This window comes from Anabrus simplex, chromosome X, assembly GCF_040414725.1.
Source record: "Anabrus simplex isolate iqAnaSimp1 chromosome X, ASM4041472v1, whole genome shotgun sequence".
Taxonomy (NCBI): domain Eukaryota; kingdom Metazoa; phylum Arthropoda; class Insecta; order Orthoptera; family Tettigoniidae; genus Anabrus; species Anabrus simplex.
Window position 1 is genome coordinate 105,622,471 of NC_090279.1, and position 144,179 is coordinate 105,766,649.

Below are 144,179 nucleotides of genomic sequence, written 5' to 3' on the forward strand. Positions count from 1 at the left end.
TGTTCTAAATAATCTACAAGATCCTAGTTACGTACTTCAATTATATTAAATTGTATATTACACACACACACACACACACACACACACACACACACACACACACACACACACACACACACACACACACACACACACACACACACACACACACACACACACACACACACACACACACACACACACACACACACACACACACACACACACACACACACACACACACACACACACACACACACACACACACACACACACAGATATTCATTTTCGCAACCGAAACAATTACAGACTGGTTCATCAAGCTATTCACCAAGTATTATAACTCAAGGGAGTTGCCTGTTTTACAGTACATATCTTAAGATTAATAAAATCTAGAACAATATTTGCTATCTTTCGTTTACCTGAATTGTTTAGATGGAGGCCATGTTTTGTATAACAGTATCTCTCAAAACTGCTGCATTCAATAACCTGAGTATTCCGAAAATGTTTACAAATTTTAACAATAGCTGTATTGACCTTGTCCACTTCAATGTTCACACACGAGTCTCTACTCAAATCATGCCTGTGGGGCACGTTCACTACAAAAATGTTAGTGTGGGTCAGCTTCCCTAGTGTATGTTTAAGTTGTGATCTTACATTCTTGGTGTCGTCGTGAGCTACGTCGTTCGTCCCACCGATGATAAGCACTGCATCGCCGCTCCCGAAGTTCCTAGTTGCTGCTTCTACGTTTTCCACAACACTGCTGATAGAAGCTCCTGGATATATTTCTCCGGTTGCTGCTATATTCTCGTCGTTAATCACTCCCGCAATTCCCCTTCCTTGGCTATCACCAAACACAGCTACCTTCGCTGATTTAGGCCTAACTGGGTCTTGAATCTGAATTCTAGGCCTAAATTTTAAACTCTGCACTGCAATGGCAGCGGATCGCGATGATTTGGTTTCACGCGTGCGATCACTTTCTTCCAGAATTAAATTATTTAGGGCAGAAAACCTATTTCTGATGGTTATTTCCGGAAATTCAGTTGTAGATTTCTTCTTAGCCGACCATCCACGAACTACTTGACACCACGTGCTCGAGTTTGTTACTTGTACCGGTATATCACTCAAAGAATTGTCAGTCCCAAATTCTAGCGATCGCAGACTTTCTTTTAATTCTTGATTTTCAACTCTAAGAGTCTCACTGTCCTTTTTTTAGAATGTTTATAATTTCTAATGCTCTTTTATATTCCTCATCGACAGTTTTCAGTGCTTCGTCAACGCCGTCCCCAACAACAACATTCCGAACACACTGCTCACAAATCCAGTCAATATTTTCATTAGTTTTTACGTCTCTAGGGCAATTTCCGCACTTATAATGCCACCATCGATCACATGAATCACACAACATTCCATTTTTCAATAATCTTCGACATTTTCCGCACTTTTCGTCACATTTTACAGTTAATTTACTCGGAGAATGAAACACTACGTTGTCATTACCGGGCGCCATTTTGAAAAAAAAAACTTAACTACGAAACACAAAACATACTGCATGACTTTTATGTGTGTTTTCATTGTGCAGGTTGGACAGACAAAACTATGCACTAATTTGCGTGATGTCATTGGAGCTGCTGTACAACCCGTACCACTACAAAGCGGAATCGTTGCTCTCCCCCGACGAATTGGGGGGGATCTTATATGCAAAGCTTCTTTTTCTAATAATTTTCTTTGTCTCAAAAAACCAGGGGTTTGTACGAGGGAATACGGTACCTATGGATTGTGCTATGCTGCAGAATACAATTGGTAAAGTTTCCAGAGCCTGTCTCCAAACAAGAGTGAGGATGTCTTATTCCTTTCTACCATGAGAGTGGTTAAAAGGACAGGATGCACTATCATTCCAATTTCGACTAAAAAAATGCAGAACTGTACTGCAAGGAAGGTTTTCACCCAAGTGATTGAATTCTTTTCTGTAAGTTTCGTAATATTTGAATTGCTTATACATGAAGCGACATGTAAAATCCAAAATACAAAGAAGCAAACACCAGTAGTATATTTTAATATCATCCCACAACTTTCCCAGAATTCCATGAACATTTAATGTTACGTAGTGGAAGTGATCTCTATACAGTAAAATATCACTATACAAAAAGTGAGAAATTAATATATGGGCCTAAAAATAAAGATTGCAAAATTGACCAAGGATATTCACTTTTTGAAACAATGCTTATTACACAATTTAACTCCAAATTTCCTTAAAACCAACTTGAAAAAACAACGTAAATCCCCTCAACACTTGAAAACCCAAATCAAAGTAAATAAAATTTGGCTTAAGAATGAAATAAGATTCCTACACAAGAAAAAATCTTTCTTGACCAACTTTGTACACAGTAATATAGTATGTATCCTGTCCATCTTGTAACTTCAAGCTGAAGATGCGTCAAAACTGATACTTTAAACTAATAAATAACATGTTGTAAACATCTTATACGACATACTTTTTGTATTGAATAGGTTGAACTTTTCCTCAATTCCAACTGCGAATCTCAGTTCAAAATGAAGTTTTTAACTTATAATGATCACAAACATACGTGAAAAAATCCAGTGACAAAAATTTACTGAAGAAACACATCACATAGTCACTGTTCTGCACGTCGATATTTAACCCATTGCCATGCAAATATTTTCCTTGGGAAATGTACATTGGAATGCGATTATTTTTCCTACATTTTACGTCATGGATGTTAAAATTGTTTCAAAAGCGTACTGGATCAAAAAACAACATTTTGGGTTAGAGTTAAACTTACTACATTTAACTGAAGTCTTTTAAGGTATGGTACACCTTCAAACATCCACACACGTGGAGGGCAACTTTGCATTTGTACCGGGCGAGTTGGCCGTGCGCGTAGAGGCGCGCGGTTGTGAGCTTGCATCCGGGAGATAGTAGGTTCGAATCCCACTATCGGCAGCCCTGAAGATGGTTTTCCGTGGTTTCCCATTTTCACACCAGGCAAATGCTGGGGCTGTACCTTAATTAAGGCCACGGCCGCTTCCTTCCAACTCCTAGGCCTTTCCTATCCCATCGTCGCCATAAGACCTATCTGTGTCGGTGCGAGGTAAAGCCCCTAGCAAAAAAAAAAAAAAAAAAAGCATTTGTTGCACTCGAAGCAAGATTCCTTCCAGATTCCATGCTCAAAACAGTCCTTGATGGGGCTGATATACTTGCTATAGGAGCAATCTTTTCAGGAAATTGACCCCAGTGCCTTCCCTGTAGTCTCATTAGTGTGCTACTTGAAATGGACCTCCTATAGTGGCGTAATCAGGAACAAGATGTCAAACTTTAGAAGCAAAAGAAACATTGACAAAATGGCCTTTGGATAATAACATTGCCATGTAAACACGCTAGAACTATCTAGGAACGTAATTCTAAAGTACAACATCACAATCGAAAGAAATTTTCCAGGATTTTATTTGTGAAGGCCATTGGTTTCCTTGCTAATTCCCTCCCAACAAGTGTCAGTAAGGAACTGACTCCCAAAGTCATATTCTGTAGCATTATCACCTCCTGACTACAGTATTTAGCTCCCCAACAACTGCACACGAATTGCCTTTAGGAACATAACTGGCCAAACTCCATTTTCAATTGTTCGATGTGGTGAGGTTATGTACAAAGTTATCTTCATCCACTACTATCAGATAATTCTGAGTTATCTTTATCACCACTCTCAAGCAGAAATTGCAGAATTCTTTCCTCTTCGTCCTCACGATGTTTACACAACATCTTGCTCCGTGATAGCATTCATTTCATGAACAAGATGACAAACATTAGAAACAAAAGAAACATTGACAAAATAGCCTTTGGATAATAACATTGGCATGTAAACACACTAGAACTATCTAGGAACGTCATTCTAAAGCACAACATCACAATCAAAAGAAATCGGTAGTCGGACGTATTTCCGACTTGACTACACGGCGACGGTTGTACCCGTCATTGCATGTTACTGAATGCGGAACTCTCGATGGCTGTACCCGTCATTGTAGCGGAATGGGTTAAACCTGCATTGGCCATGAACTTTGGTAAAGGGGGATGATAACTTGGCGACTCATTAGACACATTGGTATGTCATTGTCGGCACAAAATAAAGAAGTCTCTGTCCCCTCATTCTCACTATCACTAGAATCTAATTCCGGAATGAGATCATCTCCCGAATCTTCAGCTTGCAATAACTCGGTCACTTGCTCAAGAGATATAAATTCTTCACTTCCATATCTACTTGTTACATCACTCAGCACCACTTGATTTTCAATTGCGCAGATAAGAGAACTTGGCACTAGCACATGTTTACTTAGATCACAAAGCCCACAATGCCGGAAATTACCCGTAAGCTGTAGTAAAAATGTTCATCTGCCCACTATTTACTGGAAAACTGATATACTGCGTCATCTAACGAAATTTTGAATGTACAAAGTTGGCGCGAATTAAAATCCGACTAAGGTTGAATACGGTATTTACACACAAGAAACCTAATCCGACCATGGTCGGATATGGGAGCGAATGTGTTAAGAAACACAAATGATAAAATATCAGTCCCTGAGGACAACAAGCTGGAAGAGCTGAAAGAGCACGTTGATTTTACTGACAAACATTACACATTAACGAAAAACACAGCAATAGTCAAAATGGACTGCACACATCAGACACAACTCAACAGTTCCAGAGCACATTGCCTTTACTGACAAACATTACACATTCACAAAAGTCACAGAAATAGTCAATATGGACTGAACACGTCAGACACAAGTCAACAGTTCTAGAGCATGTTGTCTTTACTGACAAACATTACACATTCACAAAAGTCACAGAAATAATAAATATGGACTGTACACGTCAGACACAAGTCAACAGTTCTAGAGCACGTTGCCTTTACTGACAAACATTACACATTTACAAAAGTCACAGACAAGTTCTAGAGTGTGTCCAAGTCTACATTAGGGCCAATGTCCAACGCCACCTGGGTGGCCACCCATTGAGCTAGGAACATCTTGGGGGCTGCAGCAGCGATGATGCATACTCGGTCATCTGAAATGAAAAGCCTGCATGAGCAAGTTTAACACATGGAGTGGTTGTTCTAAAAAAGCCAAGACAATTTTTATTAAAATGTTCTCTCTTAGGCAAAATATTCTCCTACAGACTGAAGAGATGGCACCATACAAGTTTCATTTTTGCCATTGTGAAAACTATTTGAATTTAGATTTTTTTTGTGACTTCCACAGTTCACAATCATTTGTGAAAATATTCTGTAAACCTTGAATCAACATTTGAGATTGTATGCAACTGCTGGCAGTACTTTTTGAGAATTATGGGTTTTCAACAAATTAGAGGTTTCACACTCATGATCTGGAAAGCAAGAACTTACAATCTCTAAAATGCGTATTTCAAAAACTTCCAGTTACACTTTAAACAGATAAGCGATGCACTAATCTTACAGAATCTTCGCCAATATCTATATTACCAGAGAGCAACAGCTTTAATCTTACTCATACCGCCAGGTACAGGCAAAAGAAAAATATGGCTGACAGCATTTTTAGGAGCAGCTCCAGAACATCCGGCACTACAGTATAGATGGAGCCGTGCTGTGTCTCCGTTCTTAACTATGTAGAACCGCTGTTTAACGTTTTCACAGAGACCTGACATTTTAACCTTAAATCAGGGTTTACATTAAATCGAGGTTTCAGTAGAAAGCATACCTAACAAATTGTACCATTCTACATTATTTACACAGTGACAGCAATAAAACAAGGAGATATCTACCCTACACACTGTACTGTAGTTACAACTTTGTACAGTTTGTACAACTGCCCCTGCCATCTAAGGAAGAGACCTGTATTCTTTGGCTCAGGTTGTTTAAATACATTTAAATCAATAAATAATTAATGCATGCCTGCTTGGGTACAGCCTAAGAAATTGTTCCTTCACACTATCAGATTAACAGAACCCAACTGAATAACTCCAAGGCATATACACAAGGAAATGTGGTTGCTAGATGATGGGTCATTATTTCATACATGCACCTTCATCGTACACTGTTACGTCTTTTAGCATTCAGTCTGCAAGCCTCTGCGAATGGTGCTTCCTCTATTTGTAACCAGCTCCGGAGCTTCACCTCTTAAAACTTGGTAACCCTCTTACTTGGTTAAGAAATTGTTTTCAATGTTATTTAAGAATATGTTTGCTATTATTCCTGATAATGGTGAGGCCATGATTAACCCTTCCTTTTGACAGTAGATTTTTGTCGGTGAATGCAAAACCACTTCGGTTTAAGGTTGTTCTTATAAGGTTACACACGATTTGCCATAAAAGTCGGGAAAGATACCAAAATATAAATATAAATGGTCCGTTATTGGACATTATAAATTTTCAAGCTAACTCATTCCTGGCCTGCGTGCTCAGTTTTTCAGCCGACAGTAGGCGACGGAATACAAGAATGCTCACTTTTATGCACCCCGTATTTCATTGATACAATCATGGGAGAGATTAGGAGTTCCAAATAAAAATTATCACTGCATCTTTCTTTCTATAAACATAGATGTATTTAACAAAATAATATTGAATATGTAAAGCTATTCCCTGGGGCTCTGGTGCGGCTGTCAACATGGCGCGGTATATTCAGCTGCCGACAGCTACCGATAATTATGATTATGTACAGATCGGTTATGATCGGTACTGAGAGACGGTGAATTACATATTTCTAATGATTAACGGCTAACACTAAACAAGGAGTAACTGTAAAGAGAAATCCTTGTATACTTGAATACACGAAAGGCACAAACAGGGCATTCATACTACACAGTGCGTCGAAAGACTATTAAATGGAGCAACAAATGGTACTACTTTGAAAGGTATCACGCCATACAGACTACTAAACAATGTAGCGAGTACATGTTCCAAGTTTGAGGTCGATATATTTAATACTTTTCCAGTTACAGTAGTTTGAGTGCAGCAGTGTTAATTTCTTTCTTGAAGGCTTGAACTATCCGGTCTACATGGTGTAGCAGCCTCCATGTGTTAAGATCAGTCTACCTGGTATTTTGGTTTCTATCAGATAAAGCCTTTTCTAGTCAGAAGATACTCTTGTTTTCCAGAGACATACAATCAGGCCCTTCCTGCAGCCTCAGTCTCATAAGACCATACTTCACACATGCTCCTCATGGCTCTTTGCTTCCTCAACCATTAGAAACTTTCTCTTGCAACCTCTTGCACTCTTCCTCACAAAGTACCAAACAACATTTGTATGTCAATGGGATACCGTATCTGTTATTTTTTTCTTAACTGACTGTTCAAAACAAATAAAATTAAAATCATCCTAACATTAATAATTAATATTGTAAGCCCATTCTCCCACGAGATAATTGACAGTGAGCCACACCCACCCTAGCTAACCTACATGCAAGGTTAAACACGAGCATCATAAATAAAGAAATTAGGTGTGGATCCCGAACAGGAAGGGCGAAATAGACAGCCCTGAACTGAAAACGTTACTCTCCTCAAACAATTCAAGCTAGTAACTAACACTACTTCCAGTAAAAATCCATATTAAGAGAAATATCTAGTAATAATAACAAGTTAATACATACATACATACATACATACATACATACTCGGCGTCAGCCTGAATGACAATCGTACCAAGGTTTCGTAACCTCATCTTTTCTTACATACATCAGCACAGTTATTCTTGAGGTGTTAGCATTTATACAATCAGTGATCTCGTTACTCAGAACTGCGAGGTGAACACCATTTACAAGATCTTTATTCGACCTTTCCTTCGGTGAGGAATAAAAACTCAATTTCAAGCGTGGGGGTCATTTACCAATATCCTCCCTTTTTTTCCAACCCTTTTTTTTTTTCAAACAATACCTCTCTCATTTCGAATCTCACACACCAAGGAATAGATAAAATTATAGTGTCATTAAACCAGAGAAATGCTGGACCAAGGAAATTGTCCACGAGGGGGCAAGAGAAAGCTCCATGGAGCAATGAAAGCAAAACAAAACAATAAGAGTACAATGGACCTGCGCACGGCCATGAAATAAATAAACCAACGTGGCGAGCTCCAGGTCGCAAACGACCAGGGTGCATACCAAACTTCGCACCCAAGAGAAAATGAGGCGCCATAAGGAACAAATAAGCATTAATTCTACAGACCGATATGTCATCTTAGTACCCAGCTCATTCATCTACACATTCATTCAAACAAGCAATCTTTTTGCTCTCAAAGGCAAATAATTCCAGCAAATTGGTGCAAGTAAATAATACTAGGCAACACGTAGAGTGCAATACAACATTTCACCAATAAGGTCTCACGTCAATATTAGATATACAGCTCATCGAGAGCAAATGACAGCAGGACGTTTGTGACCCCACGGTCATGTGTAGGTCCACCAACCTCGCACTGCATACGGCTAGAATAGACCTTCCGGCCGACACACAGTCCATACCTCCAAACGATGGCAAAAAGTTCCATTGAGAAACTCATTAAAATAAACAGACCAGATTTTGACGCACCACAATCACCTTCTCAACTGACGCACATGCCATTCAAATTCAAGGCATTACATTACCGTCTATATCAATCATCGAAGCATGCTAATGATGCAGTGGTTTAGCACAGTTTTGAACTTATAAAACATCTGCTCCTGTGTGTGTGGGCTCCATGTCTTAATTAGCACAACATTTACTTCAAGGAGAAGATATTCAAAAGGTCTCGCCGAGAAAAGATCCTCATCGCTCGCGACAGAGCGAGCTGCCCTCTGTCGACAGAAAGTTGAAATACGTAAACTATTGGAACAGTCAGATACCTATTCTTGGAGACATTGTTAAAATCACATTAGAAATCATGCTACACTAGCATGTTTCATCAGTCACAAAATGACTTGCTACCTTCCTTCAGCAAGATAATCCAATGCAATGTTGGCAGAACGAAACCAGCCGATCTCGAGATCTAGAGACGTGTTACGACACGTTATGCTAAATATCATATACCAATGCACTCTATTACGCTTGTAATAAAACAATCCACTAAACTTTCGGGGCCCTTAAAATCCTGGTCCCCCATAATGTATGTCCCTCCTGCCCCCACTTGGCTAGCCCAATGAATGAAATGGAACAAGCCTAATTACAATGTGGAGGATTGAACTGTGTAGCCACTATACTTTCATTGCTCTAGCAGCGGAAATTCTGAAATACTTCCCAACACAACATCAATCACTACACAAAGAATAGCTCGTTCTCATCATGCCAACACACTCATCACAACAGGACTGTTCAGACACAAGGACACACATACTCTGTGTAGCTCATGTTTGTTCAGTTTGGAATTGACAGTTTTGCTAATCTACTACAGAAATGGGTTCATCCACTCTTGGTCCAAACGAGAACCCCGTTATAACCGTAATTTTTATCCGTCCCTTCAAAATTCCTATATGAAACTGTGTATTATTTTTCGGTTACAGCGAGAGCCCTATCGCATCCGTTATTACGAGCGATTATGCGCGCACGATTTTTTCCGTTACCAATATTTATGCACCCAGTCATTATACTGCATGCGGTCGATCATTTTCGGTATCGTTTTCTCGCTATGCCCACTAGCAAGCTTTCTTGTCAACATTCGAAGGCAATGTCGGAGTCGATTAGTAATATCCATCGACTGCTTCTCCGCAAAGAAAATGAAAGAGGAGAACATGTTTTCGTAATAAATGCGTAAATAACGTGCCCGATAACAGTTGTTAACTCGTTAAAGATAAAGGCTGAATACACGATCTCTTAATGGCAGAGTGCGTCAATGATTACGAGGTTAGTTTATATTTTCTCGCATCTGTTAAATTACAGAAAGGCTATTATCATGTAAATTTATAGCGAGAAGGTTATAATGTCTCTACTGGCGCTTGAAGTATCATACATCATAGTACAGTTAAGTTAGGGGCCGATGACCTCGATATTAGGCCCCTTTAAACAACAAGCATCATCATCATCAGTACAGTTAAGTTAGGATAGGTGACACTATTTGAATAGCTAAACTGAAACCTTTGCCACAAAATACGATCAATCATCTTTGGTATGGTATAGTTTTCGGACTATGTGCATTTGCAAGCTCTCTCCTAAACACTCGATGCCAATGTTGGAGTCGATTAGTAACACCCGTCGACTGCTGTTCTCTAAAGAAAATTCGAAAAGAAAGAAGATAAAACGTTTTCGTAATAAATGCGTAAAGAATGTGGCCGATAGAAGTTGTTAACCCGTTACAAATAAAGGCTGAAGTAAACGATCTCTTAATTTTAATGTTATACCGTATACTTAAATTAAGTAACAATGTGATACACCTCAAGATATGGCACGGTACATCACTGATTTCAGAAGATAGTTTATAGTATTTTCTCGCGTCTACTTAAATTCGGATCTCTACATGCGTTTCAAATATGTTTTCATGATACATATACGGTTAGGTGATGACGTTTGAAGAAGAAAACGGCAAGGTGTGCCATAGAAGCCTCTGGAGTGATGCCGTATTTCTCAGAATCCAAGAAGACGTTTTTCTTCAGAATCTCATGTGAAAAATCAAGGGTTGTTTTGCATTCGCGGCCTGATAGTAATGAACACCACTGGCAAGTACTGCAGTAACCACGCTGTTTATTTTCATCCCCCTGCGCACACACACAAAACAATAAATGACCACCTCTTTAACATACACTGCTAGCCGCGGCGACCAGCTGCACAGTGCCTATGTGTAACGTCACCAGATCTTGGGAAATAGTGAGGAGAGAATGACATTCTATTAGCCTCTACAAAAATTTCTCAACTCTGCAGAATGACATCAAAACATGCGAGTCTTCGAATTCTTAGAAAGGCAACGGCTACTCAGTACGCGTCTGCTGTACTTCAATTAAATTGAAATAAGAAATAATGTAGTTCAACCTATTCAATAGAAATAAATAAGAAATGTAGTATTACATTTCTATTTAATTATAAGCAGAAGCGGTATCGTTTTCGACCCCAATCTGGGTCATCATCCTCAGAATAAAATGCAAAAAGAATGCATAGGTAAATAAGAAATTAAAGAGCGAGTTTTTCACAGAAACAGTTCAAGGGGCAAAATATGTTAATGGGGATCGGCACTGTGCAATTTTAAATTGTAAAATCTAGAAGTAGAATGTCGGTCACTTATAAGAAGTAAGGCGCGATCTTCTGAATAGTAGCACAACACACGCAAAGTTCAGCACTGGCTCATAATTGACTCTAACATTAAATTCACCCTTGAATCAGAACCCAACAAAACTCTTAATTTTCTAGACTTAACTATAACTAGACATCCTTCAGCTTTAACTTACAAAATTTTCAGATAACCAACTCAAACAGCAACCACAATACGTCAAGATTCTTCACACCCTCAAGCACACAAATGTGCTACTTATAACAGCCTAATTTTTCATGCCTTCAACACCCCCATGTCTAAAAAAGATTTAAATAACGAATCGAACACCATCTGTACTATCGCTAAATTTAATGGCTTTAACAACTCTTTCATAAATCGTATCATCAACAAATTCAAACACCATCCTAAAACTACGTTATCAAAAGACAAAACCAAACCCACTGCATTTTCCACTTTTACTTTCACTCAAGATGCTTTTAAAATAACTAATGTTCTTAAAAAACACAACATGAAAATTTCTTTTAGAACCAATAACAGAAATCTTGATATATTACACAACTCTATATCAGTAAACAAATCTAATTCCGGAGTATACAGATTCAAATGTAAAAACTGCCGCTCCTCATACATTGGACAAACTGGCCGCAACTTTAACATCACATACTCCGAACACATCAACGCCATTAAATACAACAGATTCTCTGCTATAGGACAACACATACAAGACTCCAAGCATAATTTCACCAATATTGAAAAAGACATAAAAATACTTAAAATCATTAACAAAGGCCCCCTCGTAAACACTACTGAAAATTGCTTTATTCACCTTGACCAATACTTCAACCCTAATTTCAATTTAAATGACATTTCAGAAAAACCCAATATCCTATTTGACTTCCTAATTCTTCTTCTCAAAAATTCTGAATTTCAAAACCCAAATTCAATTTTCCATGCCTTACAAAGTTCCTACCCACGTTTTCTACCTCCAATAATCCACCCTAAGATACCCCTCCTTTATTTCCCAATCTTATCCTTTCCCATCCCCTTTTAACTTCCTATCCTTTTATCTTCTCTTATCTACTAATCCTCTTCCTTTATTAACTTATTCTATCTTTTCTTTTCACCTCTCCTCGCGGAAAAAAGAAAAAAAACTACTTTCCGAATTGAACTGTATATACTACAGTGCCACCTGCATTTTGGGTCTTTACATTCAAATTTAACCTCGTGCCTTGCGCTGCCTTGGACTTCCTCAATTACGACCTGAATTCTTATCTTCAAAAAGTAGCGCACTGTGCATATACACTTTTCAATTGTTTCCAGTATTGCGCTTTTTACCATTTTTCTCTTCACAATTGTTTTTTACGTCAACTGTTCTAAATAATCTACAAGATCCTAGTTACGTACTTCAATTATATTAAATTGTATCTCACACACACACACACACACACACACACACACACACACACACACACACACACACACACACACACACACACACACACACACACACACACACACACACACACACACACACACACACACACACACACACACACACACACACACACACACACACACACACACACACACACACACACACACACACACACACACACACACACACACACACACACACACACACACACACACACACACACACACACACACACACACACACACACACACACACACACACACACACACACACACACACACACACACACACACACACACACACACACACACACACACATTTTCGCAACCGAAACAATTACAGACTGGTTCATCAAGCTATTCACCAAGTTCTGTCGGCATTTGAAAGCACAGTGCCGGACAACGAGTGTGTTGTGCTGATCTTCAAGAGCTAGCAATTCGCTTCAATCAAGCGACTCGTCTTCGACTTCACACAATTTTGGGACTTCATATTCATTAAATTATGTTGTGACTTCGCGCCTGATAATATATGCATGCTGGGTCATATAACTTTTCACCTCTTCTTGTAAACATTATGAGACAGTGCTGAACTTTGCGTGTGTTGTGCTACTATTCAGAAGTATTCTTGTAAGTGACTGACTTTCTACTTCTTCTAGATTTTACAATTTAAAATCGCACAGTGCCTATCCCCATTAACATATTTTGCCCCTTGAACTGTTTCTGTGAAAAACTAACTGTTTAATTTCTTATTTACCTATGCATTGTTTTTGCATTTTATTCGGCTGATGATGACCCAGATTGGGGTAGAAACCAGTACCGCTTCCGCTTATAATTAAATAGAAATGTAATAATACATTTCTTATTTATTTGTATTGAATAGGTTGAACTACATTATTTCTTATTTCAATTTAATTGTGATACAGTTCAATACGGATCATCATGAAATTTTTATCTTTATCTGTTGTACCTGACGCTTAGTAAAATTTAAGTTTTATAGACAGCAGGAATATTTTCATGATGGATCATCGTATTGTAAAGATACGTGAAACAGGTACTGCCCGCAAATTTTCAACGGGTTCTTGTCCATGTTATGATGCCAGCTTTAAGTTAATGGCTAACAAGCACTCGGAAATGTATAATAACTGTGCAGCCACAAGAAAATACAGAATAGGCCTAACTAAAACCAATATTCGGCATTACCGTGAAAACAAAATGCGTACTCTACAAAAAATGCATTCAGTGGCCCGCAACAAAGAAGCTTTAAAGAAGTCGAAAATGAAATTGAGGTATGTGCAGTAAAATTCAAGGGCGGAATTGCCATACCGCGGCGCAATAAACTCGTTCGTTGACTTTCAAAGTCCGCGATTAAGGCCTATACATCGCTAGGCACTGAAGTTGGCCGAATTCGGCAAGCGAGACGTGCGTGTCGCGGCAGCGAGTTATATCTGACGTTGAGTGAAAGTAACAGTTTTATAGTAAGCAAGAATATTTTCCTGATGGATAGTCGTATTGTAGAGACGCGTAGAATGTGTATTGCCAGCAAATTTTTAACGAGTTCACTTCGATATTATAATGCCAATTTTAAGTTTATGGTTATTAAACTTGCTGAAAAAATATAATTGTACAGTCGCAAAAAATACGGCATAACTAAAGCCAATGTTTGGCGTCTAAAAATAGTCTAAAATGTGTACTGTATAAGAAAGACATTCATATGATTTTACAAAGCACTTTTTAAGCCTGATTAAAATTTTTTGAAGGAAAAATTGGGGGTCGTCTTGGATTCAGAGAAATACGGTAAACATACCCTTTCACGTAGTAACAAACAAATAAGCCTTAGTGTGAATATGCAAGTTTCATAATGTGTATGGGGGTTTTCCCGACTTGTACAAAAAATGGATATAAAGACAATCCGCTATAGTGAGTAAATTTTTTGCCGTTATGAATTCTCGCTATAACTGACTTCTACTGATCCTTGCTGACTTCAGCCCACAACGTACAATGTTTGTTGCTGGCGAACCCTTGTGGTCAACACCAAAGTGAAGGCACATGCAGACGAGAAACGCTGCCAGGGCACGTCGCCAAAACGTGAATGCTGCATCGGTAAATGGCAGTGACCATCAAAAAGAGAGCATCAATGGGCATCACAGATATCAAGAAAAGCAGATAGTGAACACTTAAAATGGAATTGTAAATAATGATGATGATTTTTACACGAACGACCTGAATAAGCAGAAACATATCTGGAAGAAGATGATTTTTACAAGAATCGTATGCTCTCAGTTACATTTCAATTTGACACCAACTAGGCAACGTGCTTTTCTTCTTCGACATCTTTTTTTATTTTTACAATTTTTGCTTTATGTCACACAGAGTTAGGTCTTATGGCGATGTTGGGATAGGAAAGGGCTAGGAGTGGGAGGGAAGCGGCCATGGCCTTAAGATACAGCTCCAGCATTAGCCTGGTGTGGAAATGGGAAACCACGGAAAAGCATCTTCAGGTCTGCCGACAGTGGGATTTGAACCCACTATTTCAGGATGCAAGCTCACAGCTGCGCACCCCTAACCACACGGCCAACTCACCTGGTAACCTGCTCTGTTTTACTCTAGCAGATCTCTGTCGGGTAATCTAGAGCCTAGTTTTAATTAATTACGACGGATAGAAGATGGATGGATGGACCAACTGAGGGAAGACGTGGACAGAAGAGGATGGAATTGGGAATCTGTCATGGACAACAAAATCTTTTTGAATACGCAACTTTGGAAGACGCTCGTTTTCAAACTGCGCTATCAATGTCATCATCAACCTTTCGTAAGACCAAGCAAAAGAATAAATTCCCATATAGCAACAATACACACACTGGTAAAATTTGTGTAATGGCTCGCTGCAAGGGCAAACCGATGATGATGATGTTGGATAGACACCAAACATGTCACCAGAGATATTTTAAATACCGACATTGTAGGACGTGGTGTCGGACTTCAAATATCTGACTGCCTCGGCACGATCTCAGAGTCCGATGCAAGCATGTTGCCGCCATTGAGCCTTGAGAACTTGTATTGTCAACCCCAAACTACAGCAAGGAGAGGAGATCGGTGCACATACCCTTGTTGAAGACTTCCTTGAGAGGAGTGTCTGATGGCAAGCTGCTCTTGAACAACATCACTGTGGAACGGTGGAACAGCACGCTCTCCCAACGGTTGTTCTTGATGGCAAGAAGAGCCAGGCCAAATTCGTCATCGATGATGCTCATCACCATGCCAGTGCCGCGGACGAAGAATGACTTGGGGTTAGCGGCTACCTGCAAAAAAACTTGGATTGGTTAATCAGAGGTAAATTCTTACAAATTCCAAACAACTTATGACTTGGTAGTTCATCTTGATATTTTGAATTATGTTTTGTGGTTTACATTGTGCCTTGTGTTGTTTTTTGCAGTTATGGTTGTTTTGTGGTATACTTCTAGGTAAGTGCATGTGTTGTTTCTTTACGTTATTCTTATATTATGCATACTTTAAACATTAAGGGCCTGTACTACGACAGCCAAATAAAAGTGCGGTATAAATTTATTTGGCAGTTTGGACATTTATCTGGAAGTTTGGTTGAAACCGCGTACTACGACTTTCGTTTATGTGCAATCTGGGAAAATATTCGAGTATAGCTATGCCGAAGTTGGAGAGGCTCTTAACGCTCTTATCTGGGACTTAGCTCTTATCGGGGACGCTACCGTAAAGAATCAAGATGGCTACTCATGAAGATGAATCTACATCTGCATGATGCTGTGCGAAATTAAGTTGTTACAATGTAATTTATGTATATATTTATGAAGTATGTCATGCTTCCTGTCCAGCTCTCACAGAATTCTAAAAGATTTCCCAAGCTAGCTAGTTGTTGGTACTGAGTATATCAGTAGTACACAAGCAGTCAACTGCAAGCTTCATGGGTAGCCGTGGTCATTAGGGCAGCAAAGTTTGCTGATAAGCAGTTTTTCGTGGGTTTGAGTCCCAATAGTCTAACATTTTTTTTATCTTGTAAATTGTAGTCGGTAGGGTACTAGAGGTGATAGCATACATTTCCTAATCATTAAAATGCGTGTCAAAACTGTGAGTTCTATTCCAAATCTATCCGCGACGCACATATGGAGTAAAGGTATACGACGTTCATGGCGATTCGTCCGTCGAATGAGGATGTTAAGGAGGTTATATTTCTTTTACTTCATAACAACTTGCTACAAAAGTATTTACGCTAAAGTGAGATAAATGCTTGCCGGTTACTATTCCCACGTATTGAAAAGAAAGAAACTAACTACTTATTCAATGAGCAAACAATTTTTGAATTAATAATAAAATTAATGATCCCACGCTGCATCAGTGGCATTAATTACGAATATAAACTTTACTTTCATCATAACGCGCAACCTCGTAAATAGTACTAGACATAAAAGATACATAACCTGAATCTTAACTTTTGCGTCCAGGTTACATTTTCAGTCTTTTTATTTTCTATAACAGTTTCAGTTTCGTTATACAGTTAATTAATTTTAACATTTCTTCGTATGTGTATATTTCAGTCCTAATTGGACTTCCACATTATAGCTTAATAAGAGTCTGATATTGGATTCTAGTAGTACAATTTCAAAAGGAATAGAGCTAAACAAACAAACAAACAAACAAACAAACAAACACGTATACCACCGCGCTAAATTTCACTATATTTTCAGTAACCTTATTACCAACCCAATAAAAATGTTACTACATCTTCCACATTACAATACAGTAGTTAAAATCCGTTGGTAGTATGCAAGAAAATATTTAACTTCTAGTTTGCAAAACTGCAGCCTACGTATCTGACAGTCGTTGTACAGGCCCTAACTGAGACAATCTCCGACCAGGACAATTAGGGCAGTATCTTGTCTTCGGTCTCTTATAAGTAAGAACTGTACCATCTTGTGATCATCTTATTTGTGGACAAACAGTTTAATCTACCATATACCTCTGAATCCAAGATGACATATTTTTCTCAGAATCTTGTGTGAAAAACCATGGGTCGTCTTGCATTCGCGACCTAACAGTAATGAACACCACCGGCAGCCACCAGAGTAACCACGCGCGCGCATAAAACTTGACCACAAAAGTAATCCACCTATTCAATACATACAAAAGTGTTGCACTTAAATTATACTACAACATTTTTAATATTATGAAGGTACTGGTTTCGACATGTTTTCAATGTTACCATCAGCCTTTCGTAAAACCAAGCAAAAGAATAAATTTACATATAGCACACACACACGCACGCACACACGCACGCACGCACGCACTGGTAAATTTTGTGTAACGACACACATTTAAAATAGTTTATGAGGACTGCTACGCGTTGGCAGCGTAATAGTCTTAAATTGTCGTGGTACATAAGTTGAGGCACTTGCTGTAAAGTTGAGCTTTGGTATGATAAAGCTTAATGAACACGTTAAAATCTTGATGGGTATCTCATTCATACTGAAATACGGCACTGAGGAATAATCTGAGTGCTGTTGGTGGCATAGTCTTCTTAAACCAAATAAAATTATAAGCGAGTTATTCCACCTTTTCAATACAAATTAACATTATGTATATATGCCCATTTCCACATCTCAAGACTGTGAATTTTGAAATGTATCTACGTTCTTGAACACAACGAAGAATATTTGAAGACTTCTTCTTCTAGTATATTCCTACAACTAAGGGAACTAATTTCTTACAACAAATGTGTTCTCAGGAAATTCTATAAACATTTCTTCATAGTCTCAAACTTAAATGTTTTAAGTCCTTTAAAACAACTGTCACGTGATATGGTTGAAGATGACCTTCAAATAGGTCGAAACCAGCCCCATTAAATGTTTATTTAATAAACACTATTTAATTTGTTTTGAAAAGGTGGAATAACTCACTTATTATTTTATTTGGTTTAATCAAAGTTCAATACGGACCCATAAAATGAAATCATTTCTCTAGATAGTCTTGTTAGCTTGAAATTGAACTAGCGTTGATATTTAGAAACTTCATAATCTGTACTGAAGTGGGATTACAATAATTGAAATTAATAGCAGTCCTCCTATTCAATAAAAAGACATTTATTAATGTGAATTAATCACATGTCGTTCACATGAGGTACTAGTTTTGGCACTAAACTTGCGCCATCATCAGCCAACGAGTCAAAGCAGGCAAACACAATACAACTTTAAAACACACTGTAAAACCTGCATTGATGAATATTGAATAAAATATGATACTGCACTAGAGTATAAAATCCTTTTAAAATGACAATGACTCTGTTGTTGTGGTTTGTCCAGCTTGTATATGTTTTTAGTTCTTCGATCTTGTTGAAATTACGCTGCAGAGTTTAATGCCATGTGAAGCTAACACTTTGTTTAATCTGTGGTTTGGTCCCGAAAAATAAAAGTGTGATGATGAACGTGGTTAGGCCCAAAGAATTAATTCTCACTTCAATATGATGTTTTGGAACCTTGAGAAGAAATTAAAAGCCGAATTAGGCGAAAGATAGGAAGGAAAGACTATAAGGAAATGTCTGGAAACGACTAGAAACGAACTCGCCTTCAGCAGCCTGTTTGATCAACGGACAGAGCTGGACTGATGGATGTAATCATGAGGTTAAGGGGCGAGGCGGAGGGGAGGGGTAGAGACGAAGCAACTGTCACGGAGCTAAGGTGGAACGGAAGGATGTGGTAGTGGGGGTAAATGATGACGATATACATTGCGTATGGCTTCAAAGATCGAGTTGTTTTTAGGCGGTCTAATATTTTTTAACCATTTAATTAAGAGATCAAAAAGAATACTGTGTTGTTTATTTTTGATATTCCAGAAAGTCGAAGTAAATGTCCGCTAGAATTCCCGATATTGGTGATCCCATGGCCAGTCCATTTTGTTGCTAGATGGTTTCATCAAACTAATTATTGTTAATAACCAGTTTCAGAAGAGAAATAAAATCTTGTATTTCTAATTTGCTGAGAGCTCTGTTTGTTTATTTTCAATAATGGAGGAGAGTTTGTTTGTGGGTATGCTTGGATACATATTTACTATGTCGAAAGAATGACTCCATTTTTTCGATTAGTTCGGTGGTGTTTTTGATGGATTTGTTTAGAGAGAAATTGATAGTTCTTAGTTAAAAAAAGTTGAACAAACTGAGAAACTTTATATAGAGGGCTGGGTTTGTAGTTAATAATGGGCAGGATAGGAACATTAACTTTATGTATTTTAGGGAGGGCTTTAACTGTGGGTAAACCTGGGTTCATATTTAATAGTTTAGATTTTTCCTGATCCATAAAAAGAAAGGATATATTCTTTAATGTTTGTTTTAATTGTCGCTGTATTTTCTGTGTATGATCTTTATTGATTATTGTAAACGTGCTGTTGTTAAAAAATTCTTTGGTTTTAGATAGTAATTAGTCTTGGCCATGATTACTGTAGCATTTCCTTTATCTGCTTTTGTGATAATTAGATTGTCATTTTTAATTTTATTTTTGATTTCTGCAATTTGTTTATGTTCAGAGGCAAAACTATTGACATTAGAATTGATAGGGGGGGATGTCTTTTATCTATATTATTAGAATTGAACATCTTATCCAATTTTCTTTTTACTTCAAATCTAATTTCATACTGATCTTCTAGCAGCATTTTACTGATTGTGGCTTACAACTCAATAATCAAGTTAGTGCCTCGCCCCTTAACCTCATGATTACATCCATCAGTCCAGCTCCGTCCGTTGATCAAACAGGCTGCTCAAGGTGAGTTCGTTTCTAGTTGTTTCCAGACATTTCTCTATAGTCTTTCCTTCCTATCTTTCGCCTAATTCGGCTTTTAATTTCTTCTCCAGGTTCCAAAACCCCATATTGAAGTGAGAATTAATTCTTTGGGTCTAACCATGTTCATCATCGCACTTTTATTTTTTGGGACCAAACCACAGATTAAACAAAGTGTTAACTTCACATGGCATTAAACTCTGCAGCGTAATTTCAACAAGATCAAAGAACTAAAAACATATACAAGCTGGACAAACCACAACAACAGAGTCATTGTCATTTTAAAAGGATTTTATACTCTACTACAATATCATATTTTATTCAATATTCATCAATGCAGGTGTTACAGTGTGTTTTAAAGTTGTATTGTGTTTGCCTGCTTTGACTCGTTGGCTGATGATGGCGCAAGTTTAGTGCCGAAACTAGTACCTCATGTGAACGACATGTGATTAATTCACATTAATAAATGTCTTTGTATTGAATAGGAGGACTGCTATTAATTTCAATTATTGTAATTGTACTAGCGTGGCGAAAGGCGGATTTCAGTGTATATGTAGGTCCTAGGATGATGTGTAGGACCGAGGTTCCTCAGTTCAAGCGGGCTGCAGCAAGGCTTCACGTTCCACTTGAACTGAGGAACCCTGGTCCTACACATCATCCTAGGACTTACATGTACACTGAAACACGCCTTTCGGAATGCTAGTACAATTTCAAGCTAAGAAGACTATGCCACCAACAGCGCTCAGATTATTCCTCAGTGCCGTATTTCAGTATGAATGAGATACCCATCAAGATTTTAACGTGTTCATTAAGCTTTACCATACCAAAGCTCAACTTTACAGCAAGTGTCTCAACTTATGTACCAGGACAATTTAAGACTATTCCGCCGCCAACACGTAGCAATCCTCATAAACTGTTGAAACAGGTACCTTCATAATAATAAAAAATGTTGTAGTATAATTTAAGTGCAACAGTTTTGTATGTATTGAATAGGTGGATTTCCTCACATTAAATTACTTTTGTGATTCTGAGTTCAATACCGAACAGCTATGAAGTTTTTAACGTTAGATAAAACTCTACGTATTTATCAGACTTATAGGCTACATTGCTAGTAGTGGCAACCAGTTGTACATCACTGGTTCTCAGGAAATAGTGAAGAGATAATGAGACCCTACTTGCCAGGAGACAGACTCACAACATAGGCGACCGACAATCCCTGGCATAGATTTTTTTTAACAACCGTCCCTGTATTAGCCTCTACAAAAAGTTTCTCAAATCCGCAGAATGGCACAAAAACAAAAAGCCTTCAAATTCTTAGAAAGACCATGGTTACTCAGTGGCAAAGTTATAAGGCGTCTACTGAACCTGACACTTTGTAAAATTAACAGTTATATAGACAGCACGAATATTTTCGTGATGGATATCGCGATATTATGATGCAAAATTTTTAAGTTAATGGTTATTAAACAGACGGAAATGAATAATTGTGCAGCCGCAAGACAATACGATATACAGTAGAACACCAATATAATGGTCCGTTATTGGACATTATAAATTTTTCCAGCTAACTCATTCTTGGTTGCCTGTGTTTCGCCGTCGTGTGCTAAGTTAGGCTCGTCAGTTGGGACTTAGCACACCACCCAAGACGCAAGGCTAGTGCATACCGTGGAGGCCACTGCATAGGCTACTTGAAGCCACCAGCAGTGCCAATGCACTATGAGAGCTATGTCTCATTTTCAAAAATTGATGCCTGCCTGGCCATCGAATGATGTAGATGTTGGCACTGCTGGTGGCTTCAAGTAGCCTATGCAGTGGCCTCCATGGTATGCACTAGCCTTGCGTCTTGGGTGGTGTGCTAAGTCCCAACTGACGAGCCTAACTTAGCACACGAGGGCGAAACGCAGGCAACCAAGAATGAGTTAGCTGGAAAAATTTATAATGTCCAATAACGGACCATTATATTGGTATTATAAATTTACTCATTCGGGACAAATATTTTAGGTTCCCTATGGGAATCAACATCTACATCATACAGTAGAACCTCAATTATACATTCCCGGAAGCTATGTTTTCCCGCATTATTTGTTCAAATTACGTGGTCCCACGAGCATCCTAATTACCGTATTTACGCGAATAATCCCCGCATATTTTTTAAAAAATTTTGAGGCACGAAATTGGGGTGCGGGTTTTATTTGCGTCAAGGTTGCCAACACGCTCCTGGCTCACCTAGTTTTCAATGCTGAGTGTACAGTTATGCTTTGTGCAACCGTAGATGGAAGAAAACTGTCCCTATATGTCATATTTAAACGGAAAACAATTCAGACTTTTAATTCTAAACTGACTTTACATTTTTTAAATAGTACCGTATTTTACAGAGTAATTTAAATTGAAAATTTCTCCGCGTCACGACAGAACGTGCCTTCCGGAACATGCAGGGTAGCTTTCCGCACTTTCACTTAGTTCGGTGTGTCTATAGTGTGTTTCATAGTTGAAAATAGAGTGAAATCGTAATTCTTTTGTATTTAGCGTTTTAAGGAACGCCACAATATCACGTAGCAGGCAGTACGCGGAAAAGCAGAATCCGCGAAAACTGGCGAGGGTTGGCATTTCGGAATTACAAGATGGCTGTTAATTCGAAATCACGTAATTGGAAGTCCGATTTCTGTAATACAAAGACTTCGAATTTACGAGGTTTTACTGTATCACAAAACTAACATCAGATTTCGCCGGTGTATCTATTTCAAGTGTTTACATTGCACGAGGGACCGCGTGGCAGAAGTGTTTTAGACGTGGAGCGTGACAAACTTGTAATTTAGGAGAGGATTCTATCGAGTAGAACGCAGCTGGGTAAGCGGTTCGAAGAGGGTTGCGCACTAACATTTGCGCACTTTGTAGTATGACGTGTATCCGCTGAGCCAATAAGAAGTGCCTGTTTGTGCGGGTCACGAGTGAATCTTTCGAGTTTTATTTGCAAATATCATAATCAACGAATTTAGGGAATTATTTGCGTGTGTATGATGGATCCAGGAAGAGCAAAAAGGCAAGTATTGCATCGATAGGCGAGGGAAATAGTACTTAGAGTGTATTTTGTAAGCATGCAGCAGCAGGCAATCAGCGGCGAGGGGAAGGTGAGGAACGCCATGTTGCCACCCCTCACCAAGACAGCACTCGCGTGTGGTATCGGCCTGCGAACAGTACAGAGGGTAAAACAAGCTACGGAAATAAAAATAATGCAGTGTTCCGTTCGCCAGGGAAGAACCCTAAGAGAAAGAAGCCAGTGACGGACCTTGATGATTTCAATAAAAATGTTCTGGGTACAACAATATTATTTTGATATGTATTAAAACTGCGAATATCCTACGGCATTGAAACTGGCCCGTCCATTTACCTTCCTTAATATCTCGAAAATTTCCCTCAACACATTCTCGGTGTTTGATGTTAAAAATTAATTTAGACTTTCAGGAAACATTTAAGCCCAGGAAAAATATAGGTCATCCCTTTCTAATTCAAGATATAACTGGATGAAAAAATGTCTACACTTTCGTGCTGTTATGCTCTTTGCAATTCGCCATTTCGCCTTTCATTTCTTTTATACTTCCATTAACTTTCTTTAATATCTCGAAAATTTCCCTCAACACTTTCTCGGGGTTTGATGTTAAAAATTAATTTGGACTTTCAGGAAACTTTTAAGCCGATGAAAAATATAGGTCATCGCTTTGGAATTAAAGATATAACTGGAAGAAAAAATGTTTAAACTTTCGTGATGTTACGAGTAGCCAAATTGGCACCACCACACGTCATACTTCTGTCTCTGTCTGGAAAATATATTTCATAGCAGTGATAATGTATTTTTATCACCTCCGGCAAAGCAGCTATATCAATAAATTTACATGTTCATATTTGCGTAAAGACAACGTGGACCTCGCGGAGTGATACGAAATGTTTGTTTATGCCTACGTTACTCTTTCGATGAAAGGAATTTTAGTTCATTTCAATTTTTTTTCAAAATGAGCCTTCCTAAAATGAGGGTGCGGGCATTATTCGACGGCGGAGATTATTCAGGTAAATACGGTAAATCATGTTGTAAATATCTTGCATTATCCGTTCCTCGAAGAAACAATTTTCCGGATCAACCGCCCAGAATTTCAGTCCTGTCAATGCTAAATCCTCGATCGCGCGTTTTTCAAGAAACTGTATCTCATGAAAGGACGGCTACGGGATACTTACGGATCATGATGTTAACGTCCCGTCATTGTGGTAATTTGAGGAAGTAGCCTACTGTACTGGAAAAGCGATCGGCGGTGAACTTGCATAAGGGACCATCTTAGCATTGCATTCGGATAGTATTTTTAGAGAATCCTTGGAAATCATAAAGCAGAGTGCGTCGATAACCATTGGAAGGAGACAGAGTGCATTCGGCAGCTCTACTTGAAGACGGTATGAGTTTCTTCAAATATTCGTACTTGCAAAACGTCGACATTATGACCAGGGTTAGGTGTTTATTTTTTTTATTTTTTCGAGTGTATCGCCGAACAGCTTTTCGACACTTACCTCAGGGCACCGTATAGTCACTGGGTTTTCAGGCAGGATTCGAAACTGCTCATTCGTAAGCAACACAAATTTAGTATTTCAATATTATCGTATACGATTATGTTTGATCAAAAATTAGATGTTGGCTTTTCCGGCGTTTGCTCTATTAACCAGCGTTTCGTCTTAGGTCTGACACTAGACTCGTCGGAGTGGGATGTGTCAGACCCTACCCACTGACGCTGGGTGTATGCAGTGGTGGAAAAATATCTAATTCCCTCCATGGGAACTTAGAATTTCCATTTACGTTTATGTTATCGAGACCAGACAAACGTTGCACCTTACATACATAAAGCCACGAGGAACGCATGGTTGATAGCTATAGTCATGGCGATCTGACGGACCGAAGCCTAGCACACCTATCACCACGGTCCCCACACCTATCGCACATCCATCAGTGAGCCGCACGTGATGGGCCGAGGGGAGAGACACCCAACAATTGGGTTGCAAGATCAGTCTCCGATGCCTTGCTCTCAGAAATATGTACGACGTTCTTTTTCTTATTGCTTGTCAGATGCTTAAATTATAATGTGCTGTAGATTTCCATAGTTCTCATTTGAGGTTTTGGGATTGCCTATTGCTGTTTTGGTCCTAATATAAAACTGGGAATTTCACGTTTTTCTGTTAAAATGTTATAAAAACTGCAGTCGTTTTATTTGCGCACATTACATTTAAAAGCTTTGTATCATTTTACACTTGTACCGACTTGTACAGCGAACGCGTTTTCCAGCTGAGCTCAAGGTCGCGAACTTGCGAATAACCGTAATTTTGGAAGTGTTAACAATGTTTTTTCCCTTTCCGATTTGATTGTGATTAGTGATGGGCAGAACTGAATAAAATGCATTCAAGAACTTGAGAATCGATACATTCGAAACACTGGTGTATGCTGGGATCAAGACGTGGGCTACCACTAGACTTAGGTTACCCCTTTTGGATGGTTGGTTTAGTGAACGTCAAGCCTTAAGCTTTTTCAGCTGCAGCCAATAGCCAACAGAGAAGCCTGCTGTGTTGTCAGTGCTATTTCACAAGCTACTGCTCTGACTTCTGCTACTGTCAATACTCAACACCTGATCAGTGGAGATGGTAGCCTAAGGTTTATGAGATTAAAGTCCTCAAGCAAATTTAAAGTCTGGCTTTGTGGCTAAATGGATAGAATGCTTGCCTTTGGTCGGATGGCCCCGGTTCATTTTTCAGAATCAGCCCCCTCGTACTCTTAATTCCCGTGGCTTGGGGAGTGAGTGTTTATGACGTCTTTGCCATTCATTTCGTCTTCATTAGGTCACCAGTAAGCCTATACAGAGGCCATGCACCATTATTATTATTATTATTATTATTATTATTATTATTATTATTATTATTATTATTATTATTATCATCATCATCATCATTATTATTATATTATTATTATTATTATTATTAAATACATTTTTTTGAAATTTACAATATTACCAGCAGTCGTACATATCGTTCACTGGCTTATTAACTTCCTCGGGAGATCTGTGGTGATGTCCAACCCATGATCACGGGTTCGCTTCCAACCAACAAAAGAGAACACTAGTGCTGAAAGATTGCTTTTCATTTTAGCAGATCTACCAATAAAAAGAAAACTACTGTATATTACTCCTGTAACAGCAGCCTTACAGTGTCTTCCTACAAGGATGTAGAAGTAAATGAGTATGAGGTGAAAAAGTATATACAACGAGGAACGCATGGTTGATAGCTATAGTCATGGCGATCTGACGGACCGAAGCCTAGCACACCTATCACCACGGTCCCCACACCTATCGCACATCCATCAGTGAGCCGCACGTGATGGGCCGAGGGGAGAGACACCCAACAATTGGGTTGCAAGATCAGTCTCCGATGCCTTGCTCTCAGAAATATGTACGACGTTCTTTTTCTTATTGCTTGTCAGATGCTTAAATTATAATGTGCTGTAGATTTCCATAGTTCTCATTTGAGGTTTGAGCTTCACCGATAGCCTTGGTAGCCCTCAGTATACACCACTGATTCGAAAACATCTTCTTGAGTTCAACATAACTAAAAGTCGATGTATGCCTAATTTACATGGTACAAGATTTCCATCAACTGACTACGAACATAATACCAGTGACAAATTACAATGGAAGATAAGCGAAAAAAAAAAAAAGGGATTTCGCCATCATGTTGGGCGCTTTTGTATCTAATGTGCTTTATTTTATTAGATTCGAGAATTAAAAACTACTTGTGGTCGATTGTTGTTTGGCTTGGCGTTACGGGTATTAGATTTTTCGAAGAGTTTGGCTGATTAAAGTTAGGAACTGAAAGAAGTTTTCAGAGGAAACTGATGAAGTTTCCGCGGTAAAACTGATTGTAAAATTTCGAGATTTTTAAGTCGTGTTCCGTTAATTAAATTTTGAAGCCAGCCCCGGGGTCTAACTTGCCTGCCTCTCACTCGGAGGGCCCGGGTTCGATTCCCGGCCAGATCGGGCCTTTTTACCTGGATATGAGGGCTGGTTCCAGGTTCACTTGGTTCTACGATTACCTTTAATTAAGGAGCTATTTAATAGTGAGATGGCGACCCCGGTCTAGAGAGCCAAAAATAACGGCCGAGAGGATTCGTCACACTGACCGGTCACCTCTTATTCTGCATGCCTTTGGACCGAGCATCAGTCGCTTGGTAGGCGGAAGGCCCATTGGGGCTGCAGTTTTGCTTGGTTTAGAGGTGTTTGTAAGATTATTATACATATTTCATTTTTGTGATTTTTAAGCAAATTGGTGATGGTTCATTCGTTCCCAGATTTTTCGTTTTCCCATGGTCCCTCCAAAAATGGAGAATCGAGATTCCACTGTATCTAGCCAATGTTCCGCGTTAGCGTGAAGACAAAGATAGTTTAAAAATGCATGCAAGGACGGAATGGACATACCACGGCACAATAAACTCGTTATACATCGCTAGCTCCTGAAGTCCGCCGTGCTGTACCTGACACTTAGTAAAAGTAACGGTTTTATAGACAGCAGGAATATCGTCGTATTCTAGACACATGGAACAGATGTTGCTGGCAAATTTTCAACGGGTTCTCTTTGATATTATGATACGAATTTTAATTTAATGGTTATTAAACTTGCAGAAATAAAGAATAATATTGTGCAGCCGCAATAAAATATGGCATGTGATGTCACTGTGAGGTAATGACGGTTTTGATGGTCGACTTCTGTGGCACCGCCGTTGACCAAATAACATCACCTGTTTACCTTTATGTCGGCAGTGTAAAGAACCATCTGACTCGGTAAAAACATTATTACAGATTCGCTACACACATCAGAGCATGGCCGATTCTCGGAAAGTGCTGTGCCTGTCACAGAAATTTTACAATGAGGGGCATTAACACCACATATAGCAAGAGCTCACAAGTCACTATCTCAAGACACATCATTTGTAGATAATAAACATGTTAATTTAGTAATTCCTCAGGCATCACAAATTCTTTATTCTAGTTTACCAGCTAGTCACACTGTGAATTCTTCCAATCAGGCAAATGACAATATAAAATCTCAGTGCCTACACTGCAGATATCATTACTCCAGTTCCCGTCGGGTCAAAATACGCTCAAATCACCGTCAAATTTTAATTTCTAGAAATAGATCTCTCTCAAGACGTAGAAAACGACCCTCATCATAACACGAAAATGAAAGGTGTCAACACTTTACCGTATGAATTTAAGCAGTGGTAAAGCAGATAGTTCAATTAATAGTCTAAATAATCTGACAGATGAGCGATATAACAATGAAATAAACACTTCAGCGATAGATTTACTCCCTGGCCTTAATCATCCGTCATGGAAATACTACCAACACACGGTAAAATAAACAAACAACAGATAACTAAAGGAGATACAGACAGACAACCAGTCCTAAACAGGCAACAAAACAAGACTGAATAAAACAAATACGGGGTGTCTGTGTTCAGCGCGGCACACCACGAGCTGTAATGATTGTAGGAGTCCAATTGCGACTTTTCACAGAAAATTGTGTAGATACACACCAGAACAGTACTGACTCACAAGCTTCAAAATTTAATGTAGTATGAAAAGCTCTGAAATATGAGGCTAATATTCCGAATGCATTTTCAACAACTCTTCTAGCAGGAGATAGTCTGTAGTTAAACATTGTTTGTTCATAGGTTAAATTTTTCACTGGCATTTAAATTGTCAACTTTCCCTTGTCTGTCTGGTACATTCATTGTCCATGGTAAAATGCAGTCTCCTCAATAACGTCACCCTCGGACACTCGTCCACTGCAACCAACATCAGCCATAATTCATTCTAAACTGGCATTTATCAAATCAAATCAAATCAAAATCTCTTTATTTGCAAATGAGGTGTCTACCTCGGTGGCAAATGGTACACTAAAATACATTATTGTCAAGCACTAAATATTAAATTAACAAGAGAAGAAAATTTTTCCTATAATACAATATTATACAATTTACGCTAACAATGTTTTCTATTAAACACACAGCTCATCCTTAATAAATTTATATTGTTTACAAAATTCTAATTATATCTCCTGTACTACTTACAAATATAGTCAATTGATATACAGTATGTGGAATTGCTTCAAATGATACTATAAAACTGGTATAACATTAATATTTACATTGCATTTATTTATTTACTTTTTTTTTTTTTTTTTTTTTTACCCATTCTGGATCCTAAGTAGCATAACGACCTGCTGCGTCTTAACCAGAGCCCCTTTTGCCACCACTTTTCAGAGTTCCTGAAGGGCCTTCACAGCTACCGTAGCGGTCCCAGGGCCCTCGAAGTCCCCACTGTACTTCACCCCTACAGGCAGTCCCCTACTTTGGCTGTCCAAACTCCTTAGACCACACACATTCACACATTTCTTTATTTACAATAACCTGCACTGGTCGAATGCCCTCTAACACTTCATTTATTTTCTCTGTTGCTGTTTATTCTCTTCTTGAATATCTGTACAGATTTTGGAAAAGGATCAAACACTACCCCTGGTAAACTGTTCCAATCCTTCACACCCTTCCCAATGAATGAAAATTTACCCCAATCGCTTCTGCTAAAATTCCTTCTAATTTTATATTTGTGGTCAGTCCTGCCGATATAATTATTTTCCAACTGAAGCCTCTCACGGATATCTCCCCATGCTTCTTCTCCTGTATAGGCTCTATATAATCCTGTAAGTCTAGTTTTCTCCCTTCTCTTACTTAAAGTTTCCCACCCAAGTTCCTCTAACATTTCTGATACACTACTCTTTCTCCTGAAATCCCCTGTTACAAATCTTGCTGCTTTCCTCTGCACACTATCTACTTCTTTTATTAGGTATTCTTGGTGAGGATCCCATACACTGTTTGCATATTCCAATAATGGACGAACCATATTCAAGTAACTTTTTTCTTTTAATTCTTTGTTGCATCCTTTAAGTAGCCTCATTATGACATGTAATGATCTGTATGCTTTCCCAACAATGTCATCAATATGACCCTTCCCGTGCAAATTACTTTCAAATCTCACACCTAAGTATTTGCACTTGCCATCTTTTGGGATAACTACCTCATCCAAAGTATATTCAAATTCAGTTTTAAAGCGCCTGTTTGTAAAAGTTGTAACAGTTGATTTGCCTCCATTAACCTTCATATTATTTTCTTCAACCCATTGTTGGATACTTTCAAGGTCCCTTTGTAATTCTGAACAATCCTCAATGTTGTTTATTTCTCTATAAACAATTATGTCATCTGCATACAATCTTATTTTTGATGTTATATTGTTCCCTAAATCATTTGCGTATATTAAGAAAAGTAACGGACCGATTATACTACCCTGTGCAATTCCCTTCCAAACTTTCTCTTCCTGAGATACATTATTTCCTACTTTGACTTTCTGAACCCTTGAATTTAGAAATGCTTTTATCCAACGTGTAACCCTTACGTCCAATCCTATTCCCTCCAATTTCTTTAATAATATTCCATGTTCCACTCTATCAAAGGCTTTGGAAAGATCTATGGCTATGCAATCTAACTGACCTCCTGAATCCAACTGATCTGATATGTCCTGCTGAAATCCCACCAGTTGTGCCTCACAAGAAAATTTCTTTCTAAATCCATACTGGCTCCTCATGAACCAATTTTTATCATCACATATCCCTCTGATGTACTTCGATATTAAACTCTCCAGAATTTTACAAACTATACTGGTCAGGCTGATTGGTCTGTAGTTCTCTGGTTTCCTTTTATCACCCTTTCCTTTATTATTGGTATATTATTGGTATTATTATAGATTCCTTCCATTCCTTTGGTATTACACTATTATTTATGACATAGTCAAAGAGAAATTTTAAATAAGGCACTATGTACCACCCCATTGTCTTTAATACCTCCCCAGTAATTTGATCACTTCCTGCAGCTTTTCCTTGCTGAAGCAGTTGGATTTCTCTGAAAATATCTTCGTTTGTGAATGAGAAGCTTCTTGTTTCCCTCTGTCTCTCTCCCTCTCTATCTTCTGTTTCGGTTTCCAACTCTTGACAATCATCTACTGAATCTCTAAATTCCCTACTAAATAGGTTTGCTTTCTCAGTATCTGTTAAATAGTGTTCACCCCCTTCTCCCACCATTGTAGGAGTTTGGACTCCTTTTCCTTTTTGATTCCTGATATATGAATACAGCTTTTTCCATTTCCCTTTGTGGTCATTACCCTCTTGAAGTATGCCATTCATATAATTCTCTTTTGCTTCCTTTTTCACTCTATTCAGTTCCCTCATTAGCTGTTTTCTAGTTTCTCTACTCTCCCTACCCTCTCTGATTTTCCTGTTTACTATTCTACATTTTCTTTTTAATTTTCTTATTTCCCTTGTATAATAAACAGGGTCTGAGGTCATTTTACCCTTCTTAACAGGTACAAATCTCTTCTCTCCTTCCCAAATAATTCCTTTAAATTTAGCCCAAAGTGTATCCACGTTACTCCCTTCACTTATCCAACAACTGAATTGTGATTTAAGGTAAGTCCCAAATTCATGAACTTTAGTTTTTCTGTACAATTTCTTGTCTTGTGTAACCCTCTTATTAAGCCTTTTTGGTACGAGTCCTACATCCATTATTACAGCCTTATGGTCTCCTATTCCTTCAATTACCTCAGTTTTATCAACAATTTCCCATGGTTTAACCAAGAATACATCTAGTAAGTTATTGAGATGAGTCGGTTCTTGTACTACTTGTGTAAATCCTCCCTCCCAAATTAACTTATTTGCCAGTTTCTGTTCATGGGCTTCACTTGCAGCTCCTTTCCATTCAACTTCAGGCAAATTTAGATCTCCCCCAATTATTACCATATCATTATTATTGTTTTTATGAGTATAATCTATTATTTTTTCAAAGATTTCCATGTCTCTTTCCTCTCTTCCAGGCCTGTATGTTCCTATAATTCCCACCTCCTTCATATTATCACAAACTAATTTTATCCCTAATATTTCATCCCTTTCATCGGTAAACCATTCATGTGAACAGTAAGTTTCCTTCACCAGAATAAACACCCCCCTCCCTTTTTATCTCCTCGGTCTCTACGATAGACTGAGTACCCTTCTGGAAATACTTCTCTATTACCCACCCCTTCTTTCAACCACGATTCCACTCTTATCACCACATCAGTCTCATAAGATTCCATCAATGTACCGAATTTTAATTGTTTATTTACTACACTTTGACAGTTTACCAAGAGCAATCTCAGACCCCCTTCCTCCCTAAAACTTGACTGTTGCAATTGGGTAACTTGAAATTCCTTACTATCCTGAGTTTCTTTTTCTAGTTGACTGAGCCAGCTTGAAGTACAGCTGGCTCTTTCTACTAGATTTCCTGGTCAGTATTATAACTCAAGGGAGTTGCCTGTTTTACAGTACATATCTTAAGATTAATAAAATCTAGAACAATATTTGCTATCTTTCGTTTAAATATCTGTATTGACCTTGTCCACTTCAATGTTCACACACGAGTCTCTACTCAAATCATGCCTGTGGGGCACGTTCACTACAAAAACGTTAGTGTGGGTCAGCTTCCCTAGTGTATGTTTAAGTTGTGATCTTACATTCTTGGCGTCGTCGCGAGCTATGTCGTTCGTCCCACCGATGCTAAGCACTGCATCGCCGCTCCCGAAGTTCCTAGTTGCTGCTTCTACGTTTTCCACAACACTGCTGATAGAAGCTCCTGGATATATTTCTCCGGTTGCTGCTATATTCTCGTCGTTAATCACTCCCGCAATTCCCCTTCCTTGGCTATCACCAAACACAGCTACCTTCGCTGATTTAGGCCTGGGTCTTGAATCTGAATTCTAGGCCTAAATTTTAAACTCGGCACGGCAACGGATCGCGATGATTTGGTTTCATGCGCGCGATCACTTTCTTCCAGGATTAAATTATTTAGGGCAGAAAACCTATTTCTAATGTTTATTTCCGGAAATGCAGTTGTAGATTTCTTCTTAGCCGGCCATCCACGAACTACTTGACACCACGTGCTCGAGTTTGTTACTTGTACCGGTATATCACTCGAAGAATGGTCAGTCCCAAATTCTAGCGATCGCAGTCTTTCTTTTAATTCTTGATTTTCAACTTTAAGAGTCTCATTGTCCTTTTTTAGAATGTTTATAATTTCTAATGCACTTTTGTATTCCTCATCGACTGTTTTCGGTGCTTCGTCATCGCCGTCCCCAACAACAACATTCCGAACACACTGCTCACAAATCCAGTCAACATTTTCATTAGTTTTTACGTCTCTAGGGCAATTTCCGCACTTATAATGCCACCATCGATCACATGAATCACACAACATTCCATTTTTCACTAATTTTCTACATTTTCCGCACTTTTCGTCACATTTTACGGTTAATTTACTCAGAGAATAAAACACTACGTCGTCATTACCGGGCGCCATTTTTCATTTTTTTTTTATGATCCTGGGGAGAATAATACTGTAATAAACTACTGCCAACTTATTTTTTTGATTTTTGGTACACTCCAGTTGTCACTTGTAATTAGGGTTCCAAGACAGCAAAATTAATTGTTCCCCTAGTTCAATTTTACCCGTGCCAGTTTTGACGTCTATTATAGGTGTTTAGCTGCATTTACATAGTGTTGTGGTTTAAGGTTTCTTTACATTCATTTTGAGGTTCCATTTGCCTGAAGTTTCTGCTAGTATGTTGAGCATTCTCTGTATACCTTTGCCACTCATTGTGAGAATGATCTGTTACCAAGTGCATAGGACTGAATAATGTAACAAGTACCAACAAGCCCTTAATAACGAGGACATTTGTGCTACCCGAGGTCAGATAAATATCTGAACTCTTGTCAGAGTTAAACTTGTACTGTATCACCAAGCCGACATTCTAGGACACCTGCTGCTCTCGAGATGTAATAATAATCAACTGAAAAGAATATTTAGATATCAGCAGTCTGATATACCTGCTTGTACTGCGTCACCAAGCTGACATCCGAGGACACACCGCTGCTCTCGTAATCCATGACAGGCTTCTTGCCTTTCCAGACAACAGTGGCAAACCACGAGCACTGGAAGTCATTCTCGCTGGGCGAACACGGCACAGCATCGAACAGTAGCTGGTCCTCTTCGGTGATGGTCTCTTGAAGGGAATGCTTGGAACTGAGGCGTTTGCCGAACATGCTCAGCTTGCTACCGAGGAACAGGACGTTGTGCTCCTTGCCTGTACAGATAGGAATAACAGCTCTTATTAGGAATATCAAAAGGAACATGTAACAGGACAAGGACAGAAAATGCCCTTGTCCTTTCATCTTTCATTCTCTTCCCACCTTTCACTGTGTTTATTCCTTTCTATATACGAAATTATTTACACTCATTTGTTCTTCTCCTTAAGAGGAGGCTACAATGCGGAATATGAAAAATTTCAGACCAACTACAATTCAGGAAACTTGGATATACTATCTGAATAGATCAGTTAAATATAGAAGGGACAAGCAAATCCAAAATATTATCGTCGGCTGTAACTGGATCCGAGTATATATAACTTCTTCCTGCATACATTGACCAGTTCAGCTCAGTTTATGGATGTGTTTACAATGACTAAACAGACCAATCCTGGCATAAAACATACGCCCACACAAATCACACTGAATGGATGCAGGAGGGCGGGGTTGTAATTGACGGAGTTTTCTTGCTTGTCGCTTGGCCTCTTGATGTTTGCGGCGTTCTCTTTCAAACAAGTTGACAGCAGTGGATGTAGTGTGAGCAGTCCACAGCACATTCTTCCCATGTCTGTATATTTATACCAGTTGTCTTCATGATGTGTTTCAGCTGGTCCTTAAAACGCTTAAGAGGGGCTCCATGAGGTCTACTGCCATAGCAAAGTTCACCATGAAGAATTTGGCAGGGAAGCCTGGTATCACGTGCGGTGAACATGGCCTAACCATCTCAGTTGATGAGCAATGATTGTTGCCTCAATGCTATTTAGCTGCACTCTGTCGAGAACTGCCGTGTTGGTTAATATTCAAGACGAATCTCATTTTCTGTTGGTGGAAGCACTCTAGTTTTTTTGATATCACGGCGGTAGTGTCACAAGTTTCACAGGCATACAGCAGCGTGGAAATGACAACAGCTTTGTACACCATGAGTTTGGTATGCAGTTTTAGGTCATTATTCCTGAAGACTCTCCAAATGCTGCACGAGCAGCCCCAATTCTTCTTTTATCAACGTCTTGTTCACAGGTACACAAAGTGATCAACCTGTTCCAGTGTTTGTCTCAGATGGAAATACTGAACAACTGGGGCAGGTTGTCAAGTACCTTCACTTTTTTTTTGCATTAATGGCAAGACCAAAGTGATCACATGCAGTTGACTGATTGTTGTAGTTCTACAGGTGTTAGAGCAGGAGAAGCGGGGTCATCGGCATACTGCAGTTCTGTCACCCGGGTAACCAGAGTACGTCTTTGTGAGCGAAGTCTTGCCAGATTGAAAAGGCCTCCAATCTCCAGGCCTAAGTTGTTTGCAGATGATTCACGCAGCATGGCAGCCATGTACAATGCAAAGAGTGTAGGAGCAAGCACACAGCCTTGTTTCAATCCACGAGTGATTGGGAACGAATCTGATACTGAGTTACCATGAAGAACCTGTCGAGACATGCCATCACAAAGAGCTTGAACCAATTCCAGATAACGTTCAGGGCATCCAAAATATCTCAATGCTTTCCACATACTGTAGTAGATCTTGGTACTGAATCAAAGGCTTTTTCCAGATCATAGAAAACTTAGTACAGAGGCTGCTGCTGTTCTCTGCATTTTTCCTGGAGAAGATCATAACTGTTGTGCCTCTGGAGGTTCGGAAACCACATTGAGACTCAGGCAAAATCCTCTCTGAGATAACTTGGAGCTGGTTTAATAGAATTCTTGAGAGAATTTTACCTGCAATTGACAAAAGCAATATACCATGGTAGTTCCCACATACACTACGATCGCCTTTCTTGAAGATAGTGATGATGATAGCATTCTTCAAGTCGTCAGGCACTTCTCGAGTTTCCCAAATCAAGAGGATGAGTGTGGAAAGTCTAGTCTTCAAAGGTATACCTCTATTTTGTATCAGTTCCAGAGGGATGTATTTAGGACCAGGAGCCTTTCTTGGTTTTAGTTGATTGAGTTCTTTGGTGAAGTCTCTATATGTAGGTGGAACTGCCATCTATGGTTGTTGGGGCTGATGAGGGACATTACGAAGAAAGTCCTCAACATCATTGGAGACACGATTTAGAAGTGAAGAGAAATGTTCCTTCCAACGCTGTAAAATTTCTCCATTATCAGTTAAAATGATGGAGTTTTCAGCAGTCTTCAATGACCCCGATGAAGATCGAATCGTCCCATATATCTCCTTTATGCCAGCATAGAAGTTTTGCAGGTCATGGGCATCAGATAGTCTTTGCAGTTCTTCAGCTTTTTGTTGTCACCAGTTATTCTTAATTTCCCTAATTTGTGCCTGACAATTTCGATCCAAAATATTATCGGACAATAAAAACAATGTGGTTGCCATGCTACAACTTCCACTGAGAGACAGATATCCAGGTATATGGTGCAGTTTGTAACCACTTACACGTCATTTAGCATTGATACCATTACAGATGACACTAAGATCATCAATGTCAATGCATGATCACTCCAGGGTGTATGGAAGTGCGAAACTAATGATACATTTAAATCTGCTATGAAAACAAGAGTACAATCCCATGGGCTTTCTCACGTCAACATGCAGTAAGTTCTTCCAGAATTTCCTCACAGCCAACATCAGCCTGTGATCTTCGCAATTGGTGCCCAAATACCTCTGGTTACCTCATTTTCCCTACCACGCTGGAATTCTGTAAAAGCTGACTTAGCTGACTTAAAAGCTTTCTCTTGTGATATGGATACATATATATGATAGATACCACATACACATGATAATTACAATAGATTCCTTGGTGCCGTACTGTCAACAACCAAAAAACTGTAGAATCTCTGGATTTTAACTCTATGACATTCCTAACGCTCCAGAGCACTTGAGTTTTAAGACCCGCCTGTCGTACTAAACAGTTCAAAGCTTCGTCACACATGTGATCATTAGAAGTATGTTGACGGAAATATTGAAGGGTCCCGTGAAACCATGGTGCATTCCCATCACTTGGCAAGCTCTCAGCACCAGAGAAATGTTACAAATGTTCCAATGAACTGGAAATATGGGAAAACAATGCTGCTTCAAAAAACGAGATACCTTCCAGGAGTTCAGAAATATATATTTTTTTCAATTATTCGTGGGATGGGAATTTTATGACTTGCAGTAAAGCAGACAAATATTTACACAATTATAAAGATCGGTATCTTCCACCTAATCAATACTTTACTGATATATATACATTAGTATACAGGACCCGTTTCGACTCCTGTTCAGGTCATCTTCAGATGATCATAGAACCTAATATTAACATGATGTACAATTCAAAGCATCACTGAATTTAATAATGTGTATCATAATACAAATAATAATATTTAGTGTTAAAATGCATTTTGGTGTTTTTCTCTTAGTCTAGACTTGCAATGAGCGTCTCTAAAACTCCACTTAATCTATTCCTAAATACCACATGATTCGTTAAAATAACGATGTATAATGTTCTCATAACTTAAAATTGTTCTATAGCATTCTTATAGCACACATTAAAAAATTTTGATCTGTGTTGATAAAACATTTCATTAATTATGCAGGTAAGTTGTAGTTTGCAGAATATTCCAGTATGTTTACTGGTGTGAGCTGTTTATCTTGATTACTACACGCATTCAGTATTTGTTATTATGCTACTTAATTTACATTAAAACATCATACTATGTTATCTTATTTCATTTTGTGGTGTCTGGTTTAATATGTGCAAGTGCTCCCTTCTTCACAGCTGTGTTCCATTGGACATGTCAATTGATCTGTGGGAACAGAAAGAGAAAAGCGGAGTGTAAAAATTTTTTCACTTTGCCAATTAAGAACGTCTATTGAACGTATTGTGTGTGTGTGTGTGTGTGTGTGTGTGTGCCATTCTTAGCTTGTTGGTATGTGTTGTTCAGGAGCACGTCGTGCACTGCTCCATGTACGTCTGGGGATGGTTCTTGCGGCAGAGGAGGGGAGAGGCGGAAGGACAAGAGGAGCGGCTTGTGGGGGAAGCGGAGTAGAGAGGGGCTTGTCTTATGGAGGTTCCTTGATGTGTATTGGGTTTTGTTTATTAACTCTTTTTAGGTAAGAGTTAAAAAAAAAAAGGGATAACTGTATTCAGGAATATATAGAATAAAATGTGATAATTGTGGAGCCAGTTATATCGGACGTACCGGAAGAAATTTTCTTATCCACTACAATGAGCACATTGTCATAAAACATAAATATTTTTCATCCATAGGGCAACATGTCGAGGACTATAAACATAAATTTACCAGCATTGAAAATGATAAGCAAATTTTAAGTATGAATCCCAAGGGTCCATTGCTCAATATATTGGAAGAATTTTACTTTAGTATGGACCAGTACGCCAATCCAAACTCCAACCTGAACGAAATTACAGACTAAGTAAACATCCTTTCAATACAGCTTGTCGTACAGGGTGTACCACCCGCTGGGTCATCAGGTTTCTGCATTCCAATTTGATGCAAGACATATTAGAGGACCTGAAAATGTAGTAGCTGATGGACTAAGCCGCATGTTTTCACATGAAGTGGAGACCAATGAACAGGAAGATAGTTCATCTCTACCAACGCCCATACCTTCGGGTATTAATGCTATTCTGACTGATGCCCCTATGTTATTTCGGGATATTGAGAAATATCAACGTGAAGATCCAGTGCTGGCTCATATAATGTAAACCCTTTCTTCTGGGGAAAATGTTGTCTCTTACGTATTGAGTAACAGGGTTTTGTGTTGCCCTTCGAGGCACAATCAGAAGATGAAAGTAGTGGTTCCAGCTGTGCTTGTGCCTATGATCTTCAAATACTACCATGAGACCCCATTAGGGGGGCATCTAGGCATCTTCAAAACTCAGGAAAAGATCCAAGAGATGTTTATTTGGAAGGGTATGGACGGTGAAATTAGAAAAATGGTGAACGCTTGTAAATCTTGCTTGCTTAGTAAGCTCACCTTGTCCACTAAGCTAGGGCTCTTGTCATCGCATCAAGCGTCTCGTCCCATGGAACGCCTATATATAGACAACGTACGACCTTCCCCACAATCAAAGGGGAATGGAAATAAATTAATTCTGGTGTGTGTAGACGGCTTCACTAGATTTTGATGTTTATTTCCGATTAAGCTGGCCACCGCTCAGTCTACAATTTCTTGTTTGAATACTATCTTTGCTTCTTTTGGTCCTTGTCAATACATAGTTTCTGATAATGTTAAGGCGTTTACATCTAACTTATTCCGTAAATTCTGTTTTGACCTGTCTATCTCACACGTAACTACTTCTGCTTATTACCCTCAACCGTCTCTGGCTGAGCGGGTCAATCGTAATCTTCGATCTGCTTTAATTGCATTCCATCATGAAGATCATTCCATTCCAAATGGGATACTTCCCTGCATTGGTTAGCGTTTGCTCTAAATTCAGCGGTTCATGAGTCCCACAAGTTCACTCACTCATCTCTCATGTTTAAGTTTGTTCCTAACACGCCGCTCTCTAATCTTTGGTCACTTAATGACATATCACCAGAGACAATAGTTCCCGATAATCTTATTAGAGATCTATGGAAGAAGGCTAAGAGTAATCTTAACACATTCACTGTGTATTAGCAGAGCGTGACATACCCGCCAACCTGAACAAAATATTTGTGTGGGACTCTTTAAAAGTTATAATTATCGAAGTTTTGTACGTTGGTAGGACGAGTTCTATCGAACTCGTGGACTTATACCACTCACGCGCCTGGTGTGTGACCAGCACGGTAGTTGAAATCGAGAAGTAATACTGGTCACCAGACGGATCACGCGCCATGCGCGTTGGTAGATTACTGTGCATTATTTACCGCGGATAGCAAGAAATGCATAAAGTAAGTTACAGACATAAATATATTCATATTTACACTTCTCTATTACAGAATTTGACAAACAAAAATGAAACACTTTGGCTAAATGGGTGGGACTCGTAACGTTGAAGGAACCACATTGTCGGCAATTTGCAAAAAAATAAAAAAAATTATAACATAAGCATCATGACGCAGCCAAAAATGATCACTGCACGTTATTTCAAGTTACTTACAAATATGATGCAGGAATAAAGGACAAATAAAAGTTTCGTTTGGGTTATACACATATATGATGCAAGAATAAATGACAATTACAAGTTCAGTTCTTTTACTAAACATATTGGAGTAATGGAATTTACCGTATTTATTCCAAAAGCAGAATCACTCGTAATTCTCTTGAAGTAATAATAAACAGAAAATGTGATGTCTTGCCTCGCAATGAAGTGGTCTTGCTACTCAAAGATCCCATAAATGAATGACGACGTATGACGACAACTCTGGAGAGGAAATACACGGGAAGCGGAATATGTGTGCGCAAATATGGCTACGGATGAATGTGGTAGTAGACTGGACTTGTACGATGTGCGGGATGACAATTAGGGCCTTTCTTACCATGCGGGAAACCTATGATTCATTTCCTAGCAACCGTCCCATGACGCGCTAGGCGCGTGCTCTACGCGTGCTTATAACGTAGCGTCACGCGCCCAGCGCGTGATCCACATTGAACGTGTTAAAGCTTCTCATGAAAAGGTTAGAGAAAGATATGATCGTGCACGGAGGCCCACCAATTTAAAAGTCAGAGATCAGGTCATGATTAGAAATTTTGTACCTGCGGGCAAGCTTGCTCCCAGATTTCATGGGCCGTGTATCATTTTGGATTTCCTAACCCCGGTTACCTTATTGGTCAGTAATCCAGCCACAGAGAGGATATTTAGGGTTCACCTTTCTCAGGTGAAACCAGTTGGTGTATAACATTAGCCACTAAATTTTGGCAGGAGGTAAAGGTTATTTTTCTTTTAAGAAGGGTAGTAGATTTTAAAATTAATTAGATGGTAATATGGAGGCCTTCTGCCTTGATCATAACAAGGTTATATTATGTATTGTAATCAGAGTTGTACAACCTTCCCCTCTGGTAAAATTACTGTTATCCATTGCCAGTTGGCCATTACCTAGCCCCCGTCTCCAAAATCCGTGTATAGCTGACACACACTCCCCATCTATGCTGTCCGCCTCTCTACCACGTACAGAAATAAATATAGTACTCTCAAGCTCCATCAAACAATATCCATCGCCGAGATAATTATTGTTTCAGTGCACTCTCAGCCGTCGGTGGCCGTGTCTCAACATCTAGCGAGCGATACCAGAGTGGGGTATGAGCCCACTCCACTCTTGTCATATCTCCTTCCGAGCGGCATGCCGGAGCTCCATCCTTCCGGCAAGGGCTGAGGTACGGTAACTCTATCACCAACCCATCTTGGAACTGTACTTCTACATCTGGTCTGTGGCGACCATCACCATGACTACCCCTCTCATAGTAGCGGGAGAGGTGTACCTGAGGCTACTTGGGGGTCCGGGGGGACCTAACCTGGGTATTGGCAGCGGCGGTCGCTCTTGCCATCAAGCTTTAACTTTGTATCTCAAACTTCTATGACTGCAAGAAGACTTAAAAACTAGTTTTCCAAATTTTTTTTTTTTTTTTAAATGACTCTCAGCAAGAAATTTCTCATCTGTGAAATTCCAACGTTAAAATTTTCTTTTTTTTTCAAAGTTTTACTGTGGAACCCCAGGGAAGGACCTTTGGGGAGGGAGGGGGAGAGCTGCACCGGGAGGTACACATTTAAAAGAAGCGCCTTAAGGAACGCTATCTATCAAACAAATCTTGAAACAGCTAGAGCATGAAGTTGGGACATTGATCAGAAGATGTCACTACTAAATAACAGAGGAATATGTTATTTTAAAGTTTCCTAAACTGACTGGATTTCTTTGTTTTGTTTTGGTGTATCACTAGGAAGTTTGCACTTTTCTCCATAGATGTCTCTACTAAAGAACTGAGCTCATGCACTCTGGTGCAAAGTGGAATAATTAGAGATTTGAAGAAATTTTGTGTTTATAGGTTTTCTCAACTGAATTGACTTTCATTATTCTTGGAACTTCAAGGTTTTCAACACTTCCTTCTCATCTCACCAGCTTTTCAGTCTGGCCAATGCCAAATTTTCTGTATTTATTTTTTCAGCCAATCATAGGCTTCTTGTAACTTTTAATTATCCAATAAAATGAGAGGGTATGTCCGGATTTAATCCAGAGCCTTCTCGAACCCTTCTCTTGGGTATAAAAGCTGCAGGTTTTTCAAGTTAACTTGTCTTACTGATCATCGAATTACTGAGTGTATGTGTTAAGGCAGGAGGCGGGGGCCTCTATCTTTGGCAGGCCGAACATCAGCCAAGGTAATGGCCAACAGTTTTTACATCTAAGTAGTGATCTATGCAAAATGACCAGAAGGGAAGGTTCTAATCTTTAACAATGTAACCACCAATTTTCTAAAAATGTAAATTTTTCTCCTTTTCTTGTAAAACTTCATGGAAGTCCTAGAGACTTAAACTGTAAATTGGGGATAGAGAGTGCGTTACCCTCTCGAATTCCCCTTCAATTTATCTTGAGGTGATTACAATTTTGTAACTGTTTTTCTCCTGTAAATCATAAATTAACTCAGTAGTTTGGGATTAGCCTCAGCATCGTCGGACCGCAAGCCCCAGTAGGGTTCTAAACTTGGTTTTCAAGGAGCGCAAGTGTACGCCTCCATACATTTTGTGTTTGGGCCAGTAATGTAACCTGTTCTTCTTCACTTAGGCCTGGTAGTGAGGGTATTAGATAACCCTGTGTAATAGAAAAGGTAATTACCATGGTATTGTAAATTGTAGGGTGTGCCTAAAGAGGCCTAATAATGTAATTCTATTGAGCAAAAAAGCTCTAATCTATAATGTAAACTTAAAGGTTGCCTTAATCAGGCTGTAAGGGTTGGGAGCATGTAAGTTCTTTCCTGATATTTGTGTAATACTGAGTGGTGCCTTGGGAAGGCCGTAATTTGTAACTGTTAGAGCAAAATGCTCTTGTTTTGGTTGATTTATCTCCTAAATGCAACATTAGCGACTTTCAAAACTTGTAAATCACCAATCCTTGGGGTTTCTATCCTTCCATCAAAATTGCTACTTTGTACCCGGCTACCTGTACCTGAAATATTGTTTGTTTACATTTAATTTTCTTCAAAGAAATAAAACCTTTATTTCAAAGTTTTAAATTAATCTTTGTCTCTCGTAGATAGACCCAATCATGCCCACACCTCCTTTCACCTCTGCGTTCCACAGATAACCCCAAAAAAGTGATTATTGTTTTAGGAGGAAGTACAACTGGACAACCATCCTCTATTAGCACTAATGGTGGTGATTACTATTCAAGAAAAAGTACAACTGGACAACCATCCTCTATTAACACTAATGGTGGTGATTACTATTCAAGAGGAAGTACGTCCTCTATTAACACTAATAGTGGTGATTACTGTTCAAGAGGAAGTACAATTGGACAACAGTCCTCTATTAACACTAATGGTGGTGATTATTGTTTTAAGAGGAAGTACAACTGGACAATTATACTCTGTTGTTGTTTGAGTCATCAGTCCATAGACTGGTTGGATGCAGCTCTCCATACTCTATTAACACTAATGGTGGTGATTACTATTCAAGAGGAAGTACAATTGGACAACAGTCCTCTATTAACACTAATGGTGGTGATTACTATTCAAGAGGAAGTACAATTTGACAACAGTCCTCTATTAACAGTAATGGTGGTGATTACTATTCAAGAGGAAGTACAATTTGACAACAGTCCTCTATTAACACTAATGGTGGTGATTATTGTTTTAAGAGGAAGTACAACTGGACAACGATCCTCTATTAACACTAATAGTGGTGATTACTATTCAAGAGGAAGTACAATTGGACAACAGTCCTCTATTAACACTAATGGTGGTGATTATTGTTTTAAGAGGAAGTACAATTGGACAACCATCCTCTATTAACACTAATAGTGGTGATTACTATGCAAGAGGAAGTACAATTGGACAACAGTCCTCTATTAACAGTAATGGTGGTGATTATTGTTTTAAGATGAAGTACAACTGGACAACTATCCTCTATTAACACTAATGGTGGTGATTACTATTCAAGAGGAAGTACAATTGGACAACAGTCCTCTATTAACACTAATGGTGGTGATTACTATTCAAGAGGAGGTACAATTGGACAACAGTCCTCTATTAACACTAATGGTGGTGATTACTATTCAAGAGGAAGTACAACTGGACGACCATCCTCTATTAACACTAATGGTGGTGATTACTATTCAAGAGGAAGTACAATTGGACAACAGTCCTCTATTAACACTAATAGTGGTGATTACTATTCAAGAGGAAGTACAATTGGACAACAGTCCTCTATTAACACTAATGGTGGTGATTACTATTCAAGAGGAAGTACAATTGGACAACAGTCCTCTATTAACACTAATGGTGGCGATTACTATTCAAGAGGAAGTACAATTGGACAACAGTCCTTTATTAATACTAATAGTGGTGATTACTATTCAAGAGGAAGTACAATTGGACAACAGTCCTCTATTAACACTAATGGTGGTGATTACTATTCAAGAGGAGGTACAATTGGACATACATCCTCTATTAACACTAATGGTGGTGATTACTATTCAAGAGGAAGTACAACTGGACGACCATCCTCTATTAACACTAATAGTGGTGATTCTTGTTTTAAGAGAAAGTACAACTGGACAACCATCCTCTATTAATACTAATAGTGGTTGTGGTGGTGATTACTGTTCAGGAGGGAGTACAACTGGACAACCATCCTCTATTAACACTAATAGTGGTTGTGGTGGTGATTACTGTTCAAGAGGAAGTACAACTGGAACCATCCTCTATTAACATTGGTGGTGGTAGTGATTATTGTTTTAAGAACAAGTACAACCATCCTCTATATAACACTAATGGTGGTGGTGATTTTTTTAAGGTCAAGTACAACTGGACAACCATCCTGTAGTAAAACTAATATTGGTGGTGGTGGTGATTACTGTTCAAGGGGAAGTACAACTGGACAACCATCCTCTATTGACACTAATGGTGGTGGTGATTACTGTTCAAGGGGAAGTACAACTGGACAACCATCCTGTATTAACAGTTGTTTTGTTGATGTGATTGACTGTATTAAAGGTTTCCATGAAGTGGGCTGGCTGCAAATAATCACGCACCTCAACTATTCATACGTGTGAAAATATCACACTAGATTTACATTGTACATTAATTAGGAACCACATGGATGTGGAGCTTGATTTATGTCCATTCACATGTTTTCTGTTTTTCAAACCTCCCCAGAAGTCTCTGACATTCTCCCCGGTTGCCATGCTACTGGCGGCAAGTGTTGCACTCTAGTATGAACAAGTGCACATTAAGTCTTTAACAATACTAATCAGAGGGAAATATGAAAGGGATCTGACACTTCAAAACACGAAGAACAAGGACTTGGTGAAAACAGATATGGAACAGTTAGGACATACTTTTGAAAGCTTCGAAGAGGAGGAAAGGTTTTGAGGCCAGAACCGGTGAAGAGGCCTCGTTTGCCGACCCATTGCTTAAGATGGAATGATGCAGGATATGAATGAATGATTGGAGAGAACTATATCTATATATCATAAGATGAAACAAGTGATGCATGTAGTCGATGCATAGCGAACCTCATTTTCCAGCATGCTAAGTACAATAGCAAGACTCCCTACGACTATTGGGGCTAAATGAGACTGAGAATAATTGTTTTAAAATCCGACTCCGACTCACTGGCTGAACGGTCAGCGTACTGGCCTTCGGTTCAGAGGGTCCCGGGTTCAATTCCTGGTCGAGTCGGGGATTTTAACCTTAATTGGGTAATTCCAATGGCACGGGGGCTGGGTGTATGTGTTGTCTTCATCATAATTTCATCCTCATCACGATGGGCAGGTTGCCTACGGACATGAAATAGAAAGACCTGCACCTGGCGAGCCGAACCCGTCCTGGGATATCCCGGCACTAAAAGCCATACGACATTTCATTTTCATTGCTCTAAAGTGCTTGTGATGGTCCACACGTGTTGAAAGCAACTAAGGCCCTTCAAGCATTTTATTCTTGCTTGGACCACGGACTATATCGTGTTATAGAGGAAATACAGCAACATTTTCCAGTTGTTTACAGTTTAATTTCAAGTACGATAAAAGTGTTTCTTAAGGCTCCTTCTCATGGCCAGTTCTACAAAGATCCTGTCCTCACTAGGTGGAGGACATGGCTACCTGCAGTTTCCTTCTATTAAAACATCATTTTTTGGCCTATATACTTGTTTTAATAGACAACAGACGAAGTTTGACTTCAAGATTTTCAAAGTTTTCTGTTGTAGTGTACTGTGAAAATTCTAACATTTCAGTGCATATAAACCTCTGGTGAAACACTGCAATGGCCTTCGCTGATGATGTTATGACCTGGGGAGAAACTGAGGAAGAAGTACAGTCAAGACTCAATGAAAGAAAGGAAAGTTCCAGGAGATCAATCTCAAGATAAGCAAACTCAAAACAGTAGTGAAGGCAATAAAACAAGAGGGACAACCACCAAACATGATATTAGGAAACCACTCACAATGAAGTGTGGAAGGCTTTACATACCTCGGCAATGTACACAGCATGTGGCAAACAAGAGTGCAGAAGAGCTCTCACTTTTGTCAGCACATACAAACACTATATTGCGATCCCAAAGTACCAAAAGTACCAAAGCTGGTGTTGTTCAATCAGTACTTCATACCAATCACCCTCTATTAACACTAATGGTGGTCGTGATTATTGTTTCAAGAGGAAGTACAACTCAGCAACCATCCTCTATTAACACTAATGATGGTCGTGATTATTGTTTCAAGAGGAAGTACAACTGGACAACCATCCTCTATTAACACTAATGGTGGTGGTGATTATTGTTTTAAGAGGAAGTACAACCATCCTCTATTAACACTAATGATGATGGTGATTATTGTTTTAAGAGGAAGTACAACCATCCTCTATTAACACTAATGATGATGGTGATTATTGTTTTAAGAGGAAGTACAACTGGACAACCATCCTCTATTAACACTAATGGTGGTGGTGATTATTGTTTTAAGAGGAAGTACAACCATCCTCTATTAACACTAATGATGATGGTGATTATTGTTTCAAGAGGAAGTACAACTGGACAACCATCCTCTATTAACACTAATGATGATGGTGATTATTGTTTTAAGGAGGTAGGTACAACTGGACAACCATCCTCTATTAACACTAATGGTGGTGGTGATTATTGTTTTAAGAGGAAGTACAACTGGACAACCATCCTCTATTAACACTAATTATGATGGTGATTGTTGTTTTAAGAGGAAGTACAACTGGACAACCATCCTCTATTAACACTAATTATGATGGTGATTGTTGTTTTAAGAGGAAGTACAACCATCCTCTATTAACACTAATGGTGGTGGTGATTATTGTTTTAAGAGGAAGTACAACCATCCTCTATTAACACTAATGGTGGTGGTGATTATTGTTTTAAGGAGGTACAACTGGACAACCATCCTCTTTTAACACTAATGATGATGGTGATTATTGTTTTAAGAGGAAGTACAACCATCCTCTATTAACACTAATGGTGGTGGTGATTATTGTTTTAAGAGGAAGTACAACCATCCTCTATTAACACTAATGGTGGTGGTGATTATTGTTTTAAGAGGAAGTACAACCATCCTCTATTAACACTAATGGTGATGGTGATTATTGTTTTAAGAGGAAGTACAACCATCCTCTATTAACACTAATGGTGGTGGTGATTATTGTTTTAAGAGGAAGTACAACCATCCTCTTAACACTAATGGTGGTCGTGAATATTGCTGTAAGAGGAAGTACAAATGGACAACCATCTTCTATCGTATTGAAACCTGCACCCTTACTAAGAAAGACTCATCAAGGTTGCAGGCATGCAAGATGAAGTTCCTTATATCCACACTTAAAAATAAAAGAAAGTGGACAAGTTAAGGAATGATGTGGTTAGGAAGGATTGTTTCATCATTGTTAGATTGAGTCAGCATGTCCAGACTGAAGTTGTTTGGGCATTTAATGAGGATGGGGCCAACAAGGACAGCATAGTTAACTTGGAGAGATATGTGGCATGGAAATGGATGGTGGGAAGACCAAGATGGGCTTCGTACAGATGGATCTTGCAGATCAGGGAAGGACACTGGAGGATGTCATTAACAGAACGTATCTCAATAAGACAGAATGGAAGAGGCTGGCTAACAGTACCTGGGGAACTGGAAGTGTAAAATGATGATAAATATGGGCCGTAATTATTACCATATTTCCTTGCATATTAAGACTCCATTTTTCAATGTTTACAGCCACAAAACGAAAAAGAGGTGCAATATTTGAGAACATCCCATTCTGTACTGTGATCAAAAGCTCACTGGACCCTAGTGCGCACGCACAGATGGATCGTTAAGCCTGTACAGATGGTTCAACGAACGAGTCCCGCTCACTGCCTCTACGTGAGCATAAGGCAGAAGCGATCAGTGAGACATTGATGTTTCAACCGTTCAGTGTACGTCAACATGGGTAGGCGTAAGGACGAGACCGAGTGGCAAAAAGGGGCAATCGTGTTTGACCGTTCCCACGGCCATATGGTGCGTGAAGTTGCTGGATTTGTTGGTGTTTTGCAGCGGACTGTTCAACATGTCTGCAAGGAGTGGTGGCACGAAACACGACTTCTAAATGTGATCGGAGAAAGATCCTGGCTGAGAGGGACCAGAGGAGTGTTTCAAGGCTTATGAATCAAAATCGCTTCCAAACCCAACAGGAAGTGCTGCAGTCTGTTAGCGAGAGAAAATTGCGACAGGAACTGCATGCGATGAACATTTGAAGTCACTGCTCACACAGGCACATAGAGCTGTATTTCTTCAGGGGGGTAGAAATTGAGTGCACTGAAGGCGAAATGTAGCACTTCAACCTGGATGTGTGTAAGGTCAGGTTCAAGCCAGAGGTGGGTCTGTGGTATCCACCCACTGAGGTAACCACTAACATGAACCAGCATGTTTATTTGGATAACCTTTCAGTCAACATCAACATAATGAGTATGCTATTCATGCCCTGATTTTCAATATGACAACAGGAAAGTTCTTCGGGCTGGATACATATAACTAGTTTTTATAAACACTCCCCTACCCTCCTTGATTGGCCTGCAAAGTCACCTGATTTGAATCCCTTGTGAGACCCGTTGGAACAGCGTGTAAAATGCCAACATCAGCATCCCGACAATTTGGTGGAATTACCTGGATACGACGTACCTGTACAAAGTTATAAACTTCATTTTTGTTCCCATATTGAACTGAGATCACAGAGATACGTTTTTTTAAGGTTTAACCTTTTCAATACAAATTACAATTTGTATAAGATATTATTTACAACATTTCTTTAATAATGGTACTGTTTCGACTTTCAAATGTCATCATCAGCCATAAAATACATTAATCACACAATTGAGAAAGGACATGATAATTAAACTTTACGTTGTGACATATTAATATATAGTTTTTTAACAATAAAAGATTTAATTAAAAGTTTTGACATGTAATCGACATATAAAAGTCTTTTGAACTGCTTATTTACACTTTGTGGAAAATAAAATAGTAATAAACTTATAGCAATGACTTGATACACTGTTTTTATTGATCTGTTTATGTACTAATACTCAAATTATTACAAGCCCATTGTATAAATTAACACAATTTAGCCAGAAATTTCTAAAAAATAATTATAATTTTCTGTCAAATAAGTCTGTGAAAAATACCACTGAGTTAATTAAAAAAGTAGATGGCTTTGAAATACAGCCTTTCCACTCATTGCATTCTTTTAACATAACAAATATGTATCCGAGTATCAATGCTAAGAAACTTTCCTATTATCCAAAACAGTTTAAATAAATATAGCAACCTTAGTAAATTCGAGATCCAAGACTTCATGGAAATTTTGAAACTAGTAGTTTAAAATAATTTCTTCCATTTTAATAATTGCACATATCAGCAGGATGGTTTGGCTATGGGGTCGCCAGTCCCTGGGATATTAGTGGAAATATATACTGACTATTTAGAACATACGGCATACAAGGGTGGAAATAAGTAATACTAATATTCGATATATTGAACTCGAAGTCCAGGCATCGATCAACCAATCAATGCGCTTCATTTCCACGTTTATGTTGAGAGAAATCGGAAGTGTCGAGAGCTACAGTTTACATGTGCTTGCCATATGATTTGCAGCTATCGTGTTTGGTTATCTGGTTGTCGCCGTAAATTATAGTGCGAGTATGCAGCGAGTGGAGTGAAATATTAATCTCATTGCATCCTATTACGTACCAGTATGTCATCTTTGCAACCTCAAAGGAGTGAATCTAAAAAAAGACAGTGTAAATTTTCGGATAAACTAAAACATAAGTATCCTTGCTTTACTCACGGACGCAGTGAAAGTGAAGCGAAATGTGCAGTGTGTGATAGTTATGTTAATGTCGGATACAAAGGTGTTGGTGACTTGGAAAGACACGTTAACAGTGAAAAACACAAAAAGACGGTGAGAACTAGATCAATATCATGTTCAATGTTATCATTTGTCACTTCCAAATATTCACCAGATGATAAAAAAGTTCAAGCCGCAGAAGCTACAATGTAATTTCATACAGTTTTCCATCACCAGTCGTACAAATCAATGGACTGCACAGATACATTGAATAAGAGTATGTTCTTAGGTTCTGAAGTAGCACAGAAACTGACCCGTGCAAGAACTAAAACAGAAGCCATAATAAATAATGTTATTGCTCCTCACTCGACAGATATTATAATTGAAACTCTTAACAATAAAGTTCCATTTTTTAGCCTAGGAACAGATGCAAGCAATCATGGTGCACTAACGTTGTTTCCAATTGCCATCCAATTCTTTGATTACAAAAATAATGGGATTCAAATAAAAGTTCTTGATTTACAAGCATGTCCAAATGAAAGTTCTGAATGTATTTCCTCCTATATTTCAGATACTCTCAAAAAGCATAAAATTACTTCTAGATGCATTGCATTTTCTGGAGACAATGCCAATGTTAATTTTGGAGGCCTTGCAGGCAGGGAAGGGAAGAATGTATTCTCTGCTCTCAAAAAAGACTTGAATGAAAACATAGTAGGTGTGGGATGTCCTGCTTACATTCTACAAACTGTCTGCAACATGGAGCTGATGCTCTTCCTGTTGATATTGAGTCTGTGGTGATGAAAATTAACTTCTTTCATATATATGCAGTGCGCACTCAGGAACTGAAAGACTTTTGTGAATTTGTTGATGTAAATTATCTGCAGCTTTTAAATCATTCTAAGACTAGGTGGTTAACATTGTATCCAGCAGTTGAAAGAATCCTGCACATGTTCCCAGCTCTGAAATCCTACTTTTCTTCTCAGGGTAGGAAGCCAGTGCCTTCATCAATTACAAACTTCCTTGAAAACGACTTTTCAGAGCTCTATCTCTTGCTTCTTTCCTCAACCATGCACATTTTTCACTATAAAATTTTGTCACTTGAGAAAGAACATAATTCAGTTGTAGAAGTGCTTGAACTATTAGAATCTGTCCAATCTTCATTGAAAGGCAGACTTGAAGGTCAATTCATTCCCCTTAAAGTCAGACAGATGTTAAATACATTTTCAGAAGATGGTTTGGATAAAGAATGCAAAGTGTTTATGGAGAATGTATCTTGTTTCTATGAAACCTGCACTGAGTACTTGGATAAATGGATGCATCCTATAGAGGAATTCAAGTGTTTCAAATGGTTGAAACTTCAAAACATTAAAGACCTCAGCTTTGACAATATTGTACCATGTATTCAGTACTTACAGTCAAAAGGCATAGAAACAGATGATTCAAAATAATAATTAATAACAATAGTGACTTTGGGAACATAACATTTTTGGCCAGGTTTGTAGATGACACATTCGTTATCCTTGACGAAAGAATTACTGATGCAATCTCCACCTTCAACAATTTAAACAATATTGATCCGCAGATAAAGTTTCACTCTGGAATCTGAGTCAAATGAAAGCATAAATTTTCTAGACCTCACGTTAAACAGACTTCCTTGTTCTATAGAATACAATATTTACAGGAAACCAAGACAGCTACTACCATCAACAAAAATTATTTCCATCCTAAAGCACACAAACGTGCTACCTACAGCAGTATGGTAGACCGGGCATTCAGTATACCGCTAAATAAAGAAAATTTAAATAAAGAATTAAATACAATTCGTTCCATAGCTAAATATAACAGGTATGATAATGCATTTATAGAGCACATTATCAATAAATGCAAATATTGCTTAAATTCAACTTTAACTAGAGAAAACTAAACCTGATCGTTGTTCAACCCTTACTTTCAATGAAGATATTTACAGCATTACAAATATTTTGAAGAAACATAACACTAAAATCGCATATCGAACTGATAATAAAAATATGGACATCATATATAATACCAGCTCAATTAATAAAACTGACATTTATCAAAAGTCGGGTGTCTACAGATTCCAATGTCAAAATCGTGAGTTTGTACATCGGGCAGACCGGGAGAAGCTTCAAAATCAGATACATGGAGCATGTGAATGCTATAAAACATAATAGATATTCGACAGTCGGACAACAAATTGAAGATTCCAAGCATAACTTCTGTAGCATAAAACAGGATTTAGAAATTCTTACGAATGTAAACAAAGGCCCTGTTCTCGACGTCACAGAAGAATGCTTCATTCACTTGGATCAGTTCTTTAACACCAATTTGAACCTGAACGAAATCTCATAAAAAACTAACATTCTTTTTGATTTTTTAATTAAAGTCTTTAGGTGTGCTGATCTTCCAAATGGATGGTCAATATTTAGTGTGATACACAATACCCTATCACGTTACAAACCCCTACCACACCGTTCACAAGACCCGCCTTAAATCCCTCCTCCTACCCTCTCCTCCCCCAACCTGCTCCTTCGCCACCAGATATAACCTATCTCACCACACTCCACCCGTTGACACTCGTCCGTACCTTCTCAACAAGATGTCCAAGGTCAGTCACATATACCGTATATTACACACACTTTAGCTTGTCCAGGCCCATCATATTTTAATACTTAAGTTCCTTTGTTTTGATTTTGCTTCAGGCTGATTCAAATCCTTCGGATTGAACTGAGAAATTTTTGTTCACCTGTACTACATCAGAAGATAAGACGAAAGGACAACCAATTACCATTAACCGTTTCTTACTTTATAATTTTATCAACGCATCAATGTATAATTTTATAGCAAACACAACAAGCCTTTCGATACAACATGTGTAATGAGATATACTAAAGCATAGTTCTATAAGTTCTTCACATGAACAAGGTGTTATCAACTAAAGCTACGTTTTCACTTTGACAACATTTGAATAACAAACATCTTAACGGACTGACAAATTACAGCCAAAGATTCTACTGAAACCGTAAATATGACATGTGATGATTTGAGTATTATCACATAAACAGATCAACAAAAACAGCATATCAAGTCATTGCTATAAGTTTATTACTATTTTATTTAGCACACCATGTAAATAAGCAGTTCAAAAGACTTTTATACGTCGATAACACATCAAAACTTTTAATTAATCTTTTATTGTTATTTATTTATTTATCGTATGATGTGCACAGATAGATTATATAAATAAGTATACAATATATACACAATATATACAAGCAGAAGCCTATAGTTCCAAATCAAGTCCATTGATCCATTTCAAGGCCTCCTCAGTTGCGTTATGAATGTCCTTTCTCAATTGTGTGTATTTTATGGCTGATGACATTTAAATATCAAAACGGTACTGCTATTAAATAAATGTTGTAAATAATATCTTATACAACTCGTAATTTGTACTGAAGAGGTTGAACCTTATAAAACTTATCTCTGTACCTGTACAACCTTGTGGACTCACTTCCTAACCAAATCCAGGCAGTTATCAAGTCCAGAGGCGGATTAAACGAAATTAAATGATGCTTGTGATGATTTCTCCAGGGGTGACTAAATATTTTGTCCGGTGAGCTTATGACTCTTAGGCCTGCATAATAGTAAATGGTGAACACGACAACTTTTCGGCCAACCTACTGTATTTACTCACATAATGGAATCCACTGCATAATAGACGGCCCCAGCTTACCCCTTAAAATTTTGGAAAAAAAAAACCCTAGCTTAATGGACGCATTAGTTCATGAACATTAAGAAGTTACCTTTGTGGTCAGTGTAGACGAGGACTCCCTGTCTCTTGGCCAAGTTCACCATCTTCCCAACACAGTTGTAGAGACCGAGGAAGCCATCGGAAATGTGCGTGATGTGGTCCTCCTTGTGCAGTCTCCAAGCATTCGTGATGAACCAGTCGTACATCCCGTCTTTAGCCGTGTCAAACTCGTGACAGCAGAAGCGAACACACGAACCGATTTGCAGGTAATCTTGGATCTGCATACCAGGAATTGCTTTCCTTCCATCAACAACAAGCCTCTCAGACATGAGCAAGGCTCGCTGTGCAACACCTTGCTCTGAGAATGTCACGGTACATTTGAAAGGTGGATGAAGATCTATCACATTTCCAATTATATCATTGAAGTAAACCATCTGAAATCAGAAAGTCACTACCGTAACTCAATGGCAACATCTTCTATATTGACTGAAGGAGTTTGATTCCTGGGATTTTAATTCTAAATTGAAGTCTGGAACTGGGTTCACTGAGCCTCAAACATCTGATACAAGAGCTAGCAGGGCTGGTCAAGGCCCTACTGTAGGGTTACTATATTAAAATGTAAATAACACATGTTTAAGAAAAACAATGCAAAAACGTGGTATATACAGATAATTTAAATATCCTAAAATGAAAAGAAATCAGTCCTCTTTTCCACAGATTTACTAATTTAAATGAATAATTAAATGTATGGGTGAACTCTTTAATCCATCTAAGATGAAAAACCTTTCTCCACTCTTCTGACTCTTAGTGGTGAAATAAGTTTGGCTGGATACAGAACGCTACTCGTACTTATTTTTCTGGAAAAGTGTGAATGTATTACCATCTATTGTTAAGGCTTTTATACTAATATCAAATTGAAATACGTAAACTTGTAGGTAAGCTGCTCTTATTCACTTTTGTCTCTGTGGCGGCGCGGTTTCTCTGAAAAGATTTTGGGAGAAGAAGTAGGTATTTATTCTCCCTCCTACACTCAACACAGCTGCTTGTAATCTGAGTGTAAGGTCACATGAAGTGCAGCTATCCGTTCAGCAACTACTCTGAGATTGCCCAAGAGTTGCTCAATGCGTAAATGATGCAGTTACCCCATAATACACACGTGTCAGGAGAGTTCCAACACACGAGCACAACAGAGATTGTGATATCAGAACTCTTTAGACATACCAGCATGAGAGGTTAATTGCATCCCAGAAAAGGTCATCAGGCAATAGACACCAAGAAAGATTGAAAACAAAACTCAGAATGGGGTAGAAAGAAATGCCCTCAAGTTGGACTTGTTTTGATATCAGACAACCCTCACACAGCCCAGAAGCAAGTGAAAGAACTACAAAATGTTGTAGCTAAAACAAGATTAAGGATTTCCTTTTAGAAAATCGCATTCACAGACTATGACAAAGCAGATAGCATTACAATTTGAGGATATCCATCGCCTTCATAAATTTAAATACCTTCTCACTCCCAAAAGAAATCAAAAGAGAGGGGTCAGAAGGATGAGGATGTTGACTCGTCTTCATTCAGTGGTCAGAACAGAGTGCTTTTACAGAGGTTGGAGACTCGGGAGAAGAAGGTTCCTTCAAAGTCGCAAAAAAAGACAATATAACTTCTAGCTCAGATGGAACCAGGAACTCTATTACAACAATATGCAAAAGGAGATGTGTCTGCCTGTTTTGGACACATTAACACTAGAACAGCGGAAGGGGTCAAAATGACACTCGCCTTGAATTTTTGTTTAATAATGTGTGCATTGTTTTATCATTTCTCTTCAAATATCTTGACTTTTCATCAATTTTCGTCCTGTTTATGGTAATGTATCGCATCCAGAAAAATATTTACATTTTCATAGATTTCTGATACGACATACCCTGGACAGCGGCAAGGGTCATTTTGACACCTGTACAGCTCCTTATTACAACGCAGCAGTTTCAGTTGTCAAACAACAGTGTGTACCCAGCCTGGATTTTTAGTATTGTTGAGCTCTTGCTGTCAGATGAGTGTTCCAGTTAGCGGGAATAATCTGGGATAAATTTGTGGAAAATTTCCTTCACTGTTACCACCCAAGAAAAAATATTGCAATCGATGAACAATTACTTCCCAGCAAAACCAGGTGCAGATTTACCCAATTTATGACAAACACGCCCGACAAGTATGGACTCAAATTCTGGATTGCTGCAGATGTGGACACAAAATACATTTGCGATGTCTTTCCATACCTTGGTAAAATCGATGCGCATCCTGATAAGCGGCCATTGGAAAAGTACGTCGTACTTCGCTTCGTGGAATCGTTTCTAAACCAGGGAGAAACGTGACGGCAGACAGCATTTTTACATCCCTCCAACTTGCTAAGAAGCCCCAAGAGGAAAAGACTTCGTTGGGGATAACAATCAACCCCATTTGTCGGGAAATCCCTACTGAGGTGAAGCAGTCCAAGTCTGAATTATACTCTACAACTACCTTGCGACAGACTGGAAACATACAGTGTATCTTGACAGTGTAGCAAGGGATGAAGAAGAACATCCTACTTTTCAGCACACGGCCCCCTCAAATAACAATGAGCAGAGAATGAAAGAAGAAGCCGGAAACTGCAACTTTCTACAACGTCACGAAACACGGCGTACATGTGGTCGACCACATATCTCATAAATGTACCAACAAGGCTGCATGCAGGAGGTGGCCAATGCATGTCCTTTTCAATATCCTAGACCTACCAGCTTTCAATGCTTGGGTCATTCACAAGCAAGTAATGGGTAGGAAGAAAAAGTGGAAGAATTTCATCCCCCAGCTGGCTGATGAAATAACAAGGTGGGATGAGAAGGGTGGCAGCAAGAAGAAGGAGAGGAAGAAGAATCATCAGAGAAGGCTGTAGGACTATGACCATCTATAAGGTGGTAGTAGTAGTAGTAGTAGTAGTAGTAGTAGTAGTAGTAGTAGTAGTAGTAGTAGTAGTAGTAGTAGTAGTAGTAGTAGTAGTGCCAAGTTGGTCTCTGTAAAGGCAACGAATCTAGCGATGCCTGCAGTAAGTGTCTCAAAGCAGTGTGTAGAATATGTGCACGAAATGTAGTTGTGTTTGCAAAATGTGCTTAGGGAATGCAAATTTTTTTAAAGTGTTTCTGAAAATGTATAATGTTTGCAATGTGAACAACTGACTAAGGCAAGGTGTTCAATTGGTTAGTTTTGTGAAAATTCCTTATAGAAACACAGAAACATGGTGCAGTTGTTTATTATTATTCATGTGTCCATGAGTAATATGAAAGGTCCGTACACTAATATCAGGTCTTTGAGTGTTAAATAAATATGTGGAAACACAGTGGAAGAAAATCTTTTGTGTGTATTCTATTCTGGACGTTTCCGAGCATTTCATATGAAGTGTCAAAATGACCCCTGTTCTAGGAATGTGAGATTTTCAGCTGTTCTAGTGTTAAATGTGGTCAACAGAAGACAGAAGTCTGGGTGGTTAACCAGGTGTCAGGGAGGACAGAACAACATTGTCAATAACGGATGCACCTGAAAGCAATGGAACATCTCAGCAGGACGATTGAGAAGGTACATTGTGTAAACAAGGCTCATAGAAGAAAGAACGAACGGATAAAAGAATGAATAATAATGAATGCTAATCACGTTTTGTCAGCAAGAAGGACCAAATTTATCTTTGCCAATCTGGTTTTGTTATTGACAACAAATTAATTTCATTTTTTGTTCCATACTGGCTAACAATTGAAGGGCTTAGTGGAAAAAGGGGGTATCCCTCCTTTTGGTTAAAATTGAGCTAAGTGCATATTATGTGAGCTGGGTCCATCTGACATCTGTTTATTGAACTATCAGAGTGCAGGACTGCTCCATGTCAATAGTAGAAAGGATAATATAACAGGCCTTACAGAGCAGTCTCACACTTCTGAGTGGAATAAGGAGGTATCCCAAATCTCTCTGATACCTGGGTTCCAAATGGCTAAATGATTACCTAACCAACCAATGGGGGTAGGTTGCAAACCTGGGCTTATAAGCAACTTGGCTGGCACAGAAAGTAGTGGTTTGTTTATAAATGAAGAAAATATAGAAATCAAAACCAAAAAGAGGAAGAGAAATACAGAAAAATGGAAATATAATAGCAGGAAGAAGGCAGGTAACAGTGGAGAAGAATATATTGCACACGGAGGTAAGGTTATACCTGCTAAAGTGTATACCAGTATCCAGTGCTGTAAAACAGAATGGTGTGGCTGCAAGGATATTGCAGAAGACAGGAAGAAAGAACTTTTTAATGCTTTTTATAAATTAGGAGATTGAAATTTCCAAAATGCCTATCTCTTTGGCCTACATAAGATCACTAATATACAGTAGTACAAAGCTCAGTTCTGAAATACAATTCAATATAATTATTTATACAATATAATTAAATTTCCTTGTAAAAAACAGTACCCTAAGGTGAGATTAAATGATGAAGCATCAAGAAGATATAACAGCTTTGAATATTATGTTAAAACAACAAATAACTTAAGAGATCAGGTTGTGCAAAAACGCATTTATGTCAGTGCATGGAATCTCAAAGAAGTGATTGGATTATTTAAAATGTACGGAGTACTTTAATTGTTTTTAAAGTTTCCTAATATGCCTGATTAAGTTTAAGTTAATACAAAGGTTATCACCACTATTTTTATACACATAAGATTACTCTAATATACAGTAGTACAAAGCTCAGTTCTGAAATACAAATCAATATAATTATTTATACAACATAATTAAATTTATTAACATAATATAATCATTGCTGATATTAAGTTTAGTTACGTTTTATTACAGATGTTACTCAAAGTACGAATGGCGAGTCATCATGTTTACAGACTCCAAAAATGGATAGATGAGGGAAGCATCACAACAGGCCTCATAAGTGCAAAGATGACGTCTTGTTTGCAAAGAAACACATTGGATTGTTCCCTAGATAAGATCTCATTATTCGCTTTCACAGAATATGAATAGGCACTATATCTTCAGTGTCGGTTCTGTCGAGGAAATGTACCGAGTGTATGTCATCTACAGCCATGGCAATGGAGCTGTTCCTTTAAAACTTCATAAATACAGATTCATTTCCAGTAACTATTTCAACATAGGCTTCAAACTTCCACAAAGTGACACATGTAAAGTATGTGACGAAGCTGCAAGTATCCCGCTTGAAGATACGGCATTAAGTTACCGTCTACATCTAAAGAAAGCTGACAAGGGCTACGAAAGTCTATCTGAAACAAAGATCTCTCAATCCTGCATGTAACACGTTGGTTATTACAGTGGATTTACAACAAGCATTACTGACACTAATGATTTCAACCGAAGTTGTGTTTTATTTAAGACAGTTATGGACCTATAACTTTGGTGTTCATGTTTGTAATACAAGCGATGCATTTATGTGCGTTTGGCCAGAGTATGGCAGGACGGGGAGCGGATGAAATAGGCAGTTGTATGCTTCAAGTTATCCCCAAAATTAGAGGAAACATGAAACGCCCTATTGTTTATAAAAATTCTTGTGTGGGACAAAATAAGAACTTTCCCATTATGTGTGTGTGGATCTACATGATTGAAATGGGCTGGTGTGAGAGCATAGAACATAGAATTTTGGTGCCTGGCCATATATATTTGCCGTGTGATGCAGATTTCGACATTATTGAAAAGTTAAAGCGAGGTATGCAATTCGTTTACACCCCTCAAGAATGGGTGAACCTGATCCGAAATGCAAGGAAAAAGAAACAAAACCCCTTCTGGCATAAGCGTGGACTTCCGAAAGGCATCTGTTCTGAGGTTCCAGGGAAGGCACAAAGTGCATGTATAGGCCACTATACTACCATAAGTCTGCAGAAGGTTAAGGGAAGGGCACAGAAAATAAATGACACTGCTCTAGAACCAAAGTATCCTAATGGTAGGCCCATCAAAGCAGCTAAACTGCCTGATATAAATGTCCATGTTGAATTTTGTACATCCCGTTCACCATGGCTATTATCAGAATTTGATATCAGACAATGGAAATGAAATAGAAGAAACTAATGAGCTTGATGATATTTAGGGTGTTAAATGTTCATGAGGTTATTTAGAGTTATTTTTCCTCTGTTGTATTTGAAAATCTGTGTTTTGTCTACAATATCATCTACATGTCAGTAGTCAAGTGAACGGTTCTTTTTACAATAATTTAAACCTATTCTGCCCCACATTTGCAGGAAGTTAATACAGTACCTACGTAACTCAATCCCTAAAACATTTTCTGATTCTTATTGTTTTGATAAAGTTATAGGCAATCTAATAAAATGCTAAATATTATTCCACTAAGCCCTTCAATTTTAAGACCAAAAATATTTCTATGAAATAAACCTTCCTAAAACACGTCCACCTATTCAATATGTGTTTTAAGAAACTTTATAAATACACACATCTTCATTATAGACTGTTATGCCTTTCAGGATTCAGCTGCCACAATCCTTTATTTGGAACTAGTTCTGCGGCCTCATTTAGTTCCATCTCCCTTATCTTTAAATCATTAGAAACTGAGTCTAACCACTGTCGTCTTTGACTCCCTCTATTCCTCTTACTCTCTATAACAGAGTCCATTATTCCTCTAACCTCCTCCATTCGCCTCACATCACCCCACCACTGAGGCAGGTTTATACGTAGAGCTTCATCCATCAAGTTAATTCCTAACTTATAGTCCTCTCCGTGTAAAGCCGTACACTAAGGGTGCAACTTACCCTTTCTCCCCTGTAATGTTAAGAGAGTGATTTATAGTTACTTTTCTTGCTGTTGGGTATTCTGCAGTTATTTTTCAGTGTTGGTAACCATACAGTTTAGGGACCCTACTTGCCGATACGACGTCTTACATTTACCGTTAATCTGGCACGTTGGCAACGTTCAATCACTGTTCTAGCTTGAACTGCGTATTGCCACTGCATTACTGTAAAAGTCACTAGTGATACATTTGCGGGTATATTTAAAGCATATTTTCTTTTTCTGTGGTATTGTAAATCTATTTGGCTAATCCCAGGTAAGTAGAATTGTGGCATGTTCGAATAATGCATTTAAAAACATAATTTGTGTGAAATGATGAACACATCGTTTTATTAATTACCGTACGTTCCTATTTCGTCCCTTACTTATACGTACAGAATTCGATTGGGATGTCTAAGAAGGAAGAAAAATCTGCAAGAACTCCTCTGAAAAGGAAAGCAACGTTACGTCCTTTACAAAAATCAGGTCAAGAAATGCTTGTACATTGCTATGAGCAACTGAAACACGAAGACGACGAAGAAGGTATAGGTTAGGGGAACATTCATTATCGATACTTGCACTGAAGTTACTTTGTTATGGTTATGTCTAGTGATTTTAATATGTAACTAGGCAGGTTGGCAGCCGTGATCAGCCAATACAAAAATGAGAAAAAAAAGAGAATTGGGCGGTGATATTTACTTTTTAGTGTATTGCCTTACGTGCCTGTTACTATAGCCTTTATCTCCTCAGTCCGAGTACTCTCCTGTCATTGATCCCACCTGTTTGAAGCAGCAATCATTCTCACCATAAACTTTAATTCGTAGAAATTTTGTTGGTCTTAAAACCTGATTTCTACTATAGGACTACTTGCTGGAACTGTGGATTTCATCAAGAATGTTTCTTCTCCCTTCAGAACATTGTGACAAAAATTGCACGCAACATGACGTTGAAAATAATTGTATTCCAATCACTTTAACAGTGTTAATGTCCATCCTGATTCATTCACTCTTTCAAAATGAATTCACGAGCAAAGACGTGTTCAGCCAAAGTTGAAAAAGCTGACAAATCTACATCATTCTCAGCTGCACTTTACTCCACACAGGACCACTTTAAAATTTTTGAAATTTTTATATCATAATTTGTGTATGAAATTCTGCAGAATCCTTTGTTGTTCCAGTATACAGTAATACTTACAGCACAAATATAATAAAAGCACTGTAATATCCTGTTGCAAGGAGGGAAAAATATCAGTATTTATATTTAATTTTTATCAAATTTCAGACACGGTTTCTTTTGGCTTAACATAACTCTCCTAGCAATATTGGTATAGAGCAGTGAAATTCAAACTTTTTGGCTCGTGTAATGCAACTGTTTTACCTTCGTACCCCTGAAGTACGATTATACCAGAAAATAAATTATTGTTGCTGTATGCCTAATATCATCTTCCGCAGGGTCACTGCTTGCAGTGAGGCGTGAAAGAGTTGTCGCCAGGAATTGAAGGTCGCATACTCTTCCTTGACACCAAGGGATTTTCAACTGAAAATCCCACCCCAGCAAAACCGAGACTCGAACCACGGTCAGTGCGATGGCAGGCAAGCCATCCCGTTCCCCAATAATAACAATAATATATATGTATTGTCACTAGGAAAAGGAAACCTCGTAACTCTTTCGGAGTAAACTTTACAGAAGAAACCCAAAACTGAGCGGTGATCAATGGCTGCCCAATTATTCGACCACTGGACATTCTCAGGCAACAAGGAAGATGGAGAAACGTGCTTTTCATTACCTATACGAGTATCACTTATGCAACAATTGCTGCTGTACTATACACACTTACTGAAGGAAAACTGAAGTGAATTGGTGGATTTCGAAACAAAATATTTAAAAAAGCAGTATGCATCATTCATCAATACAATTTATGTAAATTTGATAAGGTCTTCACACCAAATTTTCTTTTTAGGGTTAAATAAGGCTGATGATGCCCTATAAGAGGGGCAAAACAAGTACCTGAAAAATCTGGTAGTTTCTATGTTCATTTGACCACGCAACAGTGGAACGAATTTTATTGAATAGGTGGTGTAATAAAATACTCCTTGTGTAAACTTACAAGGGGGCATTCCCTACTCGTCACCACCAATTTCGCTCAAATTTATAGAACATGCAGGACTTGGCTAGAAATGAAAGTAACCAAAGTGGGAACTCCAGATGGCCAAGCGTATAGAAAATAAAAATAAAAATGTTGACGCGGCTCTCGCACCGTATAAGACACTTACGTTAGTGCAAACGCAGAGCAGTTGGCGTAGCGGTAAGAGCTTCGACTAGTAATTCGATGGTCGTGGGTTCGACTCCCCGTGTGAAGAGTAATTTTTATATTATTCATTTATTATAATTTATTTTATTTATTTGTATGCAAAAGGCATATAGGACGTCATTTTTGTAATGAGCGCACAATTGTTGAAAATTTGGAGTTGCGAACTTTCCTGATGTGTTCAAACAGAAATTCTTGTTTTCTCCTTTACTGGCTATCTCCCTCCTTGGGGAATCTGTCATAAACGTGAATAGTCATTTCGCCGTAAGATTCATTTTCACCTGACAAGTAAAGGTTGCTCCTGGCAGCTGTACACAAACAATAGAGTCTTGGCGCAGGTAGAAAAAAGTCTAACAATTAAATCCCAATTTTTTACCCTATCTATGCCTTTTGCATATAAATAAATAAAGAAATAAATAAAATGAATTATTCACCTCTTTGCTTAACTGGAAAAAGAATAATGTAAATGTTGAGTGAAAAAAAAAAAAAAGTCTCCACACGGGGAGTTGAGCCCACGACCATCGAATTACCAGCCCGAGCTCTTACCGCTACGTCAACAACTGCTCGGCGCTTGCACTAACGTAAGTGGCTTATACGGTGCGAGAGCCGTGTCAACATTTTTATTTTTATTTTCTATACGCTTGGCCATCTGGAGTTCCCACTTTGGGTACTTTCATTTCTAGCCAAGCCCTGCAGGTTCTATAAATTTGAGCGAAATCGGTGGTGACGAGTAGGGAATGCCCCCTTGTTAGTGATAAAGCTGTTTTCAATGTGGAACAATGACGAGAATAATGGTTTGTAACACACTCCAGTTCCGTGAGAATATTTCTGCATCCATTATATTATTTCTCAGCTATGATTCAACTCCTATTACAATACCTGGTAAGTGTATATCTATTGAAAATGAAAATCCACAGCCTGTTTCCAGTCATTCAACCGGGTCAGGAATGGAATGAATGAAGCCCCCATCTAGCGGCGATGATAGGAACCGTGCCAACTGCCAAAGCCTGTCGGACTCCTCTGGGGCAATGATTAATGCATGACAAATTAAATGATGTGCAGACTTAGGGATGATAAAAATCATATAAAAATTATGAGAAACGATACCTTAAGTAGCAGAAAGGAGAGATCCTTCCTTTATACTTGCCAGAAACCCACTATCCCACCCCAAGAAGTATTCTTACTTATGTAGAAGAATTAAAACCGAGACTGTGTAAATTAGCTGATTGCGACCATGTGCTGTGTTCCTATTGGCCGGCCAATGTTCGCGATGTGTTCCTATTTGCCGGACAAGCTTCCTAATGTCACCAACAGAGCTCGCATCGTGTGCAAGTACAGGGCTACCATATTTACTAAATGTAGGAGAACCACGAATTTCAAACATACCACACCAAAGGTTTTGTCACTAACCTACCCTAACATATCCAGACCAATTGTTTTGTCACCAACCTACCCTAACCAATTGTTTTGTCACTAACCTACCCAAAGCGGCTTTTAACCTGGGGGCTTAAGCCCCCAGACCCCCTTTGCTTGCCCCCCAGGCTAATGCTCTAGTCACTAACCTACCCTAACATATCCAGACCAATTGTTTTGTCACCAACCTACCCTAACCCATCCAGCCCAATGGTCTTTTTAATAAGAAAGCATAAGTTGGCAAACCTGCCGAGTGTTACGTGACATCGCCTGAGCCGCGCCATGTTGGAACTCTAACCTGACTTTCGCTCACCGGGTACGGAAGCTTTACCCCATGCCGGCTGCCGAAGCCTGTCGCACTCCTCTGGGGCAATGATTAAGGCATGACAAATGAAATGAAATAATACTGGAGAGTGTTGCTGGAATGAGATATGACAGGGAAAACCAGAGTACCCAGAGTAAAACCTGTAATGACTCTGCTTTGTCCAGCACAAATCTCACATGAAGTGACTGGGATTTGAAGCACAGAACCCAACGATAAGAGGCGAGCACGCTGCCGCCTGAGCCACAGAGACTCTTATATATCTATTCAATTACTTAATTCTATTCCTTTCTTTACAATACATATTTATTATTATAACACTATAGTATTATTATTTATTATAAAATACGTTACTTCACACAATTAAAATTCGTACACACCGAGCGAGTTGGTCATGCGGCCAAGGCCACGCAGCTGTGAGCTTGCATCCGGGAGATAGTGGGTTCGAACCTCACTGTTGGCAGCCCTGAAGATGGTTTTCCATGGTTTCCCATTTTCACACCAGGCAAATGCTGGGGATGTACCCTAATTAAGGCCATGGCCACTTCCTTCGTACTCCTAGGCCTTTCCTGTCCCATTGTCGCCATAAGACCTATCTGTGTCGGTGCGACGTAAAGCGAATAGCAAAAAAAAAATTCATACATGTTTCGAGAGATGAGCCAGACTTATCGGTGAACTTAACATCATAAAAGAAACCTTACACTAAAAACACAAATAGTTAAAATCGTAAAAAAAAAAAAAAATTTTAACACACACGTACACACTAAAAAGTGTCCTTAATAATGCTTATCTAAATAACATTAAGGGCCGATTGTATAAACCTTTTGATCCTAGATCAGAGACGAAACTGATCCCAGTTCAGGCAAAACTCGTACATTTGTATTGTATAAACGTTATTCTGAGATCAAATTGCACTGAACTACGATCAACTTTGACTGGAGAAATTTCTCCGATCAAATTCTTTGATCGAAGTTCATGGAGTTTTTTTCTGCTTGATATACAAGAACAGCTGATCGTTAATAAAATATTACCTGTGTTTTTTTATGATAAATGGTAAAAAAAATACAATGAAGTCTAACCTCATACATTGCTAGCTATAGTTGTCCGTATATAGGCAATATTACGCTTCTTTTATTATTGCAGTGTAATGTAATAATTCTGTAACATAATCTCGATACAAGAACAGCTGATTGTTAATAAAATATTACCTGTGTTTTTACGATAAATATTAAAAAAAACCACTGAAGTCTAACCTCATACATTGCTAGATATAGTTGTCCGTATATAGCCAATATTAAGCTTCTTTTATTATTGCAGTGTAATGTAATAATTTTGTAACATAACCTCGATAAATTGGTTACGTTATTATCTTATCTCGTTCGTACTTTACAGATGTCTGATTACTCTGATTTCTCAGATATATCTTCCGATGATGAAAATGATGAATTTCGTCGGGCTCCCCGTGTCTTCTGTGAAAGAGGAAATCCAATGGAAGAATAAAGTGACAAGAAATTTAAACTGAGGTATCGCTTGGGGAAAGATACCGTGGAACAGCTAGAACTCAGGTTGCATGATAATCTAGTTAAACCTACCAAGAGAAACAAACCTTTGTCTCCAATGCACATGTTGTTACTAACTTTGAGATTCTTTGCCACGGGAAGTTTTCAGTTAGTCGTTGGTGATTTACTGCATGTAGATGCAGCGACAGTCTGCAGAGCCATTCATCGCGTATCTAATCTTATAGCTGCACTGAAACAAGAGTTCATCAAAATGCCTTCCGAACAAATTGACATGAGGAAAACCATGCGTGATTTTTTTGATGCAAAACACTTCCCTGGTGTTAAAGACGCTATAGATTGTACCCACATACCTATAATATCTCCTGGGGGCGATAACGCAGAAGTTTATAGGAATCGTCATGGGTGGTTTTCGTTAAATGTTCAAGTTATTTGTGATGCTAGGCTCAGGTCCCTAAATATCGTAGCAAGATGGCCAGGATCTGCTCACGATAGCAATATTTTCATTAATTCACGAGTGCATGCTCAGTTCGAAACAGGCGACTTTCAAGAAGGCATACTCCTGGGAGACAATGGCTATCAGTGTTGTCGTTACCTGCTGACTCCAGTACTTCATGCCCAAACAGCTGCAGAGCGAGCTTATAATCGAGCCCATAAAGCAACCAGGTCAGCAATAGAAAGAACATTTGGGGTTGTGAAAAGACGGTTCCCTTGTCTCAGTATGGGGCTAAGAGTGAAGTTAGCTCGTGTTCCAGTAATCATAGTTGCAGCATTCGTCTTGCACAATATCGCTGTAAATGCAGTAGATGAGGTCCCTGAGAGAGATGAGGCTGTGTTCGCTGCAAGAAGAGCATTCGAAGAAATTCCAGTACCTGTTGCAAATGACGTTCATGGAAGAGAAAACACTGCTATTAGGGCAGCAATTATTAATAATGTATTTAGGTAACAATATTTACAAAAAATTTACAGTTGGCTATTACGAAAAGTGGTTCAAACTAAATTATACGAACAATTTATCTGCAACAAAAATAGCCAAAAACATAATGTACTTTATAACTATATGCGTCTAATAACACCACTGTACTACGCAATTAAGCCCAGTTTTCCTTACTGTCCAGGCCTAACTTTCTCCTTTTCATTAAAATATCCATTTTTTAATTTCTAGCCGCATACCTATGATATCTCCTGGGGGTGATAACGCAGAAGTTTGTAGGAATCGTCATGAGTGGTTTTCGTTAAATGTTCAAGTGGGCTTCAGATGGGCTTTGCGAGCCAGTGATGCTAAATCTGGACGTGGCTTATGAGCAGCTTGCGAGAACCAATAGAAGAAATTACATTTTTCCAGGGGAGGGACTTGAACAAAGACCTCCCTGCTGATAGACTCGGCTCTCCCCTGTGAGTGGGGGCGATAGAATAACACCCGCGGTATCCTCTGCCTGTCACAAGAGGCGACTAAAAAGGGGCCCCAGGGGCTCTAAACTTAGGGAACGTGGGTGGACGACACGGGACCCTTAGCAGCGTCCTGGCATTGCTTCCACTTTTGTCAGGCTCCTCACGTTCATCTATTCTATGCGACCTCCCTTGGTCAACCCTTGTTCTTTTCCAACCCCAATGGTATTAGGGTTGCGAATCCTAGGGAGCCTTTCATTTCACGCCCTTCATAGCGCTTTTTTTCTTTGGCTGACATCTTCATTTTTTTTGAAGTGCCGCATCCCTCCCATTTTTTCTCTCTCTGGTTAGTGTTATATAGAGGATGGTTGCCTAGTTGTACCTCCTCTTTAAAACAATAATCGCCACCACTCGGCCCATAGTAAGCACGCTACGGTACTACGGTGGCATTGGCTAAAACCCACGGTATGATAAGGTTTGATGCTCATTTTTCAGCATGGGTCTCAAGTCCAACCAAGCCACGTCTAGATTTAGCAACACCGCCTCGTATAGCCCATTTGAATTTGTCTGCTTAGCGATCTGATTGGCTAACTTGAGCGGCAGATAAAATGACAATGGCACGAGATATCGACATAAGAGTGAAGTTAGCGTTTCACGTTGTTTCTGACCTCCTGTACATATTTTGATTTGTTGCTTGTTCATTCTAGCAGTTCATTACAAAATATAATTTGATTCACCAGGCAGGTACAAGGTCAAAAGAAGTATGAAATAATTGCTGCAGATATATTTATACTTAATATGTGGGTACATTACACTTTGTTACAAAACAACTCAACATCAAAATATAAAGTTATCATTACATTCACGTAAACCAATCATCTAGAGCGCACAACATGAACAGTTAGACTATTGCACACAGAACACACATTACATCCATGTTTTTTATGTCAGCAAGAAACAAACAGAGCTTTCGTTTGATGAAGCAAACACTGTTTTTTTCACTGACTGTAACATTTAGAATCTGAGTCGTGGAGGAAGGATTGTTTGAATCAGCACATTCATTAGGAAATAACTTGTGGGACAGAGATTTTGAATGAAGGACTACAACATAAATTGTTTTTTTGTAGATCAGTCTTTTGACTATTCCCCACCCCAATCGAGTATAGCATGTCAGCAATGTTTTCCTCCCTAAATAATTTAACTTCAAATACTTACAGATTATGTGTTTGCTTCATTAAACATTGTAACAGTATCTGGTAATAAAAATACTACACTCCCTACATCTTATGGAAGCTTGCTAGAGTTTTAGTTGTTATAGCTATCTTATAGTACCTAAATCTTCTTTTCACTTTTTTTTTTTTTTTTACAGTTCAAAAAATATTCTTCATCGGTGAACATTGTCATCATAACATACAGCATCTATATGATACATAGAAAATTACTATACACCACTCATCTAGCTATGACAGCACCAGCACAAAGGGGTTTTGCACACAAGTCATGTTAGAAATGTATTGTCATTCCTTAGTATAACAAGGATTGGGTACTGACAGTAAGACAGGCCCTTTGAGCAATACAGGACTGAGAATGACACCTAATTTCTCTCCTCACATCCAACGAGAAGTGGCAGTAGCGAATGACAGGACTAAGGTAATGAATTATAAATAATAATGAATGCTATGAAAAGACAAACTTGTTGGTATGTTCGCATTGCACTCTTGCATAATATTTTCACATTGAAATATTTTGTAATACTGTAGATTAGTGCAATTAAACAAATTTTATAAGCATATTACATTTCAAAACATGATAGCTGCAGTCGCTTAAGTGTGGCCAGTATCCAGTATTTGGGAGATAGTGGGTTCAAACACCACTGTCGGCAGCCCTGAAGATGGTTTTCCGTGGTTTCCCATTTTCACACCAGAAAAATGCTGGGACTGTACCTTAATTAAGGCCATGGACGCTTCCTTCCCATTCCTAGCCCTTTCCTATCCCATCGTCGCCATAAGCCTATCTGTGTCGGTGCGAGGTATTTTGAACTTCATGTTCTACTGCTCGTTCATAACCATTTAACTCCGGAGCGTACCACTCAATTGCTGTGGAGTAACGTGCAGGTTTGTGATGTCATGTGGAATAGTGTGTTCGCATGTGATTCCACACTAATCCAAATGTAATTATGCTGACAATAATGATGATTTATCATTTAAATAAACAGGTTTACAGTATTTACATTTTAATTTGGAGTGCAAATGACTCAAAAATGTATTAATGTTATGTAATTAGCATATAATATCTACGTTATATTAGTATTTCTTAATACATAAAACAGGTTGTCCAGCAGATCATAGACATAGTACTTTGTACTTGTCGAGGGTGCAAGATTTAAGGTGTGTCAACCACATTCTCATGCTATGAGGGCAATACTAATTTTTACTTTTAGTTAGAAACATGGAAGATACAGGATGGAGGGTTATTTACATATTACCTCTAATATATTCTGTACAACAGTTCAGGTTTTGTACATTGATGACAGCACCTGTTAAAACTAGTGACATAAAACTCTGTTTCTACATATGGACATGTTAACAAACCATTCCTTATTGTTCCAGTACAGTTTGATACTGAGCTGAGAAGGACTTCAACTGTGCCACAAAAAGTAATGTTTATAGGAGAATCAGTGCTTCTCATATATAAAATATGCACTTACATGCGATGAGGTCAATAATTATTAAAATATAGTACTCATGTGTATACTACTACGTATTCAGTCATTTACACAGTGGTTAAAAATAAAATCAAGTTAGTTATTTACGGAATGTAACTTACTTTCTCAGACAGGATTGTTTTGTCTCATATACTGCTAACTGCTCTTTCTTTCATTATCCTTCCACTGATGTGTATTACAAGGATATTTATTTTTGTTTGCTCCTACCTAATGAAATTAATGTCTCTCTTAAGCCCAACCCCTCATTCACATTGTGGGAGAAGTCGGATAACCATTTTTCCTTCACTTTTGTTCGCTGCAAGAAAAGCATATGAAGAAAGTCCAGTACATGCTGCAAACAACGTTCATGAAAGAGAGAACAATGCTATGAGGATAGCAATTATTAATAATGTAATATTTATGAAAGTATAAAGTTGAGCTATTGTGAAAAGTACATAAAACAGTTGTATGACTAACCTAATAATTGCAATACTTTATCTACAATAACAAAAAACTAAATTTAAATAAAAAAGCTTTAAAAATATTTATTTTACAGTACTTGCCCTATTAATGTCAGTGTACTATTTAAACTCAGTCTTCCTTGTTCAGGCCTAATTTTATTTTTATCTCTAAAATTTGTAATTGTTTCAATTCTTTATCAAGGTTTAAGGTCTCCATTTTCACCCTATATTCAGCTTGTATACATTCCATTTTCATCCTATGCTCACTTTCTAAACATTCCAATCTTCTTTCATAAAATACTTTCTTCATGTCAAGTACACTGTCCCCAGTCTCCTTTCTCTTTGGCGACCTTGACTTTGTGACTTCAGTAGCTGTTTTTGAGGTGGAAGCAAGAGCAGTGTGAAGATCATCTTGTAGGCCTATTGATTTGGGATCAGAAACCTGAAATAGAAGAAACAAAGATGTGTAGGCCTATTGCTTGCCAACAAATTTAACATATGTTAAAGGGACTAATGTAAGTTTTCTTCACTTACTTCTTCAATACAGGTACTTTCTACAACCTCAGTATGGGCTGGTATATCTTCCAGCAGTATGATATGTTCCATCTCCTGCGCTGCAATAGCTTGCGACTCATCTGAGGTAGTGACGGAAATAAACTCATTACTGCCGTGGAACTCTGAAACAAAACAGCAAAGGACTATATAGACACACCTCATCAACAGGAACTTTCTTTGAAAAGTAACAGCAAAATTATTTCGGTTTAAAAGGCAGGCGATACAAATATTTAGGTCTCTATAAGATAGCATCTTACACAGTAAAATGCAGCTCACCTGACATAACCTCAGGATGAAAACTGGCATCGTCATCATATGGATTGGCAAGGGGAAAAAATTGCGCCTGCAGGGCAGCAATCAATTTTTGTCCCGTCTCATCCACGGTTGGTTTTTTAAAATAACCACCTCCTGTCTTGTTCAGTTGAATCTTAAAAAAATGCATTAGGTTAATAGTTGGGTTGTTTTTGATAACAAAATAACATTTCCATAATATATTTTATAACTTACCTTATCATGGGCAAATGCTTTCTTCGTTCTCTTTTTTATATTCTCGTAACACAATTTTAATGTTTGCCAAGACCGATTAGGCCGATGTATGTTACGAGAATTGAAATCTGTAGCAACATTTTTCCATGCATCCTGTTTTTGCGCGGATGTTATCGTATCCGTCATTTTCGACTCTATAATGTCTTTATATTTATCCAATACAATTTCTACTAGGAAAGCCTTGTCCTCCTTGGAAAAATTAGGCGAACGGTCCTTTTTCTGCTTAATTTCAGACAACTTTCTTCTTTCCACCATGCACACGTGAATACGAAGGAAAACAGTGTCACAATGCGCGCGTCGACCAGCGATATTCAGCTGTTTCTGCGCTGTTGCCAAGCGCTCAAAAATGAACTGGGATCAGAATTGAACTTCGACTAGTTGATCTTAGGTCTGTGTTATACAACACGACACCGGTCTGATCATAGATCAAAACTGATCTCCAGTCAGTGATGTTTATACAATCGGGCCTAAGAGTTATGTTTGTTCTTATTGTTGAGGAAGCACTTGAAAATTTGCATTAAAAATTGTTGATCTCTTGGATTAACCGAAAATAAAGCAATTAACATCTTGATCTTGCTTGCTGTTGAAAATTCATCTGAAACGTTCTTATCCTTCACTAAGTTGGGGGCTTACTACATCAAAAGACCTATTTAGAATAAGTCGCCCCTTAAACTGTACCTGAACAGATGTGTCCTACGATGGTGCTTATCCAAATGTAAACAGAGCGGATCAAACAATCCCGTCGTGCCCTTAAAATTAGTGCCTGGTAAATGTTGTTCTTATTCTACAATAAGAAGAAGATCCTATTAGAACGATACATTTGAAACCTATTGCTGAAATACCATCATGTACCGGAGCTCTCCTCAAGCGACTAACCTTGACAGGCTGGAGTTGATGTTATCTCTAACTTTTCTTTTTCTTCTTTTTATATAAAAACAACAGTATTTCTTCAAACAAGTTCTCATTTAAATTATTGTCTATATTTTGTTTCTGTACTAAATAAATTTCTAATCAGTGTCAGGACACGTTTGACTACTTGTCAACACCTGCGCATCTGGGTGTAGCCTCCTCCTGTTGAATAAGAACAAGGGGTCCGCTCAAAGCTTAACGTCTCCATCCGACAGCCCTTCATACGAACACTGCAGAGAAGTTTGGAAATGAAACCAGGCTTCTGGCACATATGTAGTTGATTAGGAATTGTATACCGCCACCTCTCCTTCCCTGCCAACTAACATTCTGATGGCAATAATTTTTTTCCACCAATGAGTACTCAAACCATGGGTGGGCATATTTATACAGATGTTCTACAGCTCTCCCCCTGTCAAACTAATGAAATTGCAAATTCTCAATTTATCAGTTGCGAGCTGAAACAATTTTTATAGTTGGCTTTATGTGTTAGCCATTCCCATACCTGCCAACTTTTAGAAATCAAAAATAGAAAGATATTTTTAATTCTTGGATTTCATCGCGTGCACCACAGTCTCGGTGAAAAAAAAAGGACAAGGTAAAAGGAATATATGCATATGTGTATGTTGGGTATTCAGTCCGAAGGCTGGTTTGATTCTCAACAGATCCGCCAATAGCTGTCATAAATAGCCTAGGCGTCACTGAAGAGGCATACTAGGGAAATGAGGAGCGAGGTAGTTTCCCGTTGCTTACCTCACCGAGCCGGCCGTTGCTATTACATATCAGTCTGCCAAGCCCACTGAAATGCATGCACCAACCGACCCTATGAGCAACGTTTTCACACCATTCATAACAGGGACTGGCTGCATAAGCAACGGTATTACTAGCATCACTCATACCTCAGTCACTTTCATATCGTCAAAGGCAAGGATGAGACTGAGACAGATCAATGGAAGTAACAACTTTGATATAGCCCATACCAGAAGACATAGTGCACTGTAAACACCACATGTCGCCAGCAAAAGCATAAGGAATACATATCTACAGGTTTTTTAATAAAAAATGTAGTGGCCCCCGGGCTGGATTAATAACTGATCCTTTATTGCAAAGGTGAAATCGTTTGGCGTAAGCAAGTTGAAAGATAGATTGATATTGTATATATATGTGATGGAGATAGGGGTTCTGATTCCTTTCTGGTAGTTTGTTTGATTACCTTAGAACAGTACAGAAACTAAGCACGAACCTGGGAAGCTATTACAATAAATATTTAATTGCGCACAATGTGCATGAATACAAGTATACAAAGTATTACACTGACTCACAAAAGTTTTTCAGAGATTCTCTTCTCAATTTGGACTTTAGTACATGGTATCTCTCGCAGAGTTCACCACATCTTTTGCACTTACAGTCATGGCAGGGGTCTTGGAATTGCTTGGATTCACACAGTTTATGGCGAAATTCATGCACGCTGAGCCTTGTTAATATATGTCTTAATTCATAACCTTCTTGCATCCACTCTAAGTTAATCACTGCGTCACTGAGGTAAAAATCATCCGATATGTTGTTCCTCTTTTGATGAAGTTCCTGCAGTAGTGCCTTATACGCCGTGGTGGTGGGGAGCAGGAACTTCAGATGCAGCTCTTCTACATAGAACAGTTCTCTTGTCAGCACGTAAGCGAGGCGCGAAGGAGTGTACTTGGATAGACAAAGTGATCTCTTAAGAAATGCTGATTTTACATTCTCTAAACTTTGCAATTGTGCCTTGGTAAGTTGCACCCATATGTTTTCTATCCCATAGGTCGCAACTGGACTGATTTTGAGATGAAATAACTCTGGCCGTTGTCAGCGACAAGCTGCTGAGAAGTTTGATGTCACCCATTGCTTTAATGGCAGCATTTAGTCTTTCTTTGACATGAAGGGAACATTTTCCAGCTGATTGGAAGTTTATTCCCAAGTGCCAGAAACTTGATACTTACTTTAACTGCCGGTCCCCATAGTAGAATGTTCCCTTCTTGCCTCGTCTCCTAAAAGTCATCGAGACGGTCTTATCCTCATTCAGTCTCAGCTTAGGTTCTTCTGCCCATCGTTAAAAGTAGACTACTTTGTAGGTCACATTCTGAGATTGACATTAAAACCAAGCAACCCTGGCTGCTGCTTGGAGTTTGTTATCTTGAGTTTGTTCAGATTCTCTCATAAATGGTATACTTGAATGATTGCGTTTAACTGCCTCCGACCCAACTTCATACTCCTTATCTGTCTTTTCGTCTTCATCTTCCCCATAATTGGTTAGTGGAGCAGTGAACTGGATGTTGGTATCGGATGCCTGGGAGTGATCCGGCTTGACAGATGAGGCATCAAACCTTGACTCAAGATCATTTGATGTTTGGTTGTTAAGCTGTAGAGCAGGTGGTTTAGGTGCAGTTTTCTTCTTAGTCAGACTTCCCTTTTTTCTATATTGTATGCTGGAACCACTGAGTGGCTCGAAATTTCACTCATATCTCTTGGCTTCAATAAAAACAGTCGTCAGTCTTTCCAAGAAATCCTTGAACAAGAACCAAACGGCAGTTCTAGCTAGGGGACTTCGCTGGCTTAAATGGTTGAGGTGCTGGCCTTCTGACCCCAACTTGGCAGGTTCGATCCTGACTGGGTGAGTTGGCCGTGCGGTTAGGAGTGTGCAGCTGTGAGCTCGCATCCGGGAGATAGTGGGTTTGAATCCCACTGTTGGCAGCCCTAAAGATGGTTTTCCGTGGTTTCTCATTTTCACATCAGGCAAATGCTGGGGCTGTACGTTAATTAAGGCCACGGCCGCTTCCTTCCCATTCCTAGGCCTTTCCTGTCCCATCATCGCCATAAGACCTATCTGTGTCAGTGTGACATAAAGCAAATAAAAAAATAAAGTTCGATCCTGGCTCAGTCCGGTGGTATTAGAAATTGCTCAAATACGTCAGCCTCGTGTAGGTATGCCATACTTTGCCATTGAGTAGCTGCCGTGCTTAAAATGATACCATTAATTTTTTATATTTTGCGTGTGCATGGCAGAGCGATTGTTGGGCATCGCCCTCAAGTTCCTTCTATGCACATGACCACTCTTTTTCGTGTCTGCGAACTAATGGTGTTTCCACAGGAAGCTAGAGAGAGAACGCTGCTTTGCAGCTTCAAACCTGGGGGCTTATGCCCCCAGATCTCTTTTGCTTGTCTCCATCCAAATGGTCTGGCAATGAATTTTTGAAGAGGGCAAAGTTAGCTGCAAGTTCAAGGCTAAACCAGTAAACACAGCAGTCTCTGATTGTTACTCACATGTGTCCATTTTTCACCATTTGGTAAGTTGTAGACAGTTCTTGTCTTATTTGTCTAAATGTTATTATTGGTATGTATTTCTTATAAATGAGAATGACTAGGTATCGTACATTATCTTGTAGCCATTTTTATGTTTTCTTAGTGTAAGGTTTTGAATTTATTTTTCAATTTGCATTGTAACTGCAGTTTGTCCGGCCCCGCGGTGTAGGGAGCAACGTGTCCGCCTGTCACCCGGTGGCCCCGGGTTCGATTCCCGGCCGGGTCAGGTTTTTTAAATTGTAAATGATTAATATTCCTGGCCAGATACTGGGTGTTTGTGTCGTCCCTAACGTGTCGTTCCTCACATTCAACGCTTTATACTTCCGACATTTACAAAATGCACGCAGGTTCCTCACATACGGTGCACGTAGGGGCAAATGATCTTTCTAGGTCGACACCCCGAACAAATAGCAAGGATCAAAAACTAGTTGCCAACCTAAATTTATAATAGAAATCGTCAGAGATAGTGTCTACAATAATTATTGTAGATTCTTAATTCCTGCAATTGTTAAAATACTACATTATCAAAAATGAACTTCTAAACAATCAATGAAAGATACATTATTTAACACAAAATCAGGACAAGACCTATGCATTTTGAGCCTTAAACAACACGTTACTTACACTGATAAAACTGTAAAGGTGGCAGGTTAAACACGAAAACAAACTCCAAACTCAGTATTTATGCCACTTAGGGGCATGGACGAATAAAATGTCCACAGCACAATTAACTCTGTTGCGGAGTGTCGACCAGGAGATATTTACACACAGTCGACATTCAACCACTCAATACAACTTCTTCGTAATTTATTGGACTTTTCGCACTTCGCTTTTAGCGCTTCGACCAGTTATAAATCTTCTTCCACGGCCGACTGGATCCCTCGCAAAGAGAGATCCCTCGCTGCGCTCCTTATACCGGACTTCTTCTTGTTCTTCTTCTTGTGCTGCTGCTTCTTCTTCTTCTTCTTCTTCTTCTTCTTATTATTATTATTATTATTATTATTATTATTATTATTATTATTATTATTATTATTATTATTATTATTATTATTATTATTATTATTATCCTACTTCTTCTTCTTTCTTGATACTTTTGGACTCTTTTACTGTTGTCCAGCCACTATGCGGATAATAAAATGAATCACACGCAAGATAGAGACTAGAAAGCATAAGATAAGTGAAGTTTTCGTATATTAATGGTGGGATTTAAAACTGATGCCCCTGAAATCAGTCTAGGTATTCACAGTTCACACACGAAAAAATCTTGCACTTAGTTCAAAATGGAAGCCGGAACATAATGACCGAAGGTAGATAAGAGAAATATGAAGAGGACAAAATCATCAATCACCTGTAAATATGATGGAGCTGTGGAAATGTCACGCAAATTCCCATATGGAACGAAAAGTTTTTGAAGTTAGGGTGACAGGTAGAGATGGGGAATCTGATTCCTTTAAGCCGGCTTTACAATTACGAGTAACTCTTATACGAGTAGGCTACTCGGACAGTCGGACTGACTCGGATAAGAAATCGTAAATGTAAACGATGACTCGTACATACTCGTAGCTCGTATACGAATAGCAATCAAAGTAGAGAGGCTTCCGACTTGCATCCGAGTTAGACTGTTTTAAAAATGGCGGAGACTCAATACTGCAGGATGTCTCGTGAACATCTGGAGGAGTTCATTAATTTATACTACAGAGCGGAGTGCCTGTGGAATGTTAAGTGTTCTCAATATCGGGACATCAATGCGAGAAATAAGGCCTATGAAGTTAAACATAACTACGGATCTAGTTAAAAAGAAAATCAACAACTTTTGGAATGAACAAGGAAATAGTTGAGGCTGATATACGTGTCAAGAATTCTAATGATTTGAAGCTATCTCCAGTAGCTAAAAATCTGAGTCACTGCCAGTTGCAGCTGAGAATTGATACAACTTCTCATCTGAGTGTTTTCTTTGGGGATATGAGGGGCAAACTAGAAAAAAATAATTACTAATAATATGCCAGTATTTAGCATATCGGTACCGGTATTTTATTACAAGAACCGATTCACTAAAATGATTCGTTCATTTGAGTTGTTCATTTGATTCGTTCATTCGATTACCACGTGACGGAGAGCCGAAAGCGAAACCATATAGATGAACCACAAGCGTCTCGGTACTTAGCCTAAAAGGAATACAAAGCCTGCCCAATAGCCACTCATAGCTGTCCGCACTGTGGATGCTATATTTGCCGCTAGAGGCGCTGCAATTCAACCTCACATGAACACCTCGGTTGGCGGTATTTCTACACGTTGTATGCTTACTGGTGACGTTTATTACGAAAGTTGAATGCTAATATTGATAGAAATAATGAAACTCAGTAATGATTTTGTTTTGTCCGAATCCTTGGCTGAATAGTCAGCGTTGAGGCCTTCGGTTTAGAAGGTCCCGGATTCGATTGACGGATGGGTGATTATAACCACGTCTAATTAATTCTTCTGGCTCGGGGACTGGTGTTTGTGTTTGTTGATATAGTGATTACTAGACCTCAGATGTTTAGGTGCTAAAATGTTATTTTAGCTGCCTAAAACAGACTCTCAAATGGGCTCCACAATATTTTTAGAAAGCTGCAGTTTTTCGAACTACGTATCTTAATATGCATTATTTAAAACGTGCTGATTTTGCTAAATTGATAATAAATCGTTATGGGGAAATATAAAACAAGTTTCACTCACCTCTTGCTGCAAACGTCGCAGAATATAATTTTACCATCCGATGTGAAACGGGTAAACTCTTGTAAATTGAGGATGAATTGGAACCTGACACTTTCGGCTTAATTCACACACTGACCAAATGGGAAAAAGGTATTGTTAAAATACGTCAATCATATTACAATGGTGTACTGTTGCGTACCGTGTTGTAAACAAGGCTCTAGAAATAAAGTTCCTAGAACTAGTTTCCATGAATTCCCTTGCCAAGAACCAATTAGGGAATTATGAATTAAAGCAATAAGCAGACAAGTATGGTACAGTAAATACGCAGACCATGTGTCGGAAAAAATTAGGTTACTTAATATTATTGCTCCTGTTCTGATGATAATAATTTCCTTATTCTGTTGTGTAAGTGGTACCAACGATAAGTTATGGAACCCTAGTGACCGCTCCGTCGAGTGCTGCAATGGCATACATTGGAGGGTATTTGGTAAGAGTTGTCGAAGACCACATGCCATGTCAAGAGTGCGTTGATAAAATTAGTAGTATCCAGAGTCCATCCCCACTAACGTCATTAATAAAAATTAAAGACAGAGGTGGTCTCACGTCTCAGGTATCCAAAGCCAAGTTCTGTTTCACTGCTGATGAAACTGGGGTAAGTAAGGGACGAAATGTTATCGGTAACGCTGCGCAGTCCAAAAATAGCACAAACATTAACCGAAATGTGCCACGTGTTGCTAAAAATCCTATTCTACAGTTTGGGAAAAGTGATCATCCTGAGGAACAAAGCAGAATAATATTGCAGAAGTTTCTGCACTCCTCTGTCACTAACTACGCTAATGGCATGCCAGATGAGAATCGCCGAGAATACTTCTCGAGAAGAAAAACAATTTATGAGAAGAAAATATCAAGGAAAATAGTTAAAGTCGTTCCTTTTCACTGAAAATCTACGGTGCGGTAGTAAAAATATCTAGTGCAGACCTTATATCCTTTTAAATGCCAGACATAAATTTCGACAGTTTTATGTGTTATCTGAAATGAACACAGCTGAATTGAACTCCTAGGGGTAAAAGGTGAACATTTATTATTTTCTACTCCATTCTGCACAGTAACGAATATAATATACAGGAACTATAGTGTAGAGGTAAATTTGTGCTGGTTTTAACTGCCGTTACCAATGCTACTGAATGCCTGATGTGAGGTGGTATACTAGTGCTGCAACGGTCAAGACGCGCACTGCCATGCGGACACTGTTTCTGAAGAGAGCACTGTGAGTGAGCAGGCTTTGTATTCCTTGTAGGCTAAGCTCGGTATAACACTGCGATAATACGACCTGGCCAATCACAACGCATTCTCGCAGAGTCTGTGGCCCTGGGTCCTGTAATGTCTAGTGTGGAACATGACATAGAGCGTGCTCAGCTATTGAGACGAATATTACGTGCATGTTCCTTGATACGAGTACCAATGGACCGGCATGTTTGGGCGATGTATACTTTACCGCAAATACAGGGAATTTCGTATACCCCAGGATGTAAGTGGGGACAATTTGTCCTTGGTTTTACTCAGACTGTGAGCAATTTTAGTGGCGGTGCCAAACAAAGTTTTTATATTGTGTTTGCGGACCTTTGCAATTCGATCTGTGGTGATGTGAATGTAAGGCAAGTAGGAAGTTCCCTTCACTTCTTCCTTCTGTGAGCGTTGCTTGGCCGTTTCTCTGCGATGCAGAGCTCTATGAATCTGCAAATTGCTGCAATCGCTGTAACCGCAAATGCATCATCAACATACCTCCACCATACCATAGGTTTGACGGGCGCCGAAGCAATAGCCTCCTCCTCAAAATGCTCCATAAAGAAATTATCAACTACGGGCGAACGTGGATTTCCCATAGCCACTCCGTCCGTCTGTTCGTAAAAATTCCCACCCACAAGAAATAGCTGGAATTCATGCAGTGGTAAACTAGCTTAGTAATATCCTCAAGGAACAGGTGTTCAATAAGAGACATGCCCGAGTCAATCGGCACTTTGGTGAACAAGGAATCCACATCGAAACTCACCAGAAGTGGATTAGGTTGAAGGGTTATGGTTGACAGCTTGTTGACGAAGTACCGAGAGTCCCTGACGTATGATATCTTGGAGGGGCCTAACCTCAGTTTTACAGGCAGATGCCATTCCCGACGTGGACAGTTGCTATCTTGGAGGGGACTAAACTCCTTCCTCCTCCTCAGCAGGCTGCCCTTCCCGATGTCAATTGCACAAGATGGCAGCTATACACGGGCTCTTATGGAAAAAGCTAGATCAGAGGCTACTGTGCAAGATAGGGGCTATACATAGGCTCTTATGGACAAAGTTGGTCTAGAAGAGACATACGATTTAAGGAGACGGCCTAGGTGTGATTGCGCAAGATGGCGGCTATCTGCCAACTTAACTACGTGGAGCGCTCAATTTAATATCCACATGCTTTTGACAGCTGGCATCTTGACAAGCATGATGCCCTCATGGGATGATAATCAGGTGGTTTCCCCTTGCCTTCCTGATCCTATGCCGTTGGCCATCCAGTGGCTCTTCCGCCTTTAGAGGCAGTTTCCCACCGCAAGGACAAGAGGGTGCCCTGGACCTCTACCTGCTCGTCCGCCCTCCGGGGAGGCCGTTGGCACTTGATAGAGGGAAAAGTCGAAGGCCGAAGACCTAGAGAACGTGCGCCGTTACGATGGATGGACCAGATCAAGAACTTAACCAGGATGAGCTTACAGCAAGCAAGTCACCATGCCCAAAGCAGAGACTCCTGGAGGAAGATCACCAAAAGGATTGTCGCGTGATGCCACTACACCCTTACGAAGGGTTGGACTAAGAGAGAGATCTTGACAAGTCATAACCACGTGGACGGAGGTCAGCTCAATCCCTCCTCCTCCTCTTTACAGTTAAGGAACTCAGCTCCTCACAGTTACAGAGGGAGCCATTTTCCTCCTCCTCCTGATAGTTTTACGGACAGATGCCCTCCTGCACTAGATGACCCCTCTACTCTCTGCACCGTTACGTCTCTATCCGAAGCGTGAGCTCTCCTTCTGAACAAGATAAAACATATTGTTAATCAAACCTGTTACAGAGAACCGGAAAAATTGCTATGTGCTGTGCTCCTCTACTAAGAGCAACTTTTTGTCTTTAGAACATAGTCTGTTGTTACCTTACAGCAGGGCCTCTCAGGGTGCATGCGCCTGGTGCATGCACTGTGCACGGTGCAAAAGACGACTTCGCTTGGTTGACCAGAGTGCAGACCCCCACTCCTCGATTTGGAACAATAGCGCTGTCTCTCTTTCTTTCCCCACGCCTGTCTCGCTCGCTCCCCCTGTCTCCCTCTCCCTCACTTGCTCCGTAGTGCTCCAAATCCGAGCTGAGTTGAGCCGAGTTGAGCCGAGCTTAGCCGAGTAGCCCAGAGACGAACTGTTGGTCCGAGCGGAGCCGAGAGGGACCGATGCACTGTGCACAGGAACTCTGCACCGCTGCTTGCACGCGTGAGATTTTGGACGTGTGAGAGGCCCTGCCTTACAGTAAAGATTTGGAACAGTCAGCATACATTCTCTATCGTGTGCTGAACAGAATAAAACACCGTCGCTAAGGCTTTACGTCTCTAACCGACGCTTGAAGAAAATCTGTATTACATGCAAGAGAAAAACTTTTATTACTGATATACACTGTCTGAGCAAATGCCATGGAATAGCGGAGCACTGATGAACAGGTGTGTTGTCTGCGCACCACACGCCCCCTGAGCCAGCGGCAGTGGTATAGGAGACCTTGTGAGCAGTGACTGTGCATGTGACAGGTGCAACATGGAACGTCGTCGTGAGCTGACACTGTTTGAACGGGGTATGGTGGTCGGTGGCCGACGGATGGGAAGTGCGATTTCGGAAGTGTTGCGGGAATTCGGCTTCACACGATCAACCGTGTCCAGGGTGTATCATGAATGGTTGAATGCGGGTGTCACCGTCCACAACAGACGAACGATCGGCCGTCCAGCCACCCTCGATGACCGTGACCGGCGATATCTGAGACGGCTTGTCAATAGTGACAGACGGGCAACCGTGCAACAAATCACGTCTCAATTCAGCACAGGCCGTGCTAGACACGTCTCCCGGTGGACAATCCGTAGGAACATGGGTTCTATGGGGTATGTGAGCCGGCGCCGCACACGGGTGCCACTGTTAACCCAACGTCATCGGGCACAACGACGCGCATTTGTCGCCAGTCACCAGGGATGGAAAAATGGCGTAACGTGATATGGTCGGACGAATCATGTTTTCAACTGCACCATGCCGATGGGAGGCACCATGAATGGCGCAGACCGCATGAAGCGATGGATCCCGCCTTCCTCGAAGGTGTGGTCCAGGGCGCTAGTGTCTATGTTATGGTCAGGGGTGCATTTTCCTGGTGTGGAATGGGCCCCCTAGTTGTTCTGGAAGAGACTTTGAATGGTACGCGGTATGTTGAGCTTCTCGGAGACCATCTCCACCCATGTTTGGCCTTCCAGCGCCCAGACGGTTCTGCGGTGTTTTAGGATGATAACGCGCCGCCACATTGCTCCCACGTCGCCCAGGAATGGTTCCAGGAACATGCAGTGGAGGTCCAACGACTGCCATGGCCATCCAGGAGCCCCGATATGAACCCTATCGAGCATATCTGGGATGTCCTGGAACGCAGGCTCCGTGCCATGGATCCCGCACCCACGAACAGACCAGCATTGGCGGCCATTCTGCAAACGATTTGATGTCAGCTGCGTCCAGAGGACTACCAGGGACTTGTCGATTCACTTCCACGGCGTCTCACTGCAGTTCGCAGGGCCAGAGGAGGCCCCACACGCTATTAGGTGACTATCCCATGACATTTGCTAAGTCAGTGTAGATTCGATCACCGATCACTCTGTTGAGTGTCAGATTAAGGAAAGAAAATTTCTAGAAAGAAGTTATAGATTCGAAACCCGTTCTGTCTCTGTTGTGGAATCGAACCCTGATTAATAGTAGAATAAAAATACCAACATGTAACCACTATATAAATCTCTTTATATTACTGTAATGGATTCGAACACTAATCACTCCGGTGAATGCCAGATTCAAAAAAAAGAAAATCTCCAGAAAAATATGGATTCGAACTCTTGTTCACTCTGTTACGGAATCGAACCTTTATCACTCTGATTAATAGTAAAATAAAAATACCAACACATTACTACTTTCAACAGTCTCCTTGTATTACAGTAATGGATTCCATTAGCATTCGAATAATACATGCATCATATGGGTTTCCAACCCTGATTACTTACTTTATGGTCAGAATAAATAAATTCTCTAATACATGGAATCTCACTGGATTAATGCAAGAACTAAAATACGTCACTCCTTATTTTGTATGATATCGACACGGTTACCGTAAAAGAATTATATACGTGGAATAGAACATTGAAACTCTCTGATGTGTAAGATAACTACAGTCTATAACAAACGCACTAATTTATTTGTGATACACACACACAACTCTTTCTATCGTAAAACTGAATGTACACACAAAAATATAAAATTGATGGTAGACAAGCAAATGCTGTGAGGTAGCCCCGTACACACATCACTACGCGCAAATACATACATTTTGATTACCTAGACACTTATATCGAATAGCATTGTGAAGTTAGCATAAGGCTTTTTGTCTCCATCCGACAAACAAATAACTATGAACAGCGTCCTCTCGCTGCGGATAGGAATTTTTACACAGAATGGTATATACTTACGCTGAAAGAGTTGAACGGCGCTGGCCTTCTTGATGATGATACTTACTATCTTCTAAGGCAAGACATCTTCTGCTGTCGTCATGGTAAATACCAAACAAATGCTGCGACTGTATCTTCTGTCGATCTCAATATAACACAGTAATATAATACAGGGATTCGGCGGCCTCCTCCCGCGGGAAATTTGAATTTTGGCGGGAAATTTGAATTTTGGCGGGATATTTGAATTTTGGCGCGAGATTTGAATTTGTAAACAAAGCCACGTGCTTTTTGACAGCTGTCATCGACAACAACGCATCGCTAACCTCACTGCTGCCATCTTGACGGGCCTAAACATCAGTGGTACCAACTTAACCTAACTGGCGCGAGGTAAACAAAGCCACGTGTTTTTGACAGCCACGTGCTTTTTGACAGACAACAACGCATCGCTAACCTCAGTACTGCCATCTAACGGGCCTAAACCTCAGTAGTACCAACTTAACCTAACTAGCGCGAGATAAACAAATCCACGTGCTTTTTGACAGACAACAACGCATCGCTAACCTCAGTACTGCCATCTTGACGGGCCTAAACCTTAGTGGTACCAACGTAACCTAACTAGCGTGTGGTAAACAAAGCCACATGCTTTTTGACACCCACGTTTTTTTTGACAGCTGTCAACCGCCATCTTTAATCACCGTGCTGCCCTCTTTAGCTACTTACCTTTGAAATGTGGTGGCGGTAAATTCCACGTGCTTTACAAACCTATATGCTTTTCTGACAGCTGTCATCCGCCATCTTTAATCCAGAGAGAACAGTGCTGCCCTCTATGTAGTAGCGGCAAATTCCACGTGCTCTTGTTTGGAAACAAATCAACATGCTTTTTTTGACAGCTGTCAACCGCCATCTTTAATCACCGTGCTGCCCTCTTTAGCTACTTACCTTTGAAATGTGGTGGCGGTAAATTCCACGTGCTTTACAAACCCATGTGATTTTCTGACAGCTGTCATCCACCATCTTTAATCCAGAGAGAACAGTGCTGCCCTCTATGTGGTGGCGGCAAATTCCACGTGCCCTTGTTTGGAAGCAAATCAACATGCTTTTTCGACAGCTGTCAACCGCCATCTTTAATCACCGTGCCGCCCTCTTTAGCTACTTACCTTTGAAATGTGGTGGCGGTAAATTCCACGTGCTTTACAAACCTATATGCTTTTCTGACAGCTGTCATCCGCCCAGCAATTCTCTTTCTATATAATAATTTCGTGTGGCTATTTCTAGCCAAGTGCAGTCTAAAAAAGTAAATCCTAGTCTTGTTGTATCAGGAAGGGTAACTGGCTAAATCCCGGTCTTTCAGCGTCAGGAAGGGCAACCAGCCATGCCGTGAAACAATAGTGTATGATGTAAGAGGCTAGATACTGCTTTGAGCATCTAGCTGTAAAACCCCGATTCTCGTGTTAGAAGTTGTAAAACAGATTCTTAATCCGAGTTATTTGACGTCAGGAAGGGCAACCGGTCGAAAACAATAGTGTATGATGTAAGAGGCTAGATACTGCTAGTTTTGTATCAGGAAGGGCAACTAGTCTTAAAACAAATTCTTGCGATTTAAAATCTTAGTTTTGCATCAGGAAGGGCATCCGGCTGTAAAACAATAGTTCGTGATACAGCGATTTAAAATCTAAGAAGAGCATCTAGCTGTAAATCCCCGATTCTCGTGTTAAAAAGAGCATCTAGTTGTAAAACAGATTCTTAATCCGAGTTCTTTGACGTCAGGAAGGGTAACCGGTCGATAACAACAGTGTATGATGTAAGAGGTTAGATACTGCCAGTTTTGCGTCAGGAAGGGCATCCGGCTGTAAAACAATAGTTCGTGATACAGCGATTTAAAATCTAAGAAGTGCATCTAGCTGTAAAACCCCGATTCTCGTGTTAAAAAGAGCATCTAGTTGTAAAACAGATTCTTAATCCCAGTTCTTTGACGTCAGGAAGGGCAACCGGTCGAAAACAATAGTGTATGATGTAAGAGGCTAGATACTGCTTTTTAAAATCCTAGAAGGGCATCCTGTTGTAAAACGGATTCTTGTGATTTAAAATCTCGCGTCAGGAAGGGCAACCGGTCGTAAAACAAATTCTTGCGTTTTAAACTCCTTCGTCAGGAGGAGACACTCGGCTTTAAAACATATTTTTAATCCCGGCCCTGCTACGTTAGGAACCACATCTAGCTGTAAAAACAGGAGCTTCAAACATTTACAGTTTTAAGCTTTAGGAACGGGTTATGGGTTACATTTTCTGTTCTACTACATAGAACACTATCTTTGAAGTTGTATCGGCGCAGTCATTCAGAGCGAGGTGTGGAATGCATGTGTTAGCTGAAATTGTACACTCGGCTTCCGGCTGCACTAACCTTGAACGAAGACACTGCATGCTGATAAGCGACTTGTATCTCATGGAACGTCTTATTGTTAGATTATAAGCGTATTAAGGTTGTAAAATATTCTGTTCTGTAAAACTGAAATAGTCCTCCTCTGTGGTGTAGTAGTTAGTGTGATTAGCTGCCTCCCCCGGAGGCCCGAGTTCGATTCCCGGCTCTGCCACGGAATGTGTAGCATTTAGCCCATGTAAGTTCCTAACATAAAATATCATGATTTTACGGAGAGGTTAAAACACAGTGCCAGCATATAGCCCACTCCTATCGAAGGAGCCTGCACGGCGCCGGCATGTAGGCTTCTCCTGTACAAGGTTTAACACCCGCCATCAACAGCCCTTACTTAATACTGGCTTTTTTTGCACACCCTCGAAACTGCCTAAGAATGTAATATACAATAGTAGGGAGAGGGTAAAACCCAGTGCTGGTACATAGCCTACTCCTACCGAAGAAGCCTGCACACAGCTTAACGCCTCCATCCGACAAATGAATCACCCTCAACACTCTTGTACTCACAATCAGTTTCGGGGAAGCCTGCACAAGGTTTAACGCCCCCCCATCAACAGCCCTTACTTAATGCTGGCTTTTTGCACAACCCGCCTCTTAGATCATACACCATAGTTTTACGACCGGTTACCCTTCCTGACTAGGACATAAAATCGCAGTATACGCGATAAATTTGTTATAGCGGGTTTTATAACTAGATATCCCGGTCCCGGCACATAGCCTACTCCTACCGAAGAAGCATGCACAAGGCTTATTGCCACCATCCGACAGATGTAGGCTACTCCTGTTGAAGGAGCCTGTACAAGGTTTAACACCCCTCTATCAACAGCCCTTACTTAATGCTGGCTTTTTTGCACACCCTCGAAACTACCTAAGAATGTAATATACTACCGTAGGGAGAGGGTAAAACCCAGTGCTGGTACATAGCCTACTCCTACCGAAGAAGCCTGCACACAGCTTAACGCCTCCATCCGACAAATGAATCACAATCAACACTCTTGTACTCACAATCATTTTCGAAGGAGTCTGCATAAGGTTTAACGCCCCCATCAACAGCCCATAATTAATGCAGGCTTTTTGCACACCCCGCCTCTTAGATCATACACCATAGTTTTACGACCGGTTACCCTTCCTGACTAGGATTTTAAATCGCAGTATACGCGATAAATTTGTTGTAGCGGGTTTTATAACTAGATGTCCCGGTACCGGTACATAGCCTCCTCCTACCGAAGAAGCCTGCACACAGCTTAACGCCTCCATCCGACAAATGAATCACCCTCAACACTCTTCAATCATTCTCGCTACTTCGGAAGATAGCGGGTTCGAACTCCTACTGTTGGAAGCCGTAAAAAATAGCAAATGCTAGGCGAGGGGCCTGCGCGATCGTCATAACGTGTAATTACATGATCTAGCTAAATGTAGTTTTAGCTCAATACCTTTCAGTGCTTACAGGTAAGGAATACCGCGGATGTAGCTTAGTACCCTCCCGTTCAAGTCCAGAAGTCGAGGATCGCGCGCTAACTTTCCAAGGCTCGATCCGCTGCAGAACCCTTAAATTCTGACACCTCGGCATCAACAGGAGGTTTGATTCCGGCTTAAATACGTCAGCCTGCGGGACTCATTGTAAGACCCTCAGGAGAGCTCTTGTTGCATAAACACTTCGTTCCGACTGTACTGCAGTTGTCAGCGATTTTCACATCCGCTTGGCAACAAGCAGCATATTTACTCGCCGCAGTCTGCGTGAAGCGCTCACAGTTCTCTGTATGCGTTTATTACGTACACATCTCCTGTCTAAGTACTGTCTGCTGTGAATATTATCCTTCAGCCTTTATCTTAAGGTAAGCTAGAACTGTTAGTTACTGTTTGCAAAGCAACTTCTACGCTAGGTAATAGACATCTACATTCATATATGTTTGTTCTTTTCTTTTTTAGGTACCGTTCGAGTTACAGGCTTGAAAGTACGCATTTTATTCATTCGAGTAACAGTCTGCAGCACATGCATTTTTAAGGTATGTTTTCGAACTTTGAGTTGTAAAGATAGCTAGGTTAACTGATGTACCCTACACTACATTCATATATGTGTGTTCTTTTCTTTTTAGATTCGACCAGAAACTTATCATTCGAGTTTCAGGCTTGAACGTACGCATTTTATTTATCCGAGTAACAGTCTGCAGCATATGCATTTTTAAAGTATGTTTTCGAACTTTGAGTTGTAAAGATAGCTAGGTTAGCTGATGTACCCTACATTACATTCATATATGTTTGTTCTTTTCTTTTAGGTACGACCAGAATATTATCATTCGAGTTACAGGCTTGAACGCACGCATTTTATTCATCCGACTAACAGTTTGCAGCGCGAAGATTTTAAGGTATGTCTGACCTCTATTCGTTGAAACTTGGTTTCTTCCGAACATCGTAACTTTAAGCTAATCATAAATAGTTGTTCTCTTCAATCCTCATGCTATAGACGAGGTTAATCTTATAATTTCAAACACGCACACATAGCTATGTCTGTCCTCAACAGGCTGAAACTTGGTTTCTTCTAAAACATCGTAACTTTAAGCTAATCATAAATAGTTGTTCTCTTCAATCCTCATATTATAGACGAGGTTAATCTTATAATTTCAAACACGCCCACATAGCTATGTCTGTCCTCAACAGGCTGAAACTTGGTTTCTTCTAAAACATCGTAACTTTAGTCTATTGATAAATAGTCGTTCTCTTCAATCCTCATGCTATAGACGAGGTTAATCTTAAAATTTCAAACACGCACACATAGCTATGTCTGTCCTCAACAGGCTGAAACTTGGTTTCTTCTAAAACATCGTAACTTTAGTCTATTGATAAATAGTCGTTCTCTTCAATCCTCATGCTATAGACGAGGTTAGTTTTATAATTTCAAACACACACACGTAGCTATGTCTGACCTCAACAGGCTGAAACTTGGTTTCTTCTAAAACATCGTAACTTTAGACTATTGATAAATAGTCGTTCTCTTCAATCCTCATACTATAGACGAGGTTAATTTTATAATTTCAAACACACACATAGCTATGTCTGTCCTCAACAGTCCGAAACTTGGTTTCTTCCGAACATCGTAACTTTAAGCTAATCATAAATAGTTGTTCTCTTCAATCCTCATGCTATAGACGAGGTTAATCTTATAATTTCAAACACGCACACATAGCTATGTCTGACCTCAACAGGCTGAAACTTGGTTTCTTCTAAAAAATCGTAACTTTAAGCTAATCATAAATAGTTGTTCTCTTCAATCCTCATGCTATAGACGAGGTTAATCTTATAATTTCAACCACACAGCAATGTCCGACCTCTATACGTTGAAACTTGGTTTCTTCTAAAACATCGTAACTTTAGACTATTGATAAATAGTCGTTCTCATCAATCCTCATACTATAGACGAGGTTAATTTTATAATTTCAAACACACACATAGCTATGTCTGTCCTCAACAGGCCGAAACTTGGTTTCTTCCGAACATCGTAACTTTAAGCTAATCATAAATAGTTGTTCTCTTCAATCCTCATGCTATAGACGAAGTTAATTTTATAATTTTAAACACACACACATAGCTATATCTGACCTCAACAGGCTGAAACTTGGTTTCTTCCGAACATCGTAACCTTAGCCTATTGATAAATAGTTATTTTCTTTAATCTGCATGTCATAGAAGAGGTTAATCTTATAATTTCAAACTCACAGTAATGTCCGAACTCTATACGCTGAAACTTGGTTTCTTCCGAACATCTTAACTTTAAGCTAATCATAAATAGTTGTTCTCTTCAATCCTCATGCTATAGACGAGGTTAATCTTATAATTTCAAACTCACAGCAATGTCCGACCTCTATACATTGAAACTTGGTTTCTTCCGAACATCGTAACTTTAGTCCATTGTAAATAGTCGTTCTCTTCAATACTCATTCTATAGGCTAGGTTAATTTTATAATTTCAAACACACATAGCTATGTCTGACCTCAACAGGCTGAAACTTGGTTTCTTCTAAAACATCGTAACTTTATTCTATTCATAAATAGTCGTTCTCTTCAATCCTCATGCTATAGAAGAGGTTAATCTTATAATTTCAAACTCCCAGCCATGTCCGACCTCTATACGTTGAAACTTGGTTTCTTCCGAACATCGTAACTTTCGCCTAATCTCTATCGGTCGTTCTCTTTTCAGATGTTCCCCTGCTGCGAGGAATGTAATGTAACGTTTACAAGGCGAGATAACTTCATGGGCCATATGAAATCAAAACACCCTAGCATAACATCTGCTTTATGTAAAGTTTGTAGTGTGTATTTCGCTAACGTAGAGCGATACGAGGCTCACTTAGTAGAGGTACATCAAATATCTACTTGCCCTCAGGCAGTAGTAGGGAAAAAGCGTGCAGCTACTGATGTAGCTGTAGAAAGTACTAGTAGTAAAAAACCTAGGAAAAATGAACTTCAAACTATTCACTGCGAGCACTGTAACACTGATGTACCACCTTCGCATTTTCAGGGACACTTACGGAGTAATGCACATAAAAATAACGCATGTAGAAGTGGTAGTAACGCAAACATCGAGGAAATTAATACAGCATTTAAAAGTAGGATTGCTAGTTACAGAATTCGCACTAGTCAAAAGTTTCAGAGCACTTCAAACTTTTTTAATTGCGTTCAACCGGATGTACAACAGCTTCTTGCTAACTCTTTGTCCAATCATAATTTATTTGAAGTTAATTTTGAACTTTTCGCCTTGTACATTAAAAGCACGGATGAATCCGAAATAACGGACATTAAATCATTTAATACGAAAAATTTCGTCATAAGTCAGTCACATAATTCTGGTGATGTACTTAGGGATGTCTCTAACATTATTTCAACTAAGAGCGAGGAATTTCAGGAAAAGGAATCAGGGTGGGCTTTAGTTGAAATAATGTATCTAGAAGTTAACATCAATAACTACAATACCAATCAATCAATCAATCAATCAATACTGATCTGCATTTAGGGCAGTCGCCCAGGTGGCAGATTCCCTATCTGTTGCTTTCCTAGCCTTTTCCGAAATGATTTCAAAGAAATTAGAAATTTATTGAACATCTCCCTTGGTAAGTTATTCCAATCCCTAACTCCCCTTCCTATAAATGAATATTTGCCCCAGTTTGTCCTCTTGAATTCCAACTTTATCTTCATATTGTGATCTTTCCTACTTTTATAAACGCCATTCAAACTTATTCGTCTACTAATACCATTCCACGCCATCTCTCCGCTGACAGCTCGGAACATACCCCTTAGTCGAGCAGCTCTTCTTCTTTCTCTCAATTCTTCCCAACCCAAACTTTGCAACATTTTTGTAACGCTACTCTTTTGTCGGAAATCACCCAGAACAAATCGAGCTGCTTTTCTTTGGATTTTTTCCAGTTCTTGAATCAGGTAATCCTGGTGAGGGTCCCATACACTGGAACCATACTCTAGTTGGGGTCTTACCAGAGACTTATATGCACTCTCCTTTACATCCTTACTACAACCCCTAAACACCCTCATAACCATGTGCAGAGATCGGTACCCTTTATTTACAATCCCATTTATGTGATTACACCAGTGAAGATCTTTCCTAGATACTTACAATTATCCCCAAAAGGAACTTTCACCCCATCAACGCAGTAATTAAAACTGAGAGGACTTTTCCTATTTGTAAAACTCACAACCTGACTTTTAGCCCCGTTTATCAACATACCATTGCCTGCTGTCCATCTCACAATATTTTCGAAGTCACGTTGCAGTTGCTCACAATCTTGTAACTTATTTATCACTCTATATAGAATAACATCATCCGCAAAAAGCCTTACATCCGATTCCACTCCTTTACTCATATCATTTATATATATAAGAAAACATACAGGTCCGATAACACTGCCCTGAGGAACTCCCCTCTCAACTATTACAGGGTCAGACAAAGCTTCACCTACTCTAACTCTCTGAGATCTATTTCCTAGAAATATAGCAACCCATTCAGTCACTATTTTGTCTAGTCCAATTGCACTCATTTTTGCCAGTAGTCTCCCATGATCCACCCTATCAAATACTTTAGACATGTCAATCGCGATACAGTCCATTTGACCTCCAGAATCCAAGATATCAGCTATATCTTGCTGGAATCCTACAAGTTGAGCTTCAGTGGAATAACCTTTCCTAAAACCGAATTGCCTTCTATCGAACCAGTTATTAATTTCACAAACATGTCTAATATAATCAGAAAGAATGCCTTCTCAAAGCTTACATACAATGCATGTCAAACTTACTGGCCTGTAATTTTCAGCTTTATGTCTATCACCCTTTCCTTTATACACAGGGGCTACTATAGCAACTCTCCATTCATCTGGTATAGCTCCTTCGGCCAAACAATAATCAAATAAGTACTTCAGATATGGTACTATATCCCAACCCATTGTCTTTAGTATATCCCCAGAAATCTGATCAATTCCAGCCGCTTTTCTAGTTTTCAACTTTTGTATCTTATTGTAAATGTCATTGTTATCATACGTAAATTTTATTACTTCTTTGGCCTTAGTCTCTTCCTCTATCTCGACATTATCCTTGTCACCAACAATCTTTACATACTGCTGACTGAATACTTCTGCCTTTTGAAGATCCTCACATACACACTCCCCTTGTTCATTAATTATTCCTGGAATGTCCTTCTTGGAACCTGTCTCTGCCTTAAAATACCTATACATACCCTTCCATTTTTCACTAAAATTTGTATGACTGCTAATTATGCTTGCCATCATGTTATCCTTAGCTGCCTTCTTTGCTTGATTCAATTTTCTAGTAAGTTCCTTCAATTTCTCCTTACTTCCACAGCCATTTCTAACTCTATTTCTTTCCAGTCTGCACCTCCTTCTTAGTCTCTTTATTTCTCTATTATAATAAGGTGGGTCTTTACCATTCCTTACCACCCTTAAAGGTACAAACCTGTTTTCGCATTCCTCAACAATTTCTTTAAAACCATCCCAGAGTCTGTTTACATTTTTATTTACCGTTTTCCACCGATCATAGCTACTTTTTAGAAACTGCCTCATACCTGCTTTATCAGCCATATGGTACTGCCTAACAGTCCTACTTTTAAGACCTTCCTTTCTATCACATTTATTTTTAACTACCACAAAAACAGCTTTATGATCACTAATACCATCTATTACTTCAGTTTCCCTATAGAGCTCATCTGGTTTTATCAGCACGACATCCAGGATATTTTTCCCTCTGGTTGGTTCCATCACTTTCTGAATCAGCTGTCCTTCCCATATTAACTTATTTGCCATTTGTTGGTCATGCTTCCTGTCGTTCGCATTTCCTTCCCAATTGACATCTGGCAAATTCAGATCTCCCGCTACAATCACACTTCTTTCCATGTCGTTTCCCACATAGCTGACTATCCTATCAAATAATTCCGAATCCGCATCAGTGCTACCCTTTCCCGATCTGTACACTCCAAATATATCAAGTTGCCTATTATCCTTAGAAATGAGCCTTACACCTAGAATTTCATGTGTCTCATCTTTAACTTTTTCGTAGCTTACAAATTCTTCTTTCACCAGAATGAAAACTCCCCCTCCCACCTTTCCTATCCTATCTCTACGATACGCACTCCAGTGCCGTGAGAAAATTTCTGCATCCATTATATCATTTCTCAGCCATGATTCAACTCCTATTACAATATCTGGTAAATATATATCTATTAAATTACTTAATTCTATTCCTTTCTTTACAATACTTCTACAGTTCAACACTAACAATTTTATGTCATCCCTACTTGATTTCCAGTTCCCTGTTCCCTTATCACCGCTCCCTAGGCCATCCCGTTTCCCTGAATGTACCTCCCTATTACCCTTCCAAACAAATTTCCTAACTTATACGTGCCACTGCGGTTTAAATGAAGGCCATCCGAGCGCAGATCCCTTTCTCCTACCCACCCATTAGGATCTAGAAATTTCACTCCCAGTTTCCCACATACCCACTCCATAGTCTCATTTAAATCCCCAATCACCCATGCGAGGTTCATCGTACATCGAGCTCCCGACATGGATTCAGCGAAAAGAAGCTGTAGTAAACGATGATGAAGCATGTTTTGCATGGGCGCTGATGTCGGCTTTAAATCCTGCGAAATCAGACGTAGCTAAGAGAACATCATCGTATCCACACTATTCAACGCAACTAAATTTCGATAGTATAGAATTTCCTGTGCAGTTAAAAGATATTAAGCGCTTTGAGGAACTAAATAGCATTAGCATTAATGTGTATGGTGTAGAGAAAAAGTCTGTAGTAGGTCCTCTGTATTATACATGTCATAAGAAGAGTACTCATGTTAACTTACTCTATATTGAAAACAGTGAAAATAACCACTTTTGCTGGATTAAAAATCTGAGTAGACTTGTTGGTAGTCAGTTATCCAAAGAAAGGTGTAAAAAGTGGCTATGTGATGGATGCTTGCAGTATTTTAAAACTGAAGATCAGTTAACGAAGCATTCCAAGAATGACTGCAATCATGTACGTACAGAGATACCTACTACAGGCAATAATGTTTTAAAATTTACAAATTTTCACAAGCAGATGTGGGTACCGTTCGTGATTTATGCACACTTTGAAGCCATCCTCACGTCATGCAACACATGCTCACCTAATCCTGACAACTCTTTCACTAATACTACGCACATGCATGTCCCGTATAGCTTCGCGTATTACATCAAGTGCAGTTATGATAGTACGCTTAACACGTTAGAGCTGTATCGAGGACCTGATGCTGCTAAAGTATTTTTAGAAAGACTTGAAAGTGATGCAGTTCGTCTTGGTCGTATTCTAAATAGTAATATTCCTATGAAGCCACTCACCGAAATTCAGTTAAATGATCATGAACGTGCTACAAAGTGTAGCATTTGTGATGGGGGATTTTCCGAAAATGACCCTAAAGTTTTTGATCATGATCATTTAACTGGTTTCTACAGATGTGCCGCTCATTATAGCTGTAATCTTAAGTATAGAGTTCCTAAATTTATCCCTGTAATTTTCCATAACTTATCTGGTTACGACTCTCATTTCATCATTTCACAATTTGGAGCTTCAGATGAAAAAGTAGATATAATCCCTCAGAATAAAGAGCGGTACATTGCGTTTGCAAAGTCTGTAAAGGTAGATGCTGAGCATTCTATAAAACTGAGATTCCTTGACTCGTTTCGCTTTATGGCGAGTAGCCTCGATAAACTTTCTAGTCATTTACAGCCTGAACAATTTAATGAAATTCGACGCGTTTTTCCCGAAGAAGCGCAGTTTAATTTACTTCGGCCTAAGGGTGTTTTTTGTTATGAGTATCTCGACTGCTTAGAACGCCTCGAAGAACGTGCCTTACCATCGAAACAATCCTTTTACAGCTCGCTGAATTCAGCAGATATTAGTGATGATGACTATTTACATGCACAACATATCTGGGAGCAGTTCCACATTCAAACGCTGGGTGAATACTCCGATTTATATTTAAAGACAGATGTACTTTTGTTAGCTGATGTTTTTGAAAATTTTCGCTGTGTTTGCAAGAAAACCTACAGCCTTGACGCATGTCAGTATTTTACTGCGCCTGGGTTAAGTTGGGACGCGATGTTAAAATACACGCAGGTGAATTTGGAACTGCTAACTGATATTGATATGATGCACTTTATAAAATCATCTATTCGAGGTGGTCTAAGTCAGTGCAGCGGGCGGTATTCCAAGGCAAATAATAAGTACATGCCGAGTTTCGATTCTAGTCAGGAATCTCAGTATATCGTTTATCTCGATGCTAATAATCAGTATGGGTGGGCGATGAGTCAGCATCTACCGGTGAGTGGTTTCCGCTGGCTAACGCAGTGCGAAATTGATGCTTTACAGCTGCACGCCCTAGGCGATGAAGCTGATAAAGGCTATTTCCTCGAAGTTGACTTACAGTATCCTAAAGAGTTACACACTTCTCATAATGACTTACCGTTCTGCCCTGAAAATATGAAGCCCCCGTACATCGCATCAACGACGAAAATGCTCATTGCTAATTTATGCGATAAATCTAAGTATATCATTCATTACCGAAATTTAAAACAGTGTTTGCAGCATGGTTTGAAGTTATCCAAAATTCACCGCGTACTAGAATTTAATCTGTCACCGTGGCTAAAGCCATATATCGATCTGAACAATAATTTAAGAACGAATGCGGTTAACGAGTTTGAAAAAGATTTCTACAAGCTCATGAATAACAGTGTGTTTGGTAAGACTATGGAAAATGTTGACAAACGCGGTGATGTAAAATTGATTACAAACTGGGAGAATATTTAGAAAAGGTATGGTGCTAACTATTTAATAAGTAAACCAAATTTCCACAGCTGCACCATCATACATGAGAATTTAGTTATTATACAGATGTATCGTGTTAAGGTTAAGTATGACAAACCTACCTACGTCGGCTTTGCAGTACTTGAATTGGCTAAAACACTCATGTATGAATTCCATTACGATTATATGATGAAGAAGTACGCGCATAATGCGCAATTGCTCTACACAGATACCGATTCGTTTATTTATCAAATCAAAACTGATGACTATTACAATGATATAAAGCCAGACTTGGGTAGGTTTGATACATGTAACTATCCTGCAAATAATCAATATCATCTTCCACTAGTGAACAAAAAGGTTCTAGGCAAAATGAAAGATGAATGTGCTGGGAATATTATCGATTCATTTGTAGGTACTAAATCCAAGTCATATTGCATAAAACTCTTAAATGAATTACAAATAAAGAGATTGAAGGGGGTTAAAAAGAATGTCGTTCAGAATCAGCTATGTTTTGAAAACTATAACAATTGCATTAAAAGTAATCCACCTGTTTTGCATAAGCAAATGTCTGTCATTAGAAGCAAGAAGCACCAGTTGTACACTCATTTAATTAGTAAGGTAGCCCTTAATAGCGATGATTGTAAACGGTTTGTCATTCCAAATTCTACCAACACTCTAGCCTGGGGGCATAGTAGTATTGATAGGTACTACTTTACATAAAGCAGATGTGTGTGTGTAAACATTATGCTAGAGGTGTGTACTTACGTTACGCTGTCTTATATCACAATTCACTGTACATATTGTAGGGAGAGGTACGCTGAGAGCGTAGTACGGCAAGTTTAAACTTGTACATACAAGAATTGCATCGAGAAGTACGCAAACATCACTAGGGTAAAATGATTCGAGATAAAACTTGTACATACAAGATGTAAATAAATAATGTAGAATTGGCATATTATTTTATTTTAGGTTAGGTATTACCTTCCACCCGCTCCTTGTTTGCAAGATAGAGTTTTTGTTTATTACTCAAAGAAGAAAAGCAAGAAAGAAGGTGATGAGCAGATTCGTAAGTATGTTATTGTCTAGCTCATGTTGAGAAGATAATTTTTTTCTTTTTTCTAAAACAGTGTTTGATTGCAATGCAGTGTTCAACAAGATCGAACTATAAACGGTAGTATGTGTTCAAGTCTAAACTTGCAATACTCTTGCTTTTGCAATGCACGTTCGATAGAGATGTAGCTTGATAGAGGAAGAAGGGCAGTTAGTAAGTATGTTGAGAAGATATTTTGTTTTTCTTTCTAAACAGTGCTCGATTCTAGTTATACAATGCAGTGTTCAACAACATCGAACACTAGTAAGCAGTTCAAGTTGTAATAAGTTTTGAACAGTAGTATGTGTGTGTTCAAGTCTAAACATGCGTCACTGCGGGTATGCGAGCGGATGACAGCTGACGAAATTACCCCGCATGAGGGCAGCACGGTGCTCTGTTTATTAAAGATGGCGGATGACAGCTAACGAAATTGCTGGTTTGTTTCCAAACAAGAGCGCGTACAATTTACCACCACCACATTTCAAAGGTAAGTAGCTAAAGAGGGTGGCACGGTGATTAAAAATGGCGGTTGACAGCAGTCAAAAAAGCATGTTGATTTGCTTCCAAACAAGAGCACGTGGAATTTGCCGCCACCACATAGAGGGCAGCACTGTTCTCTCTGGATTAAAGATGGTGGATGACAGCTGTCAGAAAATCACATGGGTTTGTAAAGCACGTGGAATTTACCGCCACCACATTTCAAAGGTAAGTAGCTAAAGAGGGCAGCACGGTGATTAAAGATGGCGGTTGTCAGCTGTTGATTTGTTTCCAAACAAGAGCACGTGGAATTTGCCGCTACTACATAGAGGGCAGCACTGTTCTCTCTGGATTAAAGATGGCGGATGACAGCTGTCAGAAAAGCATATAGGTTTGTAAAGCACGTGGAATTTACCGCCACCACATTTCAAAGGTAAGTAGCTAAAGAGGGCAGCACGGTGATTAAAGATGGCGGTTGACAGCTGTCAAAAAAGCACGTGGCTGTCAAAAAGCACGTGGCTTTGTTTACCACACGCTAGTTAGGTTAAGTTGGTACCACTAAGGTTTAGGCCCGTCAAGATGGCAGTACTGAGGTTAGCGATGCGTTGTTGTCTGTCAAAAAGCACGTGGCTGTCAAAAAACACGTGGATTTGTTTATCTCGCGCTAGTTAGGTTAAGTTGGTACTACTGAGGTTTAGGCCCGTCAAGATGGCAGTACTGAGGTTAGCGATGCGTTGTTGTCTGTCAAAAAGCACGTGGCTGTCAAAAAACACGTGGCTTTGTTTACCTCGCGCTAGTTAGGTTAAGTTGGTACCACTGAGGTTTAGGCCCGTCAAGATGGCAGCAGTGAGGTTAGCGATGCGTTGTTGTCGATGACAGCTGTCAAAAAGCACGTGGCTTTGTTTACAAATTCAAATCTCGCGCCAAAATTCAAATCTCCCGCCAAAATTTAAATCTCCCGCCAAAATTCAAATTTCCCGCCAAAACTCAAATTTCCCGCGGGAGGAGGCCGCCGAATCCCTGTATTATACTACTTAACACAACAGCCTATACTTACCATCTTCTAAAGTATAGTGTTATAAGACAATCCCTCTTCTGACTGGAAATCGAACACGTGAATACTGTTTTACTTAGTTGTGCAACCATAACGCTGTAATAATTGACAGGAGGGCAAGTCTTCAGAGGTAAACGTATAGTCAGCGGAACGATAGATCTGCAGTATTAATAGAAGATAAATGTACAGTTGTACTTCCTCTTAAAATAATAATCACCCCTACTACCATTGATGTGATGTGTTTTCCTCCAACAGTATTTATTTCAGAGAGTAAGACATATGTGTACCAACACTATATGGAAGAATCATGCATACATTCGTAATTTCATAAGTTGGATATTTTACTTCTCTCCCCTTCGCATCTCATGCCAGTGCTGGCCGAACATGGACTTAAGGACATCCGGAATGCCATTATTCACCTCAGGGAGCCCGAAAACAATGGACTGCACATTAATATTTGTCGTTGTTTATTATTTTAATATTTCACACCTTTTTCCGTACACTTTTATAATTCAACTCCGCCGCTGAATCGTGCCCCTCCAGTAATTTCTTCCAGGTAATTCATGTGTGTACCATGTTTGGCTGAGAGGTATGCTAGAACATACGTCTGTAAACTCGGTTACTTTCCTTCACTCGTTCTCACCTCCTCTGCCGATTGGGAGTGAACTTGGTCTTAAACGGCATCCAGAGTGTCACAATTCATCTCAGCGACTTCGAAAAATATGCATTCGGCTGAAATATCGGTCGTTTTCGATTATTTTTTCATTTCACCCCTACCCTAGGGGTGCTAGGGGTCTCTTACTCCCACCGAATTTTTCTTCAAGATAGCAAGTCATACTTGTATCAATATTGATAAAGAGCTATGCTGGAACGTACACACATATTTCATTGTCTAGGTCATTTTGGAAATATCAGTCTTACCTAGACCGTCAGCAGGAGTAGACGTGCTGAGTCGAGTGTGTCGCTGAGTGGGATAAGGAAGACGGGAGTGAAGTGGAAGGTGATTGGTGTGGATCAATATCGGGCAGTTATCGGAAGTTGGCTTGGGCGAGGGAAGAAGGAAACAGCCAGGACTGAAGAAGGTAAAGCGGAATCAAGATTGAAGGGTGAGATGGTATTGGTGCTAACGGTCATTATGGTACTGCTAGTTATAGGGGGTGTGGAAGTAAATCCTGGACCGACTCCCAATGGCAACATGAGCTGGGAAGGTGGAGGTCATAAGGAGGGTGGTTAAGGAGGTTGTGGAAGAAGTATGCCCATTTGAGCAAATTAAAAATATGATGAAGGAACAAGTGAAAGAATTTGAGAATATGAGGCGATGGATGCAGGGAAAAACAGACGAAACAAGGACCAAAATAGGAATCAACGAGAGAGAAATTGCGTCACTCAAGGAGAAAATAAGGGATATGGAGGAAGAGGTGGTGAAGCTGAAGGCTGAAATAGAAAGCAGTTGCGAAGAACGCAGGAAGAAATGGTTATTCATATATGGAGAGTCGGAAGAAAAAAGGGAGGACAAAGTGTTGACAATCTACAAGGTTGTGGAACTCATCCATAAAAGGATGAAAATTAACTTCAGTGAAGTTGATATAGACGATTTGGAAAGGATAGCTAAAGCACGGGGCAACAGGCCATTAAAAGTGAAGTTGTTTTCCACCCTGATGGCGGAAATAGTGATAAGAGGCGTGGATAATCTACAGGTACAAAAATCTGGATCAAAAGAGACATGGGGAGAGAAGGGATGAGGAATATAAATACCCCAAAACATTTAGTCCGGGCCCGACTTCAAGGGTTAAGAGCCTACATTAAGGATCAACAGCTAGTGGTAACCAATGGCCATTGGACAAGATTCTGAACAGTGACGAAACTACGGGATTTAGAAGAGAATATGAAGAGAGAAGAAGAAATGGGTAAGAGAGGTGAAGAAAGGCAAGTCATGGTCAGCAGTGTTGGAAAAGACGGACATGGAGATAAGGAAATAACTAAGTGAAACGGGAAGTTAAGTGAGGAAAGGCAGGGAGATGAGCATTGTGAAAGTGTGATCGTACATAGTGAAAAGGAAAGTGCAGTGGACAACGGGGTGAGAATAGGAAGGCCCACGATTACGGATATGGACATAGACAGGGAAGAGGGAAGTCAGAGAGGCGAATGCGGTGAAGGGATGAATGTGCAGAGTGAAGAGGACAGAGCAGCGGAAAACAGGCAGAGTCTAGAGCTGTTTATGAGCCACGGGAGAAGCAGGAGCTTAAGGGATATGTGGAGAATGAATAAAAATGAAGAGGGTAGAGACACAAGAAGTAAAAACCCTAATAAGTAAGGGAATAGTGGTTGAAGACAAGGTGGTATTATAAGGAAAGAGTGTAAACACGTATAAGTTGGAAGGTATCGGAGTGGGGTTGATTTGTTGGTATGTGTCGGTATTTTGACTGATTTTTGCTAAGAGTGAGAGTGGCCATGGGTGCTTAAATAACTTTAATGTATGTGAAGAGAGTGATGGCTGGAAGAAACTGGAGTGGTGCGAGGAAGTAATACGTGAAAATGTTGTGGAATAGTGAGTGAAGTGAAGGGTTGACCTTAACACGTGATTATGGTTGAATGGCAAGATGTTTATTAGCAAGCAAATGGTTTCTTAAGGGAATATCGTTTTAGCAAGTTAATGGTGGATCGGTATGTAAAGGTGGTGGTTGTAGATAGGAAATGATGCTTAAAGGATGGATATGGTCATTTGACTGGAAGTGGATTGTGATTATTTTGGAGATTGGAAAAGTATTGTGCACCTAGCGGTTGAGTGTGGTTTTGATTGATGTGATTATTCAATTTGTTGGCACTAGGTGGGTTATGGATACAATTAATGTGATAGTGGTTAGTATAAGCAGTGTGTGTGTGTGAAAGAGGGAGGAAAGGGGAGGTAGATATGCATACTGGATAAACTACGGGTTTGGCAACATGGCAGGAAGTTAGAATACGTGTGGTTAGTAAGTAATGAGAAATGACACGGAAGCAGAATAAGCACCAAGTAGAAACAGGAAGGACACAACTCAGCAGTGAAGCAACATGATGATTATGGTGAGTGCTCTGTCAGTCAAAAAGCTATTCAAAATCAAGAACCTAAGATAAGTATTGAACGAAACAGAATGCTAAACATATTAGAAATTGTACTGCAAGATCTTCATCAGCTCATGTCATCAAACCAATAACTGGCATTTCATACCTCCACGAGCCCCGCATTTCGGCGGAATCTGGGAAGTAGGCATTAAATCAGTAAAATATCATTTGCGCAGAGTTGTAGGTAATGTAGCTCTTACATATGAAGAAATGTGTACTGTGCTTACACAAACTGAAAGTTGCTTGAATTCAGGACGGCTCAGATCTCTGTCCTCTGATCCCACAGATCCTAAGGCTTTAACACCAGGACATTTTTTGATCGGAACCAATCTACCCTCAATCCCTGAACCCAGTCTGACACTTGTTCCCAGCAATCGATTAACATATTGGAAACGTCTTCAGCAAATAGTGCAGCATTTCTGGTCCAGATGGTACAAGGAGTACCTTGCTCAGTTGCAGCAGAGGCCCAAGTGGGTCAGTCAGCAACCCAACCTTAGGGTTGGAACTGTGGTCGCAGTCAAGGACGACAACTTGCACCCCTGCAGTGGAAGCTTGCAGTGGTCCAAGAACTTCATCGTGGCAAAGATGGACTTGTCAGAGTAGCGACTGTAAAAATGACAAATGGTCAATTCAAGCGACCCATTGTGAAACTCAGACCTTTACCTATTGAATGAACTACCTGCATAACTGTCAGTGACAGTCTTTATTTGAGTGTTTTGTGTTTCTTTTTTGTGTTTTATCTTTTCTTTCCGCCAGTTTTAAATTTAGCCAATCAAGAATTTCTGTAATTAATTTTCAACCAATCCCATATTTCTTCTTCGATTTTGAGTGTAACTTTTGATTTTAACCAATAAAACTCTGTTAGTGTGTCTTGATAATTCATGAAAGGTCTCGAACTTTCCATGAGGGTTTATAAACTGCGGATTTTTACGTCTCCTGGCCATTTGATGTACATCTATCGAAGTGTGTGTGTCACGCAGTGGGCGTGAGGCGCCTCTTTCATCCGTCAGCAGTTCTTCAGCTAGGTATGGCCACTTAACGTCTTCTCGTTAGCTTGCTCCGCAGTTTAACCCGAGGGAAAGGTTCGAAACTTTATTATATAACCAACTTCTTAAAATATAATTCTCCGTTCAGCTCATGTAAAAATTTTATAAATCTCTAACAGTAATCCGGGGATGGAGAGGTATATACCCTATCGAGCTCCCTTTTATCTTGGTTTGAGGTACCGCATGTGTTTCTGCAAATTATTAAAGTGATTTCCATCCGCGCTACCTCAATAGATTGGGATTAGCCCCTGTGTCGTTGGCCAAGTGGCCTATAGGTTTTTTAAAAAAATTGTGGAGCTCAATCTCCGACTCCATTCCTGTTGTACTCGGGCCGTTTATTGAACCTGTCCTTTATTTACTAAGGCCCCGTAGGTTGGGTACTAGATACCCCTGTGTAATAAGATGACTTTTGTAATTAGTGCCTTGTAAGGCCAGTGATTATTGGATTTTCATAATGTGTTGCCTGGAACAGGCTTGAGAACTGAGAGAGATTTGAGCTCTTTTTCTAGTGTTGTAAAATTGCCTCTGGGAGGCCTGATATTGCAATTCCGGGAGCAAGGGCTCCAGGCATTAGAGGATTTCTGCCCTTTGAACAATTTGATGCTTTCGTAAAGTTGAGCTAGGAGATCAAAATTGTAAGACTAGGGGCTTGTAGCCCAAAAGTGTTAAAATTCTGAAGTCTTGGTTCTTCTAAGTCTTGTTTCTAAATTGCTATGTTGTTGTTATTTCTCAATACGGAAAGTTATGAAATTTTCGACTAAGGCCAGAAATTTCTTGAGTTTGTAGGTCATAGAATGATATTGGTATTTTGGTTCTTTTAAGATTGCTGCCTTTTCTTCTTGCTCATAAGATGGTTCATATTTAACAATTGGTATTCTTATTTCCATCGAATTTACAGTAACTTTTCCTTCTTTAGGCTTAGTTCCAGATACATGTTTAGTGAACTTTCTATATAAAGCCTCTTGTACATTCTGGCTCCTAATAAAGGTAACAGTTAAATCACCTTCCCACATTACTTCTTTATGTTCTATAAAAGTCCACTGAGAATCTTAAGTGATATACGATCTCATTTGATTTTTTCTGCAGTTTACTATTATTAATAAAATCCCCTTCATATATTATATTATCATTTTGAGCGGAAGTTAAGAGATAAAGAACTGTTGAAGAAATAATTAGATGATAAATTCGACAGATAGTCTATCCCCGCTTTTTATAGTTACTGTTTGCCGTAATTCAGTGGGAAATTGGCACATCAATTTCACATTTTATTTTAGAACACTTTAAGCAAGCCTCGGACCTATGGGAGTAATGGAGTCCCACTCCCATTTCACAGGCGAGGGACTCCTTGGAAACAACTTGGCGAACGAAATGGAATTCGATGGGGAGCTATCAATATTAATGGGGCTTATGGAAGAAAGAAGGTAGAACTGGTTGCACGCAACATAGTTTCGGTTAGGCATGTAAATGAGCGAATGATGTGGGTAGATTTGTCAGTGGGAGGAATTAGGTCTAGAATTGTGTCTGTGTATTCACCATGTGAGGGTGCAGATGAGGATGAAGTTGACAAGTTTTATGAAGCATTGAGTGACATCGTGGTCAGGGTCAACAGCAAGGATAGATTTCAATGCGAGAGTTGGGAATAGAACTGAAGGACGCGAAAGGGTCATTGGTAAATGTGGGGAAGATATGGAAGCCAATGGTAATGGGAAGCGTTTGCTGGACTTCTGTGCTACTATGGGCTTTGCTGTTACGAATACATTCTTCAAGCATAAGGCTATTCACCGCTACACATGGGAGGCTAGGGGTACCAGATCCATAATAGACTATATCTCAACAGACTTCGAATTCAGGAAATCTGATAGGAATGTAAGAGTTTTTCGAGGATTTTTCGATGATACCACTATCTGATCTGTAGGGAACTAAGTATCTGTAGGCCTAGGGTAGAGAAAGTGAAATCTGTCTGCAAACGAATAAGGGTAGAAAATCTCCAGGACGAGGAAATTACACAGAAGTACATGGATATGATTAGTGAGAAGTTTCGAACAGTAGACAGTAAGCAGGTTCAGGATATAGAAAGTGAATGGGTAGCATACAGTCAATCAATCAGTACTGATCTGCATTTAGGGCAGTCGCCCAGGTGGCAGATTCCCTATGTGTTGTTTTCCTAGCCTTTTCCTAAATGATTTCAAAGAAATTGGAAATTTATTGAACATCCCTCTTGGTAAGTTATTCCAATCCCTAACTCCCCTTCCTATAAATGAATATTTGCCCCAGTTTGTCCTCTTGAATTCCAACTTTATCTTCATATTGTGATCTTTCCTACTTTTATAAACGCCATTCAAACTTATTCGTCTACTAATGTCATTCCACGCCATCTCTCCGCTGACAGCCCGGAACATACCACTTAGTCGAGCAGCTCTTCTTCTTTCTCTCAATTCTTCCCAACCCAAACATTGCAACATTTTTGTAACGCTACTCTTTTGTCGGAAATCGCCCAGATCAAATCGAGCTGCTTTTCTTTGGATTTTTTCCAGTTCTTGAATCAGGTAATCCTGGTGAGGGTCCCATACAATGGAACCATACTCTAGTTGGGGTCTTACCAGAGACTTATATGCCCTCTCCTTTACATCCTTACTACAACCCCTAAACACCCTCATAACCATGTGCAGAGATCTGTACACTTTATTTACAATCCCATTTATGTGATTACCCCAATGAAGATCTTTCCTTCTATTAACACCTAGATACTTACAATGATCCCCAAAAGGAACTTTCACCCCATCAACGCAGTAATTAAAACTGAGAGGACTTTTCCTACTTGTAAAACTCACAACCTGACTTTTAACCCCGTTTATCAACATACCATTGCCTACTGTCCATCTCACAACATTTTCGAGGTCACGTTGCAGTTGCTCACAATCTTGTAACTTATTTATCACTCTATAGAGAATAACATCATCCGCAAAAAGCCTTACCTCCGATTCCACTCCTTTACTCATATCATTTATATATATAAGAAAACATAAAGGTCCGATAATACTGCCTTGAGGAATTCCCCTCTTAATTATTACAGGGTGAGCTAAAGCTTCACCTACTCTAATTCTCTGAGATCTATTTTCTAGAAATATAGCAACCCATTCAGTCACTCTTTTGTCTAGTCCAATTGCACTCATTTTTGCCAGTAGTCTTCCATGTTCCACCCTATCAAATGCTTTAGACAGGTCAATCGCGATACAGTCCATTTGACCTCCTGAATCCAAGATATCTGCTATATATTGCTGGAATCCTACAAGTTGAGCTTCAGTGGAATAACCTTTCCTAAAACCGAATTGTCTTCTATCGAACCAGTTATTAATTTCACAAACATGTCTAATATAATCAGAAAGAATGCCTTCCCAAAGCTTACATACAATGCATGTCAAACTTACTGGCCTGTAATTTTCAGCTTTATGTCTATCACCCTTTCCTTTATACACAGGGGCAACTATAGCAACTCTCCATTCATCTGGTATAGCTCCTCCGACCAAACAATAATCAAATAAGTACTTCAGATATGGTACTATATCCCAACCCATTGTCTTTAGTATATCCCCAGAAATCTGATCAATTCCAGCCGCTTTTCTAGTTTTCAACTTTTGTATCTTATTGTACATGTCATTTTTATCATATGTAAATTTTATTTCTTCTTTGGCCTTAGTCTCCTCCTCTATCTCGACATTATCCTTGTAACCAACAATCTTTACATACTGCTGACTGAATACTTCTGCCTTTTGAAGATCCTCACATACACACTCCCCTTGTTCATTAATTATTCCTGGAATGTCCTTCTTGGAACCTGTTTCTGCCTTAAAATACCTATACATACCCTTCCATTTTTCACTAAAATTCGTATGACTGCCAATTATGCTTGCCATCATATTATCCTTAGCTGCCTTCTTTGCTTGATTCAATTTTCTAGTAAGTTCCTTCAATTTCTCCTTACTTCCACAGCCATTTCTAACTCTATTCCTTTCCAGTCTGCACCTCCTTCTTAGTCTCTTTACTTCTCTATTATAATAAGGTGGGTCTTTACGATTCCTTACCACCCTTAATGGTACAAACCTGTTTTCGCATTCCTCAACAATTTCTTTAAACCCATCCCAGAGTCTGTTTACATTTATATTTACCGTTTTCCACCGATCATAGCTACTTTTTAGAAACTGCCTCATGCCTGCTTTATCAGCCGTGTGCTACTGCCTAACAGTCCTCCTTTTAAGACCTTCCTTTCTATCACATTTATTTTTAACTACCACAAAAACAGCTTCATGATCACTAATACCATCTATTACTTCAGTTTCCCTATAGAACTCATCTGGTTTTATCAGCACGACATCCAGGATATTTTTCCCTCTGGTTGGTTCCATCACTTTCTGAATCAGCTGTCCTTCCCATATTAACTTATTTGCCATTTGTTGGTCATGCTTTCTGTCGTTCGCATTTCCTTCCCAATTGACATCTGGCAAATTCAGATCTCCCGCTACAATCACATTTCTTTCCATGTCGTTTCCCACATAGCTGACTATCCTATCAAATAATTCTGAATCCGCGTCAGTGCTACCCTTTCCCGATCTGTACACTCCAAATATATCAAGTTGCCTATTATCTTTAGAAATGAGCCTTACACCTAGAATTTCATGTGTCTCATCTTTAACTTTTTCGTAGCTTACAAATTCTTCTTTCACCAGAATGAACACTCCGCCTCCCACCCTTCCTATCCTATCTCTACGATACACACTCCAGTGCCGTGGGAAAATTTCTGCATCCATTATATCATTTCTGAGCCATGATTCAACACCTATTACAATATCTGGTAAATATATATCTATTAAATTACTTAATTCTATTCCTTTCCTTACAATACTTCTACAGTTCAACACTAACAATTTTATGTCATCCCTACTTGATTTCCAGTTCCCTGTTCCCTTATCACCGCTCCCTAGGCCATCCCGTTTCCCTGAATGTACCTCCCTATTACCCTTCCAAACAAATTTCCTAACTTATACGTACCACTGCGGTTTAAATGAAGGCCATCTGAGCGCAGATCCCTATATCCTACCCACCCATTTGGATCTAGAAATTTCACTCCCAGTTTCCCACATACCCACTCCATAGTCTCATTTAAATCCCCAATCACCCTCCAGTCAGTATCCCTTCTACACAGTATTCCACTAATAACAATCACCGCTTTCTTATACTTCACCCGTGCTGCATTTACCAGATCCCACACATCTCCAACTATTTTGGTACTTATGTCAGCTTGCCTTACGTTGTTGGTACCAACGTGAAACACTACCACCTTCTCCTTCCCCTCCTCCCTCTCTTCTACTTTCCTCAACATCTAGAAACAGCAAGGGAATGCCTAGGAACAACTGTGTGTAAAGATGGGAAAAGGCGAACATCTTGGTGGAATGATGAAGTGAGAGCAGCCTGTAAACGTAAAAAGAAGGCTTATCAGAAATGGCTCCAAACAAGGGCCGAGGCAGATAAGGGATTTGTACGTAGATGAAAGAAACAGAGCGAAACAAATAGTTGTTATATCCAAAAAGAAGTCAAGTGAAGATTTTGGTAATAACCTGGAATGGCTAGGTCAAGCAGCAGGGAAACCTTTCTGGACAGTAATAAATAATCTTAGGAAGGGAGGGAAAAAGGAAATGAACAGTGTTTTGAGTAATTCAGGTGAACTCATAATAGATCCCAGGGAATCACTGGAGAGGTGGAGGGAATATTTTGAACATCTCCTCAATGTAAAAGGAAATCATCATGGTGGTGTTGCGAACAGCCAAGCTCATGGGGAGGAGGAAAATGATGTTAGTGAAAAGGAGTATAATAGGCGGATTCGGCCGCCACCTCCACCTCGGGCTCCCAGAGGCCTCCTCCTCCTCCACCACAGCCAGAGGCCTCCCAGAGGCCTCGTCCACCTCCACCACAGCCAGAGGACTCCCAGAGGCCTCCTCCACCAACCGCGGAAAATTTGAATTGGTAAACAAAGCCACGTGCTTTTTGACAGCTATCATCGACACCAACGCATCGCTAACCTCAGTACTGCCATCTTGACGGGCCTAAACCTCAGTAGTTCCAACTTAACCTTACAAGCGCGAGATTTGAATTGGTAAACAAATCCACGTGTTTTTGACAGCCACGTGCTTTTTGACACACAACAACGTATCGCAAACCTCAGTGCAGACATCTTGACGGACCTAAACCTTAGTGGTACCAACTTAACCTCACCAGCGCGGGATTTGAATTTGCAAACAAATCCACGTGCTTTTTGACAGCAGTCATCCGCCATCTTTAAACTAAAGAGCACCGTGCTGCCCTCTTTATCACAGTAGCTGCAAATTCGTCACCTGTTATCGGCAGTGCTGCCATCTTGGCGGGCCTAAACCTTAGTGCTACCAACTTAACCTCACTAGCGCGAGATAAACAAATCCACGTGCTTTTTTGACAGCTGTCATCCGCCATCTTTAAACTACAGAGCACCATGCTGCCCTCTTTAGCTACTTACCTTTGAAATGTGGTGGCGGATAATTTGAAAAATGCTTTTTGACAACAGCCATCTTTGAACACCGTGCTGCCCTCGTTAGCTAGATACCTGTGGTGGCAGACAATTGTACGTGACAGCAGCCATCTTTGAGCACAGTGCTGCCCTCTTTGTGGTGGCGGATAATTTGAAAATTCTTTTTACAAGCAGCCATCTTTAATCCAGAGAGAAGAGTGCTGCCCTCTTTAGCTACTTACCTTTGAGGCAGTTAATTTGAAAAATTCTATTTGACAAGCTGCCATCTTTAATGAAAAGAGCATCGTGCTGCTATCTTGCGGGTAATGTTTTACGTCACAGCTGTCATTAACCATCTTGCATTGCTAACCTTACTGCTGCCCTCTTTAGCTACTTACCTTTGAGGCGACTATCGCAAACCTCAGTGCTGCACTCTTTAGTTGAAATGTGGTAGCGGATAATTTGAAAAATTCTTTTTGACAAGCAGCCATCTTTAAACTACAGAACACCGTGCTGCTATCTTCATCGTAGTAGCGAGCAATTTAAAATCTAGATGCTTTTTCCTAACAGCTGTCATCCGCCATCTTTAATCTAGAGAGCACCGTGCTGCCCTCTCTGTGGTGGTGATAAATTCCACGTGCTTTACAAACCCACGAGCTTTTTGTCATCCGCCATCTTTAATCCAGAGAGGACCGTGCTGCCCTCTTTGTGGCGGTGGCAAATTCCACGTGCTCTTGTTTGGAAACAAACTCACGTGCTTTTTTCTGACAGCTGTCATCCGCCATCTTTAATCAAGAGAGCATCGTGCTGCTATCATGCGGGCAATTTGAAAAGCTGCCAAGAGAGCGTCGTGTTGGCATCTTTATTCTTTGACATGTGGTGGCGGCAGAAGCGATTAAGAATATATATAATCGAACACTGTCCTCGATACAACATATGATCAGGACATCGATTAGTTCTAAGAGAAAACAAGAGTACAGTTTTGAACGGCTTGCGTATGATGGCGATAGTTATAACCTCCATTTCCTGCTCTGTTAAGGCATAGCTTTATCGAACATACAACGCAATCTTATGCATAAGGCAGTACACATATCGCGTACCTGCATGTTTAGACTTGAACACATACTGCTGTTCATAGTTCGATGTTGTAGAACACTGCATTGCAAGACTAGAATCAAACACGTTTGAGGAAAAAATTCTGTTCTCGACATACTTACCGAACTAGACGATACTATACTTAAGAATCTGCTCAACACCTTCTTTCTTGCTTTTCTTCTATGAGTAATAAACAAAAACTCTATCTTGCAAATAAGGAGCGGGAGGAAGGTAATACCTAATCTAAAATAAAAGAATATGTCAATTCTACATTATTTATTTACATCTTGTATGTACAAGTTTTATCTCGAATCATTTTACCCTAGTGATGTTTGCGTACTTCTCCCATTCTCGACACAATTCTTGTATGAACAAGTTTAAACTTGCCGTACTACGCTCTCAGCGTACCTCTCCCTATCTTTATACAAGATGTACAGTGAATTGTGATGTAAGACAGCTTAACGTATATATTACAAAGTACACACCTCTAGCATAATGTTTACACACATCTGCTTTATGTAAAGTAGTACCTATCAATACTACTATGCCCCCAGGCTACAGTGTTGGTAGAATTTGGAATGACAAACCGTTTGCAATCATCGCTATTAAGGGCTACCTTACCAATTAAATGAGTGTACAATTGGTGCTTCTTGCTTCTAATGACAGACATTTGCTTATGCAAATTAGGTGGATTATTTTTAATGCAATTCAAAACTTAGCTGATTCTGAACGACATTCTTTTTAACCCCCTTCAATCTCTTCATTTGTAGTTCATTTAAGATTTTTATGCAATATGACTTGGATTTAGTACCTACAAATGAATCGATAATATTCCCAGCACATTCATCTTTCATTTTACCTAGAACCTTTTTGTTCGCTAGCGGTAGATGATATTGATTATTTGCAGGATAGTTACTTGTATCAAACCTACCCAAGTCTGGCTTTATATCATTGTAATAGTCATCAGTTTTGATTTGATAAATAAACGAATCGGTATCTGTGTAGAGCAAATGCGCATTACGCGCGTACTTCTTCATCATATAATCGCAATGGAATTCATACATGAGTGTTTTAGCCAATTCAAGTACTGCAAAGCCGACGTAGGTAGGTTTGTCATACTTAACCTTAACACGATTCATTTGTATAATAACTAAATTCTTATGTATGATACTGCAGCTGTGGAAATTTGGTTTACTTATTAAATAGTTAGCACCATACCTTTTCTTAATATTTTCCCAGTTTGTAATCAATTTTACATCAACGCGTTTGTCAACATTTTCCATAGTTTTACCAAACACACTGTTATTCATGAGCACGTAGAAATCTTTTCAAACTCGTTAACCGCGTTCGTTCATAAATTATTGTTCAGATCGATATATGGCTTTAGCCACGGTGACTGATTAAATTCTAGTACGCGATGAATTTTGGATAACTTCAAACCATGCTGCAAACACGGTTTTAAATTTCGGAAATGAATGATATACTTGGATTTATCACACAAATTAGCAATTAGCATTTTCGTCGTTGATGCGATGTACGGGGGCTTCATATTTTCAGGGCAGAACGGTAAGTCATTATGAGAAGTGTGTAACTCTAGGATACTGTAAGTCAACTTCGAGGAAATAGCCTTTATCAGCTTCATCGCCTAGGGCGTGCAGCTGTAAAGCATCAATTTCGCCCTGCGTCAGCCAGCGGAAACCACTCACCGCTAGTTGCTGACTCATCGCCCACCCATACTGATTGTTAGCATCGAGATAAACAATATACTGAAATTCCTGACTAGAATCGAATCTCGGCATGTACTTATTATTTGCCTTAGAATACCGCCCGCTGCACTGATTTAGACCGCCTCGAATAGACGATTTTATAAAGTGCACCATAACAATATCAGTTAGCAGTTCCAAATTCACCTGCGTGTATTTTAACATCGCATCCCAACTTAACCCAGGCGCAGTAAAATACTGACATGGGTCAAGGCTGTAGGTTTTCTTGCAAACACAGCGAAAATTTTCGAAAACATCAGCTAACAAAAGTACATTCGTCTTTAAATATAAGTTGGAGTATTCACCTAGCGTTTGAATGTGGAACTGCTCCCAGATATGTTGTGCATGTAAATAGTCATCATCACTAATATCCGCTGAATTCAGCGAGCTGTAAAAGGGATTGTTTCGATGGTAAAGCACGTTCTTCGAGGCGTTCTAAGCAGTCAAGATATTCATAACAAAAACACCCCTACGCCGAAGTAAATTAAACTGCGCTTCTTCAGGAAAAACGCGTCGAATTTCCGTAAATTGTTCAGGCTGTAAATGACTAGAAAGTTTATCGAGGCTACTCGCCATAAAGCGAAACGAGTCAAGGAATCTCAGTTTTATAGAATGCTCCGCATCTACTTTTACAGACTTTGCAAACGCAATGTACCGCTCTTTATTCTGAGGGATTATATCTACCTTTTCATCTGAAGCTCCAAATTGTGAAATGATGAAATGTGAGTCGTAACCAGATAAGTTATGAAAAATTACAGGGATAAATTTAGGAACTCTGTACTTAAGATTACAGCTATAATGAGCGGCACATCTGTAGAAACCAGTTAAATGATCATGATCAAAAACTTTAGGGTCATTTTCGGAAAATTCCCCATCACAAATGCTACACTTTGTAGCACGTTCATGATCATTTAACTGAATTTCGGTGAGTGGCTTCATAGGAATATTACTATTTAGAATACGACCAAGACGAACTGCATCACTTTCAAGTCTTTCTAAAAATACTTTAGCAGCATCAGGTCCTCGATACAGCTCTAACGTGTTAAGCGTACTATCATAACTGCACTTGATGTAATACGCGAAGCTATACGGGACATGCATGTGCGTAGTATTAGTGAAAGAGTTGTCAGGATTAGGTGAGCATGTGTTGCATGGCGTGAGGATGGCTTCAAAGTCTGCATAAATCACGAGACGTACCCACATCTGCTTGTGAAAATTTGTAAATTTTAAAACATCATTGCCTGTAGTAGGTATCTCTGTACGTGCATGATTGCAGTCATTCTTGGAATGGTTCGTTAACTGATCTTCAGTTTTAAAATACTGCATACATCCATCACATAGCCACTTTTACACCTATCTTTTGACAACTGACTACCAACAAGTCTACTCAGATTTTTAATCCAGCAAATGTGGCTATTTTCACTGTTTTCGATGTAGAGTAAGTTAACATGAGTACTCTTCTTTTGACATGTATAATACAGAGGACCTAATACAGACTTTTTCTCTACACTATACACATTAATGCTAATGTTATTTAGTTCCTCAAAGCGCTTAATATCCTTTAACTGCACAGGAAATTCTATACTATCGAAATTTAGCTGCGTTGAATAGTGTGGATACGATGATGTTCTATTCGCTACCTTCGATTTAGCAGGATTTAAAGCCGACATCACTGCCCATGCAAAACATGCCTCGTCATTGTTTTGGATGTTTACAAGAGCTTCTTTTCGCTGAATCCATGTCGGCAGCTCGATGTGCGAAGATCCTCGCATGGGATTATACTTATTGATGTTAACTTCTAGATACATTATTTCAACTAAAGCCCACCCTGATTCCTTTTCCTGAAATTCCTCGCTCTTAGTTGAAATAATGTTCGAGACATCCCTAAGTACATCACCAAAATTATGTGACTGACTTATGACGAAATTTTTCGTATTAAATGATTTAATGTCCGTTATTTCGGATTCATCCGTGCTTTTAATGTACAAGGCGAAAAGTTCAAAACTAACTTTAAATAAATTATGATTGGACAAAGATTTAGCAAGAAGCTGTTGTACATCCGGTTGAACACAATTAAAAAAGTTTGAAGTGCTCTGAAACATTTGACTGGCGCGAATTCTGTAACTAGAAATCCTACTTTTAAATGCTGTATTCATTTCCTCGATGTTTGCATTACAGCCACTTCTACTAGCATTATTTTTATGCGCATTACTCCGTAAGTGACCCTGAAAATGTGAAGATGGTACATCAGTGTTACAGTGCTCGCAGTGAATAGTTTGAAGTTCATTTTTCCTAGGTTTTTTACTACTAGTACTTTCTACAGCTACATCAGTAGTTGCACGCTTTTTCCCTACTACGGAGGGCAAGTAGATATTTGATGTACCTCTGCTAAGTGAGCCTGGTATTGCTCTACATTTGCGAAGTACAGCCCGCAAATATCACATAAAGCGGATGTTATGCTAGGGTGTTTTGATTTAACATGACGCGCGAGGTTATCTTCTCTCGTAAACGTTACGTGACACTGCTCGCAGTATAACGTATTGGATGCCTTACTATGTTTTATTTTTAAATGACGTGTAAGGGCACCTCGTCTTGTAAAAGTTAAATCGCACTGCGAGCAGGGAAACATGTTGACTTCAAGTCCTGAAAAGAGAACAACCATTTATGAATAGAGATTTGACTAAATTTCGACGCTCGGAAGAAACCAAGTTTCAACCTATTGAGGTCGGATATTGCTGAAAGTTTAAAATTATAAGATTAACCTCTTCTACAGCATGCTGATTAAAGAGAATAACTATTTATCATTAGACTAAAGTTACGATGTTCGGAAGAAACCAAGTTTCAACCTATTGAGGTCGGACATTGCTGAAAGTATGAAATTATAAGATTAACCTCTTCTACAGCATGCTGATTGAAGAGAATAACTATTTATCATTAGACTAAAGTTACGATGTTGGGAAGAAACCAAGTTTCAACCTATAGAGGTCAGACATGGCTGTAAGTTTGAAATTATAAGATTAACCTCTTCTACAGCATGCTGATTGAAGAGAATAACTATTTACCAATAGACTAAAGTTACGATGTTCGGAAGAAACCAAGTTTCAACGTATAGAGGTCGGACATAGCTGTGAGTTTGAAATTATAAGATTAACCTCGTCTATAGCATGTAGATTGAAGAGAATAACTATTTATCAATAGACTAAAGTTACGATGTTCGGAAGAAGCCAAGTTTCAACCTATAGAGGTCGGACATAGCTGTGAGTTTGAAATTACAAGATTAACCTTTTCTAAAGCATGAGGATTGAAGAGAACAACTATTTATCAATAGAGATTAGCTTTAAGTTACAATGTTCGGAAGAAACCAAGTTTCAACCTATAGAGGTCAGACATACCTTAAAATCTTCGCGCTGCAAACTGTTACTCGGATGAATAAAATGCGTGCATTCAAGCCTGAAACTCGAATGATAAGATTCTGGTCGTACCTAAAAAAGAAGAAACATATATGAATGTAGTGTAGGGTACGTCAGCTAGCCTAGCTATCTTTACAACTCAAAGTTCGAAACATACCTTAAAAATGCACGTGCTGCAGACTGTTACTCGGATGAATAAAATGCGTACTTTCAAGCCTGTAACTCGAATGATAATATTCTAGTTGTACCTAAAAAAGAAAAGAAAATATATGAAAGTAGATGTTTATTACCTAGCGTAGAAGTTGCTTTGCAAACAGTAACTAACAGTTCAGGCTTACCTTAAGTTGAAGGCTGAAGAATAATATTCACAGCAGACAGTACTTAGACGGTAGATGTGCATGTAATAAACACACACAAAGAACTGTGAGCGCTTCACGCAGACTGCAGCAAGTAAATATGCTCCTTGTTACCAAGCGGATATCAAGAATTGCAGACGTTTGCAGTACAGCTGGAACGAAATGTTTATGACACAAGAGCTCTCCTGAGGGTCTTATGCTGAGTTCTGCAGACTGACGTATTTAAGCCGGGATCGAACCTGCTGTTGATGCCGAGGTGACAGAATTTAAGAGTTCTGCAGCGGATCGAACCTTGGAAAGTTAGCGCGCGATCCTCGACCTCTGGACTTAAACGGGAGGGTACTAAGCTAAGCAAGAAGCCGACATCCGCGGTATTCCTTACCTGTAGCCCCTTAAAGGTATTGAGCTAAAACCGCATCTAGCTAGATCATGTAATTACACGTTATGAGGATCGCGCAGGTCCCTCGCCTAGCATTTGCTATTTTTACGGCTACCGACAGTAGGGGTTCGAACCCGCTATCTCCCGAAGTAGCGAGAATGTTTGCGGGTACACGAGTGTTGAGGGTGATTCATTTGTCGGATGGAGGCGATCCTACTGTTGCATATTACATTCTCAGGTAGTTTCGAATAACCAGAGGGTGTGAAAAAAAGCCAGCATTAAGTAAGGGCTGTTGGTGGGGACGTTAAACCTTGTGCAGACTCCTTCGAAAATGATTGTGAGTACAAGATGTTGATGGTGATTCATCAGTCGGATGGAGGCGATACGCTGCGTGCAGGCTTCTTGGGTGGGAGTAGGCTATGTTCCGGCACCGGGTTTTACCCTCTCCCTACTATTGTATATTACATTCTTAGGCAGTTTAGAATAACCAGAGGGTATGCAAAAAGCCAGCATTAAGTAAGGGTATATAACGCTGTTGATGGGGACGTTAAACCTTGTGCAGACTCCTTCGAAAATGATTGTGAGTACAAGATGTTGATGGTAATTCATCTGTCGGATGGAGGCGATAAGCTGTGTGCAGTCTTCATCGGTAGGAGTAGGCTATGTACCGGCACCGGGCTTTACCCTCTCCCTACTATTGTATATTACATTCTTAGGCAGTTTCGAATAACCAGAAGGTGTGCAAAAAGCCAGCATTAAGTAAGGGTATATAACGCTGTTGATGGGGGCGTTAAACCTTGTACAGGCTCCTTCAACAGGAGTAGCCTATATGCCGGCACCGTGCAGGCTCTTTCGATAGGGGTAGGCTATGTGCTGGTACTGGGTTTTAACCTCTCCGTACAATCATAATATTTTATGTTAGGAACTTACACCAGCTAAATGCTACACGGCTAAGAAAACGCCCTTTGAGTTACAAGTAGCTTATCAGCACGCAGTGTCCTCGCTGTTCGTTCAAGGTTACTACAGCCGGACGACGAGTGTACTATTTCAGTCAACGCATGCATTCCTCACATCGCTCTGACTGACTGCGCCGATACAACTTCAAAGACAGTGTTCTAAGCGGTGGAACGAAAAAAATGTAACCCGGTGTGAGCACATAGTCTGCTACTAAAGCTTAACACTGTAAATATTTGGAGCTCCTTTTTACAGCTAGATGTGGTTCCTAACGTAACAGGGCCGGGATTTAAAATATGTTTTACAGCCGAGTACCCCTTCCTAATATGAGATTTTAAATCGCAAGAATCTGTTTTACGGCCGGTTGCCTTTCCTGACGCTGAAAGACCAGGATTTAGCCAGTTACCCTTCCTGATGTAACAAGACTAGGATTTATTTTTAGACTGCACTTGGCTAGAAATAGCTACACGAAATTATTATATAGAAAGATAATTGCCGGCTCCTACAGTTTGGTTTAGTGTGCTTGCCTCTCACCCGGCAGTCTCGGGTTCGATTCTCTTGGGATTAAAAATATGTTTTACAGCCGAGTGCCCTCCCCCTCCTGACGCAAGAGTTTAAATCGCAATAATCTGTTTTACAGCCGATTGCCCTTCCTGACGCTGAAAGACCAGGATTTAGTCAGTTACCCTTCCTGATGTAACAAGACTAGGATTTATTTTTAGACTGCACTTGGCTAGAAATAGCCACACGATATTATTATATAGAACAAGAATTGCCGGCTCCTACGGTTTGGTTTAGTGTGCTTGCCTCTCACCCGGCAGTCTCGGGTTCGATTCTCTTAGAACGAAGGTGCACCCCAAACACATCAATCAGTGTTCTGATCATATGTTGTATCGAGTACAGTGTTCGATTATACTCTTAATCACTTCTTTTGTAATATAATCTTCAAGTATTCGATAAAGCTATACCTTAACAGATCAGGGAAAAGGAGGTTATAACAATCGCTATCTTACGCAAGCCGTTCAGAACTGTAGTCTATTCTTCTCCTAGAACAAAGGTATTCCTTGACATGTTCTTTTTAAATTGTCCGCTACTACGATCAAGAGCGCAGCACGGTGCTCTCAGATGGCGGATGGGGAATTTGTCGCCACCACATGTCAAAGAATAAAGATGCCAACACGACGCTCTCTTGGCAGCTTTTCAAATTGCCCGCATGATAGCAGCACGATGCTCTCTTGATTAAAGATGGCGGATGACAGCTGTCAGAAAAAAGCACGTGAGTTTGTTTGCATACAAGAGCACGTGGAATTTGATACCGCTACAAAGAGGGCAGCACGGTGCTCTGTAGTCTAAAGATGGCGGATATCAAAAGCACGTGAGTTTGTAAAGCACTTCGACTTTGCCGCCACCACATAGAGTTCAGCACGGCGCTCTCTTGATTAAAGATGGCGGATGACAGCTGTCAGAAAAAAGCACGTGAGTTTGTTTCCAAACAAGAGCACGTGGAATTTGCCACCGCCACAAAGAGGGCAGCACGGTCCTCTCTGGATTAATGATGGCGGATGACAAAAAGCACGTGGGTTTGTAAAGCACGTGGAATTTACCACCACCACAAAGAGGGCAGCACGGTGCTCTCTAGATTTAAGGTGGCGGATAACAGCTGTTAAAAATAAAGCATCTAGATTTTAAATTGCTCGCTACCACGATGAAGATAGCAGCACGGTGTTCTGTAGTTTAAAGATGGCTGCTTGTCAAAAAGAATTTTTCAAATTATCCGCTACCACATTTCAACTAAAGAGTGCAGCAATGAGGTTTGCGATAGTCCGCCTCAAAGGTAAGTAGCTAAAGAGGGCAGCACTAAGGTTAGCAATGCAAGATAGTGGATGACAGCTGTGACGTAAAAATTACCCGCAAGATAGCAGCACGATGCTCTTTTCATTAAAGATGGCAGCTTGTCAAATAGAATTTTTCAAATGAACCGCCTCAAAGGTAAGTAGCTAAAGAGGGCAGCAGTGTTCTCTCTGGATTAAAGATGGCTGCTTGTCAAAAAGAATTTTTCAAATCATCCGCCACCACAAAGAGGGCAGCACTGTGCTCAAAGATGGCTGTTGTCACGTAGAATTGTCTGCCACCACAGGTATCTAGCTAAAGAGGGCAGCACGGTGCTCAAAGATGGCTGCTGTCAAAAAGCATTTTTCAAATTATCCGCCACCACATTTCAAAGGTAAGTAGTTAAAGAGGGCAGCACTGTGCTCTATAGATTGAAGATGGCGGATGACAGCTGTCAAAAAAGCACGTGGATTTGTTTATCTCGCGCTAGTGAGGTTAAGTTGGTAGCACTAAGGTTTAGGCCCGCCAAGATGGCAGCACTGCCGATAACAGGTGACGAATTTGCAGCTACTGTGATAAAGAGGGCAGCACGGTGCTCTTTAGTTTAAAGATGGCGGATGACAGCTGTCAAAAAGCACGTGGATTTGTTTACAAATTCAAATCTCGCGCTAGTGAGGTTAAGTTGGTACCACTAAGGTTTAGGTCCGTCAAGATGGCTGCACTGAGGTTTGCGATACGTTGTTGTCTGTCAGAAAGCACGTGGCTGTCAAAAAACACGTGGATTTGTTTACCAATTCAAATCGCACTTGTAAGGTTAAGTTGGTACTACTGAGGTTTAGGCCAGTCAAGATGGCAGTACTGAGGTTAGCGATGCGTTGTTGTCGATGATAGCTGTCAAAAAGCACGTGGCTTTGTTTACCAATTCAATTTCCCGTGGGTGGTGGAGCGGGCCTCTGGGAAGGCCTCTGGCTGTGGAGGTAGTGGAAGAGGCCTCTGGGAGGCCTTTGGCTGTGGTGGGGGTGGAGGAGGCCTCTGGGAGACCGAGGTGGAGGTGGCGGCCGAATCCGCCTATTATACTACTGTGAAATTCTGCTTGAGGAAGTGGAAAGGATAGTAAATAAACTCCATTGTCATAAGGCAGCAGGAATAGATGAAAGTAGACCTGAAATGGTGAAGTATAGTGGGAAGTCAGGGATGAAATGGCTTTATAGAGTAGTAAGATTAGCATGGAGTGTTGGTAAGGTACCTTCAGATTGGACAAAGGCAGTAATTGCACCTATCTATAAGCAAGGGAGCAGGAAGAATTGCAACAACTATCGAGGTATCTCATTGATTAGTATACCAAACAAAGTATTCACTGGCATCTTGGAAGGGAGGGTACGATCAGTCGTTGAGAGAAAGTTGGATGAAAACCAGTGTGGTTTCAGACCACAGAGAGGCTGTCAGGCTCAGATTTTCAGTATGCGCCAAGTAATTGAAGAATGCTACGAGAGGAATAGGCAGTTGTGTTTATGTTTCGTAGATCTAGTGAAAGCATATGACAGGGTACCGAGGGAAAAGATGTTCGCCATACTGGAGGACTATGGAATTAAAGGTAGATTATTAAAAGCAATCAAAGGTATTTATGTTGAAAATTGGGCTTCAGTGAGAATTGATGGTAGAATGAGTTCTTGGTTCAGGGTACTTACAGGAGTTAGACAAGGCTGTAATCATTCACCTTTGCTGTTTGTAGTTTACAGTGATCATATGCTGAAAGGTATAAAATGGCAGGGAGGGATTCAGTTAGGTGGAAATGTAGTAAGCAGTTTGGCCTATGCTGACGACTTGGTCTTAATGGCAGACTGTGCCGAAAGCCTGCAGTCTAATATCTTGGAACTTGAAAATAGGTTCAATCATACCATAACTTATGAAAAAGATATCAAAAATTATTTTAAAAGTGCTAAAAGTGAAATATTGGCAAGACTAACTGATTTAGAGATAAGAGATTCAGGATGGACGTTACAAGCAGTTTTCGGATTACAATTAGCAATTAATAGGAATAATCCTCTAAGAGGATCATCTTATATTGAATTACCACAAAAAATAAAGCAAAACAAGCTTGTATTAATGTGAAAAAGAATGATCAAACATGTTTTCTATATGCAATTAAATCAGCATTATATCCAGACGGTAAAGATACTCAACGAGTATCAAGATATTAAAATGTTGGGCTTGAAATTGTAGAAAAATTAAAAGAATTTGAATATGCAATTAATATTTATAATATTTCAAAAATTGAGAGAAAATTAGATATATCACTTAATATATACATACCCATTTGCTGAAAAATATAGGGCCGATTGCAAAAACGGTATTTAGACGATGTCTACGGCTAAACAATGCCTAAGTATGGCTGCCGCATTGCAGAGACGTTATTTATCACTTAGACACAGTCTAAAACCGATGTTCAACCGGTCATGTTTAAACACTGCCGAGAGCACTGTTTAACCTCAAATGACAGGAGTGAAGCACAATCGGAGGTTATGAACCATGAAATATGTAATTTGTATTATCATATTGATACGATTCCGGGAAGAAAGGTTAGTCCGACGGCCTCTCTGTGGGTCGCCCGCGGCTAAATCGCAGCAATTCGTTTGACATGCACGGGGAGATAATCATAAAATAATGTTTCACTTTACGAGAAACTTGTTTCTTGAGACTGACAAAGTGACAGTCCGGTAACTGTCAACTTGAATACAATTCTTGGCAACCGATATATTTTATTATATACATGGGGTAATTTCCATGGAATTATAGGTCACTTCGACTACAGACATATCAGAATTGTGTGTCCCGATCGTCTGAGGGCTGTCACATATATCAACCGGGAGGGATTCACTTATATTTACTGCCAAGTAAACACACATAGTAGTGAAAACTAAAAAGTAGATTGTATGGGACTTATATATAATCGTATAAGTTTTCGGCAGCTATCAGATAGGAAAAGACAGTCTAGCTCGAGCGGTCGAGGAGAGAGGTTGCGTAGTGAAGTGCGTGCTGTAAACATGGTCGGCATTGAACAGTACCGGGCCGCTATTGGGAAATGGCAGGCAAGGCAGAAGAAGGAGACCAGGAGTGGATTGGTGATAAGTACGGACGGATTGAAAATGAGTGAGGCGGTGCTGGTGGTGACAGTGATAGCAGTGCTACTGGTTATTGGGGGGGTGGAAGTAAACCCAGGCCCAAATACCAGTGGAAAATATAGTACGGAGGATTTGGTCGCACTCAGGGTGGTTGTAAGTGAAGTTATGCAGGAAAAGTGTCAATGGGATAAGGTGCAGGAAATAAAGGACATGATGGAGGAGCAGAGAAAGGAGATAGGGAACATGAAGAAATGGCTTGAAACGAAGACAGAGGAATCGAGCAGGAGAGTGGTCAATAACGAGAAAGAAATCGAGTTATTGAGAGGGGAAGTGAAACATCTGAAAGAGGAGGTGATGAAGATGAAGAAAGAAGCGGAGGGGTACAGGCAGGAGAGATTGAAAAAAGCCATATTTATATATGGAGTTGAGGAAGGGGCGAGAGAGAGCAAGATCGAGCTGATATATAAGGTGGTGGAAGTTATACGTGATGCAATAAAGATAAACTTTAGTGAGATAGACATAGATGATGTAGAGAGAGTTGGTAAAATCAAAGGTCGGAGGCCAATTAGGGTTAAATTGTTCCAAACCTTAATGGCAGAAACTGTGTTAGGTAACAGCAAGAATTTACAAGGGCTGAAAATAGGGGTGAAAGGAGACATGGGAAGAGAAGGAAGTGAAAATATGAAGATCTTGAATAGGCACCTATGGAGAGCGAGGAACCAGGGGCTAAAGGCCCGAATAAGAGGTCTGAGGTTGGAGGTGACAAACGGGCGATGGGTTAGAGTACATTCAGTGACGAAGCTAAAGGAAATGGACGAAAACGAGAGGGTTGAGGGTGGTGAGAGGACAAGGCAAGATGGGAAGAAGAAAGAAGAAAAGAAGAGGAGGAGGGACGTGGCAGGAGAGCAGAGCATCTCGGAAGAGAATGGGCAGTGCAGCCGGGAGACAGAAGATCAAGATAGTGAAGTGGACGGTGAGAGTGAGCAGCAAGAAACTGGGAGAGTAGAGTGTAGAGGTGCAGTGAGCAAGAAAGGACAAAGGAAGGTGGATTCAGAAGTCCAAAATAGTGAGGGGGTGAGTGGGGGTGAGCAGCAAGAAGAGGTGAGAACAGGGTGCAGTGGTGTAGTGAACAAGAAAGGTCAAGAGGAGACAGATCGACAAGAAGGTAAAAAAATTATGAGTAAAGTCAGAAGTAAGAGCTTAAAAGACATATGGGGAAAAGTACGTAAAGGGATGGAGGATACAGAGGGAGAGAGGTCGATAAATACTAGAAGTAAGAATAGAGGGGGAGACCTAGAAGGGAGGGAGGGAAAGGTATAACTATATTGGAAGATAGGATGTGTGAATATTGAGGGACTAAGGAACAAATTAGGAAACAAGAAAGTTCGGGAAGTAATTGAAAGTTTTGATGTTGTGGCACTCTTGGAGACGTGGTTGGAAACAGGGAGGGAGATTTCATGGAAGGGGTTTGAGATAAAATATAAATATAGAAGAAAAGAGAGGAATAAGGGACGAGCACCAGGAGGGATGATAGTTCTAATTAGGGAAGAAATTAGTGAAAGAGTAGAGGATATAGAGACCGATATGATGGAAACCATATGGCTGAGATTGAATTTGGGAGGGAGTGAGGGAAGGAGGAAGAAAATAAATCTAGCTTTTGTTTACTGCCACCCTAGTAATTCAGCATATGCAAATAAATATTTTTTTGAAGAGTTATTGGTGGATATTGGTAGGATAAGGGGAATGTATCCAGGTGAGGAGGATATGTTGTTATTTGGGGATTGGAACGCGAGAATAGGAGAACAGAGCCCAGTTTATAGTAGGGAGGATGGAATGTGTTTGTTGGAAAGTAGAAGGAGTGAGGACAAAATTACAAATAGTTATGGAGAGAAGCTCCTAGAGATGTGTGCTGTGGGAAATTTGTATATTCTGAATGGGTGGATAGAGGGTGACAGGACGGGGAAATTGACATATGTTACGGAGAAGGGGGGTAGTGTGATAGATATGGTTTTAAGTTCGGAAGGGATGATTGAGGAAGTTGTAAGTATGGAAATAGGAGATTGGATTAAATCACACCATTTCCCGGTGAGGGTTATGCTGAAAAGGGAGGAAGAGAAGTGTACAATGAAGGAAGATGAGACAAAGGATAAACGAGGGAGTGGTTATAATAAGTATAAATGGACAGAGAAGGTGGGCCGGGATTGGAATAGGGTAGTAAAGGAGGAGCTACATCTTCTGAAATATGGGTGGGAAGGGGCGTTAGAAGAGAATAATACTGATAAAGACTTGGAATTGTTGCTACATCCAATAAAGATGATAGCGCAGAAGGCGAAAGCTAGAAAAGGAAATAAGAAAGAGGGAGAAGAATGGTTTAATAGGGAGTGTGAAGGATTGCGGAGGAAGGTGATGGACGCGTTAGGAGAATATAGAAGGAAAGGTGGGAGCCAAGAAAGGGAGTTTTTCTGTAGATTGAGGAAGGAGTATAAAAAGAAAATCTCTGAGACAAAAAAGACGTGGTTAGAGGAACAAATGGAAGCCATAAATAATGACTGCAAGACAAACAATTTTGAGAGAGTTTGGGATAAGATTAATAGAATTATTAAGGGTGGAAGGAATATAGAGAGAACGAGTATTGAGGAAGTGCAATGGGTCAGGCACTTTGATGAATTACTAGGAAAAAAGGGGGGTGATAGATGGAGAGGTTCGGGAGAAGAAGTAATTTGGAGGAATAGGGGAGTGGCAATTTATGACCTGGATAAAGAAATCACAAGAGAGGAAATCCGGAGAGTGATAAGCAGAGCCAGAGCGAAGTCGGCCGGGGGGTGTAATGGTATAAATAACAAGTTTTGGAAGGAAATTAGTAAAAATGAGATAATGATAGAGGGCATGGTTAAACTATTCAATAGGATATTTGAGGGAGGAAATTACCCCAAGGAATGGGAAACAGGAATTATATGCCCTATATACAAGGGGAAGGGTAGTAGGAACAATGTGAACAGTTATAGAGGTATATCTCTGTTGGATTCTTTGAGTAAAATATATACTGGGGTGCTAGCGAACAGAATAAGCGGGTGGGCGGAAGAAAATGAAATTTTGACAGATTACCAAGGGGGATTTAGGAAAAAGAAAAGAACAGTGGATAATATAATGATAGTAAAGACTATTTTAGAAAAGTATAAGAATATGGCTAGAAGTACGGTTTATGTAGCAGCAATAGATTTTGAGAAAGCTTTTGACAAGGTGAATAGAGAGGCCCTACTAGAGAAATTAGGTAGGTTAGGGATTTCGGAGAAGATGTTGAGGGCAGTGGAAGGAATATATAGGGACGTCAGGTTTTGTGTAAAATTGGGAGAAGGGAGAATGAGTGGACCATTAGAGTCCAAGGTGGGTTTAAAACAAGGATGCAAGTTATCGCCAATACTGTTTATTTTATTTATCAACGATATTTTAGAGGGGTTTGGGGCAGAAAATTGGGCTGTACCAGTAATTAATGGTTTGGAAGTACCAGGACTGATATTTGCGGATGATGTGTTATTGATGACGCTAACTTCAGGGGCGATGAATAGGGCCTTAGAGTCAGTGATGCTATTTGCGAGGAAATGGGGATTGAAAATTAATGGAAATAAGTCTAAAATATTGGTAGTACAGGTGGACAAAAGAAGAAAGATAGAAGGGAATTGGGTAATTCAGGGAGAAAGATTGGAACAGGTAAGGAAGTTGGAATATCTAGGAGTTATTTTTAATGATAAAGGAACTTGGAGTGACCAGATCAAAAGAGTGAAATATAGAGGATTGGCAGCCTTAGCCTCAGTCAGAAATTTGCTACTCAAGTACCCGGGGATCAGTTATAAAACACTGAGACTCGTGTTCAGGTCGGTAATCGTTGGGAGGGTATTATACGGAGCAGAAGTTTGGGGCTGGATGAGAAAAGAGAGGAACTAAGAAGGATTGTTAGTAGTTTTGCTAAGTTAGTGATGGGCTTACCGAGGTGTACAGCAAATGTAGGGGCGGAATTAATGTGTGGGGAGGATTTGGAATCAGAGGGTGTGAAAAGAATAGTTAGATACTGGATGAATTTAAAAAGACAGGAAGGTGGGAGAGTATTACAGGCAGCATATGTACAGCAATTTAAGAGCATGTATAAGGGTGGATGGTTAGAAAAAATAAAGGGATATTTGGAGAGGATAGGATTAGGACACCTGTGGGGGGAGGTTTGGTCAAAGACAGAAGTGAGAGGGATGAATATACTGGAAAGGAGAATTAGAGATATCCATAGGCAGAAATTATTGGGGGAAAGCAGACTAAGAAATTCGCTGACTGTTTTGACGAAAATAGAGGAGATAGCAGGGTTGAATATTAGATACGTCGATAGGTCAAAACGATATGGGATGATGTGGTGGCTTTTAGGTTTGCCAAGGAATACAGGCTGGTTACAGGGGAGGGATAAGACAAGGTGTGTACTTTGTGGAGATGTGAATGATGAGTTTCACTTGCTAAGAGACTGTGAGGTAACGAGGGGGTTAAGACATGGATTATTGAGTGCCGAGCATCGAGAAATATTGGGGAGAGGGGATGAGAACGCAATACTGAGATGGATTATTAAACAATGGGAAAAAGGGGGTGAATTGAACAGGTATTTTTGTGCGACAAAAAAGGCCTGCGAGAGTAAAATGAAGGAGAGTGAGTTAGAGGGTGGGCAGGGGAATAGGGGGCTGGAATAGTTATCTGTATAAGGGAAGGGGATAGTATGTTAAAATTCTAATGGATTAGGGAATATAGGGACTGAGTACTTAGTTAGGTGGAGTTGGGTAAGAGGACAGGATTGCATGGTCTGTTTGTTTTAAAGTTAGCTGGAATGCAAGTGCTGAAATGCTGAGTGTTGTTGTTTGATTATTGATCAGGTGTAGGTCAGTAACAAGAATGTGACGCAAGTACAGAGCATAATAAGGACACTGGATGAACACTGAGTGAGTGAACTGCTTCAACTAATGACTGCTAATTATTCTTATTATTATTATCCTTATTATTATTATTATTATTATCCATTTTATTATTATTATTATTTATTATTTATTTTATTATTATTACTATTATTATTATTATTATTATTATTATTATTATTATTATTATTATTATTATTATTATTATTATTATTATTATTATTATTATTATTATTATTATTATTATTATTGCATGTGAACATGTATAGGGGCGAAGTCGCCTGTTATGTTCAATAAATGTATATGTATGAGATAGGAAAAGACAAGTGGTGGTGGTTATCGTTTAAAGAGGACTGGGGAAGAAAAGCCGTGGCCATAATAACAGCCCTAGTATTTGCCTGGTGTAAAAATAGGGAAACTACGGAAAACAATCTTCACGGCTGCCGATGATGCGTTTCGAACCTACGATCTCCAGAATGCAAGCTACATCTATACGGCCCGTACAACACATTTTCGGTTACACATTATTATTGCTTCATCTTCTCTTCGTTGAAGCTACCGTAATTTATGAGTAGATTACACTCACTGTAACAACGCCATAAGCAAAGATACACTTCCCCATACGGTGGCTTGTCACTTTATTGTTGATAATATTATGAGATTTAATTCCCACCGAAAGCGATACTCTTATCTGTGGGCAAGTCATGCTCAGCCATATTTGAGTAATGTGTAGGAAGACAAACAGCTAACTGGCGTTCGGCGCGCGCACCGACGAATTTCATTGGTTGCGACAAGCAAAGAGTTATATCAAAGATACTTCTGTCTCCACTTTTAAACCAAAATTGAAAGTTTAAGGGATGTCTAGTTAAACATCGACTGAACATTGTTTATGCAATGGAAGATCGTGAATGATTTAGACGTTGATTAGGTAGACGATGTCTAAGGCTTAAAACTAGTCATCGTTTCTGCAATCGGCCCATAATGTTTATCCTCTGAAGATAATCATATCAATTTCTTATACTTCAAAAATGCAGAGAATTCGCATTATTGTTGGATTAAAGATTTATCTAGAATAGCATCAGTACAAATTACAAAACATAATGGCCAGAAATTTATTTGTGATATGTGTTCACTCCATTTCAGTTCTGAAGAAAAATTGAAAAATCGTATTCCAGATTTCTTTGGAAAAAATTGACACGTGCCAACCAAATCCAGAGGAATCATATACAATGAAGTATCAGAAACATTCTACTACTATATAAAGTATGTTCATGGATACTATAAAGATCCGGTTGTATACGGAGGACCAGATGCTAAAAAAGTAAATTTATTGAGATGATTAAAAGAGAAGTAGAAGAAATAGGTAATATTTATTCTGAAATTGAACCTATGAAACCTTTAAGTAAGGATGAAAAAATTACTATTCGAAAGTCAAAAGATTGTCCATTATGTAAATCAGAATATACAAAAGAAAACAATGAAGTTCACCATCATGATCATTTGAATGGAAAATTTATTTCTCCATTATGTAATTCTTGTAATCTAAAACTTAAAACTATAACATTTGTTCTTATATATCTCCACAATCTATCAAGTTATGATTCACATTTATTTGTAAAAGAATTTGGACATGATGATAAATCTATAGATTTGATTCCAAGTAACGAAGAAAAATACATAAGTTTTGGAAAAGGAAATAAAAATATAAAGATGCAGTTCTTATATACGTTCAGATTTATGGATTGAAGAAAGATCGAATGAAAAATTTCAAATGTTCTTTCCAGAAGATAAGATAGAATTAGTTACAAGAAAAGGAATTTATCCTCATGATTATATGGAAAATTGGAAAAGATTTAAAGAAACACAGCTACCATCAAAAACTGAATTCTATAGTAAACTTTATGAAGAAGATATAACTACTGCAGATTATGAACATGCTAAATTAGTTTGGCAAAAGTTTAATATGCAGCACCTAGGAGACTATCATGACTTATATCTAAAAATTGATATTCTATTATTAGCTGATGTTTTTCAAAATTTTAGAGAAACTTTTACGAAAGCTTATAGTTTGAATCAAGCTTGGAATTATACGGTGCCAGGATTAAGTTGGGATGCGATGCTGAACATTCTCTTGAGTTATGGTTATGATGATTGAGAAAGGAGGAATATAACAATGTTTTAAAAGATACGTAAAAGCAAATAACAAATATTTAAAAGATTTTGACAAAGAAAAAGAATAAAATCATTTAATATATCTTGATCCTAATAATCTATATGGATGGGCAATGTAACAATATTTACCTTACGGAGTATTTGAATGGATAAATTATCCACAATTTGATTTAAACTATTGGGAAAACTATAAAGAACATGAAAGGTAATTCAGAACATGGATACATTCGTGAAATGAATTTAGAATATCCAAAAGAATTACATGATGAACATAAAGATTTTCCACTTACTCCAGAATATAAAATTATTCCTGGAATAAAGGAATCTAAACTTCTAACGACATTACTCAACAAAAATAAATATGTTGTTCACTTTAGAAATCTAAAACAATATTTAAGTCTAGGAATGAAAATGATAAAAATACATAGAATACTCAAATTTAATCAGTCAGACTGGTTAAAGAAATATATAGATTGGAATACTCAAATGAGAACAAAAACAAAAATGATTTTGAAAAAGATTTCTAAAAACTGATGAATAATTCAGTGTTTGGGAAAACAATGGAGAATTTAAGGAACACAGTGTATATAAGATTAGTGTCTGACGCTGAGAAATGTGATAAATTAATAGGTAAACCAAATTTTAAAAGTAGAACGACATTCAACGAAAACTTCGTTGCAATGAATATGCAGAAGTACTTTCAAAAGTACTTATGTATGATTTCCATTAATACAAGTGATTGTCCAGAAGACAACATTTACAAATTTCTCCTAGTTAATGAAAAATACTAGGAAAGGTGAAAGATTAAAGTAAGGGGAAAATTACGACAGAAGTTGCGGGATTAAGAGAAAAAAATGTATGCGCACAAAGTTGATGAAAAGTAGAATAAAAAGTCTAAAGGTGTGAAGAAACACATAGTGAAAAATAAAACATCATTTCAAGATTATAAAGATTGTCTCTTTAATAATGAGGAGCAATACAACAATGAATTTGATTAAAAGTAGAAACATGAAACATATACTGCGGAAGTGAATAAAAACGCTCGAAGTCCTTATGATAATAAAAGAGTAATTTTAGAAAAGAAAATAGATACTTTACAATATGGTCATTACAAACTGAATTCAATATCACTAATCTTTTTAGTTACATCATTTATGTTTCTTTCCATACCTTCATAAATTATTTAGATACCAATAATAGATTTAAAATTTCCCCAACTTAATATTCTTTTATATTTATCTGGTAATATGAAAACTTATGCATCATTAACTTCTACAAAAAAATGTATATCCATTCCTAGTATTTCGCTCATAAACATCAGTTAAAAATATTCTTTATTTTGATTTAAATCACGTAACTTAATATATAACTTCTGATTACATATATTGTTTAGGTTGTGTTTAAATAGTTGTGTTTCGCTTGTCATTTATTGATATTTTAAAACTTCAATTATTACATCATCTTAAAATTGTCTCAATATATATTCTTTAAACTGTTTTTTTCCTTTCAACTAACTCTAAACGTTTCGTCTCTAAAAATCATTCCATAAATCAATACTCCTTTGAAAGTTAATTACATTAATGTTATGCTTAATATATAATAAATCATTCTTCTTTGCAATAACAAACTTATAAGGTGAAGCTTTTTCCTATAAACACCTTTGAAAATTTCAAATCATTCTTCAGTTTTAATTCTAACATAAGAATTAATTATTAACTCTAACAAGTATTTATGGCAACGTTTCTGTCTAAAATTATATTTGTTATCAGGATATACTTTTGGAGGATAACAACTATAACATCGATTATCTACAATACTCGAGCTTCCACACATCTGACAATATTCAAAATCGTTATCCATTTATTAAGTATGAACTTTTTAAAACCCTGCAATTGTTTACATCTGTCTTATCTGCCTTAAAATGTTTTCATGAAATCATCTTTCCATTTCAATTTTATTTATAAAGTCATTCCATATTTTGGTAATTCTTTTACTTTCCTTGATTGGAATATTATTCTTTATTTTAAGTAATCAGTGAACTTTATATAAAAATTCATAAGTTACTGATTTTCTGTTATAATTATTCACAAAATACTTGTTCAATTTTATTTCTATTATCAGCGCCTTCGATTAAATTTAATAATTTTTTACGAAAACGATTTAGTCCATGCGATATTGTATTATGCTTTATATCCGGTTCTCAGGTGTAACATCTATTGTTTAATTTGGTATTGTTTCCACAGATATTACATAATTCTAGAATTTCTTCTTGTTGTTCTTCTTGTTCTATTTTTGGAGATTCTCACATGTTTCTTCTATTGCGTTAACGAAATCAGATTTTCTCATATTATAGTAATTTTTAACTTTATACTGACTTCTTAAACATCTTAATTCTCTTATTTTTATCATTGACTGATTCTTCTGTTTGATTACATTTTTGTAATATTAGATTAATTAATTCATCCTTTCTCAACTTAGAATAAGCTTTGTATTTCTTTTGTTTACAAATGTTTTGTAATTCAGAGACTCTCTTTCGGTTCAGTTCAGTTTCCATTTATATATGAAATTTTTATCAACATAAATTGAAAATTATATTTAGAAAGGAAGGATGTGTTTTCCAGACGCTCCTAAGAGGTAATGAAAAAAATGCAGGATTTTTAAAAGTTCGTCTCTAATAAATGGAAGAGTCGATAGCAAAATTAGTTAGTTATATACCATCAAGAAATCTGAAATTAAAAGACGCAATCGTAAATATATTTCTGGTATAAATAAAACGTCAGGTGATTTTATGGGAGAATTTCAAGATAAACTTGATTGGCGTCATATTTCAGAATATCAGAAATTATCTGAAGATTTTATGCGTGAGTTCAAAGACAAGATTAGTTGGGGTTACATTTCTGTATATCAAAACTTATCCGAAGATTTTATGCATGCATTTAAAGATAAACTTAATTGGTGTGATACTTCTGAATATAAAAATCATCAGAAGATTTTATAAGAGAATTTAAAGATAAAGTTAATTGGAAAAATATTTCTACATACCAAACGTTATCAGAAAATTTCATTCGTGAATTTAAAGGTGTTGGATGTTGATTTTGGCAAGTCAAACATTATCCGACGAGTTTATACAAGAGATAAAATTTTCTTATAGCATTTTATCATCAGATGCCTCTTCAGAACTAGATTGCTGTATATGTTTAATCGAACAGAATCATACGTTTGTAAAAAACAAAATGTGATCATGTTTTTAATAAAGAATGCGTTGACGAATGTTAAAAGACCATGATTCTTGCTCAATATGTCGCAGTACTATAAAACCTATCAGTGATATTCATCATATAGATAATAATATTTATAATTACAAAGACGAATATTTAATTACTTAAATTAATGACGCTGTAACTGGGACACGATAGAAAAGAACAATTTTTGAAACCCAGACGGGGTTAAGAGGTAACGAAAAATCATCTAAATTTATCACAGAATACGGTGTTTATGATCTGGTTATGGCCTCAAAACTACCTGCAGCAAGACAGTTTAAAAGATGAAGATTTACCAGCAATTAGAAAATATGCTGACTACAAACTACAAAATAAAATTAATTGTTTTGAAAATAAAGTTGAAGACTTAGAAAATAAAATTGAAAGTATGAAAAATAGTAATAGAATTATGTTCAATGCCGCCAGAGATTCATTCAAGAGAAAAATTAAATTATTGAAAAGCATGCTGTCCTCCAACCAATAAGCAAAATATTATGTTATAAGAAATCAAAATAATTCTGTAAATTCTAGATTGAATGAATTACAAGAAGATTATCCAGAAATTGAAATAATATTTTAATTATTAAGAAATGCACACATGTTGTTTATATATGTTACATAAATTTTGACGATACATTTTACCGTGCATCTTGGTTGTACACATTTTAATTAGGCACAAAAGTAACCAGGGGTATTTCTCATTTTTTACAAGTGGTCATGTGATAACGATCACAAAGTTGATCGCACATCTCACACATAGTCATTCCCGGGATCGTGAAAACGCTTGTTCTTGCATACTTTGTGGTGGTACCCATGCACAGCTATCGAGGTCACCAGGTGTCGGAAGTCTTGATTCGTGTTGGCCCAGGATCTATTTACCATGGCTTCTGTAGTATAAAAGTCCAGTCAAATTTCTCTTCGTTTCTTTTGTCTTTTTTCTTTCAAGGAGCAGTTTATTCGAGCTGCCGGTAGATGGGAGCCTCATGCGCAGTTCTTCTATAAAGAACGGTTCTCTCGCGAGCTCGTATACTAGCCTCGACTTTGTGTGTTTCGAAACACCTAGAGCGGCTTTCAAGAATCTTGATTTAACTGCTTCCAAAGTCATTAGATCTTTTAGACTTAACTTATCCCAAATAATATCTGTTCCGTGTGTTGCGATGGGAAGTATATTTGCGGCGAATAAGGCCATATCGGTTTGTAATGATAATCTACATAATTCTTTGATGGCAAAAATTGCTTTTGTGGCAGATGCTACACGGGATTTTACGTATATTCTGAGAGATCTATCGGTAGTTTGAACAGTCACTCCCAGATATTTGAAGCTATGAACTGTCACAAGAGGTTTCGGTCCTAGATACATCCTGTCCTCTGCAACTTCTCGGCCTCCGTTGCGGAATGTCATCTGTACAGTTTTTTCGGTGTTAATTTTCATTTTGTCTTCCTGTGCCCACTTCTCAGGTTGTCGGTGGAATTCGATCCAATGACCATGTCGTCCACATATATGTAAAATTCAATATCTTCCGCCTCTCGTTCAATAATCTGTACAAATCGTATATGGCGACATTAAAGAGTAGAGGGCTTAATGGGTCTCCTTGTAGGACGTCGTGGGCTTGAGTTATTGTTTTCGATGTGGTTACGCCATCTGTGGTCTGATTGAAATTGGCTGTCATCATGTTATAGATCAGTACAGTGAGCTTACTTTTTCCAGTTATTGTTTCCAGCTTTGAGATTAGGACGCGTCTATTTACTGTATCGAAAACTTTGGTATAATCTACGAAGATTACATGGAGTTTTCCTTGAGGATGCCTTAATGTATCTTCTATATCATCAATTAAGTTGTTAATGGCGTGGAGAGTGCTCTTGCCTTTCCGGAAACTGAACTGTTCTTCCGGAATCCTGTGTTCTACTTCCTTAGAAATTACCTTTGTGATAATGCTTGTATCTTCAATATGCATTTTCCAGGGCAATTCCCCTGTAGGAGTTCGGGTCCAATTGACTGCCTTTCCCCATAAATAGTATCTTAATTGCTTAGATCCTCCATATTTCTGGTATGATGCCCTCTGTTAAGCAGAGGTTTAACATATCTGTGACTGCTTGAAGTTTTTTTTGTTAGTTGCTTTACGTCGCACCGACACAGATAGGTCTTATGGCGACGATGGGACAGGGAAGGGCTAGGAGTGGGAAGGAAGCGGCCGTGGCCTTAATTAAGGTACAGCCCCAGCATTTGCCTGGTGTGAAAACGGGAAACCACGGAAAACCATTTTCAGGGCTGCCGATAGTGGGGTTCGAACCTACTATCTCCCGAATACTGGATACTGGCCGCACTTAAGCGACTGCAGCTATCGAGCTCGGTACTGCTTGAAGTAATAAGCTAATTGAGCCTTTGATATTTTCGATACATATGCCGTCGGGACCTGGCGCCTTCTTTTTTTGGAGATGTTATTGTCTCGTATACCTCTAAATAATGTTGATCGCAACTGCGAGCTCAATGCATTTGCTTTACAACAACTTGATTCAATCTCACTTACTATATTACCATCCCGGGAGTACACACAACCTAGATACTTGAAATTATCGACCTGTTCTAGCTTTGTATCACCAATCTGACATTCAATTCTGTTGAATTTCTTACCTACTGACATCAATTTAGTCTTCGAGAGGCTAATTTTCATACCATCGTCATTGCACCTATTTTCAAGGTCCAAGATATTAGACTGCAGGCTTTCGGCACAATCTGCCATTAAGACCAAGTCGTCAGCATAGGTCAGACTGCTTACTACATTTCCACCTAACTGAATCCCTCCCTGCCATTTTATACCTTTCAGCAGATGATCCATGTAAACTACGAACAGCAAAAGTGAAAGATTACAGCCTTGTCTAACTCCTGTAAATACCCTGAACCAAAAACTCACTCTACCATCAATTCTCATTGAAGCCTAATTGTCAACATAAATGCCTTTGATTGATTTTAATAATCTACCTTTAATTCCATAGTCCCCCAGTATAGTGAACATCTTTTTCCTCGGTACCCTGTCATATGCTTTCTCTAGATCTACGAAACACAAACACAACTTCCTATTCCTCTGGTAGCATTTTTCAATTACCTGGCACATACTGAAAATCTGAGCCTGACAGCCTCTCTGTGGTCTGAAACCACACTGGTTTTCATCCAACTTTCTCTCAACGACTGATCGCACCCTCCCTTCCAAGATGCCAGTGAATACTTTGTTTGGTATACTAATCAATGAGATACCTCGATAGTTGTTGCAATTCTTCCTGCTCCCTTGCTTATAAATAGGTGCAATTACTGCCTTTGTCCAATCTGAAGGTACCTTACCAACACTCCATGCTAAACTTACTACTCTATAAAGCCATTTCATCCCTGACTTCCCACTATACTTCACCATTTCAGGTCTAATTTCATCTATTCCTGCTGTTTTATGACAATGGAGTTTATTTACCATCCTGTCTACTTCCTCAAGCGTAATTTCACCAACACTATTTTCCTCCTCCTCATGAGCTTGGCTGTTCGCAACACCACCAGGATGATTTTTGTTTTCATTGAGAAGATGTTCAAAATATTCCCTCCACCTCTCCAGTGATTCCCTGGGATCTATTATGAGTTCACCTGAATTACTCAAAACACTGTTCATTTCCTTTTTCCCTCCCTTCCTAAGATTATTTATTACTGTCCCGAAAGCCTTCACTGCTGCTTGACCTAGCCATTCCAGGTTGTTACCAAAATCTTCCCACGACTTCTTTTTGGATTCAAGAACTATTTGTTTCGCTCTGTTTCTTTCATTTACGTACAATTCCCTGTCTGCCCCGGCCCTTGTTTTGGCGCCATTTCCGATAAGCCTTCTTTTTACTTTTACAAGCTGCCCTCACTTCATCATTCCACCAAGATGTTCGCCTTTTGCCATCTTTACACACAGTTGTTCCTAGGCATTCCCTTGCTGTTTCTACTACAGCATCCCTGTATGCCACCCATACACATTCTATATCCTGAATCTGCTCACTGTCTACTGTTCGAAACTTCTCACTAATCATATCCATGTACTTCTGCCTCATTTCCTCGTCCTGGAGATTTTCTACCCTTATTCGTTTGCAGACAGATTTCACTTTCTCTGCCCTAGGCCTACAGATACTTAGTTCACTACAGATCAGGTAGTGGTCTGTATCATCGAAAAATCCCCGGAAAACTCGTACATTCCTAACAGATTTCCTGAATTCGAAGTCGGTTAAGATATAGTCTATTATGGACCTGGTACCCCTAGCCTCCCATGTATAGCGGTGAATAGCCTTATGCTTGAAGAATGTATTCGTATATGCTAAACCCATACTAGCTCAGAAGTCCAGCAAACGCTTCTCATTCCCATTAGCTTCCATATCTTCCCCACATTTACCAATGACCCTTTCGCGTCCTTCAGTTCTATTCCCGACTCTCGCATTGAAATCGCCCATTGGCACTATTCTATCCTTGCTGTTGACCCTGACCACGATGTCACTCGATTTCTTCTTTAGTATAATATTTTAAAACTCAACTTTAGGTACATCTCTCGAACTTATGTCTATTTAATGCTGTATTAAATAGTTTCGAATTAACTGCATCACCATCCTTAATACCATCACCAATATTTCTTAATATCTTATTCCTTAATCCAAAATAGCGACCAGTATATCATAGTTTACTTTTGCATTCATCATCAAAATTTTCTTTAGGTAATAATTAATTTTTATCATCTATATCGGTATTTTTATAAACGTTAACATCTATAGCTTTTATTGAATCTGACAATTTTCTTGATTCTTCATTAAATTTATCTTCATATACGAAAGTTTTAATTTTACCATCTACATCTTTCTTTGTACGTATAAACATGATCATCTCTAGTTTTATTAATTTTGATATTTCATCAAATTTCTTTTTGGTAACAAATCTTTAATTTTATTATCTACATCTCTCTCTTTATAGAACATAGAACATAGAACATTTATTGAACATAACAGGCGACTTCGCCCCTATACATGTTCACATACAGAGTAAAATAAATAATAGAGAATAATAAAGTGAAGCAATACAAATTTAGCTGCCTGCTGCTACCGTCCGACCGTGTCATCCCCCTGGTGAGAAGAAGACCGCCTTCCCCATGATGACACGGACGGCCCTAACTGTGGGGCCCTAAGGAAAACCCCAACCATCCTACCAGATGACAGTGTGTTTTCTTCTCACCATTCCATTACGACGGTCCACATCTAACTGGATCCTCTCTCCTCCCCTATCCAACCCATCGTATTCTTCCCTTCCTTGGCTTATTTGGAGTGGGCCTTATCCACCCAGTCTTTCTCACTTGCCGATCCTCCCTTACTCCCCCTAATATGCATGAATGGTGAGAAAAGAGCACCTGCAATAATAATAATAATAATAATAATAATAATAATGGACAACTCATATCACAAAAAAGGGTAAGGAAAGAAATTACCGTATCCCCTCGGCATGCCACGAGGTTCGTTGGATACTCCGGAAACGTAAAACCCCCAAAAGAGAGTCACCACAGCAGTCATCCTCAGAACCTCGTGCCATGCCCTCATTCCGTTGAATTAAAACCCCAGAATCAAGAGAGAAATAGTGATAAAGATAATAATAATAATAATAATAATAATAATGATAATAATAATAATAATATATGATAGTATTATTCCTAGCAGTCATTAGCTGTAGCAGTCACTTACTCAATGTTCAAACATGCTCATCAAGTGTCTTTATTGCGTTCTGCACTTGCGTCACATTATTGTTCCCGACCTACACCTAATCAATACTCCAAACAACACTCAGCATTTCAGCACTTGCATTCCAACCAACTCTAACACAAACAGAAAGACCTTGCCTTCATGCAATCCCATATCATTACCCAACTCCACATATTTAACTAAGTACTCGACTCCTATATTCTCTAACCCATTATAATTTTATCATTTTATATACACACTCTTCCCATATACATACATAACTATTCCACCCCCTACCCCCTTGTTCACCCTCTAACTCACCCTCCTTCATTTTACTCTCGCAGGCCTTTTTTGCCGCACATAAATACCTGTTCAATTCACCCCCTTTTTCCCACCTCAAGATTGCTTTCTCATCCCCTCTCCCCAATATTTTCCGATGCTCGGCACTCAATAATCCATGTCTTATCTCCCTCGTTTCCTCACAGCCTCTTAGCAAATGAAATTCATCATTCACAGCTCCACAAAGTATACACCTTGTCTTATTCCTCCCCTGCAGCCACCCTGTATTCTTTTGCAATCCTAACAGCCACCAAATCATTCCATACCGTTTTGACCTATCAACGTATCTAATATTCAACCCTGCTATCTCCTCTATTTTCGTCAAAACATTCAGCGAGTTTCTCAGTCTGCTTTCCCCCAATAATTTCTGCCTATGGATATCTCTAATTCTCCTTTCAAGTATCTTCATCCCTCTCACTTATGTCTTCGGCCAGGCCTCCCCCCACAGGTGTCCTAATCCTCTCCTCTCCAAATATCCCTTTATTTTTTCTAGCCATCCACCCCTATACATGCTCTTACATTGCTGGTCATACGCTGCCTGTAACACCCTCCTACCTTCCTGTCTTTTTAAATTCATCCAGTATCTAACTATTCTTTTCACACCCTCTGATTCTAAATCCTCTCCACACATTAATTCCGCCCCTGCATTTGCTGTGCACCTCGGTAAGCCCATTACTAACTTAGCAAAACTACTAACAATCCTTCTTAGTTCCTCTCTTTTCTCATCCAGCCCCCAAACTTCTGCGCCGTACAATACCCTCCTAAAAATTACCGACCTTAACACTAGCCTCAGTGTTTTATAACTGATACCCGAGTATTTGGCTAGCAAATTTCTGACTGAGGCTAGGGCTGCCAATCCTCTGTTTATCACCCTTTTGATCTGGTCGTTCCACGTTCCTTTATCATTAAAAATAACTCCTAGATATTCCAACTTCCTTATCCGTTCCAATCTTTCTCCCTGAATTACCCATTTACCTTCTATCTTTCTTCTTTTGTCTACCTGGACTACTTATATTTTAGACTTATTTCCATTAATTCTCAATCCCCATTTCCTCGCAAATAGCGTCACTGAATTTAACGCTCTATTCATCCCCCACTGAAGTTAGCGTCATCAATAACATATCATCCGCAAATATTAATCCTGGTACCTCTAAACGATTAATTACCGGCACAGCCCAATTTTCTGCCCCAAACCCCTCTAAAATATCGTTGATAAATAAAATAAACAGTATTGGCGACAACTTGCACCCTTGTTTTAAACCCACCTTGGACTCTAAGGGTCCACTCAGTCTCTCTTCTCCCAATTTTACACAAAACCTGACAACCCTATATATTCCTTCCACTGCCCTCAACATCTTTTCCGAAATCCCTAGCCTGCCTAATTTCTCTAATAGGGCCTCTCTATTCACCTTGTCAAAAGCTTTCTCCTTTACTATCATTATATTATCCACTGTTCTTTTCTTTTTCCTAAATCCCCCTTGGTAATCTGTCAATATCTCATTTTCTTCCGCCCACTCGCTTATTCTGTTCGCTAACACCCTAGTGTATATTTTACTCAAGGAATTCAACAGAGATATACCTCTATAACTGTTCACACTGTTCCTACTACCCTTCCCTTTGTATATAGGGCATATAATTCCTGTTTCCCATTCCCTCGGGTACTTACCTCCCTCAAATATCTTATAGAATAGTTTAACTATGCCCTCTATCATTATCTCATTTTTGCTAATTTCCTTCCAAAACTTGTTATTTATACCATTACATCCCCCGGCCGACTTCAATCTGACTCTGCTTATCACTCGCAGGATTTCATCCCTTGTGATTTCTTTATCCAGGTCATAAATTGCCACTCTCCTACTCCTCCAAATTACCTCTTTCCCCATCTCTATTCATCCTTCTTCCCCCTTTTCCCCTAGTAATTCATCAAAGTGTCTCACCCATTGCACTTCCTCAATACTCGTTTTCTCTATATTTCTTCCACCCTTAATAATTTTATTAACCTTGTCCCAAACTCTCTCAAAATTATTTGCCTTGCAATCATTATTTATGGCTTCAATTTGTTCCTCTATCCACGCCTTTTTTGTCTCACAAATTTTCTTTTTATACTCCTTCCTCAATTTACAGAAAATCTCCCTTTCTTGGCCCCCACCTTTCCTTCTATATTCTCCTAACGCGTCCATCACCTTCCTCCGCATTCCTTCACACCCCCTATTAAACCATTCTTCTCCCTCTTTCTTATTTCTCTTTCTAGCTTTCGCCTTCTGCGCTATTATCTTTATTGGATGTAGCAGCAATTCCAAGTCTTTATCAGTATTATTCTCTTCCGACGCCCCTTCCCACCCATATTTCAGAAGTTGTAACGCCTCTTTTACTACCCTATTCCAATCCCGGCCCACATTCTCTGACCATTTATACTTATTATATCCACTCTCTCGTTTATCATTCGTCTCATCCTCCTTCCTTGTACACTTCTCTTCCCCCCTTTTCAGCATAACCCTCACCGGGAAATGGTGTGATTCAATCCAGTCTCCTATTTCCATTCTTACAATATCCTCAATCACCCCTTCCGAACTTAAAACCATATCTATCACACTACCACCCTTCTCAGTAACATATATCAATTTCCACATCCTGTCACCCTCTATCCACCCATTCAGAATATACAATATACAGCACACATCTCTAGGAGCTTCTCTCCATAACTGTTTATAATTTTGTCCTCACTCCTTCTACTTTTCAACATACACAGTCCATCCTCCCTACTATATACTGGGCTGTCCCCCTATTCTCGCGTTCCAATCCCCGAATAACAACATATCCTCTTCCCCTGGAAACATTCCTCTTATCCTACCAATATCTACCAATAACTCTTCATAAAATATTTATTTGCATATGCTGAATTACTAGGATGGCAGTAAACAAAAGCTAGATTTCTTTTCTTCCTCCTTCCCTCAACCTCTAACATATTCAATCTCAACCATATGGTTTCTTTCATATCGGTCTCTATATCCTCTACCATTTCACTAATTTCTTCTCTAATTAGAACTATCATCCCTCCTGGTGCGCGACCCCTAATCCTCTCTTTTCTTCTATATTTATATTTTATCACAAACCCCTTCCAAGCGATCTCCTTCCCTCTTTCTAACCACGTCTCCA

General features: G+C 39.2%; 2 protein-coding genes across 3 annotated transcripts; both read right to left on the reverse strand.

Annotated features, from left to right (window-relative positions):
- Nucleotides 1–4,652: 4,652 nt before the first annotated feature.
- On the reverse strand, nt 4,653–78,034 carry LOC136886820 (uncharacterized). Of its 2 annotated transcripts, XM_068230534.1 has the most exons (6): nt 77,775–78,034; nt 54,954–55,335; nt 34,457–34,713; nt 15,727–15,922; nt 4,902–5,059; nt 4,653–4,707 (listed from the first exon to the last, which is right to left on the reverse strand). In XM_068230534.1, the coding sequence occupies exons 2-5, from the start codon at nt 55,333–55,335 to the stop codon at nt 4,947–4,949; spliced, it is 948 nt and encodes a 315-aa protein (XP_068086635.1). In that variant the 5' UTR covers nt 77,775–78,034; the 3' UTR covers nt 4,653–4,707; nt 4,902–4,946. The 2 variants fall into 2 exon arrangements, with proteins under 2 accessions (XP_068086635.1, XP_068086634.1); XM_068230533.1 differs by having other exon boundaries at nt 4,685–5,059.
- LOC137503326 (uncharacterized) lies at nt 71,938–81,727 on the reverse strand. The gene is made up of 4 exons (XM_068230877.1): nt 81,638–81,727; nt 72,639–72,789; nt 72,342–72,484; nt 71,938–72,249 (listed from the first exon to the last, which is right to left on the reverse strand). Exons 1-4 carry the CDS (start codon nt 81,725–81,727, stop codon nt 71,938–71,940), a joined length of 696 nt encoding a protein of 231 aa, XP_068086978.1.
- Between the last annotated feature and the right edge of the window lie 62,452 nt (nt 81,728–144,179).

Coding starts and splice junctions, on each gene's coding strand:
- LOC137503326 (XM_068230877.1), bottom strand. CDS start 81,727: ATGGGAAATCCACGTTCGCCCGTAGTTGATAATTTCTTTATGGAGCAT. Junction 72,790..81,637: donor CGGCGCCCGTCAAACCTATG/GTATGGTGGAGG, acceptor CATTTTTTTAAG/ATTCAACTGAACAAGACAGG. Junction 72,250..72,341: donor AAAGTACCTGTATTGAAGAA/GTAAGTGAAGAA, acceptor CTTCTATTTCAG/GTTTCTGATCCCAAATCAAT.
- LOC136886820 (XM_068230534.1), bottom strand. CDS start 55,335: ATGGTTTACTTCAATGATATAATTGGAAATGTGATAGATCTTCATCCA. Junction 34,714..54,953: donor CGTCTACACTGACCACAAAG/GTAACTTCTTAA, acceptor CTATCTGTACAG/GCAAGGAGCACAACGTCCTG. Junction 5,060..15,726: donor CAAGGAAGTCTTCAACAAGG/GTATGTGCACCG, acceptor TTTTCATTTCAG/ATGACCGAGTATGCATCATC.